The sequence below is a fragment of the Rhinoraja longicauda genome, chromosome 40, assembly GCF_053455715.1.
Source record: "Rhinoraja longicauda isolate Sanriku21f chromosome 40, sRhiLon1.1, whole genome shotgun sequence".
In the NCBI taxonomy this organism is placed as follows: domain Eukaryota; kingdom Metazoa; phylum Chordata; class Chondrichthyes; order Rajiformes; family Arhynchobatidae; genus Rhinoraja; species Rhinoraja longicauda.
Genome location: NC_135992.1, coordinates 8,573,377 through 8,694,872, shown reverse-complemented (window position 1 = coordinate 8,694,872; position 121,496 = coordinate 8,573,377). Strand labels below are relative to the sequence as shown.

The following is a 121,496-nucleotide window of genomic DNA, read 5'->3' as shown; positions in this document are numbered from 1 at the left end:
AAGCGACGTTACGGCCGTTCGGCCATCAAGTCTACTCCGCATTCAATCACGGCTGATCTTATCTCTCCCTCTCAACCCCATTCTCCTTCCTTCTCCCGTAACCCCTGACACCCGTACGAATCAAGAATCTATCTATCTCTGCCTTAAATATATCCACCGACTTGTGGCGTCCACAGCCCTCTGTGGCAAAGAACTCCACACATTCACCACCCTCTGACTGAAGAAAATTCCTCCTCATCTCCTTCCTAAAGGTACTAGAACGTTCTTTCATTCTGAGGCAATGGCCTCTGGTCCTCGACTCTTCCACATTGATCTGAAGAAGGGTCTCGACCCGCAACGTCACCCATTCCTTCTCTCCTGAGATGCTGCCTGACCTGCTGAGTTACTCAGCATTTTGTGAATAAATACCTTCCACATTGATATGTTCCTAGGGATTGTTTAGTTTTATTTTAATTTTACACATACAACATGGAGCCAGGCCCTTCGGCCCATCCAGTCTGCACTGGCCAGCGATCATCTGTTATCCAGTTTCACATTCTACACACCAGGGCGATTAACAGAGGCCAATTAACCTACAAACCTGCAAGTCTTTGTGATGTGAGAGGAGACAGGAGCAGCCAAATAGCAAAAAAATGGAGGGACCATCAATCACAGAAAACCGTTATTAAGGAAAAGTTTAGAGTTCAGAGACTCTGTAGGTAACAGGCCCTTTCGGCCCATCGAGTCCGCACTGACCAACAATAGCCCCATACATTAGCACTATCCCACACACACTAGGGTCAATTTACAGAAGCCAGTTAACCTGCAAACCTGTACGTCTTTGGAGTGTGTGAGGAAACCGGAGCACCTGGAGAAACCCACTCGGTCACAGGGAGAACGTACAAACACTACGGACAGCACCCCGTGGTCAGGATGGAACCCGGGTCTCTGGTGCAGTAAGGCAGCAACTCTACCGCTGTGCCACCGTGCTGTGTTACAGAACGCTACACCAAGTGGACCTGTTGGGCCCGTTCCTCACGGAGTGGGGACGGGGAAGGGGAGAGGGTGTCACTGAGCTCGGCCCCCTGGCGCCAGCGAGCCATGGACTCAAAGCCTCTCCTGTATTGGTCTTGCACCCCTCACGACCCCCACTCAATCCCCCCATTCCCCCCCCCCACACACACCCACTCCATGCCCCTGTACCCCATCCCCACTTCCCCCTCCCCGCCCCCCTTCTCCCCCTTCCCTACCCCCACCGCCACCCCCACCTCCCCATTCCCTCCCACCACCCCCGCTCCCCCCTCCCCCTAATCAGGCGTCGAGCGTGTGGTGGGAGCTGAACACTAAAATGGCAACCATCCCTCAACTGAGTGGGAGAAACAGGGCTGCCCGGCGGGAAAGGGCCGTGCCAGCGTCTGGGAACAGAGGCTCCCTGACCCACAGCGAGACCCCCCCTGACCCACAGCGAGACCCCCTGACCCACAGCGAGACCCCTTGACCCCAGCGAGACCCCTGACCCACAGCGAGACCCCCTGACCCACAGCGAGACCCCCTGACCCACAGCGAGACCCCCTGACCCACAGCGAGACCCCCTGACCCACAGCGAGACCCCCTGACCCACAGCGAGACCCCCTGACCCACAGCGAGACCCCCTGACCACAGCGACACTCCTTGACCCACAGCCCTGACCCACAGCGAGGACCCCCTGACCTACAGCGACACTCCTTGACCCACAGCCCTGTCCCACAGCGAGGCTCCCTGACCCACAGCGAGACCCCCTGACCCACAGCCCTGACCACAGCGAGACCCCCTGACCCACAGCCCCTGACCCACAGCCCTGACCCACAGCCCTGACCCACAGCCCTGACCCACAGCCCTGACCCACTGCCCTGACCCACAGCCCTGACCCACAGCCCTGACCCACAGCCCTGACCCACTGCCCTGACCCACTGCCCTGACCCACAGCCCTGACCCACAGCCCTGACCCACTGCCCTGACCCACTGCCCTGACCCACAGCGAGGCTGCGTCACCCTCAGTGTTTAAGGGCTTGATTCCAAAAGCCAGTTTGGAATGAACCTGGGTCCAGGGCTGAGTTCCGAGTCCACCTCGTTGCGGCCCTTTCACTTGTTTCGTTTAGTTTAGTTTAGAGATACAGCACGGAAACAGGCCCTTTCGGCCCACCGGGTCCGCGCCGCCCAGCGATCCCCGCACACTAACGCTATCCTACACACACTAGGGACAATTTTTACATTTGCCCAGCCAATTGTCCTACAAACCTGCACGTCTTTGGAGTGTGGGAGGAAACCGAAGATCTCAGAGAAAACCCAGGCAGGTCACGGGGAGAACGTACAAACTCCGTACAGATGGCGCCCGTAGTCGGGATCGAACCCGGGTCTCTGGCACGGGTTGGTCTGTAAGCCAAGTGTCGAGCATGGAGATTTTAGAGTTCATTCGACTGTGTGGTGGAGATCTAAAAATGCACAATGTCTGCACACAGCACTGATCAGAATACAGGTGTACACTTTGCTTTGACTACTTTGCTGAAATCTAGAACAACATACATCACAAGCTGCCAACAGCTCACTGCTCACCTCTGATCAAGCCTGCCTCCTGTTCCTCTTCCATGGGAGACCCCAGAATCTCTTCTCATCCCTCGTTAAGAATAAGGCCATTTAGAAGTGAGATGAGGAAAAACTTTTTCAGTCAGAGAGTTGTGAATCTGTGGAATTCTCTGCCACAGAGGGCAGTGGAGGCCAAGTCACTGGATGAATTTAAGAGAGAGTTAGATAGAGCTCTGGGGGCTAGTGGGATCAAGGGATATGGGGAGAAGGCAGGCACGGGCCATTGATTGGGGACGGTCAGCCATGATCACAATGAATGGCGGTGCTGGCTCGAAGGGACGAATGGCCTCCTCTTGCACCTATTTTCTATGTTTCCTCATCATCATCATATCATCATATATATACAGCCGGAAACAGGCCTTTTCGGCCCTCCAAGTCCATGCCGCCCAGTGATCCCCGTACACTAACACTATCCTACACCCACTAGGGACAATTATTACATTTACCCAGCCAATTAACCTACATACCTGTACGTCTTTGGAGTGTGGGAGGAAACCGAAGATCTCGGAGAAAACCCACGCAGGTCACGGGGAGAACGTACAAACTCCGTACAGACGGCGCCCGTAGTCGGGATCGAACCTGAGACTCCGGCGCTGCATTCGCTGTAAAGCAGCAACTCTACCGCTGCGCCACCGTGCCGTTCCTATGTTCATATGAAATATTGCAAGTCGCAGCATTGTTAGTCGGGGAGCATCTGTATATAAACGACTCCTCGCTGCTGAACAGCGTCAGGTCTCACGCCTCGTACCTTTGCAGACACTTGTGGGTAAGGAGGTTTGCTCGGAATCCCAGCACGGCGAAGACGACCAGCGTGGCAAAGACGGACGTGAAGAAATTGATGAAGGAGACAAGGTACGCATCAAAGTGGCAATTGTTGGTGTGGGCATTGTAGCTGGAGTACGCGATCACGCTGCCAAAGCCCAGGCCCAGGGCAAAGAAGACCTGCGTGGCAGCCTGGCGCCACACTTGGACGTCCAGCAGGATCTCAACCTGCAAAAGTAATTTGAATTCAAAATATTGATCTGATTGAGCAACGCGCTGCACCTCGGGCAGTGGCGATCAACGCCAAGGATCGCTTTACAGGATCACGGCACGGTGGCGCAGCTGGTAGACGTGCTGCCTCACCGTGTTGGAGGCCCAGGTTCATTCGTGATCTCAAGTGCTGCCCGTGCCCTCCCACCTCGGTCACCCTTTGTGTCCACACATCTCACCCAGCTGAGAATTAAAGCAGAACAGGTCCGGGGAAGGAGGCAGTGACACAACTCTCATCACCGTATCAGCGCAAAGCCCTTGGGTGCCAAGGTGGCACAGCTGGCAGAGCCGCTGCCTCACAGCACCAGAGACCCCCGGTTCGATCCTGACCTCGGGTGCTGTGTGTGTGGAGTTTGTACGTTCGCCCTGTGTGACTACGTGGGCTTCCATTGGGTAGCTTCCCCCCACGTCCCAAAGACGTGCAGATTTGTAGTGTAATCGGCCTCTGTAAATCACTGGGAATATGTGAGGAGTGGATGAGAAAGTGGGATAAGATGGTGGGACGAGTGTAGCTGGGAGATGTTGGCCGCTGTAGGTTAATTTTGCCGCAGTAACATTGCCCTCTGGATTGTAGGCAGTGGGAGAACGTAGAACTAGTGTGAGCGGGTGATGTGTGGTCAGCCTGGTCTTGGTGGACCGAAGGGCCTGTTCCAGTGCTGTCTCTCTGCATCTCTAATCTCTGTCCGACCATGTCACCCGCCCGCGGTCTGTGTTACCGGCTGAAGTCCCTCCCCCGGTCATAGGTTCTAGGAGCAGAATCAATCCATTCGGCCCATCAAGTCTACTCTGCTATCCAATCATGGCTGATCTATCTTTCCCTCTCAACCCCATTCTCCTGCCTTCTCCCCATAACCCCTGACACCCGTACCAATCAAGAATCTGCCAGAATATCCACTGACTTGGCCTCCACAGCCTCCTGTGGCAAAGAATTCCACAGATTCACCACCCTCCGACAAAATAAATTCCTCCTCATCTCCTTTCTAAAGGTACGGCCTTTTATTCTGTCTGGTCCTAGACTCTCCCACCAGTGGAAACATCCTCTCCACATCCACTCTATCCAGGCCTTTCACTATTCGGTACGTTTCAATGAGGTTGTCTGTTGCCCCCCCCCCCACCTCCCCCCTCCCCTCCCCCCTCCCTATCCTTCTAAACTCAATCTGCAACCCCTCCCTCTGGCTCTGCCTCGTCCCCTCCCTTTACCTTAGGAGTGAACATGTATTGGATTCCATCCGCAGACCCTTCCAGCAGGAGGCCTCGAACAAGGAAGCAGAAAAGAATCAGGTAGGGGAAGACGGAACTGAAGTACATGACCTGTGGGCAAATGAACAGGACGTTAGCAACTCAATGGTTCCATGGTACATTATCGTCACGTGGACCAAAGTACAGTTAAAAGAGTGTACAATAGTGGACCCCACTGAGTCACTCAGTGCACAAGAGTGTACAATAGTGGACCCCACTGAGTCACTCAGTGCACAAGAGTGTTTGTAGGTTGGTTGGCTTCGGAAATAACTGAATATGGTCCCCAGTGTGTCGGATTGTGCTAGTGTACGGGGTGATCGCTGGTCGGCACAGACTCGGTGGGCCGAAGGGCCTGTTTCAACGATGTATCTCCATAATCTACAACTCCAGTGAAGTGTCAACACTGTGGACCTTCCGGCAGCTTCTGCCTCTATCCATTGAAGAGCTGATCGTTAAACCTCCGTTCATCAGCACATAGGTTCTGCGGGGCAGAATTAGGCCATTCAGCCCATCAAGTCTACTCCAGCCATTCAATCGGGGCTGATCTATCTTTCCCTCTCAACCCGTTGACCTGGGATCGGACACCCCAATGCAGGATGTGTGGGGAGGAAGTGCAGATGCTGGTTTAGACCGAGGATAGACACAAAAAGGCTGGAGTAACTCAGCGGGTCAGGCAGCATCTCTGGAGAAAAGGAATAGGTAACGTTTCGGGTCGAGACCCTTCTAGTCCACCGTGATTAATTTTCTAACAGTAACGTTAGAAATACAACAATTTTGGCAGAACTAGTGTCTATAGAGAGGTGGTAGAGCAAAGATTAAACAGATGTGTCACGTGAATCTAACTCAGTGATGGGAAACAGGAATCGGTGACGTTCCGGGTCGGGACCCTGTTTCAGACCCTCAGTGTAGGAGCCAGCCGGAGCTCCAACCAGAAACAAAGGGACGGGAATCGTGCCTTACCTTCCCCGAGGACTTTATTCCCTTGATCATTGCAAGGCAAACAATGACCCACGCAGCAGACAGGCAGCCGGTCATGGTGGGATCCAAGCCCCCACTCTCGCTGATGGAGCCGGTGATTTTTAAGGCCTCGCGGTACCAGAAGTAAGTGGTGGGAGAACTCTCGCTGCACTCGGGCACTGCGGAACAGAGCGGGCAAAGAAAACGTCACGACAACAGGAGAAAACTACCGGCGTGGAGGGTGGGAGGCCGAAGGCCAGGGGAGCAGAACTTAAAGTGTAGATACCCACCTACCCCCGTGTTGTTGGGCAGCGAGGGGCATGATTTCCAGGGCAGTGGGTACTGGAAGGAGTGGCCAAGGTAGAAGAGACTCCAGGCAATGATGATGTTATAGTAGAGAGAGACAAAGGTGCAGACCTGTGGGGCAACAAGCGAGGTGGCGCAACTGTGTCAATCCTCTGTGAATTCGCCAATTTTAGGTCACCTTTAACAACCCCCCCCTCCCCCTCCCCTTCCTTCCCCCTCTCTCCCCACAACACCCCTCATTTTCTCCCCCCATGACCTCTCTCTCCCACTCTTTCCTCCTCCCCTTTCTCCCCCATACCCCTCTCCCCTCCCTTTCCTCCCCCCACACCCCCTCTCTCCCCCTCACCTTTCTCCCCCCACACCCCTTCCCTCCCTTTCCTCCCCCCACACCCCCTCTCTCCCCCTCCCCTTTCTCCCCACACCCTCTCTCCCCCTCCCCTTTCTCCCCACACACCACCCCACTTCCTCTCCCCTTCCAGTCGGGCCGTTCGACCCTGTGAGAACTACATGGGTGTGATGGATGCCAGCGAGCACCCTGGCCTCCCCCCCATCTCCCCCCTCTTCCCCCCCACCCCCCCTGTGTGCCCGGCCCTGCGGCCTCTCCATCCACCCCCTCTCCCACTCACCAAACAACTGGCAAACCCAATGCCCGCCAGCCTGGGGTCAATGTGCTTCCACACTCCGATACTGCCCTGCCGGATGTTCTGCCCAGCGGCGAACTCCAGGAAAAACAGCGGGATGCCCATCACCACCAGCAGGAGGAGGTAGAGGAACAGGAACGCCCCTGCAAGGGCAACACGTTGTTCATCAGGTGGTAGCACGCACAGCAAGTACAACTGGCACAGAGAGCTGTGCCCACACAACGGCCCGCTGAACCCAGGGGCCTTTCATCATAAACATACCTTAGTGGCCAAGCATGTTTTGCAACGTACGAGGAATTTCATTTGCCGTACAGTCATAACAATAAAAAGCAGCAGAACAGACAAAATACATTTTCACACGAACATCCACCACAGTGACTCCTCCACATTCCTCACTGTGATAGAAGGAGAAAAAACACTTCAATCTCTCCCTTCTTTGTCCTCCAGCGGTCGGGGGCCTCGAACCTTCCGTTGACGGGACGATCTTGTCTCCTGTACCTGGCGACGAGCCGGCTACAGGGGTAAGATTAAGGCGATCGCACTGACGGAGTGCGATACACTGTTAGAAACATAGAAAATAGGTGCAGGAGTAGGCCATTCGGCCCTTCGAGCCTGCACCGCCATTCAATATGATCATGGCTGATCATCCAACTCAGTATCCCGTACCTGCCTTCTCTCCATACCCCCTGATCCCTTTAGCCACATGGGCCACATCTAACTCCCTCTTAAATATAGCCAATGAACTGGCCTCAACTACCTTCTGTGGCAGAGAATTCCACAGACTCACCACTCTCTGTGTGAAGAAATGTTTTCTCATCTCGGTCCTAAAAGACTTCCCCCTTATCCTTAAGCTGTGACCCCTGGTTCTGGACTTCCCCAACATCGGGAACAATCTTCCCGCATCTAGCCTCTCCAACCCCTTAAGAATTTTATATGTTTCAATAAGATCCCCCCTCAGTCTTCTAAATTCCAGCGAGTACAAGCCTAGTCTATCCAGTCTTTCCTCATATGAAAGTCCTGCCATCCCAGGGATCAATCTGGTGAACCTTCTCTGTACTCCCTCTAAGGCAAGAATGTCTTTCCTCAGATTAGGAGACCAAAACTGTACACAATACTCCAGGTGCGGTCTCACCAATGCCCTGTACAACTGCAGCAGAACCTCCCTGCTCCTATACTCAAATCCTCTTGCTATGAATGCTAACATACCATTCGCTTCCTTCACTGCCTGCTGCACCTGCACGCTTGCTTTCAATGACTGGTGCACCATGACACCCAGGTCACGTTGCATCTCCCCTTTTCCTAATTGGCCCCCCGATCCCTTTAGCCACAAGGGCCACATCTAACTCCCTCTTAAATATAGCCAATGAACTGGCCTCAACTACCTTCTGTGGCAGAGAATTCCACAGATTCACCACTCTGTGTGAAAAAAAACGTTCTCGTCTCGGTCCTAAAACACTTCCCCCTTATCCTTAAACTGTGACCCCTTGTTCTGGACTTCCCCAACATCGGGAACTATCTTCCTGCATCTAACCCTTAAGAATTTTGTAAGTTTCTAATGGGGAACTACAGATGCTGGTTTGCACCCAAAGTGCTGGAGTAACTAACTCAGTGGGGCAGGCAGCATCTCTGGAGAGAATGGGTGATGTTTCGGGGCGAGACCCTTCTAGGCCTCCTGATTCATTTTACTCTTTCTCTGCCTCGTTACCTCCAACAATGAACCATTCCACATTTCCTTGACCGCCATCTGCTTTGTTCTGCTGTTTTCGCACCTTACATTCTCTTTGTAGCCTTCCATACCTCTAGCTTCCCTCTCCCTACTCTCAGTCTGACGGTGGGTCTCGACCAGAAACGTCACCCATTCCTTCTCTCCAGAGATGCTGCCTGACCCGCTGAGTTACTCCAGCATCTTGTGTCTATCTTCCCTAAAGTGGGGAAATGTGCTGGGAGATTCCAGTGGGGAAGTTCAACCCTTTTACAACTAAATAGGTGTGATGACAAGGGAGCATCGTTTCAGACAAGGGGCATTTGTGAACTCTTTCTGGAGGCAGAGTTGTTGCCTTCCAGCACCAGAGACCCAGGTTCGATCCTGACTACGGGTGCTGTCTGGATGGAGTTTGTACGTTCTCCCCGTGACCGCCTGGGTTTTCTCCGGGTGCTCCAGTTCCCTCCCACACTCCAAAAAGATGCACAGGTTTATAGGTTAATTGGCTTTGGTAAAAATAATAGTAAATTGTCCCTAGTGAGTAGGACAGTGCTAGTGTACAGGGTGATCGCTGATTGGTGTAGACTCGGTGGGCCGAAAGGCCTTTTTCCCAGGTGTACTTCTCAAGTCTAAAAAGCCACCTAAGATTCAGCACTCACGTTTTAGGTGTATTGGGAATATAGTGCAATGGTTTGTGACAACGCTTAAAGGGCATGTGGACATAGCTCTTTATGGAATACTAGACGTCCCGCTGGGCCCAAACTTCTCCTGTGGGTACGGCAACCCTCCCCCAACTGATGACCCGTGGACCCGTTGCCGACCAGGGTTGAGAGGGGGCCACTCATCCCGGCCCCGGGCGGCCAGCAGCAGGAGAACAGCCGCAAGGGCGGCCATCTTCTTTGACCCTCAGCTGCCGCGCTGCACCATGGGAGGAAGGTCGGGCACGGGGCACGCTGGGATGGGCGCCAGTCCGCATTTATTAAAGTTTATTAAGTTAATCACCTTTAAAATGTAACGAAACTTGAGAAATTCACACCGCAGGCGAATGGTGAGTAAGGCGGGGAACCGGGAAGAAGGTACCGGAACCTGAAAACTGTAACGTCCAGGTTCAGGAACAACTTCTTCTCAACAACCATCGGGCTATTAAACACTACAACCTCTATATAAGCTCCGACCTACACAGACTTGTGGGCATCGTTTTTGTCTTTGCTTTTCTATTGTTGTGTTATATCTATATGTAAGGAATTAGGTCTTTCCTAATAGGAGAGCTCTCTTTATTTTACGTACTTCAATTAAGAATGGGCTTGCCTTCCACTGTTCCCAAGAAAATCTCATCTTTCCTCTCAGCCCCCATTTTCCAGTCTTGGCAACATCCTCTTAAATCGCCTCCCATCTTAGTTTAGTTTATCATTATCTTTAGTGAAGCCAATTAACCTACAAACCTGCACGTCTTTGGAGTGTGGGAGGAAACCGGAGCACCTGGGGAAAGCCCACGCGGTCACGGGGAGACAATATAAACTCTGCACAGACAGCACCCTTAGTCACGAGGAGAAAGTCAACGATGTGAGTCAGGCAGCATCTCTGGAGAAAAGGAATGGGTGACGTTACAGGTCGGGACATTCCTCAGACCCGAAATGTCACATGTTCCTTTTCTCCAAAGATGTTGCCTGTCCCGCTGTATCTATCTCAGCTTAAACCAGCATCTGCAGTTCCTTCCTACATATATCATATCATATCATCATATATATACAGCCGGAAACAGGCCTTTTCGGCCCACCAAGTCCGTGCCGCCCAGTGATCCCCGTACATTAACACTATCCTACACCCACTAGGGACAATTTTTACATTTACCCAGCCAATTAACCTACATACCTGTATGTCTTTGGAGTGTGGGAGGAAACCGAAGATCTCGGAGAAAACCCACGCAGGTCACGTACAAACTCCTTACAGTGCAGCACCCGTAGTCAGGATCGAACCTGAGTCTCCGGCGCTGCATTCGCTGTAAAGCAGCAACTCTACCGCTGCGCTACCGTGCCGCGGTGTATACATATACACACGCATACATATACTCACACACACGCATAGATATACACACACACATATATACACATACACGCATATACACCAATCAGCCAAAACATCAAGACCACTGACAGGCAAAGTGAATAACATTGATTATCTTGTTACAATGGCACCTGTCAAGGGGTGGGATATATTAGGCAGCAAGTGAACAGTCAGTTCTTGAAGTTGATGTGTTGGATGCAGGAGAAATGGGCAGGACTGAGCGACTATGACAAGGGCCAAATTGTTATGGCCAGACGATTGGGTCAGAGCATCTCTGAAACGGCAAGGCTTGTGGGGTGCTCCCAGTCAGCAGTGGTGAGCACCTACCGACAGTGGTCCGAGGAGGGACAAACCACAAACCGGCGACAGGGTGTTGGGCGCCCAAGTTCTTCGATGCACGAGGGTAACGAAGGCTATCCCGTCTGGTCTGAACCGACTGTGGGAAGACGACAAGGGAGTGTGAAGCTCTGGGCAACGTTCTGCTGGGAAACCCTGGGTCCGGCCATTCATGTGGACGTCAATTTGACACGTGTCACCCACCTAAACATCGCTGCAGACCAGGTACACCCCTTCATGGCAATGGTATTCCCTGATGGCAGTGGCCTCTTTCAGCAGGATAATGCGCCCTGCCACACTGCACACATTGTTGGGGAATGGTTTGAGGAACATGGTGAAGTGTTCACGGTGTTGCCCCGGCCTACAAATTCACCAGACCTCAATCCGATTGAGCATCTGTGGGATGTGCTGGATGGACAAGTCCGATCCACGGTGGCTCCACCTCGCAACTTACGGGACTTGAAGGATCTGCTGCTAATGTTTTGGTGCCAGATACCACAGGACACCTTCAGGGGTCTTGTAGAGTCCACGCCTCGGCGGGCCAGTGCTGTTTTGGCGGCACACGGAGGACCAACAGCATATTAGGCAGGCGGTCATAATGCTTTGGCTGATTGGTCTATACACATACACACAAATATACACATACACACATATATATACATACACGCATATATACACATACACACATATATACACATACACGCATATATACTCACATATATACACATACATGCATATATACACACACACGCATGTACACACATACATATATACACATACACGCATACATACACACATATATACACATACACGCATATATACACATACACACATATATACACATACACGCATATATACACATATATACCCATACACGCATATATACACACATATATACACATACATGCATATATACACACATATGTACACATACACGCATATATACACACATACACGCATATATACACATATATACACATACACGCATATATACACACATATATACACATACACGCATATATACACACATATGTACACATACACGCATATATACACACATACACGCATATATACACATACATACACATACACGCATATATACACACATACACACATATATACACATATATATACACATACGCACATATATATATATATATACAATAACACAGTTTGGTTAAGGTGTTTACAGAGTACTTTAGTACTATGTTTACATATTTCTTGTGCTGCTGCAAGTAAGACACATGACAGCAAAGCATCTTGCGTGTTGATCTACTTACTGCCCCCATTCTGGTAGCAGAGGTAGGGGAACCTCCAGACATTGCCCAGCCCCACGGAGAAGCCCACCTGGGCGAGGATGTACTGCAGCTTGCTGCTCCAGGCTGGCCGGTGGGGCTGTTCCAGCACCAGCCCAGTGCTGGACCCCGTCGCATCAACACTCTGGCTGTCCGTCTTGATCTTTTCCATCAGAAGACGACCACACACAGGAGACGTAGGTCAGTGGCAGCGAGCTTCCAAGTAACGGGCTGAGGGAGGATGAAAGGCAGTGTGTTGAGGCCAGTTCATTGACTATATTTAAGAGGGAGTTAGATGTGGCCCTTGTGACTAAAGGGATCAGGAGGTATGGAGAGAAGGCAGGTACGGGATACTGAGTTGGATGATCAGCCATGATCATATTGAATGGCGGTGCAGGCTCGAAGGGCCGAATGGCCTACTCCTGCACCTATTTTCTATGTTTCTATGTGTCATCGAGAGAAAGCTCTTAGGGCGAACGGAAAAGATTTAGATCTTTTCGAGAGAGAGTTCGACTTAGCGCTTGGGGCTAAGAATCAAGGGATAGGGGGGGGAAAGCAGGAACGGGGTACTGGTTTTGGATGGTCAGCCATGATCATATTGAATGGCGGTGCTGGCTCGAAGGGCCCAATGGCACCTATTTTTTCCTGCACCTATTTTCTATGCCGACAAACTCAATGCGGAAAGTACCTCGTAACAGCGGTGGAAAATTCCACTGGCACTACCTACCTTCTGAAAGCAGAGAGATTTCTCCATTGCAAACGCACACCATGTGTGAGGGTCAATGTAAGCAGATCTTGAAGAACATGCACAAGGATAAGGTGAAGAGGGAACTGCAGGTGTTGGTTTATACCGGATAGACATATGTCGGGAAAATATTAAATGAATGTTAATCAGCCCTCATTTGCAACTCAAGGGGTGAGACCACACAAGATATTAAGTGGCTAATCTCCTGCATTAATGCAGTTTCGTTTATTTTAGAGATTTAGCGTGGAAACAGGCCCTTCAGCCCACCAAGTCCGCACCGACCAGCAATCCCCACACACCAACAATATCCCACACACACACACTAGGGACAATTTACAATTACACCAAGCCAATTAACCTACAAACCTGTACGTTTTTGGAGTGTGGGGGAAAACCAGAGACCCCAGAGAAAACCCACGCAGGTCACGGAGAGAACGTACAAACTCCGTACAAGCATCACCCGTAGTCATCATCATATCATATATATTCAGCCGGAAACAGGCCTTTTCGGCCCACCAAGTCCGTGCCGCCCAGCGATCCCCGTACATTAACACTATCCTACACCCACTAGAGACAATTTTTACATTTACCCAGCCAATTAACCTACATACCTGTACGTCTTTGGAGTGTGGGAGGAAACCGAAGATCTCGGAGAAAACCCACGCAGGTCATGGGGAGAACGTACAAACTCCTTACAGTATAGCACCCGTAGTCAGGATCGAACCTGAGTCTCTGGCGCTGCATTTGCTGTAAAGCAGCAACTCTACCGCTGTGCTACCGTGCCGCCCTAGTCAGGATGGAACCCGGGTCTCTGGCGCTGTGTGGCAGCAACTCTACCGCTGGGCCACCGTGCTGCCCCACAGTTAAAGGACTCGTCAGCATGGACTGGAGTTGGAAAATGGCACCTCTTGAATAAGGGCTCAGGACACTATCTGTGTACAATTTCCCTGTCGGGGGTGTGCTCAGGTGCAATACTCTACTCGACTGTTTGTAGGAAAATGATGCACATGTGTCAGAAAGCACCATTGAACAACCCAACAAATGATGAGTACTGTGTTTACACCTTGGTCCTGTACTTTGTTTACGGACTTGTTATGCTGCTGTGAGCATGAACATCATTGTTCCGTTTATGTATGAAAATAACTGCAGATGCTGGTACAGAACTGGAGATCCTTCTCTCCTGAGATGCTGCCTGACCTGCTGAGGCAACACCTGTCCCTTTACCTCCCCCCTCAACTCCATCCAAGGACTCAAACAGTCTTTCCAGGTGAGACAGAGGTTCGCCTGCACCTCCTTCAACCTCATCTATTGCATCCGCTGCTCTCGATGTCAACTTCTTTACATCGGCGAAACCAAACGCAGGCTCGACGATCGTTTCGATCAACACCTTCGCTCAGTCCGCCTTAACCAACCTGATCTCCCGGTGGCTGAGCACTTCAACTCCCCCTCCCACTCCCAGTCTGACCTTTCCGTCATGGGCCTCCTCCAGTGCCATAGTGAGGCCCACCAGAAATTGTAGGAACAGCACCTCATATTTCGCCTGGGCAGCTTCCAGCCCAGTGGTATGAACATTGACTTCTCCAACTTTAGATAGTTCCTCTGTCCCTCTCTTCCCCCCCCCTTCCCAGATCTTTCTCGATCTTCCTGTCTCCACCTATATCCTTCCTTTGTCCCGCCCCCCCTGACATCAGTCTGAAGAAGGGTCTCGACCCGAAACGTCGCCCATTCCTTCTCTCCCGAGATGCTGCCTGACCTGCTGAGTTACTCCAGCATTTTGTGAATAAATTGTTCCGTTTATGAGAATTAAACACGTGGAAACAAGAAACTGCAGATGCTGTGTTTACAAAAAACAGGCACAACGTGCTGGAGTAACTCAGCAGGTCAGGCAGCATCTCTGGTGAAAATGGATTGGTGGCTGAATTTCTCTTTATGAGTTTAGCTTATTGTTTCGTGTGCCGGGCTACAGGGGAAAGCTTTTGTTGCGCGCTGACCAGTCAGTGGAAAGACAATCCACGATTGCAATCGATCCTTCCGCAGTGTGCAGATACGTGATCAAGGTAATAACGTGAGCAACGTTTAGTGCAACTTTAGACTGAAGGGTCCCGACCCGAACCGTCACCGATCCGTTCTCTCCACAGATGCTGCCTGACTCGCTGAGTTACTCCATCACTTTGTGTCTACTCAAAATATAGTTCTGGCCCGATGCAGGGTCTGAAAGTGGGGACACAGTTAGACAGGGCGCTGAAGAAGGCACATGGTTTGCTCGCGTTCATCGGTCAGGCCATGGAGCACAAGAGACGGGAAGTCACGTTACAGCTGGAGGTGAGAATGCGTGGAGTATTGTGTGCAGTTCTGGTCGACATGCGAGAGGAAGGATGTGATTCAGCTAGAAAGTGTGCAGGAAGTCATAAGGATGGTGCTAGTATTCGAGGGATTGAGTTATAAGGGAGAGACTGGATAGGTTGGGACGGTTTTCACTGGCGCTCAAGAGGCTCGACGGGGTAACGATATAATAATAATAATAATAATCCATTTATTTTATATAGTGCCTTATCACATGCTCAAAGCGCTTTACAAAAACAATCAACATAGAAACAAACAGACAAACTATCCTGACGGAAAAGCGGCGAATACACAACGCCAGCGTCCTCTCACGTCAGGGTCCGGCAGTAGACATTAAAAAGCACAAGACACACAGATATAATTTTTTACACAAACAGCCATCACAGTGATTGCTCTAGGCATACCCTCACTGTGATGGAAGGCAAAGTCTTATCTCCTCCTCATTCTTCTCCCGTGGTGCCACGAGGTGATCGAGGCTCCCAACTTTTTGAAGCCCCCACCGGGCGATGGAAAGTCCCAGGGCAGAGCCGAGCAGGCCGATGAAAGTCCTGAGCCCCCACCGGGCGATGGAAAGTGCTGCGGCCGGGCCACGCAGGGTGATGAAGGGCCTGAGGGCGGGTTGATCGTACCTCGCGCTTCGGGGCGGTCGAAGCTGCTACGGCTGGAGCTCCCAAAAGCCGGTCGCCAGCCAGGGACCTGCGAACTCCCGATGTTGCGGTCTGCAGGGCCCACGGCCGAAGCCTCCGAGATGGTAAGTCCAGGCCCTGCGACCGGAGTCTTTGAGGTCGATCCCAGCTGGAGGCCGCCGACTCCACGATGTTAGGCCGTAGCGCGAACGGAGATACGACACGGTAAAGGTCACATCTCCGTTGAGGAGGAGATTTGAAAAAAGGTTTCCCCCAACCCCCCCACCACCCCCCTACATACACAGAATTAAAAATAAAACAAAACGTACATTTAACAACGACAATGACAAAAAAACAAAAAAAAAACGGAGAGACTGCCGGTGAGCCACAGCTGCATAACACAGCCACGCCCCCAGATATAGCGGTTTGTAAAACCATGGGCGGCATAGATAAGTTCAGAAGATAGACACAAGAAGCTGGAGCAACTCAGCAGGTCAGACAGCATCTCTGGAGAAAAGGAATCGGTGACGTTTCAGGTCGAGACCCTTCTTCAGGGGGTCCCCTGACTCTCAGTCTGAAGAACGTCCTCCATTCCTTCTCTCTAGAGATGCCGCCTGACCCGCAGAGTTACTCCAGCTTTTTGCGCCTATCTTCGGTTTAAAGCAGCATCTGCAGTTCCTTCCTACACTATAGATAAGGTCAGTCTTTTTTCCCAGACTAGGGAAGTCTAAAAGGTTTGGAGGACATAGATTTAAGGCAAGAGGGGGAAAATATTTAAAGGGTATCTTTTTCAGTGTGCAGAACCAGCTACCAGAGAAGGTTGTAGAAGCAGGTACAATTGCAATGTTTAAAAGACATTTAGACAGGTACATGAATAGAAAGAATTTAGATGTATCTGGGGCAAATGCAGACAATGGGGTTAGCTCCAGTAGGTAGCTTGGTTGGCATGGATACGTTGGGCCAACCTGTTTCTGTGCTGTAAAACCACATGACTTCAGTCGCACGAAAGGTCGCACTGGTGTCTCATATACTAAAGACCCAGGTTCAATCCCGCCCTCAAATGCTGTTTGTGTGGAGTTTGCACGATCTTTATCACCGTGTGGGTTTCTCAATGTGCTCCAAATTCCTTCCACTTGCAAAAAACACGTATTCACACAGCACGGAGACAGGCCGTTCGGCCCAACCCGTCCGTGCTCACCAAGGTGCTCCATCAACGCAAGTCCCTCTCAACCTTGCCTATCCGTGTACCTGTCCAAGCGTCTCTTAGACATACATGCTGGTTGGTTAACTGGATACCGTAAACCATCTGCATGTCACAGAACAAAGGGGATTAGGGGGGTAGAAGGGACCGAGAGGATTGCACCACTGAGAGCCGTGGGCCGAATGGCCTGTTTTTTGAGCTGCAATAATTAAAAACTGCATTTATTTCTCTATTATTACTTGTCATAAGTGTCTCAAGGTATACTGTAGCTTAATTCAGTTCCACGCTTCTCATTGACTCTCCAGAGCCTCTAATTTTGTCTCATTCGCCCTCCATAAAATCATGTCTGCATTTATCAGTGTCTGAATCACCCCGAACACCTCTCCGGCTAGTAAATATCCTGACTCCCAGCCTCCATTCCTCCCTTCTCCCATCACCACCTCCCCCCCCCCCCCCCCCCCACCCGTCTCCAACCTTCCCAAAGATACTAGAGGAGCAAGATGAACCACTCCGTTGAAATCGCCTATACTGAAGTGTAGTACGCAAAGGAGCCATTTAGTAGGCAAAACTCGCCGTTCGCTCTGCCTCTGGCAGTGTAATTAGTGTTTTGGGGGAACATAATGTGTGATGATACCATTAAAATGCAGAATATATCTCATCTATCAATTCACAGATTTTTGTTATTTTTCTTTTAAAATGTTTCTGCAAGTTTCTGCCTACTAAAATGGCGCCGTGACGTAGTACAGTTTTTAGGGTTGAGTGGTCTATCTTGCTCTGCTCTATTATCCTTGGTAATAAGTTACTTCATAGAATACATAAAAGACGGTTCTTTTAGCTTACAAGACTATCCCAAATTCGATGAGCTTTTGGCTACCTTATCTTAATGCCGTTATCTTCATATTGTAGCGACCATAGAGAATGGTCCAGGTCGTCGAACCCTCGGATTGGCCAGCGAGGTCACGTGGGAGCGCGACCGTGGGGATTGGTCCAGGGAACGACATCGCTGATTGGCCAGCGATGTCAGGTGCGCGTTTGGCGCCCGATTTAGCCAGTTCGGCGAAGTCTTCAAGGAAGACAGTAAGTTTATATTGGTTGTCCTGTAACTTGTTGTTTTGGCTTTGTATTCGTGTATTGCGGCTGCAATAAACTTCGTCTACAACTAGCAAGTTTCGGACTCGCCATATTGGTGACCCCAAACGTGATCTGGACGATCACCAACTGAGCAGGAACCCGACGCCTCGTTGACGATGACCGAGCAGGGCACACCGGAGTCAAGCGCGGCAGGCGTTCATCTTCCGTTATTTTGGACGTACGCACCGCAAGCTTGGTTTATCCACGCCGAGGCCCAATTCCATATAAAGAAGGTGTCGGACGATTCCACGAAGTACTTCTACCTCGTCAGCGCTCTATCGCCGGACACAACCAAGCGCGTGATGCGGTTCATCGTAAATTCACCTGCGGAAGACAAGTATGAAACCATGAAGAAGGTATTACTGCGAACCTTCGGGTTAAATAAGCATGGTGGTGCGGCAAAACTTCTGCACCTACCGGAGCTTGGAGACAAACTGCCTTCCGTCCTCATGGCCGAAATGATGGTGCTAGCCGGTGAGCATACGGATTGCCCGATGTTTGAACAGGCATTCCGCGAGAAACTTCCCGAGGATGTCCGACTGCTGCTTACGGATTGTTCTTTTAAGGACCCCGAAGCATATGCAGCGAAAGCGGACGCGCTCATGGCGGCAAAAAACAAGGCAAGTGGTTCGATCAACAAAGTCTCGACATCGGTGACCACGCCACAGCGACAGCAAGATGGCGCCACGTCTCCCGCCAATTCTCCGAAAGCCCGCCAAAAAGATCCGCACAAGCGCGGCTGGTGCTATTATCACCTACGATGGGGTAACGAATCCCGCAACTGTCGTTTGCCTTGTACCTTCGCGGGAAATGCCTCGGCCGATCGTACATAGGGGCAGTTACGATTGGCCAGAACCGGCGCCTCTATGTCCATGATCGATTCACGGACACAGAATTTTTGGTCGACACGGGAGCCATCGTCAGCATAGTGCCGCCGACCGACCTCGAAACCAGATCGGGTAAGACAGGTCCCACCCTCATCGCGGTTAATGGCAGCCCAATTCGCACTTTCGGTACACGGAAGATGTCCCTTGTGTTAGGCCTCCGCACGTACGAATGGCCATTCATCATAGCCGACGTCAAACAAGCGATCCTGGGCGCAGATTTTCTCTGGGCTTTTTCACTGGTTCCTGATGTCCGCGGTAACGACCTCCGACCCTCTGCCGAAGATGAGCACGTCGCTCCGACAATCGCCTCCTCGCCCAGCCCTACTGTCCAGGCCGTCGTCGCGGCCCCCGACTCGTATGCTGCGATTCTGGCAGAGTTTCCAGAGCTGCTCGTCCAACGTTTCGACGCACCTTCGGCTAAGCACGGTGTGGTCCATCACATCCGCACCGAAGGCCCTCCCGTTTTCGCTCGGGCCAGGAGACTACCGCCAGACAAACTGGTGGTGGCAAGGGCGGAGTTCCGGAAGATGGAGGAAATGGGAATTGTCCGTCAGTCTGAGAGCCCGTGGGCCTCGCCGTTACACATGGTCTCCAAGGCATCTGGGGGGTGGAGGCCATGTGGCGATTATCGGCGTCTCAATGCTATCACCACGGCTGATCGCTACCCCATACCGCACCTACAGGACTTTTCATCTGGCCTGGAAGGAGCGGTGGTGTTTTCCAAAATCGATTTGGTGCGAGGATACCATCAGATTCCGGTGCGACCGGAGGACATACAAAAAACTGCAACTATTACTCCGTTCGGGTTGTTTGAATGGTTGCGTATGCCTTTCGGTTTAAAGAACGCGGCACAGGCTTTCCAGCGACTGATGGACCGCGTGGGCCGGGGTTTACCCTTTTTGTTTATTTATTTGGACGACATCCTGGTAGCCAGCCCCTCAGTGCAGGAACACCAGGCCCATTTGCGGACCGTGTTCCAGCGGCTTCAAGACCACGGGCTCATTATCCAACTCTCCAAATGTCAATTCGGCCTGCCCGCTCTCGATTTTCTAGGGCACAGAATTACTCCTGCCGGCGCCGTCCCTTTACCCGAGAAGGTGGAGGCTATCCGGGCTTTTCCCAGGCCCACCACAGTTAAAGGTCTGCAGGAGTTCGTAGGCATGGTTAATTTCTACCATAGATTCGTTCCGGCAGCGGCGCGAGTTCTGCGCCCGCTTTTCCAATGCCTTGCAGGGAATCCGGTAGAGTTGTTGTGGTCCCCGGCCGCAGAGTCGGCTTTTACGGCAGCTAAGGCAGCCTTGGCAGACGCCACCATGTTGGTCAATCCGAGCCCCTCCGCCCCCACGGCCCTGACGGTTGACGCCTCTGACGTGGCGGTGGGTGGGGTTCTGGAGCAGCAGGTTGGTGGCCGTTGGCAGCCTTTAGCGTTTTTCAGCCGGCAACTAAATTCGGCCGAGCTGAAATATAGCGCATTTGACCGGGAGCTTCTAGCTCTCTATTTAGCTGTCCGTCATTTCAGGTATTTCCTCGAGGGCCGCCCATTTGTGGCCTTTACGGACCACAAGCCATTAACATTTGCTTTTTTGAAATTGTCTGACCCATGGTCGGCCCGCCAGCAGCGGCACCTGACTGCTATCTCCGAATTTACCACAGATGTCCGTCATATCGCGGGTAGGCTTAATGCCGTTGCGGACGCCCTGTCTAGACCTGCTTTTCCCCCTATTTCGGCGGTGGACTGCGAAGTGGATCCCCAGGAGCTCGCGGAGGCACAGCTCCTGGCGGATACCGTTTCGACGTACCAGTCCACCACTTCGGGATTGAAGTTGGCCCAGGTAGCTTGTGGGTCGGAGGGCACGAAAGTCTGGTGCGATGTTTCTCTTCCTCGTCCCAGGCCGGTAGTGCCGCCCTCCCTTCAGCGCCGGGTTTTCGATGCCATTCATGGGCTGGCGCACCCGTCCATCCGCTCCACCTCTGCCTTGGTGGCAGCGAGGTTTGTCTGGCATGGCCTGCGGAAACAGGTAGCGGGGTGGGCACGTTCCTGCGTGCCCTGTCAGACCGCTAAAGTCCAGCGCCACGTCCAGCCCCCCGTAAAGGATTTCGAAGTCCCGGCTTTTCGTTTTTTCCACATCCACGTGGATTTGGTCGGGCCTTTGCCTTCCTCCCGGGGCTACACCCACCTCCTCACGGTGGTGGATCGGTTCACCCGGTGGCCAGAGGCTTTCCCATTGTTTGATATTTCGTCCGCGTCTTGTGCTAGGGCTTTGGCCCTTCATTGGGTAGCTCGTTTCGGGGTCCCGGCAGTTATTACAACTGACAGAGGGCCACAGTTCACTTCGTCCCTCTGGGCCGCGCTGGCGGAACTGTACGGGTCCAAATTACAACCCACAACTGCATATCACCCCCAGGCAAATGGACTCGTAGAAAGGTTCCACCGCCAACTTAAGGCGTCCCTCAGTGCAAGGCTTGAAGGCCCGGACTGGGTAGACCAACTCCCTTGGGTTCTTTTGGGCATCCGGACTGCTCCTAAGCCAGATCTCGGTGCGTCGTCCGCAGAGCTGGTATATGGCTCGACCCTTCGAGTACCCGGAGATCTGTTTCCGGACCCTTCAGCCCTGCTCCCTACAGTCCCAGCAGCGTTAGCATCTCTCCGGGAACGGGTGGGCTCCCTGGCTCCAGTACCAACTTCACGTCATGGGTGTCCTATGGTACATGAACCGTCTTCCCTGAAGGACTGTGAGTTTGTTTTTTTGCGTAAAGATGCCCATCGCGCCCCGTTGCAGAGAGTCTATCAAGGGCCGTTCCGGGTTTTACGTAAGGGAACGGCTACTTTCACCTTAGACATGGGCGGCAAGAGTGAACTCGTCTCGGTGTCCCGGCTCAAACCTGCCCATTTGGACCCGGATCAACCAGTCCTGGTCGGTCAAACCCCTAGAAGAGGCCGACCTCCGTTAGTTCCGCCCAGTCCACAAACCCCCGTTCCGGCAGTTCCTCCAGGACCCCCCGTTTCGGCAGTTCCCCTAGGACCCCCCGTTTCGGCAGTTCCTCTAGGACCCCCTGTGCCGGTAGTTCCTCCAGAACCTCCCGTGCCGGCTGTTCCACCAAGTCCGGAACCTCCGGCTCCTGTGGTTCAGGCTGTCCCTCTCCGTACTCGTTATGGTCGCGAAATCCGGCTCCCTGCTAGGTTCCGCACCTCGGGTTCTGGGGGGGGTCATGTAGCGACCATAGAGAATGGTCCAGGTCGTCGAACCCTCGGATTGGCCAGCGAGGTCACGTGGGAGCGCGACCGTGGGGATTGGTCCAGGAACGACATCGCTGATTGGCCAGCGATGTCAGGTGCGCGTTTGGCGCCCGATTTAGCCAGTTCGGCGAAGTCTTCAAGGAAGACAGTAAGTTTATATTGGTTGTCCTGTAACTTGTTGTTTTGGCTTTGTATTCGTGTATTGCGGCTGCAATAAACTTCGTCTACAACTTACAAGTTTCGGACTCGCCATAATATCTACATTTGCCCAGCCAATTAACCTACATACCTGTACATATCATATATATACAGCCGGAAACAGGCCTTTTCGGCCCACCAAGTCCGTGCCGCCCAGCGATCCCCGTACATTAACACTATCCTACACCCACTAGGGACAATTTTTACATTTACCCAGCCAATTAACCTACATACCTGTTCGTCTTTGGAGTGTGGGAGGAAACCGAAGATCTCGGAGAAAACCCACGCAGGTCACGGGGAGAACGTACAAACTCCTTACAGTGCAGCACCCGTAGTCAGGATCGAACCTGAGTCTCCGGCGCTGCATTCGCTGTAATCTTTGGAGTGTGGAGGAGGAAACCGAAGATCTCGGAGAAAACCCACGCAGGCCACAGGGAGAATGTACAAACTCCGTACAGACGGTGCCCATAGTCAGGATCGAACCTGAGTCTCCGGCGCTGCATTCGCTGTAAGGCAGCAACTCTACCGTGCCGCCTGTCTACAGTTTGGACTGTCTACCCTATCTATGCCACCCATAATTTTACATACTTCTATCAAGTCTCCCCTTCATCTCCGACGTTCCAGAGAAAACAATCCAAGTTTATTCAAATGCGGCCAAACCAAACTCTCATAGAACTGCATCACGAGATCCTGACTCTTATATTCAATGCCCTTAGCAATGACGACAAGCACACCGTACTGATTGTGTTGGCAGGCAGCAAAACCTTGATAATATACCGGCCCGAGGCAATAACGTGGCATGCAACATTCATGGCTCGCAGTGAAAAAAGCTTTTCACTGTACCTCGGTACACATAGAAACATAGAAAATAGGTGCAGGAGGAGGCTATTCGGCCCTTCGAGCCAGCACCGCCATTCATTGTGATCATGGTTGATCATCCACAATGAATAACCCGTGCCTGCCTTCACCCCATATCCCTTGATTCCACTAGCCCCTAGAGCTCTATCTAACTCTCTTTTAAAACCCATCCAGTGATTTGGCCTCCACTGCCCTCTGTGGCAGAGAATTCCACAAATTCACAACTCTCTGGGTGGAAAAGTTTCTTCTCACCTCAGTTTTAAATGGCCTCCCCTTTGTTCTAAGACTGTGTGGCCCCTGGTTCTGGACTCGCCCAACATTGGGAACATTTTCCTTGCATCTAGCTTGTCCAGTCCTTTTATAATTTTATATGTTTCTAGAAGATCCCCTCTCATCCTTCTAAACTCCAGTGAATACACGTGACAATAAACTCAGCAACAATAAACTCCCTTGGATCCTAGCTTACATGTAGGGGTCAAGTTGTTTTTCAGTATGCAAGGAACTCGGACTCAGATTTCTTTCTCTGCCTGATACAACAATGATAAGATTTCGAGCTGGGAGAGTATTGTTCAGTACAGCTCCGTAACCTGCCCCATCTACCGCCACAAACAGGACAGTTTGCATACAGTGGCACGTGAAATAGTTCCCTTGGAAGGGTGATAAGTCTATCTCACTAGTAAGCAAGGGCATTTGCAACAAGGGATGCAAATTATTCAAAACTTCCATTGAAGGGGTGGTTTACTTCAATAAAATAGGTTTGAACAACGTTGGCAAATATTTGCACAGAGTAGGCTCGTGACTTTTGTTAATACTGAGTCAGAGGTAGAGTTGCTGCCTTAAAGCGCTTACAGCGCCAGAGATCCAGGTTCGATCCTGACTAAGGGTGCTTGTCTGTACGGAGTTTGTACGTTCTCCCTGTGACCTGCATGGGTTTTCTCCGAGATCTTCGGATTTCTCCCACACTCCAGACGTACAGTTTTGTACGTTAATTGGCTTGGCATAAATGTAAATGATCCCAAGTGTGCGTAGGACAGTGTTGATGTGCTGGTCGGTGCGGACCCGGTGGGCCGAAGGGCCTGTTTCCACGCGGTATCTCCAAACTAAAATAAAACGAAACTAAACCTACATTGCTTCAATTCCAGGTCATCCGCCATTCGATTCCTTAACGTGAGCCATTCTCCACCCCACTATTGACCTTATGTCCATGTTCTGGTACATAGTTTAGAGATACAGCAATGAAACAGGCCCTTCGGCCCACTGATCACCCGTCCATGCAGGTTTCATGCTAACCCACTTTCTCATCCACTCCCTACACTTTAGTGGCAATTCTGCAAAGGGCAATTAATCTACAGACCCGCACGTCTTTTGAGATGTGGGAGGAAACCGGAGCACCCGGAGGAAACCCACGCGGTCACGGAGAGAACGTGCAAACTGCACACAGATAGCACCCGAGGTCAGGATCGAACCCGGGTCTCTGGTGCGGTAAGGCAGTAACTCTACCAGTACTCTCCAGAACATTTCTTAATTTTTGCATTTTCTGTCGTCATTAGCATGGCTTTATGTCAGTTTACTCCTAACTTCCTTCTCTTTACAAATATCTGAATGTGCCGCCCACACGTTGGCAGCTGTCCAAGCCAGGGGACAATCTCCCAGCAAACCAACAGATGATAGATGAGGGGGGAGGGTGTGGGGGGAGAGGAGAGGGTGTGGGGGGAGAGGTGGGTTTGGGGAGAAAGATCAGGGAGGGAGGTTGTATGGGGGGGGGGTGAGGGGAGTGTGGGGGGGAGAGTCAAGTCAAGTCAAGTCAATTTTATTTGTATAGCACATTTAAAAACAACCCACGTTGACCAAAGTGCTGTACATCTGATTAGGTACTAAGGAAAAAAAATGAAACATACAGTAGCACGCAAACAGTTCACAGCGCCTCCTCAATGAGCCTCAAACGCTAGGGAGTAGAAATAGGTTTTGAGCCTGGACTTAAAGGAGTCGATGGAGGGGGCAGTTCTGATGGGGAGAGGGATGCTGTTCCACAGTCTAGGAGCTGCAACCGCAAAAGCGCGGTCACCCCTGAGCTTAAGCCTAGACCGCGGGATAGTGAGTAGCCCCAAGTCGGCCGACCTGAGGGACCTGGAGTTAGAGAGGGGGGTTAGAAGATTTTTGATGTAGGGGGGGAATGTCCATTTAGGGCTTTATACGTGAATAGGAGGAGCTTGAAGTTGATTCTGTACCGTACAGGGAGCCAGTGGAGAGAGGCCAGAATCGGGGTGATGTGGTCCCTTTTACGGGTACCCGTCAGGAGTCTCGCTGCGGCGTTTTGGACCAGTTGCAGGCGGGACCGGGATGATTGGCTGATCCCAGTGTATAGGGAGTTGCAGTAGTCTAGACGGGAGGAAATGAAAGCGTGAATGATTTTTTCTGTGTCGTCGAATTGGAGGAAAGGTTTGATTTTAGCTATGGTTCGAAGTAGGAAGAAGCTGGCTTTTACCACAGCGTTGACTTGCTTATCAAATTTTAATGCAGAGTCAAATATCATGCCGAGGTTTTTGACATGCGGTTTGACTAGGCAGGATAGACTTCCAAGACTGCCTGTTATCGATTTGATGGAGTCGGGGGGGGGGGCCGAATAGGATGACCTCAGACTTGCTCTCATTTAATTGGAGGAAGTTCTGTGCCATCCAACATTTTATGTCCTCAAGGCAGTGTAAGAGGCTGTTTAAATTTGACTGGTTGTTGGGTTTCAGGGGGAGGTTGAGGGGGAGAGTGAGGGTGGAGGGGGAGGGGGAGAGTGAGGGTGTGGGGGGGAGATGTAAGTTTGGGGAGAGAGATGAGGGGGGAGTGGTGAGGGTGAGGGGGGAGAGTGAGGGTGAGGGGGGGAGTGAGGGAGAGGTTGAGTGTGTGAGGGTAAGGGGGAGTGTGAGGGGAAGGTGAGAGTGAGGGGGAGAGTGAGTGTGAGGGGGTGAGTGAGGAGAGTGAGGGTGGAGAGTGAGGGAGAGTGAGGGAGAGAGTGAGGGTGAGGGGGAGAGTGTGGGTGAGGTGGGAGAGTGTGGGTGAGGTGGGAGAGTGAGGAGAGTGAGGGGAAGGTGAGTGTGAGGGGAAGGTGAGGGTGAGAGTGAGGGTGAGTGAGGGGAGAGAGAGAGTGTGTGAGAGGAGAGTGAGGGGAGAGTGAGAGGGGAGAGAGTGAGTGTGAGGGGGAGAGTGAGTGTGAGGGGAGAGTGTGAGGGGGAGAGTGAGTGTGAGGTGGAGAGTGAGTGTGAGGGAGAGGGGTAGTGTGAGGGGAGAGTGTGAGGGGAGAGTGAGAGGGGAGAGAGTGAGTGTGAGGGGGAGAGTGAGTGTGAGGGGAGAGAGTGAGTGTGAGAGTGAGTGTGAGGGGGAGAGTGAGTGTGAGGGGGAGAGTGAGTGTGAGGGGAGAGTGTGAGGGGAGAGAGTGAGTGTGAGGGGGAGAGTGAGTGTGAGGGGAGTGATTGAGTGTGAGGGGAGTGAGTGAGGGGGAGAGTGAGTGTGAGGGGGAGAGTGAGTGTGAGGGGGAGAGTGAGTGTGAGGGGAGAGTGAGAGGGGAGAGAGTGAGTGTGAGGGGAGAGTGAGAGGGGAGAGAGTGAGTGTGAGGGGGAGAGTGAGTGTGAGGGGAGAGAGTGAGTGTGAGAGTGAGTGTGAGGGGGAGAGTGAGTGTGAGGGGAGAGTGAGTGTGAGGGGAGTGAGTGAGTGTGAGGGGGGAGAGTGAGTGTGTGAGGGGGAGAGTGAGTGTGAGGGGAGTGAGTGAGGGTGAGGGGGGAGAGTGAGTGTGTGAGGGGGAGAGTGAGTGTGTGAGGGGAGAGAGTGAGGGGAGAGAGTGAGTGTGAGAGTGAGTGTGAGGGGGAGAGTGAGTGTGAGGGAGAGGGGGAGAGTGTGAGGGGAGAGTGTGAGGGGAGAGTGAGAGGGGAGAGAGTGAGTGTGAGGGGAGAGTGAGTGTGAGGGGAGAGAGTGAGTGTGAGAGTGAGTGTGAGGGGGAGAGTGAGTGTGAGGGGAGAGTGAGAGGGGAGAGAGTGAGTGTGAGGGGGAGAGTGAGTGTGAGGGGAGAGAGTGAGTGTGAGAGTGAGTGTGAGGGGGAGAGTGAGTGTGAGGGGGGAGAGTGAGTGTGAGTGTGAGAGTGAGTGTGAGGGGGAGAGTGAGTGTGAGGGGGAGAGTGAGTGTGAGGGGAGAGTGAGTGTGAGGGGAGAGTGTGAGGGGGGAGAGTGAGTGTGAGGGGGAGAGTGAGTGTGAGGGGGAGAGTGAGTGTGAGGGGGAGAGTGAGTGTGAGGGGAGAGTGTGAGGGGGGAGAGTGAGTGTGAGGGGGAGAGTGAGTGTGAGGGGAGAGTGTGAGTGTGAGAGTGAGTGTGAGGGGGAGAGTGAGTGTGAGGGGGAGAGTGAGTGTGAGTGTGAGAGTGAGTGTGAGGGGGAGAGTGAGTGTGAGGGGTGAGTGTGAGGGGGAGAGTGAGTGTGAGGGGGGAGAGTGAGTGTGAGGGGGGAGAGTGAGTGTGAGGGGGGAGAGAGTGAGTGTGAGGGGGGAGAGAGTGAGTGTGAGGGGGAGAGTGAGTGTGAGGGGGAGAGTGAGTGTGAGGGGGGAGAGTGAGTGTGAGGGGGGAGAGTGAGTGTGAGGGGGGAGAGAGTGAGTGTGAGGGGGGAGAGAGTGAGTGTGAGGGGGGAGAGAGTGAGTGTGAGGGGGGGGGGAGGGGAGGGTGTCGTGGCTGCGATGGGCGGGGCCGGGCTGATGCAACGGGCGCCTCAGAAACGGCTCCACGCGGCGGGAACCGGAGGCCTGAGGTAAATGTGGGCCCGGGGGGGGGAGAGGGGAGAGAGAGAGGAGATGATGGGGAGAGGGGGGAGAGAGGGGAGAGAGATAGGGGAAGGAGTGGGGGGAGAGGGAGGAAAGAGAGAGGGGGGTTGGGAGAGAAGGGGAAGAGATAGGGAGAGGGAAGGAGTGGGGGGAGGGGGAGAGGGAGAGGGGGAGAGGGAGGGGGGAGAGAGGGAGAGGGGGAGAGGGAGGGGGGAGAGAGGCAGAGGGAGGGGGGAGGGGGAGAGGGGCAGAGGGAGGGGGGAGAGGGGGAGAGGGAGAGGGGAGAGTAAGGGGCAAAGAGAGGCAGTAGATTGGGAGGGGAGAGGGAGGGGGGGAGAGAGGGGGCTTGGGGGGAAAAGGTGGGATGGGGGTGAGAAGGAGAGGGGGAGAGGGGGAAGGAGAAGGGTGAGATGGGGAGAGGGAGGGGAGAGGGAGGGGGGAGAGAGGGGCAGTAGATGGGGAGAGGAGGAAGGAGGGAGAGAAGGGGAAGGAGAGGGGGAGATGGGGAGAGGAGGGGAGAGATGGGGAGAGAGAGGGGGGTGGAGAAAGGGGAGAGGTAGGGGAGAGAGGGGGATATGGGGCAGGAGATGGGGGATGAAGGGAGGAGGATGGGGAAGTCAGGATATCTGGATGGAGGGAGGGAGACTGGAGGGAAGGTTGGGGAGGGTGGGATGAATAGATGGCAGAAGATGGGAAGGATGGAGACAGGGATGGGATGGTGATGGGAGAAGGGAGGAATGGAGGCTGGGAGTCAGGATATTTACGAGCCGGAGAGGTGTTGGGGTGATTCAGACACTAATAAATGCAGACATGATTTTATGGAGGGCGAATGCGACAAAATTAGGAGTCAATGAGAAGCGTGGAACTGAATAAAGCTACACCATACCTTGAGACACCTATAACAAGTAATAATAGAAAAATAAATGTAGTTTTTAATTATTGCAGCTCAAAAAACAGGCCATTCGGCCCACGGCTCTCAGTGGTGCAATCCTCTCGGTCCCTTCTACCCCCTGAATCCCCTTTGTTCTGTGACATGCATTTACCGAGGATACACATGTCCAGTTAACCTACCAGCATGTCTATGAGACGCTTGTGCTCTTAGGCCTGACCGATGAAGGCAAGCAAACCATGTTCCTTCTTCAGTGCCCTGTCTAACTGTGTCACCACTTTCAGACCCTGCATCGAGACACGTAGATTGGCAAGGTTGAGAGGGACTTGCGTAGATGGTGAGCAGGGACGAGTTGGGCCGGACGGCCTGTCTCCGTGCTGTGTGAATCCGTGTTTTTTGCAAGTGGAAGGAATTTGGGGCACATTGAGAAACCCACACGGTGATAGAGATCGTGCAAACTCCACACAAACAGCATTTGAGAGCGGGATTGAACCTGGGTCTTTAGTATAATGAGACACCAGTGCTAGCATTCGTGCGGCTGAAGTCATGTGGTTTTACAACACAGAAACCAGTCAGTTGGCCCAACGTATCCATGCCAACCAAGCTTCCTACTGGAGCTAACCCCATTGTCTGCATTTGCCCCAGATACATCTAAATTCTTTCTATTAGTATAAGAAAATAACTGCAGATGCTGGTACAAATCGATTTATTCACAAAAAATCCCGCAGCTCCGCTCTTGCTCCCCATCCCCCCACTCGCAACAAGGACAGGATACCCCTCGTTCTCACCTTCCACCCCACCAGCCAGCGGATCCAACATATCATCCACCAACATTTCCGTCACCTACAACAGGACCCCACCACTGGCCATATCTTCCCATCCCCTCCTCTCTCTGCGTTCCGCAGAGACCGTTCCCTCCGCAACTCCCTGGTCCACTCGTCCCTTCCTACCCAAACCACCCTAACCCCGGGCACTTTCCCTTGCAACCGCACGAGATGCAACACCTGTCCCTTTACCTCCCCCCTCAACTCCATCAAAGGACCCAAACATTCTTTCCAGGTGAGACAGAGGTTCACCTGCACCTCCTCCAACCTCATCTATTGCATCCGCTGCTCTAGATGTCAACTTATCTATATCGGCGAAACCAAGCGCAGGCTCGGCGATCGCTTCGCTGAACACCTGCGCTCGGTCCGCATTAACGCAACTGATCTCCCGGTGGCCCAGCACTTTAACTCCCCCTCCCATTCCCAGTCTGACCTCTCTGTCATGGGCCTCCTCCAGTGCCATAGTGAGGCCCGCCGGAAATTGGAGGAGCAGCACCTCATATTTGCAGCCCGGTGGTATGAACGTCGACTTCTCCAACTTCAGATAGCTCCTCTGTCCCTCCCTTCCCCTCCTCCTTCCCAGAGCTCCCTCTATCTTCCTGTCTCCACCTATATCCTTCCTTTGTCCCACCCCCGACATCAGTCTGAAGAAGGGTCTTGACCCGAAACGTCACCCATTCCTTCTCTCCCGAGATGCTGCCTGACCTGCTGAGTTACTCCAGCATTTTGTGAATAAATAAATTCTTTCTATTCATGTACTTGTCTAAATGTCGTTTAAACATTGTAATTGTACCTGCTTCTACAGCCTTCTCTGGTAGCTGGTTCTGCACATTGAAAACGTTGTCCCACAGATACCCTTAAAATATTTTCCCCTCTTGCCTTAAATCTATGTCCTGCCAACCTTTTAGACTTCCCGACTCTGGGAAAAAGACTGGCCGTATCTGTAGTGTAGGAAGGAACTGCAGATGCTGCTTTAAACCGAAGATAGGCGCAAAAAGCTGGAGTAACTCTGCGGGTCAGGCGGTATCTCTGGAGAGAAGGAATGGATGACGTTCTTCAGACTGAGAGTCAGGGGACCCCCTGAAGAAGGGTCTCGACCTGAAACGTCACCGATTCCTTTTCTCCAGAGATGCTGTCTGACCTGCTGAGTTGCTCCAGCTTCTTGTGTCTATCTTCTGAACTTATCTATGCCGCCCATGATTTTACAAACCGCTATATCGTTACCCCGTCGAGCCTCTTGAGCGCCAGAGAAAACCGTCCCAACTTATCCAGTCTTTCCTTATAACTCAATCCCTCGAATACTAGCACCATCCTTATGACTTCCTGCACACTTTCTAGCTGAATCACATCCTTCCTCTCGCATGTCGACCTAGAACTGCACACAATACTCCACGCATTGTCACCTCCAGCTGTAACGTGACTTCCCGTCTCTTGTGCTCCATGGCCTGACCGATGAACGCGAGCAAACCATGTGCCTTCTTCAGCGCCCTGTCAAACTGTGTCCCCACTTTCAGACCCTGCATCGGGACAGAACTATATTTTGAGTAGACACAAAGTGATGGAGTAACTCAGCGAGTCAGGCAGCATCTGTGGAGAGAATGGATCGGTGACGGTTCGGGTCGGGACCCTTCAGTCTAAAGTTGCACTAAACGTTGCTCACGTTATTACCTTGATCACGTATCTGCACACTGCGGAAGGATCGATTGCAATCGTGGATTGTCTTTCCGCTGACTGGTCAGCGCGTAACAAAAGCTTTACCCTGTAGCCCGGCACACGAAACAATAAGCTAAACTCATAAAGAGAAATTCAGTCACCAATCCATTTTCTCCAGAGATGCTGCCTGACCTGCTGAGTTACTCCAGCACTTTGTGCCTGTTTTTTGTAAACATAGCATCTGCAGTTCCTTGTTTCTACGTGTTTAATTCTCATGTGTACCATAAACGGAGCAATAGACAATAGGTGCAGGAGTGGGCCATTCGGCCCTTCGAGTCAGCACCACCATTCAATGTGATCATGGCTGATCATTCTCAATCAGTACCCCGTTCCTGCCTTCTCCCCATACCCCTTGACTCTGCTATCCTTACGAGCTCTATCTAGCTCTCTCTTGAATGCATTCAGAGAATTGGCCTCCACTGCCTTCTGAGGCAGTGAATTCCACAGATTTACAACTCTCTTTGACTGAAAAAGTTTTTCCTCATCTCCGTTCTAAATGGCCTACCCCTTGTTCTTAAACTGTGGCTCCTGGTTCTGGACTCCCCCGACATTGAGAACATGTTTCCTGCCTCTAACGTGTCCTACCCCTTAATAATCTTATATGTTTTGATAAGATCCCCTCTCATCCTTGTAAATTCCAGTGTATACAAGCCTAGTCGCTCCAGTCTTTCAACATATGACAGTCCCGCCATTCCGGGAATTAACCTAGTAAACCTACGCTGCACGCCCTCAATAGCAAGAATATCCTTCCTCAAATTTGTAGACCAAAACTGCACACAGTACTCAAGGTGCGGTCTCACTAGGGCCCTGTACAACTGCAGAAGGACCTCTTTGCTCCTATACTCAACTCCTCTTGTTATGAAGGCCAACATTCCATTGGCTTTCTTCACTGCCTGCTGTACCTGCATGCTTCCTTTCAGTGACTGATGCACTAGGACACCCAGATCTCGTTGTACGTCCCCTTTTCCTAACTTGACACCATTCACATAATAATCTGCCTTCTTATTCTTACCACCAAAGTGGATAACCTCACACTTATCCACATTAAACTGCATCTGCCATGCATCCGCCCACTCACACAACTTGTCCAAGTCACCCTGCAACCTCATAGCATCTTCCTCACAGCTCACACTACCACCCAGCTTTGTATCATCTGCAAATTTGCTAATGGTACTTTTAATCCCTTCATCCAAGTCATTCAAGTGGTGCCATTTTCCAACTCCAGTCCATGCTGATGAGTCCTTAACTGTGGGCCGGCACGGTGGCGCAGCGGTAGAGTTGCTGCCTAACAGCGCCAGAGACCCGGGTTCCATCCTGACTACGGGCGCTGCTTGTACCTACTCCCCGTGACCTGCGTGGGTTTTCTCCGGGGTCTCCGGTTTCCCCCACACTCCAAAGACGTACAGGTTTGTAGGTTAATCGGCTTGGTATAATTGTAAATTGTGCCTCGTGTGTGCGTGTGGGATGGTGTTGGTGTGCGGGGATCGCTGGTCAGCACCCACCTGGTGGGCCGAAGGGCCTGTTGCCGAGCTGTGTCTCTAAACTAAACTGTGTGTTAATGCATTAATGCAGGAGATTAGCCACTTAATATCTCGTGTGATCTCATCCATGATTTGCAGATGAGGGCTGATTAACTTAATTTAATATTTTCCCGACATAGTTAGTGATGTGGACATCCCGTTCCCATTGCCTGTTTTTAAGGCTGCTTATTGGTGGTGTTTGTCATTCATTCTTGAGTGAGGCCATGACAACAGGTCTCTGGTGTTGCGATGTGCATGAATATGGTTGATCTATCTCTGCGTAAGGGAGGTGTGGGGAGGCTGTAGCATCAGTGGTTCTTGATTTCCCGAGACGCTCTTTGCCTCCTCCTCTCTCACTTCATCGCCAGCCGAGCGCCCACGTTTTACACGATGGATTCCCTCTTTCCCCTCGCCCAGGAGGTGGAGCAGGTGAGGGGGGGGACGGACAGTTGCTGAGGGAATGGGAGATGAGTAGCAATGGCAGCCAACCAGACATGGGCAGAACACCCTCCAACTGCCCCCCCCACCTTCCTGCTGCCCCAATCCCACCCCCCCCCACCCACTCGGCCCCCCTTGCTCCTTGTCCCAACCCTTCCACCCACCCTTGCCTGCATGCTCTCCCTTTATTCCCCCTTCCTCTTCTTCCTTCCTTTTCCCTTTTTTCCCTCTTCCGTGTGCTTCCCTTCTCCCCCTCCCTCTTCCCCTCCCCCCTCTCCCTTTCCCTTCCTCCCTCTTTCCCTCTCTCCTTCCCTCCCTCTCTCCCTACCGCCCTCCCTTTCTCCCTCTCTCCTTCCCTCTCGCCCTGCCTCCTTTCTCCTTCCTTCCTTCTCTCCTTCCCCTCCTTCCATCCCTCTTTCCTCTCTCCTTCCCTCTTGCCCTCTCTCCCTCCCTCCCTCTCTCCTTCCCTCCCTCCTTCCCTCCCCCTCTCTGCCTCCTCCCCTTGCAGGGCAGAGGCTGCCAGATCTCTCCCACATTGCTGGCATGGGGAGCTGGAAGCTTTCCCTTGCTGATGTGGCAACGCGAACTCTGCCTCAGCTGCTGCTGGAGGAGAGTGGCCAAAGCTGTGTATGTGCTCTCTCTCTCTCTCTCTCTCTCTCTCTCTCTCTCTCTCTCTCTCTCTCTCTCTCTCTCTCTCTCTCTCTCTCTCTCTCTCTCTCTCTCTCTCTCTCTCTCTCTCTCTCTCTCTCTCTCTCTCTCTCTCTCACTCTCTCTCTCTCTCTCTCTCTCTCTCACTCTCTCTCTCTCCTGCACTTCACAAGTAGCAGCTGACAGGTAGAGTAAAAACCTTCTCGTGTCACCCTGCACTTGGCTTTTTATTCTTTTCCTTTAGCATTCCTTGTGTTGTGCAAAAATCGATTGCCAGTCTGGAAGGAATCACCTCCTGTGCCTTTGAAGCACGCATCCTTCCACCCCTCGTGAGGGGCTCCGACATCCTTTAAGCACGGGATAAAAACTGCAGATGCTGGTTAAAATCGAAGGGGGGGCACAAAATGCTGGAGTAACTCAGCGGGTCAGGCAGCACCTCGGGAGAGAAGGAATGGGTGACGTTTCGGGTCTGAAGAAGGGTCTCGATCCTTCAAGTGCATGTGTTGAGGGTTTGGACACTGAGATATTCTGGGCAGTAGAGTCTGTGAGGCACAGTGTGTGTGTGTGTGTGTGGGGGGTAAGGGGGGGTCTGGAAATGGGGGGCCACTGTTCCGGAACAGTGCACGACGTAGAATGGGTCCTCTGTCCTTCGCTGTGCTTTTTTTAAACTTTCCAAAATAGTTTGCCGGTCCGTTAACCTATTAACTCCCAAACTGGTGGACAGGTAAGCAGGACGACCTCTTGCCTTCTCCAAGGGTAGCTGGTGCCTGCAACCAGTCCGCTGGTTTGGGAGTCGATGGGTTAACTGACTGGCAAGCTGTTTCACAAGGTAACTACTACAAACACTGGGCACGGTGGCGCAGCGGTAGAGTTGCTGCCGCACAGCACCAGAGACCCGGGTTCCACCCTGACTACCGGCGCTGTCTGTACGGAGTTTGCACGTGACCCACGTGGGTTTTCTCCGGGTGCTCCGGTTTCCTCCCACGCTCCAAAGACGTACAGGTTTGTAGGTTAATTGGCTTGGTATAATTGTAATTGTCCCCAGCGTGTGTAGAACCGTGTTGGTGTGCGGGGGTCGTTGGTCGGAAGGGCCTGTTTCCGCGCTGTATCTCTAAAATAAACTAAACATACGTTTGAAACAAGTGTGCTGTAAAGTTGAAGGTTAGCGGTTCCACTCCCTTTCCACTCCCAGGTTTGTAGGTTCATTGGCTTCAGCGACATTGCAAAACTGTGCCTAGTGTCTAGCGAAGTGCTAGTGTGCGGGGATCGCTGGTCGGCGCGGACTCGGTGCAACAAATTGTGCTGTATCTCTAAACAAAACTAAACTAAACTAAACTAAAGACCCGGGTACAATCCTGACTACTGTCTGTACAGAGTTACTCTGAACCTCTTGGCCAAGACAACACTTTTTCAAAGTGCCGTTTCTGTGTGACTACGGGCGCTGTCGGAACGGAGTTTACACCTTCTCCCCGTGACCTGCGTGGGTTTTCTCCGGGTGTTCCGGTTTCCTCCCACACTCCAAAGGCGTACAGGTTTGTAGGTTAATTGGCTAGGTAAAATTGTCCCTAGTGCGTGTAGGATAGTGTTAGTGTGCGGGGATCGCTGTTCGGCGTGGACTCGGTGGGCCGAAGGGCCCGTTTCCGCGCTGTGTCTCTCAACTTCCTGTGAGTGCCTCTTGGAGGTATTAACGTGGGGTTTTTTTCTCTGTAGGTCAAGTTGATTTCTGCCGCTGAGGGTTTCGTGTTGCTTCAGTGAATCCCCGCGGCCTCTTCCCCGGTCCCGTGCTCTCCCGCTCGCACCGCGCTTTCTTCGCTGGAGACGCTCGCTAATGACAGCGACCTGAAGCCGTTCCCACCGCGAGAGCTGAAGGTGGGGCCACAGATGGCTGTGCCAACCTGGCACTGCCAAGGAACCGGAGCAGAGGCTGCAGCGGGAGGTGAGCCAGCCTTGCCAGACATCAGCGGTCATTAGACATTAGCAGACAGCGGTAGATTTGCTGCCTTACAGCGCTTGGAGCGCCGGAGACCCGGGCTCGATCCCGACTACGGGTGCCGTCTGTACGGAGTTTGTACGTTCTCCCTGTGACCGCCTGGGGTTTTTCCGAGATCTCTGGTGTCCTCCCGCACTCCAAAGACATACAGGTATGTAGGTTAATTTGCTTGGTAAATGTAAAAATTCTCCCTCGTGTGTGTCGGATACTGATAATGTGCGGGGACTGCTGGTCGGCACGGATCCGGTGGGCCGAAGGGCTTGTTTCCGCGCTGTATCTCTAAACGTTACCCTTGGAGAAGGCCAGAGAACCTACTGCTACCCGTCCACCAGTTTGGGAGCTAATAGGTTAACGGCCTGGCAAACTGTTTTAGAAAGTAAATAAAAACACCGCGATGGACAGAGGACCCGTTGTAAGGGGATGTACGGGGATCGGTCTGTGTGACGCATGGTCACACATCCTCCAGCCACTCACCGGCCTCACCACAGCACTGAGTGGTGGCACGGTGGAGCAGCGGTAGAGCTGCTGCCTCACAGCGCCAGAGACTCTGGTTCGATCCTGACTGAATGCTGTCTGTGTGGAGTTTGCGCGTTCTCCCCGTGACCTCGTGTGTTTTCTCCGGGTGCTCTGGTTTCCTTCCACATCACGGAGACATTAGTAGGTTTGGTAACATTGTCTCCAGTGTGCAGGATAGAACTAGTGGTACGTTGGTCGGCATGGAGTCGGTGGGCCGAAGGGCCTGTTTCCACACTGTATCTCTATACTAAACCAATCCATTTCCAGTGTGTAGGAAAGAACTGCAGATGCTGGTTTAAATCGAAGATAGACACAAAATGCTGGAGTAACTCATCAGGACAGGCAGCATCTCTGGAGATAATCTCTCCAGGGATGGTGCCTGTCCCATTGAGTTACTCCAGCATTTTGTGTCTGTAATCCATTTCCAGGCTTGTTGCTTACTGTTACCCGACCCAGTGGCAGGTAGAGTGCCACCTCACAGCTTCAGAGACCCACGTTCTGAAGAAGGGTCTCGACCCGAAACGTCACCCATTCCTTCTCTCCAGAGATGCTGCCTGACCCAATGAGTTGCTCCAGCATTTTGTGTCTGCCTTCGACCGAAGTTCAATCCTGACCACGGGTTCTGTCTGTGTGGAGTTTGCATGGTCTCCCCTCTAACCAAGTGGGTTTCTCCGGGTGCTCCGGTTTCCACCCATATCTCAATGCTGTGCAGGTTGGTCGGTTAATTGGCTTCTGTAAGTTGCCCCTTGTGTGCGAGTGAGTGGGAGAATATGGGAGGGGTTCACATGAGTCCAGAGTGCTTTATTGTCACATCTACCGAAGTAGTCCGAATATTGAAATTCTTACTCACAGCGGCATAACGGAAATGTAAACGTGGTACGCCGTAAAACCCAGAACCAACAGCAAACATTGTTCATGAACACTTTTTATATTTACATGTACGCACGCACACACCCGCACGCACACACACAGACACACACACACACAGACACACACACACACAGACACACACACACGCGCGCGCACACACACAGACGCACGCACATGCACACACACACACACAGACGCGCAAACGCACACACACACACAGACGTGCACACACAGACGTGCACACACACACACACAGACGTGCACACACAGACGCACGCACACGCACACACAGACGCGCAAACGCACACACACAGACGTGCACACACAGACGTGCACACACACACACACACACACAGACGTGCACACACAGACGTGCGCAAACACACACACACACACACAGACGTGCGCAAACACACACACACAGACATGCACACACAGACGTGCGCAAACACACACACACACAGACATGCAGACACAGACGTGCGCAAACACACACACACACAGACGTGCGCAAACACACACAGACGCGCGCGCACACACACACACGCACTTATGCATGTATTTAAAAGCGAACAATATCAATAGTTGATGGGAATGTGAGGAATCAAAGTGCTGGGTTAATATAGGATGAGGGTGGAACCTGGTGGTTGGTGGTTAGCACAGACGTGGTGGGCTGAAAGGCCTGTTTTGATGCTCTATATCTCACTGGCTATCTGAGTTGGCTTCCCTCCTCCTCTGTGGTTTCTGGATCTTTCTACTTGTCTCTCGCTGACTCCCCAGAGTGCCGTGTGGTGCGCTGGCAGCAGCAGCCCTGTGGGTGGGGAGGGAGCGGGTCGTCCACAACACGGCTGCACAAGCCCTGGACTGGCATCGAATCTTGCGATGGGCATGTGGGGCAGGGGTGCAGAGGGGGTGGGGAAGGCTACGTCCCATGCCCCTGCCAGTGGCCGCTTGGCTCACACTCTCCCACAGTCACACCCAGTCTTCAACTTCCTTCTTGTGCTACTGCTCACCTCTACTCTGCATTAGCTCTCTCACACTCTCTGTCTTTCTCATACTCATACTCTCTCTCTCACACTCTCTGTCTTTCTCATACTCTCTCTCACACTCTCTGTCTTTCTCATACTCATACTCTCTCTCTCTCTCTCACACTGTCTTTCTCATACTCTCTCTCACACTCTCTGTCTTTCTCATACTCTCTCTCTCTCACACTCTGTCTTTCTCATACTCTCTCTCTCACACTCTCTCTTGCTCTCTCTCTCCCTGCATTCTCTCGCATTCTCTCTCTCTCTCTCTCTTTTTCCATCTCATACTCTCTTTGGCACTCTGTCTCTCTCTCTCTCACTCTCGCTCCCTTGCCCGCTTTCTCATCCCTCCTCACCCCCTCCTCCTCCCCTTCCCCCCAACAACCTTCACCCACTCTCTGCCCCCCCCCCACCTGCCCCCATTCCTCTGCCCCCCCCTCGTACTAACTTTCCCTCTCTCCCATCTCCCTGTCTCTCTGCCCACTCCCCCTCCCATGGCTCTCTCGCTCTCCCTGACGCCACTCTCCTCCCCCACCGTCCCTCCCCCCCTCCCCTCCTGCCACCCCGTGACCCTACGTCTGGCCTGCTTCCAGCTGCTGGCTTGAATGACTCTGAATTGTGTTTCAATCTACGATAAACTCCGCAAGAGCAAACATCAAGGGCACGCCGATCCCTCGACCAGGTGAAAGTCAGTGGCAGTAATCATTAACCAGGCAGCACATCGGGAGTGCGCACTTCACAGAGTTCCCCGCTCTCACTGCCCCGGCCCCCCTACCTCCCCCCCACCTGCCTGCCCTTGAGGCCAGTCTCTGAGGGAGCGTGATCAAGTGTCCACTCTTGGCACCGCACGCTCTGCTTGTCAAGTGACAACCTTAATCCAAAATAGAAACATTGGCTGGGCTGGCTCAGGATGGCCCAGCACAGAGGAGTTGCCGTGTCCACAGGCCGCCACGGTGGCACAGCGGTAGAGCTGCTGCCTCACAGCGCCAGAGACCCGGGTTCCATCCTGACTACGGGCGCTGACTGTGCGGAGTTTGCACGTTCTCCCCGTAACCACCTGGGTTTTCCCCGGTTTCCTCCCGCGCTCCAAGGACGTGCAGTTTTGTAGGTTGATTGGCTTCAGTAACTTTGTAAATTGTCCCCAGTGTGTCGGATTGTGCTTGTGTACGGGGTGATTGCTGGACGGCGCGGACTCGGTGGGCCGAAGGGCCTGTTTCAATGCTGTATCTCTATAATCTACAACTCCAGTGAAGTGTCAACACTGTGGACCTTCCGGCAGCTTCTGCCTCTATCCATTGAAGAGCTGATCGTTAAACCTCCGTTCGTCAGTACATAGGTTCTGCGGGGCAGAATTAGGCCATTCAGCCCATCAAGTCTACTCCAGCCATTCAATCGCGGCTGATCTATCTTTCCCTCTCAACCTGTTGATCAAGGTCAAGTCAAGTCAAGTCACGGTGGCACAGCGGTAGAGTTGCTGCCTTACAGCGAATGCAGCGCCGGAGACCCGGGTTCCATCCCGACTACGGGTGCCGTCCGTACGCAGTTTGTACGTTCTCCCCGTAACCTGCGTGGGTTTTCTCCGAGATCTTTGGTTTCCTCCCACGCTCCAAAGACGTACGGGTATGTAGGTTAATTGGCTTGGTAAATATATATATTTTTTAAATTGTCCCTAGTGGGTATAGGATCGTGTTAATGTGCGGGGATCGCTGGTCGGCGCAGACCCGGTGGGCCGAAAGGGCCTGTTTCCGCGCTGTATCTCACAAGCCGGGGCATCGAATATAAAAGTAGGGGGGTAATGATGGAATTGTACAGAACACTGGTGAGGCCACAGCTGGAGTATTGTGTACAGTTCTGGTCACCACATTATAGAAAGGATGTGATAGCTTTGGAGAGGGTGCAGACGAGATTCACCAGGATGCTGCCAGGGATGAAGGGCCTCGGCTATGAGGAGAGACTGAGCAGACTGGGGTTGTTTTCCCTGGAGCAGAGAAGGCTGAGAGGGGACATGATCGAGGTGTACAAGATCATGAGGGGCATAGATAAGGTAGATGGCGGGGAACTTCTTCCACTGGTGGAAGGTTCAACAACGAGGGGACATAGATACAGGGTAAGGGGAGGGAGGTTTCGGGGGGATGTGAGAAAAAACTTTTTCACCCAGAGGGTGGTTGGAGTCTGGAACTCACTACCTGGGGTGGTGGTGGAGGCGGGAACACTCACAACGTTTAAGAGGCATTTGGATGGGCACTTGAAATGCTACAACATTCAGGGCTACGGTCCAAATGCGGGAAAATGGGATTAAAATTAGACTGTGTTTGGTAACGGGCGGCACGGACACGATGGGCCGAAGGGCCTCTTTCTGTGCTGTAGGACTCTATGACTCTATGACTCTAACTAAACTAAACAAATGCAGGATGTGTAGGGAGAAACTGCAGATGCTGGTTTAAAGTAAAGTCCAGCGATTGCAGCAGTTGGGGGTAGTTGAGCTACAGGCTAAGTCACCCCGAGCCTCAGCACCCAGAAGGATCAGGGGTGATGGAGGAAGGGGGTGGTGTCAGCCTCAGGCCATTAGTCAGGGCTGTAGGATAGATCAAGGATGTGTTTATATAATTCATCTGCCCCGTAGTCAAAATCATCTGTCCGCCTGATATCTCATGACATCCCCCCGCAGTTTAGAACAAAGAGGAGTGGAACCCTTAGCCTTCAACTTTACAGCACACTTGTTTCAAACGTATGTTTAGTTCAATTTAGAGATACTGCGCGGAAACAGGCCCTTCCGACCAACGACACCCGCACACCAACACTCCCCTACGCACACTGGGGACAATAGACAGTTATACCAAGCCAATTAACCTACAGACCCGGACGTCTTTGGAGTGTGGGAGGAAATCAAAGATCTCGGAGGGAACCCACGCAAGTCAGGGGGAGAACGTAGAAACTCCACACAGACGGCACCTGTAATCGGGATCTGACCCGGGTCTCTGGCCTCACACTGGCAGCACCCGAGGTCGGGATCTAACTGGGTCTGTGGCGCTGTAAGGCAGCAACTCTACCGCTACGCAGCGTGCCTCCACCATGTCGGTCTGGGAAAAGCCTCCAGGGAAAGCCTCGGTAGGAACGAGCCTCGTCCTGCGCGTCTCCTCCTAAAAGAAAGTCCTTTAATTCTGAAGCACCCAAGGGAAACCCACGCGGTCACGGGGAGAACGTGCAAACTCCACACAGACAGCACCCGAGGTCAGGATGGAACCCGGGTCTCTGGCGCCGCGAGGCAGCGGCTCATAGAAACATAGAAGAAAAGGTGCAGGAGTAGGCCAATCGGCCCTTTGAGCCAGCACCGCCATTCAACATGATCAGGGCTGATCATCCAGAATCAGTATCCTGTTCCTGCTTTCTCCCCATGTCCCTTGGTTCCGTTAGCTTTAAGAGCTCTATCTAACTCTCTCTTGAAAACATCCAGTGCATCGGCCTCCTCGGCCTTCTGTGGCAGAGAATTCCACAGATTCACAAATCTCTGGGTGAAAAAGCGTTTCCTCATCTCAGTCCCAAATGGCCGACCCCTTATTCTTAAACGGTGACCCCTGGTTCTGGCACTGCCAGTCGAGCCGGGCGGAATAAATTCCGATGCACTTGTGCGTAAGCAAAAGGGGTCAGGAGGCAGCGGATCATGGATCGCAGGCTGACATTGAGCCTTTGTCAATGTGTACGAGTCTCAGTCACAGGGGGGATCTGATGTCAAACTCGGTGTTATCCAGGAACGCTGTGTCCCACTCTCTCTCTCCCCCACAAACACTTGGTCCTGAGCCCAGCTGTGCGTTCACTCACTCACACCCGGCTGCAGGCTGATTGGACTGGTTGCTGGGGGCGGCGGTCGTATCAGGCGCTGGTGAAGATTAGTCTTTAAGGACCGCCGAGCAGCTGCCTCTGAGCCCTGCCATCGGCCGCACGCCGGCAGCAGCAGCAACAGCGGGAACCGCCGGCACTGAAACCCCAGGAAACAGTTGCTGCTGAAGATGTGAGTTCTTGCTCTTGAGGGAGTGCAGCGTAGGCGAATGCAGCACCGGAGACTCAGGTTCGATCCTGACTACGGGTGCTGTACTGTAAGGAGTTTGTACGTTCTCCCCGTGACCTGCGTGGGTTTTCTCCGAGATCTTCGGTTTCCTCCCACACTCCAAATACGTACAGGTATGTAGGTTAATTGACTGGGTAAATGTAAAAATTGTCCCTAGTGTGTGTAGGATAGTGTTAATGTGCGGGGATCGCTGGGCGGTGCGGACTTGGTGGGCCGAAAAGGCCTGTTTCCGCGCTGTATCTGAAATATTTTTTAAAAATTTAAATGAAATATGAAAGAATGGATCGACTGGGGCTTATACTCACTGGAATTTGGAAGGGTGAGAGAGAATCTTATAGAAACATTTTAAATTCTTAAAGGATCGGACGGGCTAGATGCAGGAAAAAAGGTTCCCCATGTTGGGGGAGTCCAGAACCAGAGTCCAGCACACAGTTTAAGAATAAGGGGTCGGCCATTTAGGAAAAGCTTTTTCACCCAGAGTTGTGAATCTGTGGAATTCTTTGCCACAGAAGGCAGTGGAGGCCAATTCACTGGATGTTTTCAAGAGAGATTTAGATTTAGCTCTTAGGGCTAACAGAATCAAGGGAAAAAGCAGGAACGGGGTACTGATTTTGGATGATCAGCCATGATCATATTGAATGACGGTGTTGGCTCGAAGGGCCGAATGGTCGACTCCTGCGCCTATTTTCTATGTTTCTATGAAACTGGCCCACCTCTCTCATGGTTATATGTAATCACGGTGGCCTCTCGGTTCCATCTGTGTTCCTGGCAGTTGTTCCCGGCTGTGTTCCCGGCTGAAGTCCTCGATTACTGTCACAAGAACCCCAGACGAACAAGAAATCGAATATGTGCGGCCTCTTTACAGACAACACACTCGCAGTGCGATGTGCAGGAGCGTTCACAGGCCCGACTTTCACGTAAAGAGGTGTGAGTGTGGATGGTCAGAGAGACGGAGCATTGTAGAAGGGAGACACACGGAGGTTTAAACAGAAAGATTGCGGGGCATTATGTGTCGGCAGCTGAAAGGAGAGACACTGCTGGAGAAGTGATTAAAATCCAGGCCAGAAATGGAAGGGAGGGGGTTTCCGTGGCTGAGTGGGTGGCAAAGCCGTCTTTAAGGTATCCCCTCTAAGAAACATTTAGACAGGCACATGGATATGGCGGGTTTGGAGGGATGTGGGCCAAACGCAGGTAGGTGGGACTAGTGTAGCTGGGACATGTTGGGCTGAAGGGCCTGTTTCCACGCTCTATGATTTTATGCCTCTATGACATGGAGATCAAACCGGGAGACGTGTGAAACTAAGGATGCTTAGCTGGAACCTATCCAATGCACAGCTTAGATTCATGTGGCACGGTGGTGCAGCGGTAGAGTTGCTGCCTCACAGCGCCGGAGACCCGGGTTCAATCCTGACCACGGGTGCTGTCTGTGCGGAGTTTGTACGTTCTCCCCGTGACCGCGTGGGTTTTCTCCGGGCGCTCCAGTTGCCCCCCACATCCTAAAGCCGTGTGGGTTTGTAGGTTAATTGACTCATGCAAATTATCCCTAGTGTGTGGGATAGAACAACTGCCCGGGGTGATCACTGGTCGGCACGGACACTATGGGCCGAAGGGCCTGCTTCTGTGCTGTATCTCTAAACTAAACTCAAGCGTCGAGTGAACACCATCTGGTGTGTATTAGGACAAATGTAAAGCAGCTTTGGCTGGTTTGGTTTGGACAGGACGAGAATGGAGAGCTGCCAGGAGTATGTGGAATGGTTTGTAACAGATCACTGAATGTTGTAGTGGGCGGTAAAGATAATCTTGCTGTTGAAGGCGGCGCGGTGGCGCAGCGGTAGAGTCGCTGCCTTACAGCGAATACAGCGCCGGGTTCGATCCCGACTACGGGCGCTGTCTGTACGGTGTTTGTACGTTCTCCCCCTGACCTGCGTGGGTTTTCTCCGAGACCTTCGGTTTCCTCCCGCACTCCAAAGACGTGCGGGTTTGTTGGTTAATTGGCTTGGTAAATGTAACAATTGTCCCTAGTGGGTGTAGGATAGTGTTAGTGTGCGGGGATCGCTGGTCGGCGCGGACCCGGTGGGCCCGAAAGGGCCTGTTTCCGTGCTGTATCTCTCAACTAAACTAAAGGCAGGGAGGAGATAGAAACAAAGATAAAGGGCCAGACACAAAATGCCGGAGTAACTCAGCGGGTCAGGCAGCCTCTCTGATGACGTTTCAAGGTGGCCCTTGACCCGAAACGTTACCTATTCCTTTTCTCCAGAGATGGTGCCTGACCCGCTGAGTCGCTCCAGCCCTTGTGTCTGTCGTCAGTGTAAACCAGCATCTGCAGTCTCAAAATAAGTGGTAAGCCATAGTTTAGAGATACAGCATGGAAACAAGCCCTTCGGCCACCGAGTCCGCACCGACCAGCGATCCCCGCACATTAACACTGTCCTACGCTACCGACAATTTTTAACACATTTATACCGAGCCAGACTTACAAACTTACAAACTTGTACGTCTTCGGAGTGTGGGAGGAAACCGAAGATCTCGGAGGGTCACGGGGAGAACGTACAGACTCTGTACAGACAGTGCCCATAGTCAGGATTGAACCCGGGTCTCCAGCGGTGTAAGCGCTGTAAGGCAGCAATAGTACCGCTGCGCCACCGCGCCGCACATCAAAAGGATGAACGTAGAGGACAGAGTTGAGGTGAAAAAGAAAAATCTACTTCCTCAGGATAGTTAATCTGACGACGTAGTTACAAGGAACTGCAGATGCTGGTTTACTGGGGAAAAAAACAGACACAAAGTGCTGAAGTAACTCAACGGGTCAGACAATATCTCTAGGAGAACATGAGTAATGGTCCTGACCCGAAATGTCGCCTATCCATGTCTTCCAGAGATGCTGCCTGACCCGCTGAATTACTCCAGCACACCTTGTCGTTTGTGTAGTCGATCTGATCTTGGGTGCTGAGAAGTATAAGAAAATAACTGCAGATGCTGGTACAAATCGAAGGTATTTATTCACAAAATGCTGGAGTAACTCAGCAGGTCAGGCAGCATCTCAGGAGAGAAGGAATGGGTGACGTTTTGGGTTGAGACCCTTCTTCAGACTGATGTCAGGGGGGCGGGACAAAGGAAGGATATAGGAAGATAGGGAGAACTGGGCATCGACTTCTCCAACTTTAGATAGTTCCTCTGTCCCTCTCTTCCCCTCCCCCTTCCCAGATCTCCCTCTATCTTCCTGTCTCCACCTATATCCTTCATTTATACCAAGCCAATTAACCTACAAACCTGTACGTCTTTGGAGCCTTCATGTGGACTGACAAAGTAGAGGGGAGATAGTTGGTATAAAGAGGTGATGGAGGGGGGGGGGGGGTGTTGGGGTAAGAGCTGTCAAGTGATATATGGATCCAGGTGACAATAGACAATAGGTGCAGGAGTAGGCCATTCGGCCCTTCGAGCCAGCACCGCCATTCAATGTGATCATGGCTGATCATTCTCAATCAGTACCCCGTTCCTGCCTTCTCCCCATACCCCCTGACTCCGCTATCCTTAAGAGCTCTATCCAGCTCTCTCTTGAATGCATTCAGAGAATTGGCCTCCACTGCCTTCTTGAGGCAGAGAATCGAGGAGGGATTGATTGGGAGGCGGGGGGTCAGGTTTTGGAGGGAAGGGAAGGGTGGAGATCGTGACGGCAGCTGGCTCATTGGAGGCCACAAAGGGCTGAGGTAGATGGGATCTGACTGGCAAAAAAGAAAAGTGGAACCAATTAAGGGAGGAATGGTGGGCAGGTATGGGGATGATTCAAGAGCACGTTGCCAAGATTGGAAAATTGTGGCTGAGAAGAAAGATGAGATGTTCTGTGGATCAGAGAAAGGCCAGCCAATTCTCAATTGAGATCTGTAAAATAAAGAAAGTCGTACTAAGAGAAAGGACTTGATTCCCTTAGTTTGGGACAAAGGTACTAGAGGAGCAAGATGAACCACTCCGTTGAAATCGCCTATACTGAAGTGTAGTACGCAAAGGAGCGTAACGCCCGCCATTTTAGTAAGCAAAGCCCGCCATTCGCTACGCCTCTCGCAGTGTTTTGGGGGAACAGTATGTGTGATGATACATATATATAAAATGCAGAATATATCTCATCTATCAATTCACAGATTTTTGTTATTTTTCTGCCTACTAAAATGGCGCCGTGACGTACTACGGTTTTTAGGGTCGAGTGGCCTATCTTGCTCTGCTCTATTATCTTTGGTTTGGGAGGGCGGGGGAGGGGGGGGGGAGAAAGGAGGGGATTGGTGTTCAAAGATTAGGGGTCATAGCTTCGAAGTAAGCACTGGAAAGATTGTCTGAGTCATACAGCGTGGAAACAGGGCCTTCGGCCCAACTTGCCCATGCTGACCAACATGTCCCATCTACACTGGTCCCACCTGCCTGTTTTTGGCCCATATCCTTCTAAATTTATCCAACACATGTATATGATTAAATGTTTCTTTAACACTGCAATAGTCCCTGCCTCACCAACCTCCCCTGGCAGCTCGTTCCATACATTCACCACCCTTTGTGTAAATAAAAAAGTTACTGCTCAGGTTCCTATTAAATCTCGCCTCCCTCACCTTAAACCCATGTCCCCTGGTTTTGGATTCCCCTACTCTGGGCAAGAGACTCTGTGCGTCTACCCGATCTATTCCTCTCACGATCTGGCTGAGAAGAATTCTACACCAGAGGTCCCAGAAGTCTGGAACGTGCTGCCAGAATGTGTGGAAGGGACACAAACCTTAATCCTTGTGCATGTTCTTCAAGATCTGCTTACATTAGCTCTCACACACGGTGTGCGTTTGGAATGGAGAAATCTCTCTGCTTTCAGAAGGTAGGTAGTGCCAGTGGAATTTTCCACCGCTGTTACGAGGTACTTTCCGCATTAAGTTTCCTGGCATAGAAAATAGGTGCAGGAAAAAATAGGTGCCATTGGGCCCTTCGAGCCAGCACCGCCATTCAATATGATCATGGCTGACCATCCAAAACCAGTACCCCGTTCCTGCTTTTCACCCCCTATCCCTTGATTCTGTTAGCTCCAAGCGCTAAGTCGAACTCTCTCTCGAAAAGATCTAAATCTTTTCCGTTCGCCCTAAGAGCTTCCTCTCGATGACACACTGCCTTTCATCCTCCCTCAGCCCGTTCCTTGGAAGCTCGCTGCCACTGACCTACGTCTCCTGTGTGTGGTCGTCTTCTGATGGAAAAGATCAAGACGGACAGCCAGAGTGTTGATGCGACGGGGTCCAGCACTGGGCTGGTGCTGGAACAGCCCCACCGGCCAGCCTGGAGCAGCAAGCTGCAGTACATCCTCGCCCAGGTGGGCTTCTCCGTGGGGCTGGGCAATGTCTGGAGGTTCCCCTACCTCTGCCACCAGAATGGGGGAGGTAAGTAGATCAACACGCAAGATGCTTTGCTGTCATGTGTCTTACTTGCAGCAGCACAAGAGATATGTAAACATAGTACTAAAGTACTCTGTAAACACCTTAACCAGACTGTTATTGTATATATATGCGTGTATGTGTATATATATGCGTGTATGTTTGTGTATATATATGCATGTATGTATGTGTGTGCGTGTATGGGTGTATATATGCATATGCTTGTGTGTGTGTATGTGATATGTATATTTGTATATATGCATGTATATGTGTGTATACATGTGTGTGTATGAATACTTATACATGTATATGTGTGTATATATCTGAATATGTGTGTGTGTGTATATATGCGTGTATGTATGTGAAAATGTGTGTATATATGTGTGTGTATATGCGTGTATGTGTTGGTATTGGTGTATATATATGTGTGTGTGTGTGTGTTTATGCGTGTATGTGTATATATGCCTGTGTGTGTGTGTGTGTGTGTATATATATATATAATATACCTATGCGTGTGTGTGTGTATATGTATATGTAGGAAGGAACTGCAGATGCTGGTTTACTCTGAGATAGACACAGCGGGACAGGCAACATCTCTGGAGAAAAGGAATGTGTGACATTTTGGGTCTGAGGAAGGGTCCCGACCCGTAACGTCACCCATTCCTTTTCTCCAGTGATGCTGCCTGACTCACATCACTGACTTTCTCCTCGTGACTAAGGGTGCTGTCTGTGCAGAGTTTATATGTTCTCCCGGTGACCGCGTGGGCTTTCCCCAGGTGCTCCGGTTTCCTCCCACACTCCAAAGACGTGCAGGTTTGTAGGTTAATTGGCTTCACTAAAGATAATGATAAACTAAACTAAGATGGGAGGCGATTTAAGAGGATGTTTCCAAGACTGGAAAATGGGGGCTGAGAGGTTTGCTTACTAAAATGGCGGACGTTACGCTCCTTTGCGTACTACACTTCAGTATAGGCGATCAGCGATCCCCGCACATCAACACTGTCCTATACCCACCAGGGACAATTTTTACATTTTACCAAGCCAATTAACCTACATACCTGTATGTCTTTGGAGTGTGGGAGGATACTGAAGATCTCGGAGAAAACCCACGCAGGTCACGGGGAGAACGTACAAACTCCGTACAGACGGCGCCCGTAGTCAGGATCGAACCTGAGACTCCGGCGCTGCATTCGCTGTAAGGCAGCAACTCTACCGCTGCGCCACCGTGCCTATCCTTCCCTTTTGTTGGAGTACGGTGTATTGGCATGGAGGTGTCAGGGCAGAAGCAGACGCTTTGAGCCAACTGGTCCATGCCAACGTAATGCCAGTCCACTCTACTCCATTTGCCTGCATTAGACCCATATCCCATGAAGGGCTATGTCCTTTAAACGTTGATACAAACCGTTCCTCTGTGTTACCAATGCACCTAAAACTTAAGAGCTGAATCTTAGGTGGCCTTTTAGACTTTAGAAATACACCAGGGAAACTGGCCCTTCGGCCCACCGAGTCTGGGCGGGCACGGTGGCGCAGCGGTAGAGTTGCCGCCTTACAGCGAATGCAGCGCCGGAGACCCGGGGTCCATCCCGACTACGGGTGCTGTCTGTATGGAGTTTGTGCGTTCTCAGCGGGTCAGGCAACATCTCTGGAGAGAAGGAATGGGTGATGTTTCGGGTTGAGACCCTTCTTCAGACTGAGAGTATTGGGAGGGAAGCTAGAGGTAAGGATTGTAAGGTGTGAAAACAACAGAACAAAGCAGATGGTGGTCAAGGAAATGTGGAATGGTTCATTGTTGGTGGTGACGAGGCAGAGAAACAGTAAAATTAATCAGGAGGCCTAGAAGGGTCTCGCCCCGAAACATCACACATTCTCTCCAGAGATGCTGCCTGTCCCACTGAGTTACTCCAGCACTTTGTGTCTATCTTGGGTGCAAACTAGCGTCTGTAGTTCCCCATTAGGGGGAACAGTGTATCGCACTCCGTCAGTGCGATCGCCTTAATCTTACCCCTGTAGCCGGCTCGTCGCCAGGTACGGGAGACAAGATCGTCCCGTCAACGGAAGGTTCGAGGCCCCCGACCGCTGGAGGACAAAGAAGGGAGAGATTGAAGTGTTTTTTCTCCTTCTATCACAGTGAGGAATGTGGAGGAGTCACTGTGGTGGATGTTCGTGTGAAAATGTATTTTGTCTGTTCTGCTTTTTATTGTTATGACTGTACAGCAAATGAAATTCCTCGTACGTTGCAAAACATACTTGGCCACTAAGGTATGTTTATGATGAAAGGCCCCTGGGTTCAGCGGGCCGTTGTGTGGGCACAGCTCTCTGTGCCAGTTGTACTTGCTGTGCGTGCTACCACCTGATGAACAACGTGTTGCCCTTGCAGGGGCGTTCCTGTTCCTCTACCTCCTCCTGCTGGTGGTGATGGGCATCCCGCTGTTTTTCCTGGAGTTGGCCGCTGGGCAGAGCATCCGGCAGGGCAGTATCGGAGTGTGGAAGCACATTGACCCCAGGCTGGCGGGCATTGGGTTTGCCAGTTGTTTGGTGAGTGGGAGAGAGGGTGGATGGAGGGGCCGCAGGGCCGGGCACACAGGGGGGGTGGGGGGGAGGCCAGGGTGCTCGCTGGCATCCATCACACCCATGTAGTTCTCACAGGGTCGAACGGCCCGACTGGAAGGGGAGAGGAAGTGGGGTGGTGTGTGGGGAGAAAGGGGAGGGGGAGAGAGGGGGTGTGGGGGGAGAAAGGGGAGGGGGAGAGTGGTCATGGGGGGAGAGCGGTCATGGGGGGAGAAATGGGAGGCGGGAGAGGGCTGTGGGGGGAGAAATGGGAGGGGGAGAGGGAGGTTGTGGGGAGAAAGGGGAGGGGGAGAGAGGAGGTGTGGGGGGAGGAAAGGGAGGGGAGAGGGGTGTGGAGGAGAAAGGGGAGGGGGAATGAGTGGGAGAGAGGTCATGGGGGGAGAAAATGAGGGGTGTTGTGGGGAGAGAGGGGGAAGGAAGGGGAGGGGGAAGGAAGGGGAGGGGGAGGGTTGTTAAAGGTTACCTAAAATTGGCGAATTCACAGAGGATTGACACAGTTGCGCCACCTCGCTTGTTGCCCCACAGGTCTGCACCTTTGTCTCTCTTTACTATAACGTCATCATTGCCTGGAGTCTCTTCTACCTTGGCCACTCCTTCCAGTACCCACTGCCCTGGAAATCATGCCCCTCACTGCCCAACAACACGGGAATAGGTGGGTATCTACACTCGGGCGGCACGATAGCGCAGCGGTAGAGTTGCTGCTTTACAGCGAATGCAGCACCGGAGACTCAGGTTCGATCCTGACTACGGGTGCTGCACTGTAAGGAGTCCGTACGTTCTCCCCGTGACCTGCGTGGGTTTTCTCCGAGATCTTCGGTTTCCTCCCACACTCCAGCAGGTTTGTAGGTTTGTAGGTTTGTAGGTTAATTGACTGGGTAAATGTAAAAATTGTCCCTAGTGTGTGTAGGATAGTGTTAGTGTGCGGGGACCGCTGGGCGGCGTGGACTTGGTGGGCCGAAAAGGCCTGTTTCCGCGCTGTATCTGAAATATGAAATAAGCTTCCGCGGATTTCCACGTTTTCAAAATCCATTTTCAGTGCTTTTTGCAAGATTTCCGCGCTTTTCACTTTGCCAAATAAACGGAGAAATCGGATCGGAAAAAAAAGAAAGAAAAATAAACGATGTATAGACTTGAAATGAACACTGGGTTCCGCTAGAAATCCCCCCCCCCCGCGCGACCTGGAAGTCTCCCCGAAAATGTGGCACCCAGGCTGGGCAAGGCAGCCAATCTCGACCTCATCGGGACTTCCATTGGCCGATCGGTGGGTTGAATTTGCAACCTGCGGCCGGGGCTCTGGAACTCCAGCCCAGCTGGAGCCGGCACATCGATCCCCATCGCCGAGCGACTTCCTTGGCCGGCTGGATAAACCAGCAAAGCTCTGGAATCAAGAGTGCCGGAAAATCACTGGTGGAACTGTAATGAGTAAATATTAAATTTAAGTGCATGATTATATAACTAACTTAATTAAGACAGGGTTAAAATATAAAACACAGCAGAAAAGCCAATTACCACCTTTTTGGGCTGATTATCAATTAATGTGCAAATTTAATTCAAAATGTAATTAGTATACAACGACATATTCACATTATTTTGTAATGTCTGTTTTTACTTTGAAATGCACTAAAAGAGGCTGGAAACTGGTAATTATGTGTAAAAATGTTCCTTTTTTTTAACCCCGTTGTACGCCTCACGCAACCGCTCGGCTCTTTTCCTCTTTTTATTACCTCACTCACGCCTGTACACTTTAAGTTCTGCTCCCCTGTCCTTCGGCCTCCCACCCTCCACGCCGGTAGTTTTCTCCTGTTGTCGTGACGTTTTCTTTGCCCGCTCTGTTCCGCAGTGCCCGAGTGCAGCGAGAGTTCTCCCACCACTTACTTCTGGTACCGCGAGGCCTTAAAAATCACCGGCTCCATCAGCGAGAGTGGGGGCTTGGATCCCACCATGACCGGCTGCCTGTCTGCTGCGTGGGTCATTGTTTGCCTTGCAATGATCAAGGGAATAAAGTCCTCGGGGAAGGTAAGGCACGATTCCCGTCCCTTTGTTTCTGGTTGGAGCTCCGGCTGGCTCCTACACTGAGGGTCTGAAACAGGGTCCCGACCCGGAACGTCACCGATTCCTGTTTCCCATCACTGAGTTAGATTCACGTGACACATCTGTTTAATCTTTGCTCTACCACCTCTCTATAGACACTAGTTCTGCCAAAATTGTTGTATTTCTAACGTTACTGTTAGAAAATTAATCACGGTGGACTAGAAGGGTCTCGACCCGAAACGTTACCTATTCCTTTTCGCCAGAGATGCTGCCTGACCCGCTGAGTTACTCCAGCCTTTTTGTGTCTATCCTCGGTCTAAACCAGCATCTGCAGTTCCTCCCCCGCACATCCTGCATTGGGGTGTCCGATCCCAGGTCAACGGGTTGAGAGGGAAAGATAGATCAGCCGCGATTGAATGGCTGGAGTAGACTTGATGGGCTGAATGGCCTAATTCTGCCCCGCAGAACCTATGTGCTGATGAACGGAGGTTTAACAATCAGCTCTTCAATGGATAGAGGCAGAAGCTGCCGGAAGGTCCACAGTGTTGACACTTCACTGGAGTTGTAGATTATGGAGATACAGCGTTGAAACAGGCCCTTCGGCCCACCGAGTCTGTGCCGACCAGCGATCACCCCGTACACTAGCACAATCCGACACACTAGGGACCATATTCAGTTATTTCCGCAGCCAATTAACCTACAAACCTGTGTGTCTTTTGGAGTGTGGGAGGAAACGGGGGTACCTAGTTTCTCCTGTATTGGGTGCAGTTTTGGTCTCCTAATTTGAGGAAGGACATCCTTGCAGTTGAGGCAGTGCAGCGTAGGTTCACGAGGTTAATCCCCGGGATGGCGGGACTGTCATATGAGGAAAGATTGGAAAGAATGGGCTTGTGTTCACTGGAGTTTAGATGGATGAGAGGGGATCTTATAGAGACGTATAAAATTATGAAACGACTGGACCAGCTAGATGCAGGAAAAATGTTCCCAATGTTGGGGGAGTCCAGAACCATGGGTCACAGTCTAAGAATAAAGGGGAGGCCATTTAAAACTGAGGTGAGAAAAAACGTTTTCACCCGGAGAGTTGTGAATTTGTGGAATTCTCTGCCACAGAGGGCAGTGGAGGCCAATTCACTGGATGAATTTAAAAGAGAGATAGAGCTCCAGGGGCTGGTGGAATCAAGGGATATGGGGAGAAGGCAGGCAGGGGTTACTGATTGTGGATGATCAGCCATGATCACAATGAATGGCGGTGCTGGCTCGAAGGGCCGAATGGCCTCCTCCTGCACCTATTTTCTATGTTTCACCTGAGGAAAACCCTCACGGGTCACGGGGGGATCGTGCAAACTCAGGATGGAACCCGGGTCTCTGGCGCTGCGAGGCAGCAACTCTACCGCTGCGCCACCGTGCCGCCCCTGGGCAGCAAGTCAGCTCCTGGAGAAACTGGAGCTGCCATTGGGGCAGACAAGAGGGAACAACTCCAATATTCCTTGTGGAGAAAATGCCCCCATGAGATATGTGCAGAATAAGGGCGGCACAGTGGTGCAGCGGTAGATTTAGCGACTCAGCATGTGTGACCACAGCAAAATGAACTTGACCGTGCAGTGCACACGTGACAATGAAACACCATCTTGAACCATCATGACCAAGAGAAGACATCAACATTTTTAAGAACTTTGGACAACGGGTAAAATATGGTGTCTGAAACTGGCAACTATTGTACACTCTTGTACTTAGTATGATTGTGCCTAATGTATAGTACCATTGTTACTGAACCTCCGCTCAGTCTGTCTTAACCCACTTGATCTCCCGGTGGCTCAGCACTTCAAGTCCCCCTCCCATTCCCAATCTGACCTTTCTGTCCTGGGCCTCCTCCATTGTCAGAGTGAGGCCCAGCGCAAATTGGAGGAACAGCACCTCATATTTCGCTTCGGTAGTTTACACCCCAGTGGTATGAACATTGACTTCTCTAACTTCAGATAGCCCTTGCTTTCCCCCTTCTCTCCATCCCTCCCCCTTCCCAGTTCCCCCACTAGTCTTCCTGTCTCCGATTACATCCTATCTTTGTCCCGCCCCCTCCCCTGACATCAGTCTGAAGAAGGGTCCTGACCCGAAACGTCACCCTTTCCTTCTCTCCCGAGATGCTGCCTGACCCGCTGAGTTACTCAAGCATTTTGTGTCTACCTCATCATCATAGAAACATAGAAAAAAAAAGATTTTGTGAGAAACATGAGAAAAAAAAAGATTTTAACTGTACTTTGGTCCACGTGACGATAATGTACCATGGAACCATTGAGTTGCTAACGTCCTGTTCATTTGCCCACAGGTCATGTACTTCAGTTCCGTCTTCCCCTACCTGGTTCTTTTCTGCTTCCTTGTTCGAGGCCTCCTGCTGGAAGGGTCTGCGGATGGAATTCGATACATGTTCACTCCTAAGGTAAAGGGAGGGGACGAGGCAGAGCCAGAGGGAGGGGTTGCAGATTGAGTTTAGAAGGATAGGGAGGGGGGGAAGGGGAGGGGGGAGGTGGGGGGGGGGGCAACAGACAACCTCATTGAAACGTACCGCATAGTGAAAGGCCTGGATAGAGTGGATGTGGAGAGGATGTTTCCACTGGTGGGAGAGTCTAGGACCAGAGGTCACAGCCTCAGAATAAAAGGCCGTACCTTTCGAAAGGAGATGAGGAGGAATTTATTTTGTCGGAGGGTGGTGAATCTGTGGAATTCTTTGCCACAGGAGGCTGTGGAGGCCAAGTCAGTGGATATTCTGGCAGATTCTTGATTGGTACGGGTGTCAGGGGTTATGGGGAGAAGGCAGGAGAATGGGGTTGAGAGGGAAAGATAGATCAGCCATGATTGGATAGCAGAGTAGACTTGATGGGCCGAATGGCTTGATTCTGCTCCTAGAACCTATGACCGGGGGAGGGACTTCAGCCGGTAACACAGACCGCGGGCGGGTGACATGGTCGGACAGAGATTAGAGATGCAGAGAGACAGCACTGGAACAGGCCCTTCGGTCCACCAAGACCAGGCTGACCACACATCACCCGCTCACACTAGTTCTACGTTCTCCCACTGCCTACAATCCAGAGGGCAATGTTACTGCGGCAAAATTAACCTACAGCGGCCATCTCCCAACGACACTCGTCCCACCATCTTATCCCACTTTCTCATCCACTCCTCACATATTCCCAGTGATTTACAGAGGCCGATTACACTACAAATCTGCACGTCTTTGGGACGTGGGGGGAAGCTACCCAATGGAAGCCCACGTAGTCACACAGGGCGAACGTACAAACTCCACACACACAGCACCCGAGGTCAGGATCGAACCGGGGGTCTCTGGTGCTGTGAGGCAGCGGCTCTGCCAGCTGTGCCACCTTGGCACCCAAGGGCTTTGCGCTGATACGGTGATGAGAGTTGTGTCACTGCCTCCTTCCCCGGACCTGTTCTGCTTTAATTCTCAGCTAGGTGAGATGTGTGGACACAAAGGGTGACCGAGGTGGGAGGGCACGGGCAGCACTTGAGATCACGAATGAACCTGGGCCTCCAACACGGTGAGGCAGCACGTCTACCAGCTGCGCCACCGTGCCGTGATCCTGTAAAGCGATCCTTGGCGTTGATCGCCACTGCCCGAGGTGCAGCGCGTTGCTCAATCAGATCAATATTTTGAATTCAAATTTCTTTTGCAGGTTGAAATCCTGCTGGACGTTCAAGTGTGGCGCCAGGCTGCCACGCAGGTCTTCTTTGCCCTGGGCCTGGGCTTTGGCAGCGTGATCGCGTACTCCAGCTACAATGCCCACACCAACAATTGCCACTTTGATGCCTACCTTGTCTCCTTCATCAATTTCTTCACGTCCGTCTTTGCCACGCTGGTCGTCTTCGCCGTGCTGGGATTCCGAGCAAACCTCCTTACCCACAAGTGTCTGCAAAGGTACAAGGCGTGAGACCTGACGCTGGTCAGCAGCGCAGAGTCGTTTATAAACATAGCACAAAAAGTAAGGAAATTTGTGTTTGGTAGATTATTTCTTTGTTGTAACAATGCTTCTTGGCAATAAATCTTATACCGTTGGAAAGCCTGTTTATTTCCCTTTTAAATGGTGCCACATTTGTAAGGAACATGCATTTGTGGGATGAGCAGCAGAGCTGAGTATATGGGTTGCGCCCATGAAAAATTTGCCAAATCTTCTCTGCCAATGCCAAACAGCTTATTCTGCTGTTGCTATTGACTCTTGTTTTGAGCTTCTGGTACCCCCAGGTGCTGACAAGAATGGGATGCCATCCCACAACAGTGTGTGACCAGGCTGGTGACCAGCATGAGGAGGAGGTGCCAGGCTGTTATGGCTGTGTATGGTTCTTCCACACGCTACTGTGGCTCCTGTTTATTAAATGAATAAATTGTTAAATTGCCAATATGTCTTGTTTCTTCAGACTTCAATCATCCAATCCACCAAACAACACCGAACAAGAGTCAATGGCAGAATAAGTTGTTTGGCATTGGCAGAGAAGATTTGGCAAATTTTTCATGGGCGCAACCCACATACTCAGCTCTGCTGCTCATCCCACAAATGCATGTTCCTTACAAATGTGGCACCATTTAAAAGGGAAATAAACAGGCTTTCCAACGGTATAAGATTTATTGCCAAGAAGCATTGTTACAACAAAGAAATAATCTACCAAACACAAATTTCCTTACTTTTTGTGCTATGTTTATATTGTATGCCAGCGTGCCGCCCCTGACATACAAATATATATATATATATATAGAGTTGCTGCCCTTACAGCGCTTACAACGCCGGAGCCCCGGGTTCAATCCCAACAGATACTGTCTGTATGGAGTGACCCGCGCGGGTTTTCTACGGCGCTCCGGTTTCCTCTCACATCCCAACGACAAAATTAGGTTAATTGCCCGCAGTAAGTTGTCCCTTGGCCATAGAAACAAAGAGCCCCTTGACAATAGAAACTGTAGCAGAGTGGTGTGGGTGGACAGCATACTTTCCCTGCTCAAAGCCTACTCCTTGTCAGAGGTAGGTTAATTGGCTTTGTTGAAAAAAAATTGTAAAATTGTCCCTAATGTGTGAGATAGTGTGCGTGTGATCGCTGGTCGTCACGGGCTCCGTCGGCCGTAGGGCCTGTTGCACGTTGTATCTCCAAACGAAACTAATAGAGGTCATTCACGGTTTAAGAATGAATTATGTGTGAGGTTATTAATGGGATTGATCAAGGATGTAATTGGTGAGTAATGTCAAACCACTTCTGGGAGGACAGCAGTGGGGGGGGAGCATCACATTTAATCCTCCGGCTTTGACTGAGCTGGTTGATATGATGATCAAGAGCTGACTTCAGTGAGGAGTTATTCATTAGTTGACGTTGCTGTCTTTCAGGAACAGCCTGCTGGTGACAGATCTAATTGCTGGTGGAGTTTTGACGGGGCATTTGATCCCTGAATCTTTGAATGATACAATGGGGTCGCACGAGGAGTACAGCAGGTGGTTTGACTCCCTGAGCTCGGAGCTGTCTCCCTACGGCATCCAGCAATGCGATCTCAAGCTAGAAATGCAGAAGGTAAGGCAGCACATTTCTCACGATTGGGGGAAGATAGCGTATTAGTCCCGAAGGGGAAGGTTGCTGCCAGAGCATTGAATGGGGAGGGCAAATGCAAAGGGGTGAAAATGCACAGAACTTTGAGGTTGTGGCATCCTGTGCAGTGAGGATGAACGGGAAGAGGTTCCTTACATATTACAGCACAGGAGGAGGCCATTCGGCCCAAGGGACTCATGGCGGCTCCACTCGGGGCAATCCCATCAATGCCACTCTCCTTCCCTTGGAGCCACACAGCGGGTTTTTTCTCAAGTGCCCACCAACACTCTTCTTATTCCCCCTCCCCCCCCCCCCGGACCACCACAAATGGGCTGATTCACATGAGCCGATCAACAAGCTGTCAGCAAGTCTTCAGAAGTTCAATGGTTCTCTATTTGTCACGTACGCAACTGCACAGTGAAACTCTCTTTGCACATACACCGATCAGCCAAAACATTATGACCTGATGAGCCGAAACATTAAGACCACCTGCCTAATATGCTGTTGGTCCTCCGTGTGCAGCCCCATACGCAGCAGGGTGCGATGCACTGTGTATTGTGACACATTCCTCCCGTGACCACCATTAAAATGTTCTGTGACTTTTGCCACAGTCGACCTTCTGTCGGTTCGGACCAGACGGGATAACCTTCGTTGCCCTCGCGCATCAATGAGCCTTGGGCGCCCAACACCCTGTCTGTAGCCGGTTTGTGGTTTGTCCCTCCTCAGACCACTGTCGGTAGGTACTCACCACTGCTGACCGGGAGCACCCCACAAGCCTTGCCGTTTCAGAGATGCTCTGACCCAGTCGTCTGGCCATAACAATTTGGCCCTTGTCAAAGTCGCTCAGGTCTTTACTCCTGCCCATTTCTCCTGCATCCAACACATCAACTTCAAGAACTGACTGTTCACTTGCTGCCTAATATATCCCACCCCTTGACAGGTGCCATTGTAACAAGATAATCAATGTTATTCACTTCGCCTGTCAGTGGTCATATTGTTTTGGCTGATCGGTGTATTAGCTACGCAGGCGCCCCCATGTTTGGCACTAATATTCAAAGTCCGTTCGGCCCGCACGCTCGATGTACTGGAGCAGTTCCTGCGAGACCCCATCCCTCTCCTCTCCTCTCCTCGCCCGGCCATCTTGTGTGCCCGGGGGTGCCTCCTGCAGCTGACCTTGAAGGTGCTGCAGGCATTACGCAGGTTCACCCTCTTGGTCCTCGCGGTTACGCCGACCGACGGGCCGTAGCATCTGGCTAGGCCTCCGCCACACGGCACCTTTGAGATGGGACAGGACGCCTGGTGGTGACCGCACGGTCACCATGGGAACGTGCAGATTCGTTTAGGCGGCGCAGCGGTAGAGTTGCTGCCTCACAGTGTTTGCAAGGCCGGAGACCCGGGTTCCATCCTGACTACGGGTGCTGTCTGTACAGAGTTTGTACGTTCTCCCCGTGACCGCGTGGGTATTCCCGGGTGCTCTGGATCCTCCCACATTCCAAAGATGTACAGGTTTGTCGGTTAGTTGGCTTTGGTAAATAATATCGTAACCTGTGCCTCGTGTATGGGGATCGCTGGTCGGCGCGGACTCGCTGGGCTGAAGGGCCTGTTTCCGCGCTGTATCTCTAAACTGAACTGAACTAAACTGAACTGAAATGCTGGAGTAATTCAGAGAGGTCAGGCAGCATCCCTGGAGAAAAGGAATGGTTGACGTTTTGGGTCGGTGCCCTCGTTCAGACTGAGATTGTGCCTGAATGTGTAGGAAAGAACTGCAGATGCTGTTTAAATTGAAGACAGACACAAAATGCTGGAGTAACTCAGTGCGACAGGCAGCATCTCTGGAGAAGAAGGGTCTCGACCCGAAACGTCACCCATTCCTTCTCTTCAGAGATGCTGCCCGACCCGCGGAGTCACTTCAGCATTTTGTGTCTATCTGAGATTGTGGCTATTGGTTCCAATCTTTCACAAAGGTGAGTGCTGTGTTCTCTCTCTCTCTCTGTCGCAGGGAGCTGAGGGGACAGGACTTGCTTTCATTGCTTTCACTGAAGCCATCACACACTTCCCGGCATCTCCGTTTTGGTCTCTCCTGTTCTTCCTGATGCTGCTGAACCTGGGAATGAGCACGATGTTCGGAAACATGCAGGGAATCCTCACCCCACTCCTCGACAACTTCCCCTCGCTGTCCCGGAGAAAGTCTCTCTTCACAGGTAACAACCTGGGCGATTACAGCTCACCCTATGACTAACTACCCGTCATTTGGGCGGCACGGTGGCGCAGCGGTAGTGTTGCTGCCTGACAGCGAATGCAGCGTCGGAGACCCGGGTTCGATCCCGACCACGGGTGCTGTCCGTACGGAGTTTGTACGTTCTCCCCGTGACCTGCGTGAGTTCTCTCTGAGATCTATGGTTTCCTCCCACACTCCAAAGACGTACAGGTTTGTAGGTTGGTAAATGTAAAAATTGTCCCTAGTGGGTGTGGGATAGTGTTAATGTGCAGGGATCGCTGGTCGGCGCGGACCCGGTGGGGACTCTCTCCTCAGCGCACCACCATCCCTCTCCACCGCGTCCCACCTCCCCTCCCTCCCCACGTCCCCAACCCCACATCCCCTCCTCCAGCGTTCCGCCTCACCTCTCCCACGTGCTACCTAACCCGCGGCCCCCCTCATGTCCCCTCTCCCCCCGCGGCCCCCTCACACCCCCCTCTCTCCCCTCATACCCCCCTCTCTCCCCCCGCGGCCCCCTCACACCCCCCTCTCTCCCCCCGCGGCCCCCCTCGCACCCCCCGCAGCTCCCCTCACACCCCCTCTCTCCCCCCGCGGCCCCCCTCACACCCCCCGCGGCCCCCCTCTCTCCCCCCGCGGCCCCCCTCACACCCCCCGCGGCCCCCTCACACCCCCCTCTCTCCCCCCGCGGCCCCCCTCACACCCCCCGCGGCTCCCCTCACACCCCCCTCTCTCCCCCCGCGGCCCCCTCACACCCCCCGCGGCCCCCCTCTCTCCCCCCGCGGCCCCCCTCACACCCCCCACGGCCCCCTCATACCCCCCTCTCTCCCCCCGCGGCCCCCCTCACACCCCCCGCGGCCCCCCTCACACCCCCCGCGGCCCCCTCACTCCCCCCGCGGCCCCCCTCACACCCCCCGCGGCTCCCCTCACACCCCCCTCTCTCCCCCCGCGGCCCCCTCACACCCCCCGCGGCCCCCCTCTCTCCCCCCGCGGCCCCCCTCACACCCCCCACGGCCCCCTCATACCCCCCTCTCTCCCCCCGCGGCCCCCTCACACCCCCCGCGGCCCCCCTCTCTCCCCCCGCGGCCCCCCTCACACCCCCCACGGCCCCCTCATACCCCCCTCTCTCCCCCCGCGGCCCCCCTCACACCCCCCGCGGCCCCCCTCACACCCCCCGCGGCCCCCTCACTCCCCCCGTCGGCCCCCTCTCCCCCCGCGGCCCCCTCACACCCCCCTTTCTCTCCCCCGCGGCCCCCCTCACCCCCCCTCTCTCCCCCCGCAGCCCCCCTCTCCCCCCGTGGTACCCTCACACCCCCCGTGGCCCCCCTCACCCTCCCCGTGGCCCTCCTCCCCTCTCCCCCAAAACCCCGCGCTGCCTCACACTATGCCGATCCTTTCATTCCAGTGTTGTGCTGTTCCCTGGGCTTGGTCTGCGGCCTCCTCTTCACGCAGCGCTCTGGAAACTACTTTGTCTGCATGTTCGATGATTATTCTGCCACGATGCCTCTGATTATCGTCGTTCTGTTCGAGTTGGTGGCGGTCGCCTGGTTCTACGGAGCTGACAGGTCAGCGCGCCCCCCTCGCTCGTTAATGCCTTGCCCAACATCCTGCTCTTCCAACGTTTCCCATTTACCATAAATCCGGCATTGGGGCTGATTTTCTGGACTGTGGATGTTATTCGAATTAATGCGCTCGTGGTCTTCTAATTCTTTTTTTTGTTAGATGTTATGCTGCAATATAATACGATTTCCATTGAACCCATTAAACTTAAAGGGAATGATGAAGTCAGAGTCTCACTGGGACAGGGGGGTGCAGGAGTAAGGGCTGTCGAGCCTGCACCGCCAGTCAATATGATCATGGCTGAGCATCTAAAATCAGTACCCCGTTCCTGCTTTCTCCCCGTATCCCTTGATTCTGTTAGCCCTCAGAGCTACATCTAACTCTCTCTTGAAAACATCCAGTGAACACCATATAATAATAATAATAATGCATTACATTTATATAGCCCTTTTCTAAACACTCAAAGACGCTTTACAAGGTTTACTAAAACATAAAAGAAAATAAATAGATAAATAAGTAAACGAAGAGAAAAGGAAAAAGAAGGTGAGGTGACGGTCAGTGGTTGAAGGCAGTGCTGAACAGGTGAGACTTCAGTGATGTTTTGAATGTGGTGAGTGAGGAGGAGTCTCTGACGGTTTGGGGTAGTGAGTTCCAGAGGGTGGGAGCAGCGATGGAGAAAGCCATCGATGGATGGACCATGAGTACCATATGAACACAATGAAACGTAATCCCTTGAATATAGTGCATGTGGATGTCAGTGAAGAGGGCTTGTGGTCCAGGAGTGTGGTCCTTGTGGTCCAGGAGTGTGGTCCTGGAGATGGCGGGTGGAATGTGAATAGTGAATGTGGAGTTGTCGGGATAATCGGCTTTGAGATCAGGAGCTTCCTCCCCTCTTCCTCCTCAGGCAAGTGAAGTTTCCGCGGATTTCCACGTTTTTAAAATCCATTTCCCGCTCCTTTTTCAAGATTTCCGCGTTTTTCACTTTGCCAAATAAACGGAGAAATCGGATCGAAAAAAAAAGAAAGAAAAATAAATAAACGATGTATAGACTTGTAATGAACACTAGCGTTCCGCTAGAGGTCGCTAGGGGTTCCGCGAAAAATCCCACCCCGCGCTGTGGAAGTCTCCCCGAAAATGTGGCACCTAGGCTGGGCAAGGCAGCCAATCTCGACCTCAATAGACAATAGACAATAGACAATAGGTGCAGGAGTAGGCCATTCAGCCCTTCGAGCCAGCACCGCCATTCAATGCGATCATGGCTGATCACTCTCAATCAGTACCCCGTTCCTGCCTTCTCCCCATACCCCCTCACTCCGCTATCCTTAAGAGCTCTATCCAGCTCTCTCTCTTGAAAGCATCCAACGAACAGGCCTCCACTGCCTTCTGAAGCAGAGAATTCCACACCTTCACCACTCTCTAACTGAAAAAGTTCTTCCTCATCTCCGTTCTAAATGGCCTACCCCTTATTCTTAAACTGTGGCCCCTTGTTCTGGACTCCCCCAACATTGGGAACATGTTTCCTGCCTCTAATGTGTCCAATCCCCTAATTATCTTATATGTTTCAATAAGATCCCCCCTCATCCTTCTAAATTCCAGTGTATACAAGCCTAATTGCTCCAGCCTTTCAACATACGACAGTCCCGCCATTCCGGGAATTAACCTAGTGAACCTACGCTGCATGCCCTCAATAGCAAGAATATCCTTCCTCAAATTTGGAGACCAAAACTGCACACAGTACTCCAGGTGCGGTCTCACCAGGCCCCGGTACAACTGTAGAAGGATCTCTTTGCTCCTATACTCAACTCCTCTTGTTTTGAAGGCCAACATTCCATTGGCTTTCTTCACTGCCTGCTGTACCTGCATGCTTCCTTTCAGTGACTGATGCACTAGGACACCCAGATCTCGTTGAACATCCCCTCTTCCTAACTTGACACCATTCAGATAATAATCTGCCTTTCTATTCTTACTTCCAAAGTGAATAACCTCACACTTATCTACATTAAACTGCATCTGCCATGTATCCGCCCACTCACACAACCTGTCCAAGTCACCCTGCAGCCTTATTGCATCTTCCTCACAATTCACACTACCCCCCAGCTTAGTATCATCTGCAAATTTGCTAATGGTACTTTTAATCCCTTCATCTAAGTCATTAATGTATATCGTAAATAGCTGGGGTCGCAGCACCGAACCTTGCGGTACCCCACTGGTCACTGCCTGCCATTCCGAAAGGGACCCATTTATCCCCACTCTTTGCTTTCTGTCTGTCAACCAATTTTCTATCCATGTCAGTACCCTACCCCCAATACCATGTGCTCTAATTTTGCCCACTAATCTCCTATGTGGGACCTTGTCGAAGGCTTTCTGAAAGTCGAGGTACACCACATCCACTGACTCTCCCCTGTCAATTTTCCTAGTTACATCCTCAAAAAATTCCAGTAGATTTGTCAAGCATGATTTCCCCTTCATAAATCCATGCTGACTCGGAATGATCCTGTTACTGCTATCCAAATGCTCAGCAATTTCGTCTTTTATAATTGACTCCAGCATCTTCCCCACCACTGATGTCAGACTAACTGGTCTATAATTACCCGTTTTCTCTCTCCCTCCTTTCTTAAAAAGTGGGATAACATTTGCTATCCTCCAATCCACAGGAACTGATCCTGAATCTATAGAACATTGAAAAATGATCTCCAATGCTTCCACTATTTCGAGAGCCACCTCCTTAAGTACCCTGGGATGCAGACCATCAGGCCCTGGGGATTTATCAGCCTTCAGTCCCATCAGTCTACCCAAAACCATTTCCTGCCTAATGTGGATTTCCTTCAGTTTCTCCATCACCCTAGGCTCTCCGGCCCCTAGAACATTTGGGAGATTGTGTGTATCTTCCTCAGTGAAGACAGATCCAAAGTAACGGTTTAACTCGTCTGCCATTTCTTTGTTCCCCATAATAAATTCCCCTGCTTCTGTCTTCAAGGGACCCACATTTGCCTTGACTATTTTTTTCCTCTTCACGTACCTAAAAAAACTTTTGCTATCCTCCTTTATATTATTGGCTAGTTTACCCTCGTACCTCATCTTTTCTCCCCGTATTGCCTTTTTAGTTAACTTTTGTTGCTCTTTTAAAGAGTCCCAATCCTCTGTCTTCCCACTCCTGTTTGCTATGTTATACTTCCTCTCCTTAATTTTTATGCTGTCCTTGACTTCCCTCGTCAGCCACAGGTGTCTCTTACTCCCCTTAGAGTCTTTCCACCTCTTTGGGATAAATTGATCCTGCAACCTCTGCATTATTCCCAGGAATACCTGCCATTGCTGTTCTACCGTCTTCCCTGCTAGGGCCTCCTTCCAGTCAATTTTGGCCAGCTCCTGCCTCATGCCTCTGTAATCCCCTTTGCTATACTGTAATACTGACACTTCCGATTTTCCCTTCTGCTTTTCCATTTGCAGAGTAAAACTTATCATGTTGTGATCACTGCCTCCTAATGGCTCTTTTACCTCTAGTCCCCTTATCAGATCAGGATCATTACACAACACTAAATCCAGAATTGCCTTCTCCCTGGTAGGCTCCAGTACAAGCTGTTCTAAGAATCCATCTCGAAGGCACTCTACAAACTCTCTTTCCTGGGGTCTTCCACGGGACTTCCACGGCCGATCGGTGGGTTGAATTTGCAACCTGCGGCCGGGCCTCTGGAACTCCAGCCCAGCTGGAGCCGGCACATCTATCCCCATCGCCGAGCGACTTCCTTGGCCGGCTGGATAAACCAGCAAAGCTCTGGAACCAAGAGTGCCGGAAAATCAGTGGTGGAACTGTAATGAGTAAATATTACATTTAAGTGCAAGATTATATAACTAAATTAATTAAGACAGAGTTAAAATATAAAACACAGCAGAAAAGCCAATTACCACCTTTTTGGGCTGATTATCAATTAATGTGCGAATTTACTTCAAAATGTAATTAGTATACAACGACATATTCACATTATTTTGTAATGTCAGTTTTTACTTTGAAATGCACTAAAAGAGGCTGGAAACGGGTAATTTTGTGTGTACATTTTTTTACCCCCGTTGTACGCCTCACGCAAGTGCTCGGCTCTTTTCCTTTTTTTTACTTCACTCAAATGCCTGCTCCCTCTTCCTCCCTCCCCTCTTCCTCCCTCCCCTCTTCCTCCTCTCTTCCTCCCTCCCCTCTTCCTCCCTCCCCTCTTCCTCACTCCCTCCTTTGAGCTCCTGGCTTTACACAGGGCAGGTCTGTAGGATCAGGTTAGTTGGTCCAATATCCCTTCATTGGAGCTGGCCGTGGTTCATGTGCGTGTGGCTGCCTCGGTTTTATTCCAGAATGCCGGTGTTTTCCAGCAACCAGGCGCTCTTAGTGGGCTGCTTCTGGCCTGTGTGCCGGTAATGGGGATGGGAGGGGACCATGGGGAGATGGTGCCTCCATGGGGAGATGGTGCCTTCATGGGGAGGTGGTGGATGGGTTGTAACTGAAGCTCCTCTCACTGTAGGTTCATCGATGACATCCAGGAAATGATTGGGCGCCGGCCGTTCTTTCTCTACAAGTACTTGTGGAAATTTGTCTGCCCCATTATCATGGTGGCACTGCTCCTCGCCAGTCTGATCCGCATGTGTATGAAACACCCAACGTATCGAGCGTGGAATCAGGCCAAGGTAAGGTCACTCACTGCTTGCTGAATTATCTGGAGATATACCACCATTATCTGATATACTACCATTATCTGATATACCATTATCTGGAGATATACTACCATTATCTGAGATATACTACCATTATCTGATATACTACCATTACCTGGAGATATACTACCATTATCTGATATACTACCATTACCTGGAGATAAACTACCATTATCTGATATACTACCATTATCTGATATACTACCATTATCTGATATACTACCATTACCTGGAGATATACTACCATTATCTGATATACTACCATTATCTGAGATATACTACCATTATCTGATATACTACCATTATCTGATATACTACCATTATCTGATATACTACCATTACCTGGAGATATACTACCATTATCTGATATACTACCATTATCTGAGATATACTACCATCATCTGATATCAGAATCAGAATAACCTTTATTGTCATCCAAAAAAACAAGTCTTTTGGACGAGATTTTGTCACCCACAGTCCAACAATAAGAGCAATAAAAATAAGCAATTACACATACAATCACAAACCGACACAAAAAAAAGAGATATACTACCATTATCTGATATACTACCATTATCTGATATACTGCCATTATCTGATATACTAACATTATCTGAGATATACTACCATTATCTGATATACTACCATTATCTGGAGATATACTACCATTGTGTAGGAAAGAAATGCAGATGCTGGTTTAAATCGAAGGTAGACACAAAATGCTGGAGTAACTCAGCGGGTCAGGCAGCATCTCTGGAGAGAAGGAATGGGATATACTACCATTACCTGGAGATATACTTCCATTAACTGGAGATATACTACCAATTCCTGGAGCTATACTACCATTAACTGGAGATATACTACCAATTCCTGGAGCTATACTACCATTAACTGGAGATATACTACCAATTCCTGGAGTTATACTACCATTATCTGGAGATATGCTGCCATTACTACCATTTTACAAGAATGATCCCAGGAATGAGTGGGTTAACATATGATGAGCGTTTGACGGCATCTGAAGAAGGGTCTCAACCTGAAACGTCACCCATTCCTTCTCTCCAGAGATGATGCCTGCCCCGCTGAGTTACTCCAGCCTTTTGTGTCTATCTTCGGTTTAATCCAGCACCTGCAGGTCCTTCCTGCACATATATTAGAGACTCCTCCACACTCACCACATTCAAAACATCGCTGAAGTCTCACCTGTTCAGTACTGCCTTCAACCACTGAAGGTCACCTCACCTTCTGTCTCCTTTCTCTGTTCATTTATTTATTTACTTATTTATCTATTTATTCATTTCCCTATGTTCTCAAAATCTCTGTAAAGCGTCTTTGAGTATATTAAAAGCGCTATATAAATAAAATGCATTATTATTATTATTATTATTATATTAAAACAGTACTGTTTCCTTACTTTGTCATGTTGCTTCTGGTGCCAATGGAAAAGAAGGGTTTAATTTACTGCCTGAAAGTGTGGTGGAAATACAGAACCACGTGGAATGCAGAGCACCAAAATACACCATTAAGTCAATGTATTAGTGTCAACATTTATTGTCATCTTGAGCCCCTTCCCTTCACCGTTCCCTTTTCATAGTGATTGAACTCTTCCTGGAAATGCTCTAATCCAGGCGTGCCTTAGTGGAGATGGAGCTGGGAGATAGACAATAGGTGCAGGAGTAGGCCATTCGGCCCTTCAAGGCAGCACCGCAGATGTTTGAGTTTAGTTCATTGTATTGTCACCTGTGCCGATGTGTTGTTAGTTTAGAGATACAGCGTGGAAACAGGCCCTTTGGCCCACCGAGTCCACACCCACCATGGGTCACCTGTTTTGCACTAGTTCTCTGTTACCCACTGGGGGCAATTTACTCAAGCCAATTAACTGACAAACCCGCACGTCTTTGGGACGTGGGAGGAAACCGGAGCACATTGTTCCATCACACCAGATCTTCCCATGTAACGGTTGCCAAATTCACTCACATTTCATTTCTGCAGCAATCTTCTGGAGTTTTGTTGAATTTTGAAAGAGGAAGATCACCCGATTATGCAGGGAAAAAAAGCTCCATGGTACAGTTTCCTATTTAGTTTACAGCGCAGAAACAGGCCCTTTAGCTCACGGGTTCGCACCAACTGTGGCACGGTGGCGCAGCGGTAGAGTTGCTGCCTCACAGCGAATGCAGCGCCGGAGACTCAGGTTCGATCCTGACTACGGGCGCCGTCTGTACGAAGTTTGTACGTTCTCCCCGTGACCTGCGTGGGTTTTTCCCGAGATCTTCGGTTTCCTCCCACACTCCAAAGACGTACAGGTACGTAGGTTAATTGACTGGGTAATATGTAAAAATTGTCCCTAGTGTGTAGGATAGTGTTAATGTACGGGGATCGTTGGGCGGCGCGGACCCGGTGGGCCGAAGGGCCTGTTTCCACGCTGTATCTCTAAATCTAAATCTAAATCTAAAAAAAATCTTAAACCAGTGATCACCGGTTCACACTAGTTCTATGTTATTCCACTTGGCACTATGTTATCTCAGGTGGCCAACAGTCCCGTGTTAGCCGGGACATCCGGTATTTTGGGCTAAATTAGTTTGTCCTGTACGGGACCCGCCCTTGTCCCGTATTAGTAGGGTTGCCAACTTCCTCACTCCCAAATAAGGGACAAAGGGTGACGTCACCGCCTCGCACCCCACGTGACCTCACCCAGCCAGCAGCTACGTGCTCCCGCTCCACCAATGGATGCCGCCCGGGCCCACTTCCTGTTCAGTTCAATCCCCACACATCAACACTATCCTACACACAATAGGGACTATTTACACTTATACACTTGTATCAATTCAATTAACCTACAAACCTGTGCGCCTTTGGAGTGTCGGAGGGAACCGAAGATCTCGGGGGAAACCCACGCGGTCACGGGGAGAAAATACAAACGCCTTACAGACAGCAACCGTGGTCAGGATCGAAACCCCGGTCTCCGGCGCTGTGAGGCAGCTACACTACCCGCTGCTCCATCGTGCCATCCTTATATTTCAGGTTTTGAATATCTGTACAATAGCTTCTTTCTAACACCTTTTCAACTGTGTGTGTTGTCAGGCGGAGGAAGAGTTGCTGGAGTACCCAGGCTGGGCGCTGGCCATGATGATCCTCCTGATCGTGGTGGCCTCCCTGCCCATCCCGCTGATGTACGTCAGGCAGGTGCTGCTGGACAGGCGTAGCAGTCGCCGGGCCTACTTGGAGTGCGCCTACATCGGGGCCGACGCTGGAGACGAAGCCTCCTTCCCCCACAGCGGCAACGCCAACGAGGCGGCGGGGCAGAACGGGTACCTGAAAGTTGAGACGGAGGAGGGAGGCTTGGAGAGGACGGAGCTGCTGTCAGACGAGGAGGAGGAGGAAGAGGAGGGGCAGGAGGAGGAAGAAGTGTTTGAAATGGACGACATGTCACAAGATAAAAACTGCAAGGCGGATTTGAAGTAACTCCCGTGGAGTTTGCGCGGTCTCCGACACTTTAAAGGCCTTCCTATTTATTAAAAAAACAAATATATGATGCAAAAATTTGAAACACCACCAGCCGTGGGAGTTGGTCTGGGTTGGGGGAGTCTCACGGCGGATCTGGTTGGGTCCGTAGCTGAGTGCCCTGGCCAGCAGGGTCTTCTCTCTCTCTCTACCCGTCACACCTGTCCATCCCACGCAGCGTCTCCCCGTGTAACGGGTGGCTAATTCACTTCACGTTTCGCCCCTGCAGCGGTCTACTGGAAATTAAGTTGTACGTTGGATGTGGAACATCACCGATTATGCAGAGGGAGGAAAAAATAATACTCCTCGGTACAACGAGAGTGAGTTCCCAAAGGGAAGTAAAACTTGTAAAATGTCTATTGTTATTAGTTTAAAGGGGCTGGGAGGGAGGGAGGGCAGATGGGGTACAGGCAAGGGTGACCTGGGGGAGAAGGGAGGGGATAATGAGTCAGTGGAACGCCTGCTAATGGATCCCATGGCGAGGGATTGCGAAACTCAAATGAAACACTATTTAGTTCAGCAATTAGTTACAGGAGCAGACAACGAGGGATGAGAAGAGATTCTGGGGTCACCCATGGAAGAGGAACAGAAGGCAGGCTTGGTCAGAGGTGAGCAGCGAGCTGTTGGCAGCTTGCGATGTATGTCATTCTAGATTAAACTGCAGATGCTGGTTTAAATCGAAGGTAGACACAAAATGCTGGAGTAACTCAGCGGGTCAGGCAGCATCTCTGGAGAGAAGGAATAGGTGACCTTTCGGGCCAAGACCCTTCTTCAGATTGATATCAGGGGAGGGGCGGGACAAAGATAGAATGTAATAGAATGTATCTCCCACTAGTCTTCCTGTCCCCCACTACATTCTATCTCGGTGCAGACTCGGTGGGCCGAAGGGCCTGTCTCCGTGCTATATCTGTTAACAGAACTAAACTAAAACAAAATCTTTATCACGCTCTTGCATTTAAATCTAAATTATGTGCGTCACAAATGGCAAGGGACCAAGTAATTAGCCCCATTGAACCCCTACTGATATCCGATCAGTAACAGTGATCAATAAGTGGCCCACACACACTTTCTGCATCTGAACCAATTTTGGATTGAATTTGCCTCTTTCCACCCAATCCCGAGGGTCTTCACTGTGAGCCACAGGCCATCGTTATGTGAAAATATACATCGGCCGCATCAAACCTGTTGACCGCATCCACCCTTGTTTGTTTCCTCCTCAAAAGGTGCAAGCAAGTTTGTCTTAAGTGACCTTCCTTGACAATCTCCTCTGATCTAGAATGATCCGTCACTTTCTAAATTCTCACTTTCTAATAAGAGTCTTACAGCATGGAAGCAGGCACAACTTGCCCATGCTGACCAAGATGTCCTATCTATGCTAATCCCACCTGCCTGCATTTGGCCCATATCCCTCTAAACCTTTCCAATCGATGTACCTGTCCAAATGTCGTGTAAATGTTGTTACAGAACCTGTCTGAACTACCTCCTCTGGTGGCAGCTTGCTCCACATACCCACCACCCTCTGTGTAGAAAATATTTGCCCCTCGGGTTGTTATTAAATCTTTCTCCTCTGAACCTTAAACCTATGCTCTCTGGTTCTAGATTCTACTCTGGGTAAACGACTCACCTTATCATTCAGTGTAGGAAAATAACTGCAGATGCTGGTACAAATCGACGGTATCACAAAATGATGGAGTAACTCAGCAGGTCAGGCAGCATCTCGGGAGAGAAGGAATGGGTGACGTTTCGGGTCGAGACCCTGCTTCAGTCTGAAGAAGGGTCTCGACCCGAAACGTCACCCATTCCTTCTCTCCCGAGATGCTGCCTGACCTGCTGAGTTCACCCTAGCATTTTGTGACACCTTATCATTCATGCACTCACCTTATGTATTCACCTTATCCGTTCCCCTCACGATCTTATACACCTCCATAAGATCGCCCATGTGCTTCCTGCGCTCCCAAGGAATAAACTCCTAGCCTGCCCAACCTCTCCCTGGAGCTCAGGCCTGCAAGTCCCGGCAACATCGTCGAGAATCTTCTCGCCACTCTCCCCAGCCTCACGACACCCTTCCTCTAGCAGGGCGGCCAAGACTGAACACAATACTCTCGCTGCGGCCTCACCAATGTCTTGTACAACCGTAACGTTACATCCCGACTTCTATACTCAACACCCATCGCTCGCTGCCCTTCATTGACTGATGAAGGTCAATGTACCGAAAGCATTCTCAGCCCACCTGTGACACCATTTTCAGAGACGTAGGCAGATATCGATTCCATTAACTTGCCCACCTGTAATGTTGAACCACAGACCTGTAATATGCAGCTTTTCCTGGACACTAACTCTCTTTCCCATTGATAATGACCTCCGAGATCTCTTCTACGTTCGCCATCGGATTCTTGACCTCTGCATTGTGGTTCTGGATCTTTGAACTATGCTGGCAACACAGAAATCTTGCTCTTCATGCTGTGTAGTTGGTGAATGGTGCTGGATCTGTGTGTCAGAGCACAGCTTTAGACTCTTGCTAAATAGCCGGCGTATGGTGAAATGTGCAAAGTTACCATGTGCTTCTGGATCAATATGCTGAGTCGTCAGAAACGGTGCTAAATCTCTTTGCTGTAACGTCAGCACACAGTTTAGGGTCTTCATTGGTTGCGATTAGTACATGGTTCTCGATCTCTGTTTCACTCCAGGGTTTTAGTTGGTCCAGAGTTCTAGATCGTGTATGGTGCAACCAGTTAATGCTGCTATCTTTCTATTCTGAGGAGCGCTAGATTTCCACACACTCTGCAGCGGGTGTGATTCTGTCGTTCACTGTGGTCTGATACTCCTCCACACCTGTACTGTGTAGGCTACACAGTGCAATCTGAACTTGATTCTAGATCTCCAGAGTGGTCCAAAGTGCGAGATGATCCTCGGCCTTTGTGCAGTCCGTCTTTTCGTATCCCGTGCCTGTGCAGTTCTTGATGTCTGCATCGTGCCATTGGCATCAGGCTGTACAGCTTCGTGCCGTGTGGTGAGGGCACAGTTCTGGATGCTGGTTTAAATCGTAGACACAAAATGCTGGAGCAACTCAGCGGAACCGGCAGCATCTCTGGAGAGAAGGAATGGGTGACGTTTCGGGTTGAGACCCTTCTTCCGACTGAAGAGTCTCAACACGAAACGTCGCCCATTCCTTCTCTCCAGAGATGCTGCCTGTCCCGCTGAGTTGCTCCTTCGATCAGAAAGCACTTATTCTACAGTGGCCCCAAGGGCTGAATTTTATTATTGGTGACAAATAGTGTTACACATTCAAGGAGTTAAAGTATTGCTGAATATTGTGTAGGTGTATGCTGTAGTTGTCAGTGTGCTTGTGTATGTGGTGTGCATGTATGTGCGTGTGTGTATACAGATGCTAGTCCAGTTAGCTATTGTTAATTGTGAATCCAATTCTCTCTTCAAAGCTTCAGAAAACAGAATCTAATTTATCACCAGGGGGTCTGGCTTTTTTTACACAGTTAATGTGAAGAGCTGCCAACTACCAAAAGTAATTATTGACAAGACAGGCTTGCATTACTTTGTGTTATCTGTTACTTGACCCCGTTAATAATAAAATTCTTACTATTTTTGAACAAAGGTGCATGGAAAATAAAGCATTACATGTGCAAGCAGCTAAGTTGTGATTTTTTAGTTACAGGCAACCCTTCCCACGTCACAGCTGCTTGAGTAACATCAATTCGCCCTAACACAATTGGTACTTTTTATCTGTCACTAATAAAGGTTCAGTGAAATTCTTTTCTGTATACATTTCAGTACAAGTATCACTATACATGCTTCTCGGCTTACGATGTTTCGACTTGCGATAGTTCGACTTTGCGATGGTGCAAGCGGTAGCGACCTGTAGCGAGCCGCCGCTCGCTTCCGGCCACGTGTAGACAATGCATTTCCACTTACAATACCTTCGGTTTCCGATGGGTTTCTCAGAACGGAACCCCATCAGAAGCTGAGGAGCGCCTGTACATAAGCACTGAGATACATCGTAGATAAGCATCTCAGATACAGTACAAGTGTACAGTTGCAGTACACTGAGACAGTGTACAGAGTCGCCAGTTTGGCACCATCTTCGAGTCCCAGTTGTCGTAAGTGCAGGCTCTTGGCCTGACCGTGAAGGCCCGTTGCCATGGCGGCGTTGCAGGGTCGGCCTGGCCAAGCGTAGCCGTGGTGTCCTCCACCGCTGTAGGCCGCGTCCGGTCCAAGCGATCGGTGTCCTTAATGCCAGCTGCCAGAGCCGACAGATCATGATCCCAAAATTTGACGTATGGCATAAAATTCACTCTCGCGGAATGTGTGGGTATCTCAATGGAGCAGTGGGTAGAGCTGCTGCCCCACAACGCTGGGCAACCGGGTTTGATCCTGACCTTGGCTGCTCTCTGTGTGGCAGCTCATTCCATACACCCACCTTTGTGTGAAAAAGTTACCCTTCAGGTTCCTATTAAATCTGCCCCCCCCCCCCTTCCCCACTTTAAACCTAAGTCCTCTGGTTCTCAATTCTCCCACTCTGAGTAAAAGACTCATTCACTTATCTATTGCATTCACCCTATCTATTTCCCCAGATGATTTTATACATCATAAGAAGATCATAAGAATAAAGTCCTACCCTGCCCAACCTCTCACTCAAGTCCTGGCAAAATCCACAAAATCCTCTCTGCACTCTCTCCAGCTTAAAGACATTCTCTCTGCAGCAGAGTTACCAAAACTAAACACAATACTCCAATTCCTGCCTCAACAACGTTTTGCACAACTATAGCGTAACATCTCCAAAGAGGTACAGGTTTGTGGGTTAATTGGCTTGATAAATGTAAAAATTGTCTATTGCATTCCCTAGTAGTAGAATTGTGTTAATGTGTGGAGGGTCGCTGGTCGGCGTGAACCCGGTGGGCCGAAGGGCCTGTTTCCGCGCTGTTATCTCTAAACTAAACTAAACTAAAAAAATACGAATCCCATTTTCTATACTCAGTATAGAAGGCCAATGTACCAAAAGCATTTTTTCGCTACCCTATCTGCCAGTGATGCCACTTTCAGGGAACTATCTACCTGCATGCACCTCTAGAGAGGTATTTACATTCTGTGCATCTCAATTTCATTTATATCAAATGTTGCGCCCAGATCAGAAAAAAGGTTCACGCCCAAAACATCATCAGTCTCAAGATAGACACAAAGCGCTGGCGTTACTCAGCGGGTCAGGCAACATCTCTGGAGAAAAAGGATAGGTGACGTTTCAGGTGGGGACCCTTCTTAAGACCCGAAATATTACCTATCTTTTTTCTCCAAGAGAGGTTGCCTGACCCGCTGAGTTACTTCAGCACTTTGTGTCTATCTTTGGTATAAACCAGCATCTGTCTATTTCCCTCCACAGATGCTGTCTGACCTGCTGAGTAACTCCAGCACAAGCTTCCAGCACAGAGCCATGGAGTGATACAGTGTGGAAACAGGCCCTTTAGCCTAACTTGCCCACACCGGCCAACATGTCCCTTCAGCTACACTAGTCCCACCTGCCCGCGTTTGGTCCATATCCCTCCAAACCTGTCCTCTCCATGTACCTGTCAAAACTGTTTCTTAAACGTTGGGATAGTCCCAGCTTCAACTACCTCCTCTGGCAGCTTGTTCCATACACCCACCACCCTTTGTGTGAAAAAGTTACTCCTCAGATTCCTATTAAATCTTTTCCCCTTCACCATAAACCTATGTCCTCTGGTCCTCGACTCCCCCACTCTGGGCAAGAGACTCTGTCCATCTACCCTATCTATTCCTCATGATTTTATACACTTCCATAAGATCACCCCTCATCCTCCTGAGCTCAGGACGGCAGGAGAAGAGAAAAGACATTCTAGCCTTCCATCACAGTGAGGAGGTGACTGGAGGAGACTCAACTGTGATGGATGTTTCTTTTTTGTTTGGTGTTCATATCATATCATATATATACAGCCGGAAACAGGCCTTTTCGGCCCTCCAAGTCCGTGCCGCCCAGCGATCCCCGTACATTAACACTATCCTACACCCACTAGGGACAATTTTTACATTTACCCAGCCAATTAACCTACATACCTGTACGTCTTTGGAGTGTGGGAGGAAACCGAAGATCTCGGAGAAAACCCACGCAGGTCACGGGGAGAACGTACAAACTCCTTACAGTGCAGCACCCGTAGTCAGGATCGAACCTGAGTCTCCGGCGCTGCATTCGCTGTAAAGCAGCAACTCTACCGCTGCGCTACCGTGTTGGTTTATGATTGTGTGTGTTATTGCTTATTTTTATTGCTCTTATTGTTGGACTGTGGGTAATCTTTCAATTCACTGCGCATTTATGTGTATGTGACAAATAAAATTGACTATTGACTATCAACCTCTCCCTGTAGCTCAGAACCTCGAGTCCTGAAAACATCCTCGTAAATCTTCTTAGTACCCTTTCCAGTTTGACAGCATCTGCAGTGTCTTGTGTCACCACACCCAGAACTTGTTGGATTACTGTAATCTGCATTGCCATCTGCACTTCAGCACACTACGACCCTTGTACTGATGCCATGCTAAGTCCAATGTGCTTTTTTATTTTTGTCGTGACCTAGAACTGGATTCAGTGCCAGTGTATTGTGAGCACTATGCCAAAGGTGCCATAATGATGCAGGTGTCATAATGATGCAGTGTATTGTGAGCACTATGCCAAAGGTGCCATAATGATGCAGCGGTAGAGCTGCACCTTGGCGCAGCGGTAGAGTTGCTTCCCTGGTTCGATCCCGACTACGGGCGCTTGTCTGTACGAAGTTTGTACGTTTTCCCCGTGACCACGTGGGTTTTCTACGATTTCCTCCCACACTCCAAAGAGATACAGGTTTGTAGGTTAATTGGCTTCGGTAAAAAATTAAAAAAATTATCCCTACCGTGTAGGATAGTGCTAGTGTACGGGATGATCGCTGGTCGGTGCGGACTCGGTGGGCCGTAGGACCTGATTCCGCGCTGTATCTCTGAAGTCTAAAGTGTAACTCGCCCTGCTATCAGAGTAACTGCCCTCACAGTGCAGCCGGTTAGGTGAAGTGGTCACAGAATTACGAGCAAGATTTAAGAATTTCAGATTATCTAGTGGTGCCAAACATTAGTGTCAGATATTTTAGCAGATATTTCAGACTGTCAGATGTTAATTTTTTTTTTAAACCCAAAAGGTACTAGAGGACACATGGAACTGCAGATGCTGGAATCTTGAGTAAAAACAAAGTGCTGGTGGAACTCAGCGGGTCAGGTAGTGTCCAGGAAATGGAGAGATAACATTTCAGATCGGGACCTTTTAGTCCTGACCCAAAACATTACAAACAAAAGAACTGCAGATGCTGGTTTATACCAAAGTGCCAGACCCGCTGAGTTACTCCAGCACTTTGTGTCTATCTCTGACCCAAACCATTGTCCAATTTGGCTCCAAGATTCTGCCTGATCCACTGAGTTCCTCCAGCAGTTTGCCGTTGATAAAGGGGAACACCATCTTTTTAAACTTACTTTTCTTGCATGTTAAGTGACATTATAATAAATTTCCCAGTGAATCAGGTAAGTTTAAAGGAAGCATGGGAAAGGGAACCCTGGACAATTGAAAAGGAACCTTGGAAGGTCGGAAAAGTTGGAACAAAGGCTGGAGATAAGAAAGGAAGGTGTGAGACAGGTTCAGAGTTGTGGATTGTAAAGCCAGAGGGAGGAAAGTAGCAGGGGGGGGTGGGTGGGAGGACTGGATCGGGGAGAAAAATAGGTGGGACAAAGGGGAGTGGAAGGGGGCAGGGTTTGTGAGAATCATAGAGTCATACAGCCTCGATACAGACCCTGTGGTCCAACGTCCATGCCAACCAACATGTCTGCCTGCGTTTGGCCCATATCCCTCTAAATCTATCCTATCCATGTACCTGCCTAAATGTTTCTTAAACGTTACGATGGTACCTGCCTCAACTACCTCCTCTGTCAAGAAGGGTCTCGACCCGAAAGGTCACCTATTCCTTTTCTCCAGAGATGCTGCCTGATCCGCTGAGTTACTCCAGCATTTTGTATTCCTCCTCCGGCTGCTGAATCCGTACACCCACCACCCTTTGTGTAAAGATGTTACCCCTCGGGTTCCTATTATATCTTTTGTGAAAGGTTATCTAAAATTGGAAAATTCAATATTGACCATTCACCATTCCCAGTATAGCTCAGAACATGAATTCAAGGCAACATTCATTTAAACCTGTAAGTCAAGTCAAGTTTATTTGTCACATACACATACACGATGTGCAGTGAAATGAAAGTGGCAATGCCTGCGGATTGTGCACAAAAAAGAATTACAGTTACAGCATATAAATAAAGTTAATATAGAGAAGACAAAATTTTAGTCCCTGGAGTTATAAAAGTTAACAGTCCTGATGGCCTGTGGGAAGAAACTCCGTCTCATCCTCTCCGTTTTCACAGCGTGACAGCGGAGGCGTTTGCCTGACCGTAGCATCTGGAACAGTCCGTTGCTGGGGTGGCAGGGGTCCCTCATAATCTTGCTTGCTCTGGATCTGCACCTCCTGATGTATAGGTCCTGCAGGGGGGCGAGTGTAGTTCCCATGGTGCATTCTGCCGAACGCACTACTCTCTGCAGGGCCATCCTGTCCTGGGCAGAAGGAACTGCAGATGCTGGTTTACACGGAAGATAGACACAGAATGCTGGAGTAACAGCCTGTCAGACAGCATCCCTGGAGAAAAGGAATAGGTGATGGTTCGGGTCGAGACCCTTCTTCAGACCCCGTCCATAGTAAAGTTGAGGGAGTGGGGGCCTGGAAAACAGATGTCATTAAAGAGACAAAGGGCGTGGTGACGTGTCTTGGACACAGTGTGGTAGAGATTGGACCAGGGATGGAGTCAAGGTGCGTGGAAATCATTAAAGCGGAAACAGTGAGTTTGCTGGGGCAGTTCTGTTTATGGATTTTGGGGAAAAGTTCTGATAGGTCTTGAGCCGAACCATCATCACACTCCTTTTCTCCAGAGTTGCTGCCTGACCTGCTGAGTTACTGTGTCTATCTGTAGACAGATGATGTTTTGGCTGTGAACATTTCTTCAGATCCACGCCTTCTTTGAGAGTTAGACACAAAAAGCTGGAGTAACTCAGCGGGTCAGACAGAATCTGTGGAGAAAAGGAATGAGGTGACGTTTCGAGTAGAGACCCTTCTTCAGACTGCAGGTGAAGGTGGCACCTAGTGACCTTCTCTGCACTCTGGTGTGAACTCTTCCTCCTGCCTCTGGGGGGCGCTGCCGGTCATTTCTCCCCAACCCCATCCCCCTATTATAATATTGAAATGAGGGTGGGGATGCGTTACACTGATTGGGCGCTGAGCCGGCGCACTCATGAATATTAATCGTACGTGACGGCGTTACGAGGTGACGTTAAGGCGTGAGGGCGGGTGGGGACGGAGAGCGCGCTGTGCCGGTGAGGGCTGGCGAAGACGGAGAGTCCGCGCAGGCGCATTGTGCCCCGGTGGGCTGGGCGGGGAGAGTCTACGCAGGCGCACTGCGGCGGTGAGGGCAGGCGGGGAGAGTCCGCGCAGGCGCGCTGTGCCGGTGAGGGCAGGCGGGGAGAGTCCGCGCAGGCGCGCTGTGCCGGTGAGGAGCGGACGGCGGCGGGCGGACTCGAGCTCGGGGCGCGCCATGGCCGAGGCGGACGCGGCGATGATGGGCGCCGGCGATGCCCAGACTCAGAGGCAGGGCGGCCCGACTTCACCCGGGCGGGGGACATCGGCGAGGTCCATGGGTGAGGAGCGAGCCGAAGGTGCCGGGTCACCAGCCTGTGCCTGTGGAGGAGATCTGGGGCGGGGGGGTTAGGCCGCGATCCTCCACCGGGGGGGGGTATGTGGAGAGGAGGAGGAAGAGGGGGGGGAGAGGGAGGGGAGAGGGGGGAGGGGGGGGAGAGGGGGGGGTGGGAGGGGAGAGGGGGGGTGGAGAGGGAGGGGGGGGGTGGAGAGGGAGGGGGTGGGTGGAGAGGGAGGGGGGGGTGGAGAGGGAGGGGGGGTGGAGAGGGGGGGGTGGAGAGGGAGGGGGTGGGAGGGGAGGGGGGTGGAGAGGGAGGGGGTGGGAGGGGAGGGGGGGTGGAGAGGGTGGAGGGGGGGTGGAGAGGGTGGAGGGGGTGCAGAGAGGGTGGAGGGGGTGCAGGGGGGGGGGGGGGTGGAGGGGAAGGGGGGGTGGAGGGGAAGGGGGGGGTGGAGAGGGAGGGGGGGGGTGGAGAGGGACAATAGACAATAGGTGCAGGAGTAGGCCATTCAGCCCTTCGAGCCAGCACCGCCATTCAATGCGATCATGGCTGATCACTCTCAATCAGTACCCCGTTCCTGCCTTCTCCCCATACCCCCTCACTCCGCTATCCTTAAGAGCTCTATCCAGCTCTCTCTTGAAAGCATCCAACGAACTGGCCTCCACTGCCTTCTGAGGCAGAGAATTCCACACCTTCACCACTCTCTGACTGAAAAAGTTCTTCCTCATCTCCGTTCTAAATGGCCTACCCCTTATTCTTAAACTGTGGCCCCTTGTTCTGGACTCCCCCAACATTGGGAACATGTTTCCTTCCTCTAATGTGTCCAATCCCCTAATTATCTTGTATGTTTCAATAAGATCCCCCCTCATCCTTCTAAATTCCAGTGTATACAAGCCTAATTGCTCCAGCCTTTCAACATACGACAGTCCCGCCATTCCGGGAATCAACCTAGTGAACCTACGCTGCACGCCCTCAATAGCAAGAATATCCTTCCTCAAATTTGGAGACCAAAACTGCACACAGTACTCCAGGTGCGGTCTCACCAGGGCCCGGTACAACTGTAGAAGGACCGCTTTGCTCCTATACTCAACTCCTCTTGTTACGAAGGCCAACATTCCATTGGCTTTCTTCACTGCCTGCTATACCTGCATGCTTCCTTTCAGTGACTGATGCACTAGGACACCCAGATCTCGTTGAACATCCCCTCTTCCTAACTTGACACCATTCAGATAATAATCTGCCTTTCTATTCTTACTTCCAAAGTGAATAACCTCACACTTATCTACATTAAACTGCATCTGCCATGTATCCGCCCACTCACACAACCTGTCCAAGTCACCCTGCAGCCTTATTGCATCTTCCTCACAATTCACACTACCCCCCAGCTTAGTATCATCTGCAAATTTCCTAATGGTACTTTTAATCCCTTCATCTAAGTCATTAATGTATATCGTAAATAGCTGGGGTCCCAGCACCGAACCTTGCGGGAGGGGGGGGTGGAGAGGGAGGGGGGGTTGGAGAGGGAGGAAGAGGGTGGAGAGGGAGGAGGAGGGTCGAGAGGGAGGAGGAGGAGGGGTGGAGGGGGATGGAGAGGAGGAGGGGGTGGAGAGGAGGAGGGAGGGGTGGAGAGGAGGAGGGAGGGGTGGAGAGGAGGAGGGAGAGGGGTGGAGAGGAGGGGGGGTGGAGAGGGAGGAGGGAGGGGGGAGGGGGGGTGGAGAGGGAGGAGGGAAGGGGTGGAGAGGGAGGAGGGGTGGAGAGGGAGGAGGGGTGGAGAGGGGAGGAGGAGAGGCGGAGTGGGAGGAAGGGGGTGGAGAGGAGGGAGGGGGAGAGGAGGGAGGGGGATAGGAGGGAGGGGGATGGAGAAGGAGGATGGGGCATGGAGAGGAGGGTGGAGAAGAGGGGGGTGGAGAAGGGGGGGTGGAGAAGGGGAGGTGGGGGGGAGAGGAGGAGGGGGGTGGAGAGGTGGAGGAGGAGGAGGGGTGGAGAGGAAGAAGAGGAGGGGGGTGGAGAGGAGGAGGGGGATGGAGAGGAGGAGGGGGATGGAGAGGAGGAGGAGGGGGATGGAGAGGAGGAGGAAGAGGGGGGTGGAGAGGAGGAAGAGGGGGGGTGGAGAGGAGGTGGAGGGAGAGGGGTATGGAGAGGAGGAGGGTGGAGAGGAGAGGGAGGAGGGGGTGGAGAGGGAGGAGGAGGGTGGAGAGGGAGGGGGGTGGAGTGGAGGAGGAGGGGGTGGAGAGGAGGGGGTGGAGAGGAGGAGGTGGTGGGAGGGGAGGGGGGTATGGAGAGGAGGAAGAGGAGGAGGGGGTGGAGAGGGGGAAGAGGAGGGGGGGATGGAGAGGAGGAAGGGGGGATAAAGTGGAGGGGGGAAGAAGGAGGTTTGATGGCGGAGAGGAGGAATGAGGGGGGAATGGGAGGGGTAGAGTGGCAGAGGAGGGGGGTGGAATGAAGGGGGAGAGTGAGGTAATGTGAGGGAGGCCCTGTTTCCGTATGGGGGTCGGGGGTGGGGTGAAACTGTGGGGTGGAGGTGGGGGGATGAAGCTGTGGTTGCGATCAGGGACAGGGTTGCATTACGGGGTGGGTGAGATACCGGTGTGGGCAGGATAAGGGCGGGTTTGTGATGGCATTGTATTCTGGGGACTGAGGGAGGGAACCCGACTGAGGCTGGAGTGGGGGGGGGTGAGGTTGTCCCTGGGGGTAATAGAGTGGAAAATGAGAGAGTAATCTCTTAGTGGAATGGCAACCAAAGGGATGGGTGGGGGTTGATTAAGAAAGAGTACTGCCCCATTCATTTTGGTGAACGTTGGCCTCGTTTTCCACTTAAAGATTGGGCTTTGTTGATGTGATGTTGCGTAGCCTTTGTCCTTTTGGTGGTGACTTTGCCTGCTGGGTTGTATGTGTGGCAATGATTGGAAGAAAGCCTCCATTCCTGGCTCACGAGATTCAGAGGTGGAGGCAGTGTCCCTTTAGCTGGTGGGGAAGGGGAGGCTCTCTCCTTTTCTCATGGGGGTGCCATGAAAATATGGGCCCCTGGATTATTTTGTCCTGGCTGTTTAATCAAAATGGAGGAGGAATGAGACTGGCATTGCTCTTGGGGCTGGGTGGTACTTAGGAGTGATGCAGCAGGAGTTGGAGGGTCAGTGAGGAATAATACTCTGCACCCATCCCCTCCAAAGGCTGGGCAATTTTTAACCTGTTGACCCAGAACAGGGCCCCACTGTGGTTCACAAAGAGCTGCTTCTCACTTCCTTTGCATTACAGTTTTAGTTGGTTGGTTTTGTGTTAGGTGTGAGTGCGTGTCAGTTTTCTCTTGAAGGCTGCTTACACAGAAAATCTATAATTTTAAGATGATGTGTTTTTTACTGTGTCTGCGCAGCTGAAACTGGTTGCCCTTTCCAGCTGTGTTTACTGGGAGATACAGCACAATTATTGTTGTGGTTTCTGCGAAACATGCCTAAATCGGCTGCTTTATCGCAATTGTAGTTTGTTTCTGGTCCTTGCCTTGTGGGAGTTCACTGTTGGTGTTCATGTCTGGAACTCCAGTTATTATCAACAAGGTGTTCGTCCTATCTGACGTTGCTCGGTGATCATTTCACTGAGCAGAGATTAGCCTGTTACGAGGTCGTCCTGTTGTCGGATTGAGTCAACTGAGTTTTTTTTCCTATTTTTAATTAAAATAGGAAAAGTACAGTGTTTTACGAGTAAGTTCATAAGGGAGCAGAAATAAGCCATTCAGCCCATCAAGTCTACCCCGCCATTCAATCACGGCTGATCTATCTTTCCATCTCAACCCCATTCCCCTGCCTTCTCCCCATAATCCCTGACACCCGTACTAGTCAAGAACCTATCGACGTCTACCTTAAAAATATCAATTGACGGCCTCCACAGCCTTCTGTAGCAATGATTCCACATATTTACCACTCTCTAGCTAAAAACATTTATTCTTATCTCTTCTTAAGATACGTCCTTTTATTTTGAGACTGTGTCCTCTGGTCCTAAACTCTCCCACTAATGGAAACATCCTCTCTACATCCACTCTATCCAGGCCTTTCACTATTCAAAGTTTAGTACGTGAAATGAAAATGAGCCTCATGCTTGTTTGTAGGTGGAAACTAGTTCTAGATCAGTTGAACTAAGCAGTTTTGTAGTACCTTATCACATCCTGATAATGTTCCAGTCCTTCAGTACAGTAAATTCGTCCCATGTTGTTAATCTGAACAAGGGAGCAAACCTCAAGCATGGTCATACCAGGTCATAAGTCAAGGATGGCACAGTGGCGTAAAGACAACGCAGCGGTCGAGCTGCTGCCTTACAGTGCCAGAGACACGGGTTCAATCCTGACGATGGGTGCTGTCTGAAAAGAGTTTGTACATTCTCCCTGTGACTGCGTGGATGTTCTCCGGTTTCCTCCCACACTCCAAAGTCGTGCAGGTTTGTTGTTTACTTGGCTTCAGTAAAATTGTAGATTGTCCCTAGTGTGTAGGATGGTGCTGGTGTACAGGGTGATGGTTGGTGGGCCGAAGGGCCTGTTTCCACGCAGAATCTTTAACTTCCAGTCTGTTGGTCTGAAAATTATATTCAATACAAAATAGACAATAAAAATCTGAAATGCTGAAAATACTCAACAGGTCGGGCAGCATCTGTGAAGGCAGAAACATAGTTAATGTCAGTAGCCCTTCATCAATTTGTTCTGTTTGTGATGTGGTTTAGATGGCCTGCCACCATGATTTAAAACTAAAAAATAACTTGCTGGGTCAGCGTACCGAGTGGTGGAACAAACTTTGAAGTGGTGCCCATCTGTTCAAGAAACCATGTGGTTGGTCGGGATTGAGTGCATGTCTAGGCACTAAATTTAGGGAAGGGGTCCTCTCTGAAACTGCGGTTTGGTGTCCGTGCAAATCTGTAAGCATCTCCTTAGAACATAGGAAAGTACAGCACAGGAACAGGCTCTTTGGCCCAGAATGCCTGTACCCAACATAATGCCAAGATAAACTCATCTCACCTGCCTGCACATGATCCATTTCCCTCCATTCCATGGGTACATGCCTATCTAAAAGCTTCAACTGCCACTATCGTATCTGCCTCCACCACCAGCCCTGACGCTGCGTTCTAGGCGTCCACCGCCCTTTGTATAAAAAAAACTTACCGCGTGCATCTCTTTTAAACTTTGCCCTCTAGTGGTTGACATATTTTGAGCATTTGTACCTTGGTTTCTACCATGTGGCCTGATATGTTTCCTTTCACTTTGCTATTTAGAAAAATTGGCGATTCTTGGAACTACAGACTCATTAGGTCTCATTTCTATTCTTCGTGGTGTTGTGTGTCCACAGCTTTATTTAGCTCTTTGCCTTATTCCATCACCTGTGTAAATAAACCAACCAAAGGCAAGTAAGATGGCGCTGAAGCCAGGCCACACTGCATGCTGGTCCCAGAAGTGGATCTGCAATCATTTATTATAGTCGCTCCACTCTTTTAAATCATTATTTCTGTATATTGTGCACGGCTTGATTGTAATCATGCATAGTCGTTTCGCTGACTCGACACCAAGAAACAAAAAAGCTTTTCACTGTACCTCAGTACACATGAAAAATAATAAACTAACCTAAAAACCTATGGTTTGTTTTTGTGTGGAGTAGTTTAATCTGACTTCTATTTCAGATCACTGATCAAATATTCCCAGTAGACTTGTTATCTCACTAAGTACTTCCTAGATGTGCTTATGGACTAATAGGTATTGCAACAACAATACACGCTATCTGCATCCCATAATCTCACCTCCACAATTTATTTCAACAAATGTCTTATCTTAATATAAGGCCTTGAACAAAGTCAAACGATGTGATACATCAGCGGAGCAGTATTTATTTAAAAAGAAGGCAAGCTGGAGGCGTTAGATAGACACAAAATGCTGGAGTAACTCAGCGGGACAGGCAGCATCTCTGGAGAGAAGAAATGGGTGACGTTTCGGTTGGAGACCCTTCTTCAGACTGGAGGCATTAGGTCGGGCTAGCAAGAGCCTTTTGAAGATCGATACAGAATGCCAGGGTAACTCAGCGGGTCAGAGAGCGTCTCTGGAGAAAAGGATAACCCTGAAGGGTTCCGGTCAGAGACGTTGTCTGTCCCTTTTCTCCAGAGGTGCTGCCTGACCCGCTGAGTTACTCCAGCATTTTGTGTCTTATCTTGGGTGTAAACCAGCATCTGCAGTTTATTTTTATTTACAAAATGCTGGAGTAACTCAGCAGGTCAGGCAGTATCTCGGGAGAGAAGGAATGGGTGACGTTTCGGGTCGAGACCCTTCTTCAAACTTTGAAGAAGTTCTCCTCCATCTGCAGTTTCTTCTTGGACATGAGAGCTTTTTGAAGATGTGTTTGGAGGAATATCTTGAATGATGAGGTGTCTGGGAGGGATTCAGTAGGTTTCAGACAGCTGAAGACACATGCGCAAAGTAGGGTGCAGTTAAGGTCAGAAGAAACTGATACAGTCATGCTTTCATTTCTCACTGTTCTTTAAGATGTTCGTGTTTCAATAGGCTGCATCTGCCACAACTCTCTTGACAGACACTAAAAGCTGGAGCAACAGCGAGTCTGAAGAAGAGTCTCGACCTGAAACGTCACCTATTCCTTTTCTCCAGAGATGCTGCCTGACACACTGAGCTACTCCAGCTTTTTGTGTCTGTCTGTGGTTTAAAACAGTATCTGCCGTTCCTTCCTAAACATTTTGTCTGCTCAACACTCGTTTCGTTCCATTCCTATTTCTTACCTTCCCTCTCAGATCCCTTTCAAGCAACTTCATCGACCAAACTTTTGATTTCCTCTTCAACACACCCTTTCTGTGAATTGGCATCAAGTTTTTGTCGGTATTTCTGGGCATTGTGGCATTTTGTTGTTGAAGATAAAATGTAATTGGAATAAAAACGGCAAATACGAGAAATGCTCGGTAGCACCTGAGGGGAAGGTGGAGGGTGGAATTTTTATTTCAGGTCCATGACCTGTATTCAGATCTATGAAACATTGAAAAACAAGTTTGAAGTTGCATAGAAGAGGGGAAGGAAGGGAGAGAATGACTTGTAGTGGAACATCTCTGGTGCCTTGCTCACTCATTGGGCAGTGTTGACCATAAGAGATAGCAGAATTAGGCCATTCGGCCCATCAGGTCTACTCCGCCGATCACGGCTGGTCTTAGAGTGATACAGTGAGGAAAACAGACCCTTTGGCCCAACTTGCTCACACCGGTCTATCTTTTTTCCACCTTTCGACCCCCATTCTCCTGCCTTCTCCCCTTAACCTTTACAAATTAAGAACCTCTCAATCTGTAGGAAGGAACTGCAGATGCTGGTGTACACCGAAGATAGACACAAAAATGCTGGAGTAACTCAGCAGAACAGGCAGCATCTGTGGTTAGAAGGAATGGATGACATTTTGGGTCGAGATCCATCTTCAGGGCCCTGCTGAAGAAGGGTCTCGACCCGAAACATCACCCATTCTTTCTCTCTGGAGATGCTGCCTGTCCTGCTAAGTTACTCCAGCAATTTGTGTCTACCTTCCATTTAAACCAGCATCTGCAGTTCCTTCCTACACATGGCTTGTAGTGGTAATGGCTGAGAAAAGTGAAGGCTTTTGATTACATCTGTCCAGAGGAGGTGTAAATAGGATTTGAATAAGAACAGGAGGGGGAAATGGAAAAACGTAGAAACAAGGAACTGCACATGCTTGTTTACAAAAAGAAACTAAGTACTGGAGTATCTCAGCAGGTCAGGCAGCATCTCTGGGGAACATGGATAGGTGATGTTTCGGGTTGAGACCCTTCCTGTCTAAAGAAGGGTCCAGACCCGAAACTTCATCTATCCATGTTCTCCAGCAATGCTGTCTCACCTGCTGAGTTACTCTAGCATTTTTTTAGAGTGAAATGGAAGTTGCTTTCATCTGTCTTAAAGCCAATTTCACTTTTTTGTTTCATTCCCACTGTCTATAACATACTAATAATATATTCCTTTATTCGTCCCACACCAGGGAAATTACTAGACGTAGACATAGAAAATAGGTGCAGGATGAGGCCATTTGGCCCTTTGAGCCAACACTGACATTCATTGTGATCATGGCTGATCATCCACAATCAGTAACCTGTGCCTGCCTTCTCACCATATCCCTTGATTCCGCTAGCCCCGAGAGCTTTATTTAACTTTTTTAAATTCATCCAGTGAATTGGCCTCCGCTGCCTTCTATGGCAGAGAATTCCACAAATTCACAACTCTCTGGGTGAAAAAGATTTTTCTCAACTCAGTTTTAAATGGCCTCCCCTTTATTCTGAGACTGTGGCCCCTGGTTCTGGACTCCCCCAACATTGGGAACATTTTTCCTGCATCTAGCCTGTCCAGTCCTTTTATAATTTTGTATGTCTGTTCTTTACCTGCCTAACTGAATTTTTCAAGCTGTGGAACATAATTTCTGGTTCAATTGAATGAATGAATTAATTAATTAATTAATAAGTTTATTGGCCAAGTATGTGCATATACAAGGAATGTGCCTTAGTGCTCCGCTCAAAAATGACAACACAAACATACAGTTAACAATTAAGAATAAAGCATAAACACATCAAAACAATAAGGACACAACATTACGGTCTAAACATGTGGGTGAAAATAAACCAGAGCAAAAGAGAGACTACAGACTTTGGTTATTGAGTAGAACTATCACTCGTGGGGAAAAAAAGCTGTTTTTATGTCTGGCTGTGGCTGCTTTGACAGTCCGGAGTCGCCTTCCAGAGGGAAGTGCTTCAAAGAGGTTGTGGCCAGGGTGAGAGGGGTCAGAGATGATCTTGCCCGCTCGCTTCCTGGCTAAAATAATTATTTTAGTTATATTTCTGATATCCTTGCCCTCACTTGGTGATGGTGAAAGTTGTGCTGTGCTCTAACATAACATCGTATTATATCCCACAGCCAGACTTCTACATTTAGGGCTAATTGTATTCAAGCCGTGCCACCTGACTTTGTTTCTTTTTCTTTTTAGACCAAGTCAGTCAGCAGATCATGCGTACAGGGGAAACACTTTTACAAGAGTAGGTATCAGATTATTTTGTTATTACTTATTCTCATCAGTCCATGCAAGGCCAGGATTACTGACATTAGACTTTAGAGATACAGCATGCAAACAGGCCCTTCAGCCCACCGAGTCCCCTCCGACCAGCAATCCCCATACATGAGCCAATTAACCCATGAACTTCAACGTTTTTGGAGTGTGGGAGCACCCGGAGAAAACTCAGGCAGTCACTGGAAGAGCGCACAAGCTCCCTACAGACAGCCCCCATAGTCAGGATCGAACCCGTGTCTCTAGCGCTGTAAGGCAGCAACTCTACCGCTGCACATTCTGCCGTCCTTTTAAAACGTTGGGTGATGTTTCGAATCAAGACCCTTCTTTGTGCTCATAATTTCTGCTCAACCAGCGAGGTAGTGTGGTGGGAATTCAACAAAGGTTCTCTCTCCCAGACTTGGACCACACAGGAGATTATTGGGCAAAATTAGAGCACATGGTATTGGGGGCAGGGTATTGACACGGACAGAAAATTGGTAGGCAGACAGGAAACAAAGAGTAAAGATTTAACGGGTCCCTTTCAGAAGGGATGGCGGGACTGTCGTATGTTGAAAGAATGGAGCGACTGGGCTTGTATTCACTGGAATTTAGAAGGATGAGAGGGGATCTGATAGAAACATATAAAATTATTAAGGGATTGGACACGCTCGATGCAGGAAGCATGTTCCCAATGTACTAACCAACAAATCAGACAAGGCTAGCTGGATTCAAGGACATCTGTAGAACAATAAAAAAAAGTGCTGCAAGCACTAGCTGCATTTGTCAGAACTAGTAAAAAGAAAATGCAGAGAAGATGACTCAGCGATGAGTTCAGTGCTGATGTGTGGCCTCTTCAGGATGGGGGAACCATTTGATAAATCAGTGAGGTAATTCCACAATGCATGAGACTGCGCAAAGAGAGGGGCAAGTGGGTGTCGATGGTAAAGTGGGTGAGATGGGTCCTTCGGTTAATTTTGTTCATGATTCTGAGAACGTAACCGCAATTTTTAAATTTCAGATTTATCTTGGATCGTGCAAATAGAGGTGCAGAGGGCTGTGAGGCGCGTTTAACCGTCGCCGAGCTTGGTGGTCGAGAGGATGGACTTCAAAATCCTGAATTAAAGAAACTTGCCGTGTGCCTGAGGCAGATTGGGGACGAGCTCGATGGCAACGTAGAATTGCAGAGGTGAGGAGCGGTCCATCGCATTGCGGCTCAATAACTGTTGACCAAAGGTTGGGTCCTCGGCTCTGTTATTTCTGAATACTTTATCTCTCAGAAGGGTCAGTGAGTTTGGATTTTCCCTGCACTCTCATCACCTGAACCCACTTTGAATTACAGGTTGCTTGGGGCAGGGGGAAGGGGGTGGGGGGGGGTGAGGTTGGTGCAAGTCCAGGAATCCTTTACTCATTGACCTTCAGTGACCTTGTGGTGGTGATATGGTATACATTAACAACATAGTCAAACAGCCTTTGTCCAACTTGCCCACATCGGCCAACGTGCCCCATCTATGCCAGTCCCACCTGCCTGCGTTTGGCCTGTATCCCTGTAAACCTATCCTACAAAATGTACCTGTCTAACTGTTTTTTATACTTGCCCCAACTACCTCCTCCGGCAGCTCGTCCCATACACCCACTACCATTTGTTTAAAAAAATAATGTTACCCCTCGGGTTCCTATTAAATTTTTCCCCCCTTGCCATAAACCTCTGGTTCTTGATTCCCCTACTCTGGGCAAGAGACTGTGCACTTACCTGATCTATACCTCTCATGATTTTGTACACCTCTATAAGATCACCCCTCATCTTTCTGCGCTCCAAGGAAGAGGGTCCATGCCTGCTCAACCTCTCCCTGTAGCTCAGGCACTCTAGTCCTGGAAACATCCTAGTAAATCTTCTCTGTGCCCTTTCCAGCTTGACAACATCTTTCATATACCGTGGTATGTAGAACTGAACACAATTCTTATATAACTGCAACTGCCTCACCAAAGTCTTATATAACTGCAACATGACCTCCCAACTTCAATACTCTGACTGACAAAGGCCAATGTGCCGTAAGTCTTTTTGACCATCCTATCTACCTGCAACACCAGTTTCAAGGAATCAAAAACAAGCTTTGGCTAAAGAATCTGCAAGTGGACAGTAAGGTGCCATTATTGCAGGGGGTGGATATATGATGTGATTTTCAGACTAATCGTTGCAAGTGTAATGGTGAAACAAGTAAACCAAGTAACTTGTACGTACTTTTGCACACAGGATGATCGACAGCATTAGCGGCCAGTGTCCAAAGGAGACGTTCATCAGAGTGGCCAAGGAGCAGTTTGCTGATGGAGTCATCAATTGGGGAAGAGTGGTGACCCTCTTTTACTTTGCCTGCCGACTTGTTATGAAGGTACGTCTAGTTTCAGTGGGCCCAATAGAATTGGATTGGCACAATTTCCTTGGCTTATGAGAAGTCCTTCAATAACGGGGAAGGTGGTGTTTGTGAATCTGGTGGTACGTGCTTTCAAGCTCTCGTATCTTCTACCTAACGGAGAGGGGAGATGAGAAAATTACATGGGTGTGAGTCTTCCTTGATTATGTTGGCTGCTTTCCTAAGCAGTGGGTGGAGCAATGGAAGCCAAACTTTTACTTTGTTTCTTTGCCATTTCTCTCCCCAATTCTCATCTCCTGCAGCCAGATCAGCAGCGATTAACCAGCCTCTCTCAGCCGGTAGCAGAACAATCATTCAGTCTCTCACTCCCACACTACCACAAATGTTCCTTTCCATTTCCTCCACCTCCCCCCCCCTCCCCCCTGTACAATTAACGTTTGTTTGATATCTGATGTTCTCATCGACCCGTGATGTTATCTCTGCTTCTCTCACCATGGATGCTGCCCAAACGGGTTGACTATTTCCAGCGCTTCATATGATTATTATTGTGGAGAGAGATTCTGCTGCAGAACTGCAGGCAAATTTTTACGTTTGAACTGCAAATTTTGTTGAACTTCTGCTCTGCTGTCTGGTAATCCAACTCTTGCTTTCCTGTTGATCTAAATCAACACTTAATTAGTGCCCTAAGTCCCTTTCACCATGTTGGCATAGCATTGTGGACTCTGAACATCATTCCTAGCAGTTTGATCACTTGACTGCTGACTGTAATGGCAGTTTCTATACCTTCTCAAAGTCCAACTTCGATAGCTATTACTGCTCGGGGATGGGGTGGAGATATAGCTTACGCACACACCACACTCTGAGATAACAAAAACAAATCTTCCAAATGTTGTTTCTTGATTAATCGGTCTTTATTAAAGTCGCACAAATCAAAAGAGTAATTCATAACTTTTCGTTCTTGTCAGCTGTTTCTTCTTCAAACAATACAGTTGAGACTGTGTGATCGTGGTCGTTACCATGTGGTAAAAAAACTGTATTCTCTCCATCCTCCGAGACTAAACTGACCCTCAATCTCTGTGGCTACGCTAGCCTCCTCAGATGTAGATACTCCCCATTACGTATCAAATCACACCCACAAGCATGCAAAAAAGACAGAAACTAGAAATATTAATGACAGTAACTATTTTAAGCGTAAATGGCTCCTACAGCTGACTGTCCCTCCTCCAGCCGTCCCATTGATTATTCAGTGTGTGTCATTGCCAAGTTCTGCCTTCTCTGCCAACCAGAATGTGGTGAATCTGTGGAATACATTGCCACAGAAGGCTGTGGAGGCCAAGTCAGTGGATATATTTAAGGCAGAGATAGATAGATCCTTGATTAGTACGGGTGTCAACCATTATGGTTAGAAGGCAGGAGAATGGGGTTAGGAGGGAGAGATAGATCAGCCATGATTGAATGGCGGAGTAGACTGATGGGCCGAATGGCCTAATTTTGCTCTTATCACTTATGATCGTGCACAATTTACCTGATTCTGGTTGGAGTCTTCTTGGTTGGCAGTCAGATTGCCCAGAGTTTCCATAGTTAAAAACAAAGGTGGCCAGAAGATGTAAAATGCCCAAATGGTTTTTGGTGAGCTGTTTCTATCCTGGATAAATACCGGAGAATTGACTGGGTGTGTAGGGCGGACTGGGCTTCCTATCTCTGCCACAAATAAACCTGATCAGTCTTCTAATGCAACAACACACAAAATGGGCACAGGAGCCTACCCTACTTCAGTATGAACATGGCTGAGATCTTGAGTCTCTTCAACACCTGTTCCGTAACTGAATCCCCCTTCCCATTCCCACACTGACCTTGGACACAAAATGCTGGAGTAACTCAGCGGGACAGGCAGCATCTCTGGAGAGAAGGAATGGGTGACGTTTTGGGTTAAGACCCTTCTTCAGACATGTCACCCATTTCTTCTCTCCAGAGATGCTGCCTGACCCGCTGAGTTACTCCAGCATTTTGTGTCTACCTTCGATTTAAACCAGCAGCTGCAGTTTTTTTTTCCCCACACTGACCTTTCTGTCCTGGGCCTCCTCCAGTGTCAGTGTGAGGCCACATGCAAATTGGAGAAAGAGCATTTCATGTTTTGCTTGGATAGCTGACAACCCAGTGGTATGAATGTTGAATTCTCTAATTTTAGTAACGTCTACAAACACTCCCCTCTCCCTCCATTAAAAGTCTGTTAACAAATTCCACAGTTCACAATGGTGTATCCCACTTGGGATCATGCTATCCATAGCCAACAATCGGCCTGCCTGAGGTCATCTGTTGCCAGCCCTGATTTGTTCCAGTCTTTTCCTGCTTCCGGTCCCTCCCCCCTGCAATCAATCTGAAAAAGTCCCAACCCAAAACATCACCTATCCATTTTCTCCAGAGATGCTGCCTGACCCATTGAATTTCTCCAACATTTTGTGTCTATCTTTGGTATAAACCACCATGTGCAATTCAGTTTTATTACATCTGAATTTCTCAAACTTTTCTTTAAAAATATATATATATCTGCATCATTTTTACATACCTCTGATCTGTCTCCAAAACCCTGAAGTGTAGCGAATTCCACCCTCCAAAGAAATCCCATCGTCTCATTTTAAATGGCAGCTCCCCTTTAGGACATTCACAGTGCTGTAGTGGTAGAGTTGCTGCCTTACAGCGAACGCAGCGCAGGAGACCTGAGTTCGATCTCGACTACGGATGCTGTCTATACGGAGTTTGCACGTTCTCCCCGTGACCTGCATGGGTTTTTCTCCGAGATCTTTGGTTTCCTCCCACACACCAAAGACGTGCAGATTTGTAGGTTAATTGACTTGGTCATAGTAAAAATTGTCCCTAGTGGGTGTAGGCTTGTGTCAATGTGCAGCGATCGCTGGTCGGCGTGGACCCGGTGGGCCGAAGGGCCTGTTTCCGTGCTGTATCTCTAAACTAGATTGAAGAGGCATCCACCAGTGAATATTTCTCAACATCATCCCTGTTATGTCCCCTCAAGATATAGTTGTTGTTTTTTTAAGGATATCCACTCATTCTCTGCTCTGACAAGTTTGTATCCTGCTTACCAGTTATGAACTTGATGTTTGAAAAAAAAATTCACAACCCAATTTGCTGCATTGCTGCACTTCTAACAGCTTTACTCCAGTCACAGTATAAAGTTTAGCCTTTGCACACTCCATGTCCCTTTTACATAATGTATGGCTGATCAATAATTTACCATTTTTAGGCCCTATGCCAGAAGATCCCAGAGATGATCCGAACTATAATCAGTTGGACTATGGAATACATCCAGGAGAATATTCTGCGTTGGATTCGAGACCTTGGGGGTTGGGTGAGTGTTCTGATGGTTTTCAGTAACAATGCAAGCTCAATGCTTTGAGTCCTCTGGGTGGAGCAGTGCACAGTGCCTGTGACGTAGAGACAGTGTTCCTTCCAACATCATTCCGCATGGAGAGTGACTAGGCCTGGGAGCTGAACTGTGCGTGGACTAGGAGAGGGGGGCTAAGCACATAGGGGTGGTAATAGCAGCAGAGCCGGGCGGCACAGTGGCGCAGTGGTAGAGTTGCTGCCTTACAGCGCCAGAGACCAGGTTCCATCCTGACTACGGATGCTTGTCAGTATGGAGTTTGTACATTCCCCTTGTGACCTGCCTGAGTTTTCTCCAGGATCTCCGGGGTTTCCTCCCACACTCCAAAGACAATTGTAAATTGTCCTTTGTGTGCGTAGGGCAGTGTTAATGTGCGGGGATTGCTGGTCGGCGTGGACTCGATGGGCCAAAGGGCCTGTTTCCTTGCTGTATCTCTAACCTAAACTAAAACTAAATTCCCCTGCTCTTCAAAATAATGCAGGGGCAGGCACTGGTGGAATATCCCATGTACTACCACTATATGGCTGTGGTTTATGCTGGTGCTACTTGGGATAACGTGTACTGTGACTGCACTGTCATTCAATAAAATCATGGTGAATCGGATCATTGGCTGCCATTTCCCGTCCAATCCCCTTAATCGTTGATTCCTCTTTAGTCCACAAAATAAATTTCTTTGGCCCCTAATATACTTTTTAAAAGAAAAAAACATCTCTGCCAGGGGTGGTGGTGGCCATGGGTGCACCTTATGTTGTGCACATTCTACATCTGGGGTTGACGTATGATAGCATTTAATGGCACTGGGCCTATACTCACTAGAACCTAAAAGGATGAGAGGGGACCTAATTGAAAGTTACCGAATAGTGAAAGGCCTGGTTAGAGTGAATGTGGAGAGGATGGTTCCACTGGTGGGAGAGTCTAAATCAGAGGCCACAACCTCAGAATAAAAGGACATACCTTTAGAAAGGAGATGAGGAGAAATTTCTTTAATCAGATGGTGGTGAATCTGTGTTCATTGCCACAAACAGCTGTGGGGGCCAAGTCGTTGGATATTTTTAAGGCAGAGATTGATAGATACTTAATTGGTAAGGGTGTCAAGGGATATGGGGAGAAGGCAGGAGATTGGGGTTGAGGGGGAAAGATAGATCAGCCATGATTGAATGGCGGAGAAGACTCGATGGGCCAAATGGCCTAATTCTGCTCCTATGTTTTATGAGCTACCCTCTCACACTTATCAGGATTAAATTGCATTTGCCATTGTTCTGCCCATTTTATCAATTAACCAATATCAACCTGTAGTCTAGGATTATCCACCCCACTGTCAACAGCAATTTTGCTGATCATATCTTTAATGTTCATATCTGAACCACTAATTGAAGACTAACAGAACATACAGGTAGAGCACGACAATGGATTCTTTGTCCCACAAGCACTTATTTCTGGAGTTTAGAAGGATGAGAGGGGATCTTATAGAGACGTATAAAATTATAAATTACGTATAAAATTATTAATTATAAAAGGACTGGACAAGCTAGATGCAGGAAAAATGTTCCCAATGTTGGGGAGTCCAGAACCAGGAGCCACACAGTCTAAGAATAAAGGGGAGGCCATTTAAAACTGAAGTGAGAAGAAACATTTTCACCCAGAGAGTTGTGAATTTGTGGAATTCTCTGCCACAGAAGGCAGTGGAGGCCAATTCACTGGAGTTAAAAGGGAGTTAGATAGAGCTCTAGGGGGCTAGCGGAATCAAGGGATATGGGGAGAAGGCAGGCACGGGTTACTGATTGTGGATGATCAGCCATAATCACAATGAATGGCGGTGCTGGCTCGAAGGGCCAAATGGCCTCCTGCACCTATTTTCTATGTTTCTATTTCAGTATATCCTTCATTAATCCCATTTTACTCTCGACATTTCCACCAGATACTCACCTACACACTAGGATGATTTGCAATATATTATTCTAACAACTTCCGTATCTTTGACGTGTGGGATGAAACCAGAGCACCCCTAAGAAACCCACAATACCACAGCCAGCACCCATGGTCAGGATAAAAGCTAGTTTACTAGAGGCAACAGTTGTACTACTCTTCTGCTCATAAACTGTTCCCTCTGTTTTCCTGGTACAAGTGTTGGGGCTCTCTATATCAAAACCCTGTGTCTCACGCCGCTCTTTGAACCACACATTCAATTGTTTAGCTCTGTGGCCATTTGCCTGTGGCTCAGTAAGGACCATGCTGTAAGCGTCAAGCTAGAGCAGTGGCACAGCCGCTAGAGCCTCAACGCCAGAGACCCAGGTTCTGGTGCTGTCTGTGTGGAGTTTGCACGTTCTCCCTGCAACTGTGCGGTGTTCCTCCCGGAGCTCTGATTTCCTCCCACATCCCACAGCCATCGGGAATTGTAGGTTAATTGGCCACTGTAAATTGCCCTGATTGTGAGGGGAGTGGATGCAAAGGTGGGATTACATAGAATGAGTGTGAATGGGTGATCAATGGCATGGATTCGGTGGGCCAAAGGGCCTGTTTCCTTGCTGTATTTCTAAACTATTGAATGGATTAATCCAAAGTCATTTGACTAGGTGGATGTAAAAGATTCTCCTTGTATCTTTTAATACCAAGGATTTATTTTAAACAAGAGCCAAGGGGGAGAATTTGTTCAGTATGATAATTCTGTTCAGGGGATCAAATGTGTTGCTTTGTGACTTTAAACTAGACATTATCTTGTCTTTCTATTTGTTTTGAACTCTAGCTCCTTATACTCCCATGGCAGGACCTCGTTCTCGGTTCTAGGTCGCAAGGGTTATGATAACTGGGAAGCAAGGTTAGATAGAGCTCTTAGGCCCAGCGGAATCAAGGGATATGGGGAGAAGGCAGGAACGGGATACTGATTGTAGATGATCAGCCATGATCACATTGAATGGCGGTGCTGGCTCGAAGGGCCGAATAGCCTACTCCTGCACATATTTTCTATGTATCTATGCCACACAGTTAGCACTGCTACCTTGCATCTCCAAGGGTCCTGATTTGATCCTGACCAGTGTTATATGTAAATGCTGGAGCCTGCCTGGAATAAATGAGCCCATCAAACTGCTCCAGGAAAGCCTTATTCATATTCATAAGTGATCGGAGCAGAATTAGACCAGTCAAGTTGACTCCACCATTCAATCATGTCTAATCTACCTCTTCCTCCTAACCCCTGACCCCAAGACATATCTGCCTTGTGGTAAGCTGGTAATCATTTATCAGCAATGAATTGGCCGTACTAGGACTCGGGAAGGTAAGTATTTGGACTGATTGTAGCTGCAGATTGTTCGAAGCGTTTTGGGTAGAAAGCTTCCACAGTCTGCCGTGCCTGGAGTATCTTGCTTGAGAATGTGCAAATTGCAATGCAAGTGTAGATGGTTCAATCCAGCGCCTTGTTCTTCCACAGGAGGCCCTGCTGGGCACCCCCACCTGGCAAACCCTTGCCATCTTCTGCCTGGGAGTCTTCACCACTCTAGCGGTCGTGAAATGGAAGTCCTCCTAAAGCAGCGCGCGGAGCCCGGCGGAGTGAAGTGTGCCGGCGTGGGTGACCGTTGCTCAAGGGTGACTTCAAACTGGCACAGACCGTCGACGAGGATGTGTGGGGCAGACTGCAGCGATTTGGGTTTGTTTCTTGTCACCACTTGGGTGGATGGGGTGTGTGGAAAATGCCCCTCGCTTGCCCTTGTTGTTTAAGGAAACCCTCTGATGAGGCTCAATGCTGTTTCTCCAAGGACCAGCCCGCTGTAGAGCAAGCAGTGTTTTAGTGCAGAGTAATGGGTGTGTGTCAGTATGTTGACCATCTGTACTGCACTTGCTTTAGCTGGGATGGGTGGGTTGCTTACGGGGCAGGGGAGTGGTCGAGCGCAATTGTCAGCAGAATGTGTTGTTTTGCAGCTAGCGGCTCTCCAACATCCTGCAGCCACTTGTCTTTTTTTTAAAAAATATATGGTCTCTCTGCAGAGACCTCTGTGGTAAAGTCACAAGAGGAGTGGCATCTGACTTGTGAGTACACAGGAGCTGATTGTACTCTCAACATTGACGAGCAATAATTTGTTTACAAGGTGCGTAGAGATGGACCTTGTTCCAGATTTGCCCCACAGTGCGTTACGTAGCAATGAGTTCAAACCTTCATTGTCTGTTGCATGGTTTGGGCAGCGTTGGTCTGTCGTAGACGCACCTTGTGGATAGCGATGAAGGCATTTATAAAATGGAGGTGTATATAAAGGTGGTGCCTTCTGCCAGGATGAGAGAGCTTTGAGGGATGAAGTGTCATGGAGACTGCTCCTATAAATGAATTGACCATTTGCACATTGGTTCTAGTTTTATTCGAATTAAGTTAAAACTTTGCGACCATGAAAATGAATTAAGTTGATTTCTGAAACTCGGGAGGAAAAATTGAGTTTGTTCACTTTGTTGCGAGTGTATGTGGGTTTAGGCTATTGTTAATAGCTTTTGCAGGTCTAGTGATTAGGTTTTCTTTGATCGCTTATTACTTCTGGGTAACAGTCACAGCTTGGGACGGAAACATGTAAAAGTCAGGCAAGATTTCTGTGTTCACATCTCTCCCTCAATCCCTAGTCTGAAGAGTGGTACTTCACTTTCTGAAGTGACTGTGCCTGGTCCTACAGTTTTCTCCCCTGCGGGGGAAAGGGCAAGGGTAGGGAATTGTTTCCGCAATGTGAATGACAGGGGCTGTTGGCCAGGCAACAATAGGGGGAGATTGTGGAACCCCCAATTCCAGTCGACCATTGGAGAGGGCTGGAGCTGACTAGGTTGGTGGAGGCAACAAGCAATGAGCAGGAAAGTGAGATGAAAGAACAGTGGACCCACAGACACCCAAACTATCTCTTACCACTCTTACTGTGCATGCTGTCAGTTCGTGCCTTTCTGATCGCTGGCTTCTTGGTAAAACATGTCTGAAGTCCATTCCATCAGCAGTCCGGTGCAATGCCGTCAGGATGGTCAGCGAATCCATCTCCCCGTTGCAATTCTCAGGTTTGAGTCTGAAGAAAGGTCTTGACTCGAAACGTCACCTATCCATGTTCTCCAGAAATGCTGCCTGACCCACTGTGTTACTTCAGCACTTTGCGTCCTTTCATGTTGCAATTGATGCTGACTGTCTACCATCCGAGGAATGGGTTTGGTGTCTTTTCATCCCCCCCGATGTGTGAAGTTAGACTGTGTATTCGCATAGAACATTTGCTTCTACTGAACTGGAGATGAGATGAAATACCACTGATTATCACATAGCTGTTGTTGGGCTAACACTTCAAGGTACATTCTGCACCTGTCCATGTAGACCTCATTCATTGCAAGCTCTGAGATGTGGAGTTGGCATTACAAATTCTTCTATCAGGTCTTGACATCGCTCACCCCAAAGGCAAGATTGTTCCCTGTTACTGTTTATTCTTGGTGGAAAGAGGGCTACAGAATGTGATCCTTCTGTCTAAATAATACTGCAGTTTTGGCTGTTGTTTTTCCTGGTGAATTTGCAATGAATTGCGATTATGAGCGTTGTTTGGAAGATGCCTCAAATGGAAAGAGATTTTCAATTGCCCAGACAACACAAGCCTTTGTTCCCGTTGAGGCCTGATTAAGTCGCAGTTTCCTCTCCGGAGATCTAAACAATATCCTCCACCATTTGCTGCGTGGGGCAGTCCCTTTAGAGTAGCAACACTTAGGTAAGGAATTGAAAAGTCACACTGTGCAGTTCATTCAGGGTCTGGAGCAATGCATTGCAGACATTTCTCCATCGTGGGTTTTATTGAACACCACTGGAATTTCAGCAGGTCAATGTGTTCAGTCAGACCCTTGTCATCAGGTAAAAACAGGTTCACGAACGATTTTTTCCAGCACCCGTGGTTCCAGAGCCTTTCTGCTTTATTTGTTTTGCCAGACCACCAGGGGCCATATAATTATAATTCAACAATACACTTCTGACGCACTAATTATACCCATCCCGTGTCTGTAAAGCACCATTCACTGCTAGAAACTTAAATAAAACATATATTAAATGTGAATGAACTCTTTTGGGATGGAAACACCCGTCATCTGTGGCCGCACAGTGAACTGATCTGGAGGTCTCAAGGGCGGCACAATGGCTCAGCAGCAGAGTTGCTGCCTTGCAGCGCCAGAGACCCGGGTTGGTTCGATCCTGACTACGAGTGCTGTCTGTACAGAGTTTGTACGTTCTCCCCGTGACCATGTGGGTGTTCTCCGGGAGCTCCAGTTCCCTCCCACAAAAGACGTACAGGTTTGCAGGTTAATTGGCTTTGATAAAAATGGTATAATTATCTTTTGGGTGCATGGTCGCTGGTCGGCATGGACTCGACGGGCCGCAGGGCCTGTTTACGTGCTGTATCTCCAAAGTCTAAAGTCTCATTGTTTTGTCCGGATTAAAGGAGGTGCCGGACCATCGGCTGCTGGACAATTGATGGTGTACCTGTACTGCAAAGGGAAAATTGTGCCTTCTTGCCACACAGTTATACTATTACAGACCACTCTCTGTGAAATGGGCCTATATCTCTAAACTGCAGGTGTTGTTTAGCCATTGTTCCATATCCATCATATCTAGATAATAAAAGCCTTCAGTGGTGGGATTGCTGAGAACCCATAGGAAACGGGTAAAGCTTATCTGCCGTACAACCATTCTAATGCTGGTCGGGTGCCTGGTCAGCATGTCTTCTTTGCCAGTGTGCTGTTGCTCTAACGTTGCATGTGTTTGTATCCATGACTTTTTTCAAATGCCTTGTCGTTTGTATAAGAATGTGAAATTACCTCATTGCTGTGAACATTTTGAGGAGCAAGGCATTTTATTCCTGGTGAGTTCCGTTCCTACATTTACAATCCTTGGGAAGAGCTTGAGTCGTGCCCCTTGTGGGTGATATTTTTTGGTGCTGGTTCTGTCTTGATGCAGGTCTGGATCACAGCGACCCTCCATGGTAGGGTTGTAGTGCCCTGCTCAGCGTGTGGTTTGATCTTTACTTATGCCTATTCTAATACATGCTCTTTTAGTCAGGGTTTTGGACATGGGAGATTCTGTCCTATTCTATATACCTCGTTTTAAAGGAACAGAGAACAATTATCCTCTGTGGGGAAAGTTTTCAGCGTCTTCTCTACCATTTCCCAACTCTGGGATTTTATACTGTATTAAAATGCATGCCTGTCTCTCAGTAGTTGAATTCACAGTAAAACCATTTACCAATACAATCCACAGGGGGGGACATACTAGCACAAATGAGGTGACTGACAACCAGTTATCAGTTTGGTGATTTTTTTTCTTTAACCTGTATATGCATTTTTTTCCAGAGAGAATTCCTTGCCCTTTAATATGACTCTGTTCTTCATCATCCAATTTCCCATTCTTGAATTTAATATTATATTTTCTATCCCCAATTGTAGCAGGGCTGTGGGGTCGATACCCAAAACACCCGACTCTGACTCCTTGATTTCTTGTGTATCCGACTCCGAATCCAGCAGCACCAAAATTGCTCCGACCGCAACTCCGACTCCACAGCCCTGATTCTGAGAATCTATTTTGAGAACATCTGAAATCGGAGCAGAACCCGTGGCTCCTCGAGTGCTCAGCCATTCAATAAGATGGACAATCCAACACATCTTCACCCTATTATTCCTTTAATTTTTCCATCCCAAATTCCTTGAATCCCTTGTCTAAAAATGGTTCATTAATCTAGATCTATTCCATGGGTTAAAGAATTATAAAGCCTTAACCCACTGGGTATGAAAACTTTTCTTCATTTCAAACCTACATGAAATGGCAGGCCCCCTTTATCCTAGGACTGTGGCCATAGCTCTCTGTTCTCCAGCCAAAGGAAGTTGTTTCTCGGCATTCGACCTGTCAATCCGTAGCACTTGTAAGTTTTGTTCTTCTAAATTCCATCAAGTCCAATGCGAACCGTTCCCTTCCTTTGGCACTTGGACCAAATCTTTTTACAACCCTTAGATAATTTTGCCAAAGCCATGTAGAACAACAGAAAGACTGGCTTAAGACTAACCATCTTTCCGTGAAAGTAACATTTGCCTTCCTGATGCATGTTATACCTGTGCACCTTGTGGTATACACCTGGTCTCTTGACACAATGCATTTGATAAATCAATACGTTTTTTCAACCAGTCGATTCAATACCCTCATTTCTCCACACAATGACTTTCCTTTATTTAGCACTGACCGTGTCCATTTTCAGAACTTCCCAAAGCATATTATAGCCATTGAAACATTTGCCTTTAAAGGTAGTCACTGCTGCAATGTATGATTTGCAGCAGTCAGTTTATGCACTGCAGGCTCCAGCTCCAAACCATTCATTTAATCCGACTTCTACTTCCTCCAACACAGCTTCCTTCCCTTCCCAGCTTTGTACAGTCAATAAACTCGGAGGTGATTGTCTTTCATCAAAATCATTAATAAAGATTGCAAATAGTTGAAGTATATATCCTTCTGCCACCCCATGAATAACAACATTCCAAACTGACAGAAGCCCTTTAAACGGCCCAATGTTACCCATCCTGTGAGCCTCGTTTCATTTACCGACCTTTTGTGATAACATCAAATAAGCCAATGAACATCCCAATGTACTCCATCTGCCATCGCGCCTTGTTTTTGCCCAGCTAGTTACATCCACAAACTCCCTTGCATGAAGGCGCACAGTAAAACATGTTTTGGGTAATCCATGACTGGCCCACTCTGCAATTCTGATGGTTGGGCATCTGGTTTACTCAATGATTCTTGCGGCACTACCGCTCAACTTGCGGGTGCTCAATTTCTCGCGCTCTCTTCAAACTGACATGGGTAAATTATCTGCACTCCCTTTACACGTAATCAGAATCACAAGGAAATTAATTACCCTATAATGTAATATCTGGGGGGAAAAACTGAATTAATGTGGTATATTATTTTTTTTATAACATTCAGTAGTCTGGAAAATCTGCTGCTGCCAAAATCGTGGGTGTGCCAGATTACTGGGAGTTTTACTGTGCTGCTTCTGCTGAAATGCCTTCCTCTCCACTCCACTCCACCTGAACTTAAACAGGGCTTCATCCTGCTCTTTCCTTGCTATTGCCGTGACTGAACTGAGCAAAGTTTGCATTTTGGGAGTTATCAGTCAACAGACAGTGCAGATATCCCTGCTTTCCTTTTTAAAAAAAAAACTGCAACAGCCTTTGATTTATAAAATACTTGCCAACTGATCCTGGCGACAGTGATCAGTGCTGCTAATTGTAATTTGGCTTGTTGCTCCTCATTATGGTTTTACTGTGTTCAGCCTGTGCTTTAAGGTACAGCGTTTCCTGAAACTTAATCTCTTAATACAAAGATGTAATGTGAATTAAATAACTTTTAGACTCTGGATTGGTAATGTTTGGGAAAAACTGTGCTTTCTCTGTACAACTATATCATGCTGTTAATCTATAACACAATATCAATATCATCAAATAACTGTTTTTGTACTCCAGTAAATTCCTTATTTTTAGATTTTTTTCACAATAAACAACAATTTGAATTTAGTGTGTGGTATCTTCATGTGCCTCCAACTTTAATGCATTGATTACAAGACACAGCATGGAAACAGGCCCTGCAGCTTACCGTGTCTAGGCCACCTATCCGCACTCCCTCTCCCTGCACACAAGAGGTAATTTATTTTTTACAGAAGCCAAATAACCTATCAATTGGCACGCCTTTTGGATATGGGGAGAAACCGGAGCACCTGGAGGAAACCCATGGAAACAAGGAGAACATGCAAGCTCAACACATGACAACGCCCAAGGTCAGGATCGAACCTGGGTCTTTGCCACTGCGAGGCACAGTGATCCCAATCAGCAAAGCAGCAAGATTGTTTCCGGCTGCGACTATCCTAGTTTCCGTGCTTGGTGGAATGTGGTCACGGGGAGAACGTGCAAACTCCACACACACTGTACCCACGGTCAGGATCGAACCTGGGTCTGTGGTGCCGAGAAGCACAGTGTTCCCAAACATCAGAGCACCAAGCTTGTTTGTGGGTGTGGCTATCCCAGTTTCCGTGCACGGTGGGGGTTGAGGGATCTCCTGCCCAGCCTGACTCAATGCCTCAAAGTAACTCACCCCCAAGCTCTGCAAGTTTTGAGATTTGACAGAAATTCCTGATTAAATCATGTGGCGTTGGGAGGATTCGGGTGTACTTTAATTTAGAAATACTGCATGGAAACAGGCCCTTCGGCGCACTGAATCTGCATCGATCACCCGTTCACACTAGTTCTAGACTATTCCGTACACGAATTCTACCCTACACACTAGGGACAATTAACCTACAAACGTGAAGGACACAGAGTGCTGGAGTAACTCAACAGGTCAAGGAGCATCGCTGGAGAACATGGAAAGGTGACATTTTCGGTTGAGATCCTTCTTCAGACCTGCATGTCTTTGCAATGTGGGAGGAACCTAGAGCTTACAACCTCTGTGAAGACAGCACCTGTGGACAGGATTGAATCCCGGTCTCCAGTGCTGTAAGGCAGGAACTCTACCGCTCAACCGTATGCCATCAAATCACTGTTGGGACGATGTGAGTGGGGAAGGAGGAGGAAGGACCTTTTTTTCATGAAATGGATACAGAATATCGGCAGCAGTCGAGTTGCTGCCTTGCAGTGCTTTCAGTGCTGGAGACCCGGGTTGGATCCTGACTACGGGTGCTGCTGTCTGCACGGAGTTTGTACGTTCTCCCCGTGACCGCATGAGTTTTCTCCGAGATCTTCGGTTTCCTCCCACACTCCAAAAATGTACAGGTCCTTAGGTTAATATCATATCATATCATATCATATATCTACAGCCGGAAACAGGCCTTTTCGGCCCTCCAAGTCCGTGCCGCCCAGTGATCCCCGTACATTAACACTATCCTACACCCACTAGGGACAATTTTTACATTTACCCAGCCAATTAACCTACATACCTGTACGTCTTTGGTTTGGTATAAATGTAAGTTATCCCTAGTGTGCGTAAGATACTGCTCGGTGGGCCGAAAGGCCTGTTTCCGCGCTGTATCTCCAAACTAAACTAAACTAATTTCCCATTGAATGATAGAAGTGAGAGGTTACCACACAGATTCCCTCCGGGTGCTTCAGTTCCCCCTCTCATCCCAAAGACGTGTGGGCGTTTAGGTTAATTGGCCTCCATAAATTGACATTCGTTTGCAAGGAGTGGATTTCAAAATCCACTCCTTGCTCCCCAGCTCCCATCCCCTTTTTGATTCTGTTCTGCTTTTTATCATCATGAAGGGCAAATTAACACATCTCAGGAACGTGGCAAGAAACCAAAGCACCCAGGGTAAACACACATAGAATTCAATCACAGGGAAAGCTTGCAAACTCTACTCACAGCTCCCAAGGCCGACATTGAATGAAGATCATAGGAGTCGTTTGTGAGCCAGCATCTTAACCTCATATTTGCCTGGGCTGTTTTACGAATCCCATGCTCAGTACCCGAAATCATCATCATCGGCCGTCACTCGAAGCGAGTATGACTGTCCCTAAAGTCAACCTTCGTCATCCGCCTGTTCCACCGTTGAGGTCTTGGTCGGATTGCTCTTTGTCAGGGACCTCCCCCTCGACCTTACCGCCATGGGTGACCCTACCAGGAGCGTGGCTCCAGACGGCATCGATCTCAGGACCACGCGAGCTTCTCCACCACCACAAGGTGACAATCCACAGAGAGGTACCCCAAAGCACCAATAATGATCATCACCTTGAGCATGTCATCTATCCCCACACCATCCCTTATCATCCAGCATAACTTGGCTCATAAATGTGTAAAAGTACAGCCGTTTTTCTCCTCGTTCAGCCAAACCTCCATCGGTGTTGCAGTCAGAGCTCGGGCTGCAACCTCCAGATACCAGTGCTGACTGCCTGTTATCAATAACAACTTGGTGGTGTTTGGTGACCCGGGGGGGGGGGGGGGGGGGGGTGGGAGGCTCTTGTTACACCCTACCCTCTCTCCCCAAGTAGCTCTCCCTCATGATTGACTCCTCCTCAGGGCCCCATCTTGTCCCTCCTCTCTGATGCTGCTTTCTAAACACAAGAATGGGAGAAAAAAATCGGGATTTCTAAACGGTGTAAAATTTACATTCACCTGAACCAGAGTGCCTCTCTCTGTCTCAATCATATCTCAGATTAACTCTGTTATCTTGATCAACTCTAAGTTTTTCCACTGGACTCTGAACCTTATCACTCTTACTTGTTCAAACTGCTACTTGATTTTCTGTTTATAAATTTAATTGGTGAGTCATTAACTTAAATTTTTTTTTGTCTCTACGCTACTACTGTCTGTTTTTTTAATGTTCGGAACTTCACAAATTATAGTAAAATTAGGCCGTTCGACCCATCGAGTCTACTCCGCCATTCAATCATGGCTGATGTCTGCCTCCTAATGCCATTTTCCTGCCTTCTCCACATAACCCTAGACATCGTTCTAATCGAGAATTTGTCTATCTCTGCCTTAAAAATATCCACGGACTTAACCTCCACAGCCCTCTCTGTGGCAATGAGTTCCACAGATTAACTAACTACCCTCTGACTGAAGAAGTTCCTCCTCACCTCATTTCTAAAAGAGTGCCCTTTGATTCAAACTCTGGTCTTAGACTCTCCCACCAGTGGAAACATCCTCCCCACATCCACTCTATCTATGCCTTTCATTATTCTGTAAGTTTCAATGAGGTCCCCCCTCAACTTTCTAAACTCCAGCGAGTACAGGCCCAGTGCTGTCAAACGCTCATCATATGCTAACCCACCCATTCCTGGAACCATTCTAGTAAACCTCCTCTGGACCCTCTCCAGAGCCAGCACATCCTTCCTCAGATATGGGGCCCAAATTTGCTCCCAGTACTCTAAATGCAGTCTGACCAGTGCCTTATAGAGCCTCAGCATTACATCTTTGTTTTTGTATTCCAGTCCTCTTGATATAAATGCTAGCATTAAATTTGCCTTACTATCGATTCGACTTCCAAATTAACTTTTTGGGAGTCATGCACCAGCACCCCCAAGTCTCTATGCAACTCCGATTTCTGGATTCTCTCTCCATTTAGAAAATTATGTACGCCTATATTCTTATCACCAAAATGCAGGACTCTGCACTTTGCTACACTGAATTTCATCTGCCACTTCTCTGCCCACTCTCCTAACATGTCCAAGTCCTTCTGCAGAGTCCTTGCTTCCTCTGCACTGCCTGCCCCTCCACCTATCTTGGCATCATCTGCAAACTTGGCCACAAAGCCTTCAATCCCCGTATCTAATAAACAACGTGAAGAGAAGAGGCCCCAGCAACGACCCATGCGGAACTCCACTAGTCACAGGCACCCAACCTGAAACATTCTCCTTTTATTTGCAACTCTTTGCCTTCTGCCATCCAGCCAACCTGCTATCCATGCCAGTATCTTCCCTTTAATACCAAATGTTCGTTCATAAGTTGTAGGAGCAGAATTAGACCATTCGGCCCATCTAGTCTATTCCGCCATTGAATCATGGCTGATCTATCTTTCCCTCTCAACCCCATTCTCCTGCCTTCTCCCCATAACCCCTGACACCCGTACTAATCACCCGTAAGAATTATATACTGAACATTTTTTTGTTGTTTATTATGGGGTTTACAGAGTAATATGTTTGCATATTTTTTGTGCTGCTGCAAGAAAGAATTTAATTGTTCTGGTTCGGGACATTAAGACAATAAAACACTCTTAACTCTTAATTTGCTGATCTATTTTCCCAGTAATCAATTTTAAATTAATCTGGCATAATCCCGTGCCTTTTATAAATCAGAAGCCAATCAGCTTCTTGTTGACCTGTGATGTCATTTTAATTTTTTTTAATGTATTTGAAATTTGGAAGGTGTGTCCGTTCCTAAAGGTCAGTGGGTGTCGATCGCCATCTCTTCTCCAGGTAAGAGAAACTGTCTTTGCGCTGTCCGTTGTATCAGCAGCTAAACACAGGCGACATTATAAACAAACCTTTACTGCAGTCAGCCACACTCCACTAACATACTGCAATGCGTCCAAATCATACCATATGTTAAAGGCACACCACATGTACAGACATTACATTGTTACTGCTGAACAAACTCAGTCTGAGGAAGGGTCTCGACCCGAAATGTCACCTCTCCAGAGATGCTGCCTGACCTGCTGAGATCCCCCAGCATTTTGTATGTATCTTCGGTGTAAACCCACATCTGCAGTTCCTTCCTACACAAACTAAATGAATTATCACCTCTGGGATTGTACGACAGTTAACCGTTTATATTAATGTACCTTTCAACCTGTAATAAATTCACTTGGTCTTTTCCTCATTGAAATTTTCACTGAGATCTGCTTGGTCTCTCTGAACTGTTCATTCCAGGCACCGTCCACTCAAAGCTCTCTTTTTTTCTCTTTTTTTAAAATCAAAAATATTTATTCAAATATTAAAATAATATATACAATACAATAAAACCAAAACAGAACCCACCACCAGAATACTATACAAGCAAATATACCAATTGGAACTATTATACAATTATATTACAATCCCCATCCAGGATACATCCAATCCCCCGCGGTGCCCAGCGGTCCCGGACATCCTCCAGGGTGCCCATGGACAGCGCATTGTCCCTCTCCAACACCACCCGGGCGCGGATGTAACACCGGAAAAGGGGTAGGCAGCTGGCTCGGGCAGAGCCCTCTTCCGCCTGGCGCCGTGAGTCGCGGATGGCCAGTTTGGCCAGGCCCAGGAACAACCCAACAAGGACATCTTCGGCCCTACCCTCTCCCCTACGCACAGGGTGTCCAAAGATGAGGATGGTGGGTGAAAAGTGCAGCCAAAAAGCAAGGAGCAGCCCCTTTAGATATTGGAACAGGGGCCTCAAAGCTCTCTCTGCCTTTTTACCATCAGTTGCTCTAACAGTTTCCCACTTCCAGCAATGATGGCAGAAATATGGAACCACGCACGCTAGTTTACCAAGAAAAAGAAAACAGAGTGCTGGAGTAACTCAGGTCAGGCAGCATCTCTGGAGAACATGGATAGGTGATTTTTTTTTTGCGGGAACCTTCGTCAGAATCTGCTTCAGTCTGAGGAAAGGTCCCGACCTGAAACGTCGCCTATTCGTGTTCTTCAGAGACACTGCCTGGCCCAATATCGACACAAAGAGCTGGAGTAACTCAGGGAGTCAGGCAGCATCTCTGGGGAACATGGATAGGTAATGTTTCGGGATTGGATCCGTATTCAGGTGTTTTTTTATGACATGCTACCTGACCCATTGAGTTATTCCAGCAGATTGTGTCCATTTCCCACCAATGATGATGTTTTGCTGATAACAGGAACACACAGAGCATTATCATTTCTATGGGACCGTTCCCTGTCTCTATCTCTGAATCTTCCCCTGAGCAACACAGGCTTGTGTTTAATATCTCTGCCACACCTGCTCCCTGGCATATAAATACTTCAGCCTGCATTCTGTGATCCATCTGTCCACATTCTAAGCAAGCTTGCAATGCCCGAACTGAAATGATCTGGAGATTGCTTTTGCCAAGGCTGTGTCTTGCCAGCTGATTCCACTGGCTTCCCAAGGCTTTAGACTTTAACGATACCATACGGAAACCCGTCCTTCGGCCCACCGAGTCTGTACCGACCAGCGATACACTAGCACCATCCTACCCACTAGGGATAGAAACATAGAAAATAGGTGCAGGAGTAGGCCATTCGGCCCTTCGAGTCTGCACCGCCATTCAATATGATCATGGCTGATCATTCAGCTCAGTAGCCTGTACCTGCCTTCTCTCCATACCCCCTGATCCCTTTAGCAAAAAGGGCCACATCTAACTCCCTCTTAAATATAGCCAATGAACTGGCCTCAACTACCTTCTGTGGCAGAGAATTCCACAGACTCACCACTCTCTGTGTGAAGAAATGTTTTCTCATCTCGGTCCTAAAAGACTTCCCCCTTATCCTTCTTATCCTTATCCTTACAGGAGCCAATTAACTTAAAACGTGAGATAGACACATAAAGCTGGCGTAACTCAGCGGGACAGGCAGCATCTCTGGAGAGAAGGAATGGGTGACGTTTCAAGTCGAGACCCTCCTTCAGACTGAAATGTCACCCGTTCCTTCTCTCCAGAGATGCTGCCTGTGCTGCTGAGTTACTCCAGCTTCTTGTGTCTATCTTCAGTTGAAACCAGCATCTGCAGTTCCTTCATACACAACCTGCAAACGTGCACGTCCTTGGAATGTGAGAAGAAAAAAGAGCACCCGGAGAAAACCCACGCGGTTACGGAGAGAAAGTACAAACGTACAAACTCCGTGCAGGCAGCACCCGTTGTCAGGATCTAACCCGGGTCTCCGGCGCTGCAAACGCTGTCGGGCAGCAACTCTACCGCTGCGCCACCGTGCCGCGTTTGTAGTGTGAAATCTCCAGCATTGCGTGAGATCCTGGTTTTGTGATTTTCCACTTCCTCCTCGTGCAATGCCTCACCTGTACTTTACGGCACTAGAAGACCCACCTGTGTTTCACACATCTAGTCTGCAACCCCATGAAGCAGCAACACCTTTCTGGTGACATCGTTTGACCTTGAAACATTTCCACTCAGGCCAACACTTGCACCTCCGATAGAGAGAGGCCAGAGCTTGGCCAATGGCTGACATACTGGGCAGTAGGTTCTGCCGATCAGACAGTGAGTTCCAGGTTCCCACTGCCCTTGGGGAACGATGTTCTCATCTCTTCTAACCCGTCCCCATTAACTACCTTAAACCGACATCGCCAAGGGCAGCACGGTGGCGCAGCGGTAGAGTTGCTGCCTCGCAGCGCTAGAGACCCAGGTTCGATCGAGTGCTGTCTGTATGGAGTTTGTACGTTCTCCCTATGACCCACGTAGGTATTCTCCGGGTGCTCCGGTTTCCTCCAACAGTCAGTTTAGTTAATTGTCACGTGTGCCAAGGTACAATGAAAAGCTTTTGTTGCGTGCTAACCAGTCAGCAGAAAGACAATACATGATTACAATCGAGCCATTTACAGTGTATATGTACATGAGCCATGTACATGATAAAGGAATAACGTTTAGTGCAGGGTAAAGCCAGTAAAGTCCGATCAAAGATAGTCCGAGGGTCACCAATGAGGTAGATAGTAGTTCAGGATTGCAGCTGGGAAGAAACTATCCCTGAATCTGGAGGTGTGTGTTTTCACAATTCTATGCCTTTTGCCTGCCAGGAGAGGGGAGAAGAGGGAGTGGCCAGGGTGCACTCCAAAAAAGGTACAGGTTTGTAGGTTAATTGGCTTCGGTAAAATTGTAAATTGTCCCTAGTGTTGAGGACAGTTGAGGATAGCGTACGAGAATTGCTGGTCGGCGTGGACCCGGTGGGCCAAGGACCTGTTTTCGCACTGTATCTGTGAACTAAACTAAACCAAAATACTGGATACCCATTGGGACAGGCTTGGGGAGGGACAATCAGAGCCGTAAGGCCGATGTGCTGCAGGTGATGTTCAGAGTCCACGACGCTCCGCCATCCTGGGGAAAGGGACCTGGACCGCCATCAAGTATTGATTTAGATCCCAGGCAAGCAAAGGTTGGATTATCAGAAAGCAGAGCAAAAGTTCAACAAACTGTGGATCAAAGGTTACTGTGGATAGAGTTGAGGAATTGTAAAGGTAAGAAGATACTAATGGGAGTTATCTACAGGCCCCCAAACAGTAGCCCGGATATAGGGTGTAAGATGCAGCAGGAGTTAACACTGGCATGTAACAAAGGTAATGCCACTGTGGTTATGAGGGATTTCAATATGCAGGTAGACTGGGAAAATCAGGTTGGTTCTGGACCCCAAGAAAGGGAGGTTGTAGAGTGCCTCTGAGATGGATTCTTAGAGCAGCTTGTACTGGAGCCTCAAGGTAAAGGGAACTCAAGGTAAAGGAACCGCTTGGAGGTAGTGATCATAATAAGATTAGTTTTATCTGCAATTTGAGAGGGAGAATGTTAAATCAGAAATGTCAGTTGCAGGTTGAACAAAGGGGACTATGAAGGCATGAGAGAGGAGCTGGCCAAGGTCCAACAGTTCAACAGAGCTTTATTTGTCATTCGGTACCAAGGTACCGAACGAAACTACATAGCAGTCACACACAAAAAAGAACACAAGACACATAACCCCAACACATAACGTCCATCACAGTGACTCCAAACACCCCCTCACTGTGATGGAGGCAACAAAACTTCCACTCTCTTCCCCACGCCCACGGACAGACAGCTCGTCCCCGACCGACCCGCACAGTCCCCGCGGGCGCTGAGACGTCTCGCGGCCGAACCGGGCGATGGAAGGCCCCGCGACCGAGCCGTGCGCAGCTAAGTCCTGCGGCCGAGCCGCACCGGGCACTGTTAAGTCCAGCGGCCGAGCCGCACCAGCGATGTTAGGCCCCGCGGCCGAGCCGCACCAGGCACTGTTAAGTCCCGCGGCCGAGCCGCACCAGCGACGTTAGGCCCCGCGGCCGAGCCGCACCGGGCGGTGTTAGGCCCCGCGGCCGAGCCGCACCGGGTACTGTTAAGTCCCGCGGCCGAGCCGCACCAGCGATGTTAGGCCCCGCGGCCGAGCCGCACCGGGCGATGTTAGGCCCCGCGGCAGAGCCGCACCGGGCACTGTTAAGTCCCGCGGCCGAGCCGCACCAGCGATGTTAGGCCCCGCGGCCGAGCCGCACCGGGCGATGTTAGGCCCCGCGGCCGAGCCGCACCGGGCACTGTTAAGTCCCGCGGCTGAGCCGCACCAGCGATGTTAGGCCCCGCGGCCGAGCCGCACCCCGCGCCGTGAGGAAGAGACCTAAAAGAGAAAGGTTTCCCCCACCCCACCCACACCACCACCACCCCCCACACATACACAACCAAAAAAAAAACAAAACCATCCCAACACCGACACACAACAAAAAAAAAGGAAAAAAGACGAACAGACTGCTAGCGAGCCGCAGCCGTTAGGCGCCGTTCGACTGGAAAAGGATCCGAACAGGAATGACGGTGGAACAGCAATGGCAGGAATTTCTGGGCATAATCCGGAAGACACAGGATCATTTCATTCCAAAGAGGAAGAAAGATTCTAAGGGGAGTAAGAGGCAACCGTGGCTGACAAGGAAAGTTAGGGATGGAATAAAACGAAAAGAAAAGATGTATAACATAGCAAAGAGTAGCGGGAAGCCAGAGGATTGGGAAACTTTCAAAGGACAACAGAAGGTAACAAAACGGGCAATACGGGCTGAAAAGATGAAGTGCAAGGGGAAGCTGGCCAAGAATATAAAGAAGGACAGTAAAAGCTTCTTTAAGTATATTAAGAGAAAAAGATTAGTAAAGACAAATGTGGGTCCCTTGAAGGCAAAAACAGGTGAAATGATTATGGGCAACAAGGAAATGGCAGAAGAGTTGAACAGGTACTTCGGATCTGTCTTCACTAAGGAAAACACAAAAAATCTCCCGGATGTACTAGAGGACAGGATCTAGGGAGGCAGAGGAACTGAAAGAAATTTGCATTAGGCGAGAAATAGTATTGGGTAGACTGATCGGACTGAAGGCTGATAAATCCCCAGGGCCTGATGGTCTGCATCCCAGGATACTCAAGGAGGTGGCTCTAGAAATCGTGGCACATTGGTGATCATTTTCCAATGTTCAATCGATTCAGGATCAGTTCCTGTGGATTGGAGGGTAGCTAATGTTATCCCACATTTCAAGAAAGGAGCGAGAGAGAAAACGAGGAATTATAGACCAGTTAGCCTGACATTGGTGATGGGGAAGATGCTGGAGTCAATTATTAAAGAGGTGATAACGGCACATTTGGATGGCAGTAAAAGGATTGGTCCAAGTCAGCATGCATTTATGAAGGGGAAATCCTGCTTGACTAATCTTCTGGAATTTTTTGAGGATGTGACAAGTAAAATGGATGAAGGAGAGCCAGTGGATGTTGTGTATAGACTTTCGGAAAGCCTTTGATAAGGTTCCACATGGGAAGTTGATAAGCAAAATTAGGGCACATGGTATTGGGGGTAGGGTATTGACATGGATAGAGAATTGGTTGGCAGTAAGGAAGGAATGAGGCAGAGGATAAACGGGTCCTTTCTGAATGGCAGGCAGTGGAGAGTGGAGTGCCGCAAGGCTCGGTGCTGGGGCCACAACTATTTACAATATATATTAATGATTTGGATGATGGAATTAGAAGTAACACTAGCAAGTTTGCAGGTGACTCAAAGGTGGGTGGCAATGTGAACAGTGAAGAGGATGTTAGGAGGTTGCAGGGTGACTTGGACAGGTTGAGTGAGTGGGCAGCTGCATGGCAGATGCAGTATAATGTCGATAAATGTGAGGTTATCCACTTTGGCGGCAAAAAAAAGAGGCAGATTTTTATCTCCATGGTGTCAGATTAGGTAAAGAGGAAGTGCAACGAGACCTGGGTGTCCTTGTACACCAGTCACTGAAAGTAAGCGTGCAGGAACACCAGGCAGTGAAGAAAGCTAATGGCATGTTGGCCTTCATATTGAGAGGATTTGAGTACAGGAGCAAAGAGGTCCTTCTGCAGTAGTATAGGGCCCTGGTGGGACCACATCTGGAGTATTGTGTGCAGTTTTAGTCTCCTAATTTGAGGAAGGACGTCCCGGCTATTGAGGCAGTGCAACGTAGGTTCACGAGGTTAATTGCTCGGATGGCGGGACTGTCATATGAGGAAAGATTGGATAAAACTGGGCTTGTATTCACTGGAGTTTAGAAAGAAGGATGAGAGGGGATCTTATAGAGATGTATAAAATATAAAAGGACTGGACAAGCTAGATGCAGGAAAAATGTTCCCAATGTTGGGGGAGTCCAGAACCAGGAGCCACACAGACTAAGAATAAACGGGAGGCCATTTAAAACTGAGGTGAGAAGAGACTTTTTCACCCAGAGAGTTGTGAATTTGTGGAATTCTCTGCCACAGAAGGCAGTGGAGGCCAATTCACTGGATACATTTAAAAGAGAGTTCGATAGAGCTCTAGGGGCTAGTGGAATCAAGGGATATGGGGAGAAGTTGGGCACGGGTTACTGATTGTGGATGATCAGCCATGATCGTAATGAATGGCTCGAAGGGCCAAATGGCCTGCTCCTGCACCTATTTTCTATGTTTCTATGTTATAATCACCAGCTGCGCCACCATGCCTCTCCCAAAATGGTGGGGTAAAAAAACAGCGTTAATGTGACAGGTCAAAGTATTGCAGCAGAACTGGGAGGTAGAGAAGACAAGTTAGCTTTAAGTTGCAAAGAGGGTCAGACAAGTGGACAAAGGCAACAATCGTTCTTATGGTGAGGCCAGGATTGCCATGGTGATAAGCTGTTTACAAAACTCTCTGGTTGATAATTTAATGAAGGGAGTCAGACAGAGAGAGAGAGAAAACAAAGGATTGAATGCAGGTCAGTCCGGATGCAGAGAACTGGGTGTGGGTGGCTCAGCGGTAGAGTTGCTGCTTTACAGCGTGAGGGACCCGGGCTTGATCGTGACCACGGGTGCTGCCTGGGCGGAGTTTGTACTCTCTCCCTGTGACCACGTGGGTTTTCTCCAGGTGCCCCGGTTTCCTCCCACAACCCAAAGATGTGCAGGTTTGTAGCTTAAATGACTTCTGTAAGTTGTCCCTGGTGTGTAGGACAGAACTAGCGTACGGGTGATTGTTGGTCGGTGAGGACACGGTGATCGAAGGGCCTGTTTCCAGGTTGTAACTAAACTAAACTGAAAGCAAAGGGAGATTTTGGAAATGCTCCACGGATCAGGCAGAGGGGAGAGGCAACCTGAGTTAATATTATAGACTGGAAGATCTTCCAGCAGCAGTGACCAGTTCTAATGGGAGCAGAGAGTGGGTTAAATGGGGCGGCATAGTGTTGCAGCTTGTAGAGCTACTGCCTTACATAACCAGAGACTTGGGTTCGATCCTGACCTCATGTACTGTCTGTGTGGAGTTTGCACGTTCTCCCTGTGACCACAGGTTTTCTCCGTGTGTTTCCAGTTTCTTCTCTCATCCCAAAGACGTGCGGGTTTGTAGATTAATTGGATTAGCTGTAAATTGCCCCTCGTGTGGAGGGAGTGGATGAGAAAGTGGGAAAACACAGAACTGGTGTACACAGGTGATGGATGGTCGGCATGTACTCGGTGGGCTGAAGGGCCCGTTTCCCCCTGCATCTCTCAAGCATGAAATTGGTGAATTTGGGGTTGAGTCCTGTAAGATTTGAGAAGTTTTCCCTCATCCTGCAAGCAACACCAAACCAAAGAGCTGCAGTTTGGACATTTTAAACGGGAGACTGGGGCTGATAGCGGAGAAAGGCTGCGGTCAGTTTACCAAGGGATGTCACAATCCGTGGGTCCTAAGATGGCCGCAGAACCTCGTGACCAGCCACAAAAGCAAAAACCTTACAGCCCAGTCTCTAGGTTTCTGCAAAGCCACGGCCAGAACAATGGATGGGTATTGGCCATGCAGAAACCTGCGAAACCAGGTCGAAGTCCAGACACTGGGGCGCTGACATCAGCATACTCACAATGCCCCAAGCCGACCTACAGTTAATCTCGTTAAGGGGGCACAATAGCCCATAGAAAACTACCTGGTAGGTGATGGGAAACCAGTTAAACCCATCACCTCGCAACGAAATACCAATTAACACCGTCTGGCCATCCCCGGTACCCCCGGACATAAGCGCAGATCAGACAGAAAACTCAATACATATCTTTTAAACAAAGGGATCCCAAGATCTGGCGGGAGATAGGACGGGTCAGAATAGTATAACTGGCCACGACTTTTGGGTTTTAAACTCAAGTCAAACGGATGCAGGAGGAAGAAAAGACAGGCAAGAAGAAGCGAAGTGCAAGAGAGAGGAACCGGCACACAACTCGAGAAGAAATACTGCAAGAAAACCTGCAAGGAACGCAAGAAACGGAAGGAAGAAACTCAGGGGACAAGCACGACCCTCACGGAAAGCAGCGGTGAAGCAGCACGAACAGCCAGTAACCCCAGTAATAGCCCCATGGTGAGCATGTACCCCGATCCTGCATATCCTGGACATAGTTTAGTGTAGAGGGGAGGGTGGTTTGAATAAACGTGGGTGTGTAAAGGAATATGTGTTGGTCAAGTTTGCGATGTGTCGTACGTTCCCCATCTTACAGTCATGCATATGTCATTTAGAACTGTGTCTAAGTATTCATGTAAGTGATGCATATGTCGTTTAGAACTGTCTAAGTATTCGTGTAGTGGTGCATATGTCGTTTGGAACTGTGTCTAAGTATTCATGGACAATAGTCCCAAGCGTTCAATAAAAGCCTTTTCCATTTAAACCCTGGTCTTCAAATCTGGTCTGGTTGAGTTTTTTTCTGCACTATCAACGCTCCTGCATCTAAGTCCAGTGTCTAGAACCGTAGGGGGTGAGTGGGTCGAACTACTCACGGGGAACCAGTGTGCGCGGCCTGGTCAAGGGATCAGAGCAAGGCACGGGGACCTTGGGTCGGGCGAAAGCTCGGCGCAGAAACCCCTTACAGTCCAGAAGGCTGTCAAATGCTCAAGTGGCAGATGAGGTGCTGTTTCTCAGCTCACATTGCACCTCACTGCAAGAGTGCAGGAAGCCACAGTCGACCAATAGGTTGGAGTGAGAGAGGGACTGACAATTAAAATGGCAGGCCGCAAGGTACTTAGTGATGGCCTCGGGTGCTGAAAGAAGGGGCTCCACAGACCAATCACCCAATCTGCGATTGGTTTCTCCAATCCAGCCAAGGCCATTTTGTTAACATCAAATGCAGCACAATAGACATGAAGAGCAAGGGGATCCTTGTTTTACCTGTTTGGGTTCCTTGATGGTGAGAGTGTTGTAGTTCGTGACCTATTAACAGAAACAGTCAAGACAACCGAGTTCGTTTAACCTCTTTATTGCACGCTTGGGCAACTAGTGCAGTCACTCTCTCCGATCGTTTACATACACACACATTTATACCCGTAACAGTGCACCAGAATTTTTCCATTATTGGCTTATATGGTAATTTCATAGTGACTTCTCTATTCTCTGAAACGAAACTTCGTTACATCTCTATTCTCTGAAACGAAACTTCGTTACATAGGGCAGGATGGTTTTCTTAACAGATCCGAACCTTGTGCACTAGTTGCTAATATCAGACGGGTCAGTCAGCCATAAATTATGCTGCCCGTTAAAAAACAAGATGTCTTACAGATTACTCTTACTCTAGGGCCATACAGTTCCACAATCCCCATCGTAGCCTCATGTTGTCCCGTGGTTTCGCCCCCTGGGACGAATCTTTCTTGCAGTCTGAGCAGTGTATCCAACGAGGATTTCCTTCCACCTTCACAGCCGTTGGGGTAGTTAGGAACACCTGGACTGGTCCGTTCCACCTGTTGCCTAGTTTCTCACGGCTCCAGTTGCGAATCCAAACATAGTCTCCCGGCTGTAAAAGCATGCGGTGGCGAATCATCCCCTAGTTTCTGGGCGTCTCGGACCTGAGAATGCTAGGCTGATAAAGATTGAGTTCATAATTTCATATATTCAATTAAACGCTCATCCAGGGCGTGCAGTTCATGGAGGTTGATGGACCCCTCTCCCTCCACCCCCCCAAGGGGTTCGGAGTGGTCTCCCGTATTATACTTCAGCTGGGGTTCATCCTGTAGTAGAGTGAGGGGTTATATGCATGGAGAATAATGCCATCGGCAGGACCGGGACCCAATTCAACAGTCTCCTCTTGGAGTTTGGCCAATTTTTTGTTTTTTAATGTGCCATTTGCTCGTTCCACTATACCCGCAGCCTGTGGATGGTGTACACAGTGAAACTGCTGACGGATATTTAACTGTTTGCACATTTCCTCATTAATTTTGGCTGTAAAATGGGGTCAAATGTCTGAGCTCAATGTACACGGTAGTCCAAACCTTGGCACTATTTCCCTTAGTAGAACTGCCTCCGTGGTGGTAGCCGTATTATTGGTCGTTGGCACCGCTTCAATCCATCGGCTGATCACATCAACAATAACTAAGCAATACTTATAACTATGTACACGTGGCAATTCAATAAAATCCATCTGTAAATATTCAAACGGTCGCCAGAATAGCGGTGTAGTTCGTTGCTCCGTCGGCACTGTACGACCGGGGTTGTTTTTTGCACAGATCACACATTCAGCAGTAATCTTTTTTACCCCTTTATTCATTTTGGGGTGATATCATGTAGAATTTATAACATCCAACATTCCCCTCTTACCAGCATGGGTAAGAGAGTGTACATAATGCAACAAAACGGGTAAAAGCGCGTCAGGGACACAAACTTTGCCAGCTGCGGTGACCCAAAACGAATCAGATTCGCGAGGGGAACACCCATCCTGGCTCCACTGGTGTCTCTCAGCCTCGGGGGCGTCCCCCCTGAAGCTGGCAGAGTTCCGATACACTGGGCACAGCAGTAGTTGCAGAAAACTGCTGTTTTTCACCTGAAGGGATTAAGATGCTGGGGGTCCGGGCCAGCGTGTCGGCCAATGCATTCCCGAGAGAGTCAGGATCTTTCCTAATATGTCTGGTACGGACTCCAGTGGGTCGGACTGACTTTTATTTTTGGACAGGTTATATCCCTTTATTATCGGTTTTAATTTCCCCTCTAGCTCTGGTGGTCATGGCTCGGTCCACTCTATGATCATAAGCTATGCATTCCGCTTCAAAATATCCCATGGCTTTGGTATTCCCAACTTATCACATACTAATATCCCTCTACTATTTGCGTTTTCCCTCCAACTTCTTTCCCTAGATTCCCGATGTCGCTTTTGCGCTTCCTCCTTCCATTGGTTGATCCTCTTTTTCCACTTTTTACTTGCTTCCCGTTCCCAAATCAATTGTTCCGCTGATTTCATGGTTTCCACATTCCATGTACCTCCCAATGACCAAGCCTCATCTTTTAGTCATTGAGGCCGATAATAGTCTATAATCTTTTCCATTTTCTGGTAACAAATAACACACCGGGGCACCGCCATCACTCTTATCCAAAGTCTGTCCCATATGTCTGATATCCAATTATTCAAAATTCCGTTACCAATAGATTTTACCAAACGATCAATTTACCCAGACCAAAACAATGTCAACAAGACCAACTGAGATCCTTATCCTTATCGGATCGTCTGTGGATCTCAGTTGGTCACAAAATCAACCCCAAACTTCAGTGTCTGAAAGATGACAACGCCCGGGGTCTCGAACAACGGTCGAGAAGTGCACACTGTCCCATGCGGACGCGTTTCTGTCCCATGCGGACGCGTTTCTGTCCGATGCGGACGCGTTTCTATCCCATGCGGACGCGTTTCTGTCCCATGCGGACGCGTTTCTGTCCCATGCGGACGCGTTTCTGTCCCATGCGGACGCGTTTCTATCCCATGCGGACGCGTTTCTGTCCCATGCGGACGCGTTTCTGTCCCATGCGGACGCGTTTCTGTCCCATGCGGACGCGTTTCTGTCCCATGCGGACGCGTTTCTGTCCCATGCGGACGCGTTTCAGTCACCGCTGCCTCTTAGTCGTTAGTGGTTGATGGTGCCAAAGAGATCCTACCGACTACGCCAAATGTTGTAGTTCGTGACCTATCGACAGAAACAGTCAGACAACCGAGTTCGATTAACCTTTTTATTGCACTCACCAAGGTGGGAGAGAGTCTAGTCGCAAACACGTCCAATGACGCTTGG

General features: G+C 49.7%; 3 protein-coding genes across 8 annotated transcripts; 2 read left to right on the top strand and 1 right to left on the bottom strand.

The window, feature by feature from the left end:
* Window positions 1-3,336: 3,336 nt before the first annotated feature.
* Window positions 3,337-12,389, bottom strand: LOC144611398 (sodium-dependent neutral amino acid transporter SLC6A17-like). The gene is made up of 6 exons (XM_078430468.1): window positions 12,159-12,389; window positions 6,762-6,919; window positions 6,120-6,246; window positions 5,833-6,008; window positions 4,834-4,944; window positions 3,337-3,591 (listed from the first exon to the last, which is right to left on the bottom strand). Exons 1-6 carry the CDS (start codon window positions 12,343-12,345, stop codon window positions 3,337-3,339), a joined length of 1,014 nt encoding a protein of 337 aa, XP_078286594.1. The 5' UTR covers window positions 12,346-12,389.
* A 15,729-nt stretch (window positions 12,390-28,118) lies between these two features.
* On the top strand, window positions 28,119-70,593 carry LOC144611533 (sodium-dependent neutral amino acid transporter B(0)AT2-like). Of its 6 annotated transcripts, none has more exons than XM_078430677.1 (13): window positions 28,119-28,176; window positions 35,932-36,157; window positions 47,839-48,084; window positions 50,456-50,613; window positions 51,172-51,298; window positions 52,487-52,662; window positions 55,001-55,111; window positions 56,364-56,605; window positions 58,056-58,236; window positions 60,251-60,452; window positions 61,872-62,031; window positions 66,529-66,691; window positions 69,800-70,593. In XM_078430677.1, exons 3-13 carry the CDS (start codon window positions 47,898-47,900, stop codon window positions 70,178-70,180), a joined length of 2,088 nt encoding a protein of 695 aa, XP_078286803.1. In that variant the 5' UTR covers window positions 28,119-28,176; window positions 35,932-36,157; window positions 47,839-47,897; the 3' UTR covers window positions 70,181-70,593. The 6 variants fall into 6 exon arrangements, with proteins under 6 accessions (XP_078286803.1, XP_078286800.1, XP_078286802.1 ...); XM_078430674.1 differs by having other exon boundaries at window positions 35,932-36,362; XM_078430676.1 differs by lacking the exon at window positions 28,119-28,176 and adding an exon at window positions 29,032-29,094 and having other exon boundaries at window positions 35,932-36,362.
* A 9,248-nt stretch (window positions 70,594-79,841) lies between these two features.
* Window positions 79,842-104,325, top strand: LOC144611536 (apoptosis regulator BAX-like). The gene is made up of 6 exons (XM_078430680.1): window positions 79,842-79,985; window positions 88,982-89,030; window positions 90,060-90,227; window positions 91,293-91,428; window positions 94,670-94,774; window positions 98,235-104,325. Exons 1-6 carry the CDS (start codon window positions 79,883-79,885, stop codon window positions 98,328-98,330), a joined length of 657 nt encoding a protein of 218 aa, XP_078286806.1. The 5' UTR covers window positions 79,842-79,882; the 3' UTR covers window positions 98,331-104,325.
* The last annotated feature ends 17,171 nt before the right edge of the window (window positions 104,326-121,496 follow it).

Excerpts from the sequence above, each read along its gene's own strand:
- LOC144611398 (XM_078430468.1), bottom strand. The coding sequence starts at position 12,345 with ATGGAAAAGATCAAGACGGACAGCCAGAGTGTTGATGCGACGGGGTCC. Across the intron at positions 6,920-12,158 it reads CTGCTACCAGAATGGGGGCA|GGGCGTTCCTGTTCCTCTAC; the intron begins GTAAGTAGATCA and ends TTGCCCTTGCAG. Across the intron at positions 4,945-5,832 it reads GAATAAAGTCCTCGGGGAAG|GTCATGTACTTCAGTTCCGT; the intron begins GTAAGGCACGAT and ends ATTTGCCCACAG.
- LOC144611536 (XM_078430680.1), top strand. The coding sequence starts at position 79,883 with ATGGCCGAGGCGGACGCGGCGATGATGGGCGCCGGCGATGCCCAGACT. Across the intron at positions 79,986-88,981 it reads GACATCGGCGAGGTCCATGG|ACCAAGTCAGTCAGCAGATC; the intron begins GTGAGGAGCGAG and ends TTTTCTTTTTAG. Across the intron at positions 89,031-90,059 it reads GGGGAAACACTTTTACAAGA|ATTTATCTTGGATCGTGCAA; the intron begins GTAGGTATCAGA and ends TTTAAATTTCAG.
- LOC144611533 (XM_078430677.1), top strand. The coding sequence starts at position 47,898 with ATGGAAAAGATCAAGACGGACAGCCAGAGTGTTGATGCGACGGGGTCC. Across the intron at positions 48,085-50,455 it reads CTGCCACCAGAATGGGGGAG|GGGCGTTCCTGTTCCTCTAC; the intron begins GTAAGTAGATCA and ends TTGCCCTTGCAG. Across the intron at positions 56,606-58,055 it reads ACCCACAAGTGTCTGCAAAG|GAACAGCCTGCTGGTGACAG; the intron begins GTACAAGGCGTG and ends GCTGTCTTTCAG.